Source organism: Drosophila subobscura, chromosome U (assembly GCF_008121235.1).
Source record: "Drosophila subobscura isolate 14011-0131.10 chromosome U, UCBerk_Dsub_1.0, whole genome shotgun sequence".
Taxonomy (NCBI): Eukaryota; Metazoa; Arthropoda; class Insecta; order Diptera; family Drosophilidae; genus Drosophila; species Drosophila subobscura.
Window position 1 is genome coordinate 15,967,243 of NC_048534.1, and position 133,764 is coordinate 16,101,006.

The window sequence follows — 133,764 nt, forward strand, 5'->3', positions numbered from 1 at the left end:
CAAACAAGTTTCATTTTCTAGCGTTTACAAGGCACATTTGGGTGTATCTGTATCTTTTCTGGGGTGAGTTACGGTAGGTGATAAGCTATAAAGCTATGCGCTTCTCCGCTCATAAAACTTATATTACGTGTTGAATTTAACGCTCAATTTGGATTGCTCACGAGGTAATGAGGCCTGACTCTTGGGGTGGGGAGAGACATTTCTGGGAATTTAGAAGAAGTTTGCAAAGAGAAATGTCTCGGCAAAGATGAATTATATCAAAAGATAAACAAGGTTCAACATTGTTGAATGCATGATAATGATGATCATGAAAATATATATTAAAATATATATATAGGAGAGCCTTAGACAAGTTCTGCATCAGTTTAACTTTAGAGTCAATTTCCTTCCTCTATTAGATTATCCCTCGAACTTTATTTCTGTTTATATCTGAAATTCTATTAATATTCTCATGCAACACCTTAAACCCCAACCCCATACCCTTCCCCCAACCCCTTGCCGTGCATCGCTGAGTCAAGCCCCTAAGCCGAAACTAACCCCAACTAATTTGCAACATTTTCAACTTCTCAACAAGTTTTTTGTGGGAGGGGGCAGGAGAGAGAAGACTTTTCCAAAAACTGAATCCCAAGCCAGAGAGCGAGAGGCAATTTAATAATCATGAAGCAATTTACGCTGCACTTCAGTGAAGTCCTCCCCACCACCACCACGCCTTCCCTTCTGATACACCCCCCTCGATGGTCCTGTACAGCCCCTCCTTCTGTTGCTCTTAGCAAGCTAATGAAATCATTGCCAGTGCTCGATAAAGCGTTAAAAAATCATCAAGTTGCTAATTAGGTTGACTAAAATGCTTCAGTGGGCGACGCAAACTTTGTGGTGGGGCAATGATGGGTTAAGGCATTAAACCCAAACCAATTCCACCCCTTTAACCCACCTCCCACTGCCCCCCACTGAGCCATGCAAAAACTTTTCGCAAGCCAGAAAGTTGTCCATGTTTGTTCTTGTTGTTGTTGCAACATTTTTTAATTGCTTGCAGCAAAGTTTTTCGTGCTGAAGGAAAAAGGATTAAAAATGTATCTCTTAAATTCATTTTAGCGACATCAAGAAGGTAAATAAATAAATAAATCACTTTCGAAACTACAATTAAATTAAATTTCATCCGTAAAAGTTGTTATTATTCTTTTTGCACTGCGACAAAATTACAATTTTTAATTGCAGTTGATTCGAGTCGGAAAATTAATGGAAAAACAACGTCAAGCGCTCGAGGTGCGGGGCGGGCAGACAGTAATTAGCATTTCCTGATCGTCCTAATCAATCAGTGGGGTGCAGAGAAGTTGAACTGGGGGCGGGTCTGGAGGTTAAATGCCAATCAACTTCCAGGCAAAACAATAACAGAACAGACATGGCCAAAAAGTAGCAAGAAAATAAGTAAATTTGAAGCCGAAAGCTTTGATGCTCTATGGGATTAATAATTATTATGGAATGTAGATGCACAATAAAGGGATTTCATTTTGTGTATAATTTTGAGGAGTTTATTATAAGCTCCATGTCCATTGGGTGTCAGGCATCTGCCCCACACCATGGTACCCTCTTGCAGGGCATCAAAAGGCCAACAAAGTCAAGAGCGATAAACAATGTGGAGCACAGAATTGGTGGGGGAGGTGGGGAGGTTTGATTGCAAACGGAGACAGGGCAGTGGGTGGGGCAACTTTTGGCTCAAATTGTTTTCCCCGTAGCTCTGGCTGTGGCTGTTGTTGCTGTGATTGTAATGGATGAATTTCTTTTGGCTTAGCTCTTGGCCAATCTGCCAGTACAGAGCAGACATGGAGAACGGAGGCGGTGAAGAGAAGAGCAGCTACCACAGTGGAGAACATGAAGTTGTGTGTGTTTTTTTGTTGCTTGTTGGGGGGCGTTGTGCTTGGGGCGTGTCTCTAACAATTTTCAAGTTGATATCTTCACCAAGCACCGAAGCTCAACGAGTACATGTGCAGGAATGCAGCAGAGGAAACGCTCAGAGACGAGCAGTGGGTGCGGCAGACATGAACAAACAGACTAAGTAACCGATGGCCCAGAGACTAAGAAAGCAACTGAGCAAAGGGGGAGAGCAAAGCCAAAAACAAGCTTGTGTTCAAGTTAACTGGCAAAACGGAATTCGGAAGGAGACACTCACTCACTCTTTACTTAAATAATAGTTATACTCGTACTAGTATCAATTTGCAGGAGGAGAGTTGAGCTACAGAATTCATTAATCAAGAGATACTTTTCTTTAAGACACAAATCATTTTAAGTACAAACAAGTTTATCCAAATGCATTTTATATCGAAACAATTCTGACACCGCAGCGTAGTCCTGCCCCTTCCCCTTCCCCTTTTTATCACCCCCTCCTTTTATCTGCTTTTGCAACAACCTGAAAGTTGTCTATCACTCACTCGCCTCTCTACCTGGCACACTTTGTAGCCACTTTTATGACAAATATAACCCCAAAACGAAACGAAACGAAACGAAACGAAAGCCAGAGTGCACAATGTTGCCAGCGTCATGCGAGCACGTAAACTCAACCGCCACGCCCACTTTACACCCACCCACACAAGACAATCGTTATCCTGATATATACTCCAAGTATGTACATATATATATGTACATATGTATGTGTGTCTATGGTATTCCTATGGCCAGAGACAAATGCCTTTGCCATTGAAGACGGAGACGGGCATCATCGTCGGTGTCTCTTTTCCCTCGTTAAAATCTGTGAAAAAATATGTCTGGCATTTCCTTATACAGGGAGTTATCTGTAGGGTAACAATTTCCTTTCTTTCCTTCTTTTTTTTTACAGCACTCCCCTTGGTTGTTTTTGCTGTTCTGATTGTTGTTGGTGTTGCTGTTGGCTTGTTAACAACACCAGGAGGCAGACACTTCCTTGGGCTTCCGCTGCTCCTTCATTCCGTGGGTCCCACGCTTGAGTTTAACGCGTCTCTTCCTCTCTCTCTCTCTCTATATATGTATGTACATATATAAATATCTCTCTCTGGTATCCTCATCCATTGTCTCAGGCATCCCTCCATCCACTTCATCCTCTGCTTAACCTCTTTCCCTTGGTAGGGTTCTATTACCAGGCTTTTCTTTTTTGCTTTTTTCTTCTTGTTTTCTGGGTTATAGGCCCCCTTTGTTTGGCCAGAAAAGAAGGCGCCGCTTTGTGTCTACTAAAATGTTTTCTTCTTTTCTCTCTTTTTATGTTTTTGCCTTCTGCTTAAGTTGAAATGTTTAACGCTAAAGGGAGGTAGAATAGTGCTCTATTACAATATGCTGCCATTGATGACGGAGATGAAGATGCCGTAGAGGAAGGTACTCTAGTCTGCCTCCTGCTAAACGGAAGTTTCTGGCCACACAGGCAAACAACTTTGCTCTCAGTTTACCCACCAAGGGGCATGGGAAACTGTCAGTCAGTCAAACCGCTTAAATGTTATCAGTGGAGTGCTCAGAATGACTCACAAGTGACTCACAAGAGTGAGCCATAAGTATGACACTCATCAACATCCTGGACACATTTTTATAGCAAAAGGGTTACAGTCCATCAAGCCTTTAAGCTAAGGCTACAGAAACCAGTTTAAATATTCCATGTGAAGGCAAACTTGCAAGTCATCTTGAGAGGATAGTTTTTAGAGTAAATTGAATGTATTTAAAGATGCAAAACTTCAAGAAAATGCTGCTTAAAACGAGCTTCAAATTTCTTCCTTCAGTAAATTTAAACTCAATCATTTCCATTCAATAACACCCACAAGTTTGACCGTATTCAACGGTAGGTGGGTACCATTTGAACCATTAAAAGACGCTTTGAGGACGCATACAAAGGCCTTTAGAACTTCCGCATCTCCAAAAAGCCATCATAAATGGCAACAGAATTCTCGTTTAAATCAGACTTTGTCGCTGGGACCCTAAGGAAACTTTTAAGCCGAAAACTTTTTGGCAGAAAAAAAATAAAAACTGAGCCTTAAAGAAAATGTTGTGAATGTTCCTAAGGCAACTTTGAAGTTGCGCTCGCTCCACTTCGGCGCTCCTGGACACACTTGTTGCCACAGCAACGTAGTCAGAGAGGGTTTTGTGGTGGAGAGGAGGTGGGTGAGGGGAGGTGGTGAGCGTGGGCCGAGTCACGTAGGTGGCAACAAATAACCGCCAGCTATAAACGGCTCGAAAAAAGAATATTATAAAAAGTGAAGGAATCGCTCAAATGGACACAGAGAAGGTATCCGATGAAGTGGAGGAGGCTCTCCTCTCTCTCGTATTCGTTTTCGTGTCTTGAAGGAATATTAAAACAGTCGCAATAACTGTGGAGCCCAAAAAGCTGACTGGCTGCCAGTGGGTCGGGTCGGTTGCCGCGTCTCAGCTGTGCCATAGCTCAAGGTCGTCCGAATATATGTAGGAAAACACTCACGAATGAAGGATGTTGGAAACGTAGCAACATCGGGATGGGGGGAGGGGCAGCCTTGTTTCATTTTCGTTTCCTTTTTGGGGCCCGGCCCCACTTCTGGCCTCTTGTTTGTGCATGCAAATAAATATAAAATTTTTATGAATGAACACGTTTGATGAAAGAGCAACGCGCAGCGCCCATGGTGCGTACAGTGGGTGTGTGCGAGCACTAAAAACGGCGAAACTGATTGGAAGAACATAACGTATTTTTATAGAGTTGGAAAAGAACCTTAAATAAAAAGCAAAGGGTATTGGGTGTTCGTCAAGCCAAAGGCTGGAAGCAAATTCCCATATTTTTAATCAAAATATTTACTTTAGCTTCAATTGATAAATTTATTTATATTTTAAGACATCAATATCTTCAGCCTATCCACAGTGTGAGGCCACACACACAGCTTCGTGCAGCGCAACCTGCCGTCGCTGTGTCCCTTCCTGCCACAAGCCACCCACTTCCTCCCTGGAGGCCGCCTCAGTACTGACATGGTTTCGCTTAACCAGGCCAAAACAGAAAATCTGTTAAAGGTAGTTCCAGCCGACAGACAGACAAAGTGAAGCCAAACGGAACGTAGCCTCCCCAGACCCCAGACAAAAGGCAGAGGGACGGGGACGGGAACAGGGACTCGGCCTGCGCTTCCAGCAAATACTTTTACACAAGTTGGCAAGTTCCCTCTCTGTAGTGCGGGAGCTGTGCTCGCGTTTTGCCAGTAAAATGTTTCTATTTTTATCACCATTACGAGATGGAAAAACACATACCAGCAGTGCAAGTCCGAGTCGGAGCCCGAGCCTGAGTCCCAGATCCAAACGAAAACTCATACTCGACTCCGTCCGCTGCATTTGCATGTGAAACAAGCAGATAAATTCAGACATGCAAACGCCATAAATTTTTGTGAGGCAAGCAGCAGCAGTGGCACTTGCAGTAACACAGTAGCACAGTGGCAGTGGCAGTAACACACACTGAAGGGGCGCACGGAGGAGATGGAGGGGAATGCACCGCAGCAGCGGCGTCATTTAAAATCGAAAATTGCACATATTTTTGCATCAAATTTGCATGCATGCAGCCAGAGGATACAACAGGATACAGGAAGCAGGAAGAACAAGATGGTGGTGGCAAGATGCAGATACAGATACAGATACGGCTGCGAGTATCCGCATGTCCGTGTCCACATTGCGATGCAGCGCTAGAGTTGCATATAGAGGAAGCATTATGTAGATGTGGGGATACCCAAACCCAAACCCAGCTCCATTCTTCATTCCTTAAACATTTTGGCTTCAGTTTTTGGTTGAAACTTTACAACTTTTTCCAGCAAAATTGAAAAAGTTTCTTATGGGAAGTGGCACTAGAAGAAGGTTCAACATGACAGAGGAAGGAAAGGTGCAGGCCCCTGTGCAGGCCATGATGCCAGCGATTAGACATGAGGCACGTTCCGCCTTCGACCAAACAGACAGACAGACAGACCGCCAGCATGGACAAGATTTATGGCCTCCGATTGGGGTTCCAGTTATTAGAAGTCGCATTGAGACCATTCCAATCGAATGCAGTTGCATAAATCAAATTCATTTGCCAACAGTTTTCACTCGGACTGAACTGGACTGGAACCGAGCTTCGAGAGTGCTCAAGAGCCTTGGCAAATGGAGCAGTCAAGTGATTAGCAATCATCGTCCAACAGGTAGGAGACACATCATTGATTGAAATGTCCAACTGTCAGGCTGTCAGTGGAGCGGTTTTCCTTAGCTCTGTCCCCCCTTCATCCACCCAATCCCCATCCAGTTCTATTAGCCACTGGCAATTTACAGTTTCTGGAGATTTTGATGGCTTTTGGGCAGGTTTTGGAATGCAACTCTTGGCATTGGGATGGTCCAAGTCAGGCAGTTGACAAACAGCAGCGGGAGGAACATGTTCTGGTCTAGAAATTGCACAAAATTTCACTTGAAAATGGAGAAAATCGTTTGAAAAGTGAAACACAAAGTAACGATATTTATTGCATGCCTCTTGGCCATTTCATCAAGTAACTTGGCCATACATCATAGTCCAGGCCACAGGCCAGGTCAGTTACCACAATTCCAACCAACGACTCATCAAATAGAAAACCCAAGGCAGAGAACCAAAGGGTTGGAGCAACTCAAAGACGTTGTAGAACTCCATTAGCAACCATTAGAGCAGAGTTTTATGTTACAAGTTGAGAGCTAAAAGCATTTCAACTCAGAATACAAGAGAGAGAGAGCGGGAGACCTGCCTGAACCTGCCTCAATGGCCTCTCAGTCGATTCAAATCAAGGGAAATGCAAATGAAAAGTAAAATGGAAAATCCACAAAAGAGAAGAGAATAGAAAAAAGGAAACTGAAATGGGTGAAAATGCGATTGAGTTGGGAGGCGGTGGCCTATCGAAATCGCAAGGCATTTGAATAATTGAAGTGCTGAGAATATCGCAGAGGCATCCCCCCAACCCACAAACAGATACCAAGATAAATTTCAAGATACTCAACAAGTCCTTTTTTCTTTTCGGCAAATTGCCAATTGTCAATGGCTTTGACATTGGCAGGCCCTTGAAGAGAGAGAGAAAGAGCGTGACAAATTGTTTACAGAAAAGCGAAATGGGACCACAAACGAAAGAAAGACAAAAAGAAGAAAGGAAACTGGGCCAAGAGTCATAAATTCCTGAGCCAAAAAGGAATTTATCTGGTTTAGCGTGGCCAATTGATTCCAGCCCCTCGAAAGCCCGTAAGAAACAAACCCAATTGACCAACAAAAAGTGAGCACACAAATAGCAAGAATTCCAAGTGGAAATCGAATCAAAGTTTTTCTCCCAAACTTGCGCAAGTCGTGGAGCAGTGGCACCGGCATCGGCACAGGCACCGGCAACGTGCCGTAAAAAGTTTCAGCGACGGCACTTGCCACAGCAGATTTTTCAGTGGGGCCCTAACAAGGAAAATAAACAAGCTGCTGCTGCTGCTGCAAAACAAACAACCTACGAGCCCAAGAAGATGCAGCAACGATCCAGCCCATCATCGAATGGCAGCTGCAGAAGGCACAGCCCAAAGATACTTTCGGTTGCGCTTCCTCGTTGCCCGTTGCCCGTTGCCACTTCCACTTGTTGTTTGGTTATCTTGTCCGAAAGGTAACTTTAAATATGTACTGCCAAAAATTAGGTGAGAATTTTGTTTAACCACACACACAAATAGTTCCAAGTCGAAACTTTGTTTTCTATCCGTCAGCTGCATCTTAGAAGTTGTGCGAACTGTCGCACATCATTTTCGGGTGCAGGCACTTGAATTTACCAAGATCTACGAAGTGGAATGATGGAATACCCTATGAGAGTACTTGGAAGATTATTATAGCATTGAAGAGGCTAACTTTACACTAGCTTTTAGTGTCGTTACAATTGCGTCTCACGGGACTAATAGTTGTACCTAAAATTATGAATATTAATAGTCAGAAATCTCCTTCTCTCAGATAAGTAATTCCCCAATTGTTTCAGTAAATCCCCATATCAAAAAGGGTTAACTAAACGCTCAAATCATTCCATGTATCATCTGAAATCCCTCGCAAAAATCCCCCATCAGATCCTTGACCCATCTTCAGACAAACTTCATCATGCATTAACGATACCCCAAGCGCACAAACTCCTACAACTTCGAGTATTCTTATGGCACATAAAAAAAATCCGAAGCTAATAAATCAAGCAAATATTTGGGTCACGCTTCCGTGGCTACCATGTCTAGCTGGCAGTCTCTGTGGAGTGGAGTGGAGTGGCTAAGGGGCTGGGGAGGTGCAAATGGACATCGGCAGTGTCTAGTAAAAAGAAAAATATTTGCTTGAAAATTGCCTGTAAATATTTGAGATTACAGGACCGGGGGTTAAACCGACTCGAAATCGTTTGGGTTCTGTCTTTCTTTTTTGGTTTTTGGTTTTTTGGTTGATTTATGCGCGGTCAGCCACACTTGACCCAAACATGGATGAGGCCCGGAGACACAGTCGTGGCTTCTGGCTGCAGACAACGAGTATATTCCACATGCGTGCGGACAGATGTATTTATCTGAGCCATAATTCAATGAATGTGTCAATAAGGCAAAAAGCTGCCTGAATCAACTCTAACTCAATCAATTCCGGCAGCAAAATAATAAACAATTTCCCACAGCAAAAACAAAAGTTCTCCGCGCTCTCTCCGTCTCTGTGGAGATTACGTGACCAAGCTGATGGTTTTCCTTTGTGGTTGAAGTGTAGTGGTAGTCGGCGTGTTAGCAGACTTTAAGAAGCCGCTTAAAGTCGCTAAATGTCAACTCGTGAGGAAGATGGGAAAATGGGCAAAAGTGCAAGGCGCACACGAACACTTTTCCTGTTGGCCATTTGTCGAAATGAGCTGCCAGGATTGCGGGCAGGGTCATGACACATGGCGGCCAGGCACGGCCAGGACCCGGACAAGAGCAGAGACCCAGCTGACAAACAACTGTGAAATGCATTTGGACAAGTCCAAGCTCAACACAAAATTCAAAGGGAAAACCAGAAACAAAAGTTGCATTTTCGGGTTGCCGAAAGTTGTATGCTCTATGACTGAGGCAACAACTGGAGACTCTCATACGTAGATCCTCCTCGAATGTGCCTCCTTCCTGTCCATTTCAAGGGTATCCACAGAGAGAGCGAAACCAAAGGCGAAAACAGAACTCACACGTTGTGGCAGGAGCAGTGGCAGTGGCAGGAGCTGGAGATTCAGCTGCCCTGCAATGCCATAAAAGTAAATGGAACATGTACAAGTGTCTCTATACGTATGTCCGGTAGTGTACGAGTGCTATATATTGCTGCGAGTGTGTTTGTGCAATTGGCAACAACTGCAGCAAACTGTCAGCTGCTAACTTTAAAAGCTGAAAATGTTTATAGAAAACTCGTTACACAAATCGAATAGAAATTCTCGTCTTGCCCCAGCAACCTCATTTGACACGCGGCCCACAAAAGGGGCAAAGGGGCATTGCATGGATAGGCTAGCGGAGTGCAGAGGGCAGAGTGTGAGGGCAGTGCTATGACCCGCGCAATAGCCAGGGCAAAAACTCACTAATTTCCGATCGTAAAAACTTCAATTGCTGTTCCCTCAATGGAGGTGTAATTTCCGAAAGCCAAAGACTGCATTGGTACATAATGCTAAGGGCATGTATGAGGGGGTGTTGGGGCGGCAAATGCTGTTGATGGAGCTGCAACATTAAGAGGAAGTTGCACTGTACGATTTGCCACCTGTAATTGCTTAACTTTTATTTGGAAATAAGCTATGGAATGTGGACATGGGAAATCTTTGTTCCAAATACGCAATAAAATGCACAAATGGGAGCTGAAATAAAGTGTAAATGGTGCCTCAACTGAATCCCTTTGGACTTTAACTAAACTTCTTTTATATAGCAATTTAGGTAATGTCCTCTCATTCTCTTATTCTCCATGGCTCAACCTCAATCATCTGCAATTTTCTCGTCCTTAGCTTGACCCACTGCCTTCGAGCCGTTGTTCACTCCTTTTTGGTCAAATATTTGCCACAATCTACAAACAAATTAAAATGGAAGGAATTTCCGGGACAAAAAACGTCGACAGACTTACTCGCTCGCCGCCTTTCATCCATTTGTCTAGCAATTAAAAAAGTATAAAACCAGCAAATTAAATGCGCCAACTGTTGGACCAAGTTGCTCCAAGTTTCCCTTATATTTTTTCCGAATTCTGTTTTCACTGGCGAGTGTTTTTTTTCGCAGCTTCCCAGCTTCAGCTGCTGCTCGGTAAACTTTTTCTGCTCTGTTCGGGGCCAAAACAAACCAACAGGCGCCGCGTCGCCGCACTTAATTAAATTAGAAGAGGCGTCTCTACCGCCTCTCCCGCCATCGCACAGTGGCACCAAAACGACGCGAAAAGTCAGGAGTAAAAACAGACGGCGACAGTCGCAGAAAATCAGCAAAACTAATGCCAAAACTTTTTGGGGGGCAGTGCGTGGCAGTTCTCGGACTGATGAGACATCTGCCTTTGGTGGTTGTGTAAGTCGCGTGGGGCGCGGGGCATGGCTACTCCCAAAGCAGAGCTCACTGTGCCGTAAAATGGCCGACAACTTTCGTCTGCCAAACGGAATTTAGTTTGTGATTCTTTCTTGATGTACACTGGCCAAAAAAAAGAGTATTATGATTTTTGGCTGGATCTTTGCTCCACTCCACACTCAAGCGACCTCCAAGGGTATCTGCAGCTTCGGCCTTTCAAACTATTCCTTCAGTCTTTTCGGATATTTTTTTTGGCAGTGCTCGGAGGAGTCAAAGGACAGGAGTCAAAGAGCCTAGCAGGCTCTGTGTGTGGGGCGTGGCACATCCGACAAAGTTTATCAACTTAATTAGAGGCTTGATTACGTTGACTCTCGTCCATCGTCCGTGGGCATTAAAATTAAACGCGATGAAAATGACTAAAGTGGCTGCAGGATGGTGGATGTGGGCTGAAGATGGCAACTCCCCGGATGGCGGCGACTGATGCCGGATACGCTGCCATAGCACTTTGACACTTTAAAGCCGCATCCAGACGGCGGTGGTCTTATCGCTGGCACGTCGACCACCTACACTGATCCTGCCCCGACCAACCTGCCTGCTAGAATCTGCCCTGCTCCGCCCCAGATCCCTCTCCACCCTTCAGACAGTCTGTTATCAGCTTATGGCTCCCATTTGGTTAGCAGCCCTTTAACTGCTTGCCATTTATCGTAGATTTGATTTATGGCGCAATTAAAAACTGCCCCAGATGAAAGAGGATGAGGGTCTTGCTGGCATAAGAAGAGGCGACTGTATGTGGGAACGCAGCCTCACACAACTCTCCCCCATCGATGCGCAGCCCAAATTTATGGCAACAAATTTATTGGCAAAAGTAGCGCAGAAAAATAAGAGCAGAGCAAGAGAGAATTTAAATAGAGTTTCCGCTTGCTTAAAAGTGACAAACGGGAAGAGCTGTGAAGAGACGAGCGAGCGAGTAACGGCGCAGAGCAGAGCGGAGCAAAGCGGAGCGGATACGAAACGGTAAACCCGCTAAGCTGCAGCGCTAAAGTGAGATTGCAGTTTTTTTTCAGTCGAGTGAAACGAGGGTGGATTGTAAAGATTGCAGGATGGTACATGTGTTGTGGTGGGACCGAATACTTTCATTATTTATATTTCGAAAGAAAAAATACATATTCGGACATATTAGCTCAAATTTCCCATCCGCTAACAGGCTCTAAGCTTTGTCGGCTATCAAAATAAACACTTGAATTTTATTCATTAAAATATTTTATTTTACTTTAGACATTCTTCAGTCTTTAGTCTTTAATAGTAATTAAATTTCTGTTGATTCTCCATACTTCCTCCATATAAAACACTCTTCAAAAACATGTCGATCAACCCTCTGCTGGCTGGTCGTGTGTCAACTTGCGTTTGGCTTTGGCTATGAATTCGACTCTCTCTCTCTCTCTCAGCTCTCCGTCTCCTGGTGTTTGCCTGCCTTATCCGCCTTCAGCTGTTTGCCTGCACTTTGAGTTATGTATTGTCGGCCGCTTTGGCCTCTTTGGACTCGTGTCAAATATGTACACACACACATACACACACAAGGATACTAACACATATAAGAATTTATATACCCTGGCCATGTAATAATGTCAATGTTTGTGCGTTTAAGGAGGCAAGGAGCAGTGCAACATGTTGCCAGAAAGCCATGAAATGTAAATAAATTTCTCATGCGGCCTGCCCTGTCGTAAAACATGAGGTTAATGTGGTAAAACCCGGCTAGACACCATGGATAGTATGGGGTGAGCATAGATGTGGGGCAAGCAGTGCCATGGAGTGGGCAACATATTGTTGCCTAAGCAAACTATTAAGGACAGTAAGTGGCATTTAATGGGCTTTACTCTGGCCCGGAGACGGGAAATGCAATCGCATATTTCATTGCCACATTTGGTTGCACACAAGCGAACACACACACACACACTGGCAGCCCCAAAGCTGTGGGCCAAGAGGAAGCGATGTACATGCCAGGACAACTTTCTGGTATAAATGAGTCTTGAGTGGAATACCAAAAGTATTTTGGCCTTAAGCCGCCCTAAAGTATGCAACATTTGTTGGGGATTATTGCGGTCATGTCAGAGATTTGTTCTTGTCTCTCTCTCTCTCTCTGTCTCTTATCGCTCAGGCTTTCACCTCCTAACCCTAAGCTGGCTCACGCAGTTAATTATTATAAACTGACAAAACTGTTTTGTCCCATCCTCTCGAAAAGGTAACAAATGTTGGCCCAACTCTAAGCCGACACCCTGGTTGGGGCCCTGTCTATTTAATTAAGACGAAAAAAATGGAGTTAAAGTTTTTTTCCGAGCGAGAGGGCAAAGGACAGACAGAGGTGGTGGCAAATTAATTTGTCTGCCCTTTTGAGCCCACCCTCTCCCTCTCTCTCCCTCTGACGAACATAAACTTCTAATTGGCAGCACATTCCGCATACGCCGCGATGGTCCATGTAAAAACTTTTCCCACCAGGAATGAGTGCTGATGCGAGGACCCCGCAAGGGCAGCGGGAAATCCGGTGAAAAGTTTCGACGTTTTGTGTGGGCAAAAGTTATAATAGATTTTTAGTTTCACTCATTTAGTTGAAAAATTTTCGGGGTCTGCATAGATCGAGTGGATGCTAGAAAGTGCATAGTGGATGGCATGAACCATACTATCCATTGTTGACCAGGAAAAACTAATCATTTGTAGTTATGGCCAAAGTTGACTTTTTGCAAACAATGTTAGAGATTGAATTGAATTGTTTTTTGGGTTTGGCTAGCTGATGATTTTGTTCACAGAAAGTCAACCCATTTGGGCTTTGAATAGAAGTTTCGTAAATTGTTTTTTCTGGCCTTGGATATTAGTTGGAGCTGACATTAATGAGGAATGTTAAATGCTTAAAAAAATAAACTTTAGTTGCAGAGTTTTGGACAAATATTGTCTGAGAAACAAATGTCCAAGTGGATGTCCATTTAACACTGGTGAAAATTAAAGCTCTTGATGAATTGCAAATTCTCGTGAAACTTTGACCTCATTTACTTAACAAAGTAACTCTCTTAGCCTTCCGTTTTATCATCTCAATCTTTTAGGGCGAAACCCAATTATATTTGTTTATGAATTTCCCCAAAACTAATCCGACTGTTTAATGTGTTAAACTTCCACCAGCAAGCTCATATACCATTGTCACCAGAACTCTGTCATGCCCCCACTCCGTGGGAGTTCCGTGCCGAAGTGAAACTTTGTCCTGGTTCTTGTGGTTTTTGCGCTGCTTCGCCTGTCCCAGAACTTTCCCCTGGGCGTCATGCTGTCTGTGCTTGTGGCCTTCTATCTGCCAGTTTTATGGTCAACATTCTGGGCTGCTCCTCGTCTTGTGCTGGGTTCATATAATATCTTTAATTTTTTATGCTTCTTGTTATGTCAGCACATTCGCCATAGCATACTTTTCCGCGTACCAAACTTGAGCTGCTGTCATTAGCGGGAAAGATTCTTCAGACAGTGGAACGGCAATGGCACGGGAATATGTTGAAGCAGATGATGCCGCCCTGCCTGTTATTTGTGTGTTGACTGTTTTGTGGGCTCATAACTGGGTCAACAATGGAAAGGAAGAGGTCCTCTTTGAGGCTTCCTTTGTGGTTGTTCTGGTTGTTTGGGGCCATTGCCCGTTTAGAAGTCAAGTGACGCGCATAACACCAAAAAATTGTGTAACGAAAACAATTTATTTTGCTGTAGAACTTGACATCTACCCAGCTACTGCTGTCATTGTCAGCTAGCCAGATTTGACAGCGAGTCCGCCTCCCAATGGTTCTTTTTGCTGAACCAAAAGCTTGTCGTCCATTTTGCTAGTTTAATTCACACATTTTAACATTGCTCCTCTGGCTGCGTGTCAGCATTCATCTCCGTTCATTTAGTCCAATTTTATTTCATTTTCGACCTGACAAAATGTTGTTTTTCTCGCTGCCTTAATGTTTTGTCAGGCTGTGTAATCCCTTTGTGGAATGCAAATGCCAATTGATATTAATTTTAATCCAAGCTACTCACCTTTTAGTGAGACGTGTTCATTTCGATTCGCATTATACTCCGATTGGTTGGGATTCAATTTGATTTCATTTGCAACGGAATACGCGCAGAATAAATTGTAAATTACATTTCAATTTTCATAGGAATGTGTTTTGTGTATTTGACACTTCAGCAGCGGCGTTCTCCATCATATTTGCATTTAAAGCGTAAACTGGGAAGCAAATATTTAAAGCTTTTGGGCTTGTAATTGTTCTTGGGGGGCTTTAAATTTCGATATTTTTCAAGTGATCTTAAATAGAGTAAAACCTTAAAGTCTTCCCGAAGTTGCATACCTAATGGCGAATGTATTTTGCAGCACCTGCTAAAAATGTTACCCACTCAGTTTCCAATTCCCCATCCCAACGAACCACTGACCAAAAACGTGACAATTTTCAGCCAAGTGCTGAGCGGGTGCCAAAAGCCGTATACAAACATTGCAGTCAATCGCTGGTGCCAAGAGTGCAAGTGCACTTGGCCATATGTGGCACAGTCGGTTCGATTTGCGGGGTTTACAGCGGCTGATGCAGCAGCTTAGTATTTGCATAAAGACTCGAAGCTAGGGAAAGTGTCGGAGCATTACGCAAATGGCGCAAATCTGCCACAGAATTCGAGTAAAAGGAAAGCAATCAAATAAAGTCAAAGTGCAAGCAGGAGGAGTCCAAAGTCTAAAGTAATCCCCAGCAGATGTCATCATCGAATGCAAACTCTTTGATTTTATAATCCAGCGGGAGACAAATTATGCGCGCAATTAAGAGGCAAACAAACCATTAACAGAAGACTGCGGAAATTGGCCAATGAAACAATGTAAAAAACTTGCTCAAATCAACGCCTGCAGCCTGGGGCGGCATTGAGTTGGCTCTTGGAGCTGGCCACAAAATTGAAAGGGGCCGCGCACAAGCCAAATGAAAAAGATAAACCCAGTGAAGATTGTTAGTTGGCCAATTGCTGCCACTGCAGCGCGCAGGGGATTAGTTTTGGCTTTTTTGTTTGTCTTTAGCAATGGAAAAAATTAGCAGCAATTAAAGGAAATTTGCAATGAAATGCGATAAGTGCGGCCGATAAATGTGTTTGAAGTTTTAGCTTCGCTGAAAGGTGAAGTCAAAGTCGAGCTGCTGGCCACTAAATGTTTTCCTTTATGGTCTGGAAAATTGGCCAATGAAATGTGCACTCCGCTCCCATGGAAAAGTGAGCCATAAGTGGGTCAAAGTGGGATATCTGGAAAGATAAATGCTCAAAAGCACCCATGAGATATGGAGCTGCAAGAACTTTTTATGAGAAGCTACTTCCTTGTTGAACTTTCTCTTCCATTTGGTCTGGTGGTCTGGGGGTCTGTGATTTCTTAATGCATTTCTCCATTTAAATATTTATTTATTGGGTATGGCAGTGGTTCACTTTCCTCTTTTATTAGGGAATTGTTTATTTATTTAAGTTTTCGTAGCAATTATTTTGAACTGCTCAAAGAACCAATTAAGTTAATTAACACATAAAAGAATCTCATATTTCCCTTGTGCAAACAGACAGCCTTAACGCAAAATGTAAACATAATTTAAATGCCAAAAGACATCCTCAATCAAACTCCCATCTGAAGACATAAAGATGTACGTACGTACATCATGTCACAATATTTTGACAGCTGCTGTCACGTCTTGGATGAGTACAAGCCATAATGAGATGCACGAGTGCTCCCCGCATTTTATTTTTGATAAATTGATAAGGTCTCCGATAGGCACAAATTACAGGCCGGCCGAACAACCTCTGGCCAGGCCAATTAAATCCGTATGGGCATAATCAAAATCAGTAAAAACGTAAACTTGTTGTGCATCTTGTGAATGGGCATTGGGAAGGCAGCCGCCACCAGCAGAGAAATATTCAAGGGCAATCTACATGCATACACACATGCATACATATGTACATATGTATATGCATGAGCGCAAAACCGGTTCTGCTCCACAGGCATGCGAGGCATTCGAGGCACAGGAGGGGACCTGAGCGCGGTATGGTAGGTGTCAAAGGCATCTGCATTTCGATGAGTCAGTTTATGGGTCGTCGTCGTTGTTGCTGTTGCTGTCGCGCGTCGCTCTCGATGGTCAAGGTCAATTCGCATCTCACGATCTGACAAATTGAGTTAATTTAAATATTTGGAGTAAGAGGCAATATTCCAAACAAAATTGGAATATATTCATGTATTTCTTATGGTAGTAGTCGCCCACATGTCGATTTTCATGCAAAACTACTTGATATATTGAGGAAGTGGAGCATAAGTGACATATATGGATGACTGACCTTTGGTCGTTGAGCAGCTGAGGGTTTCTAGGGTCACTTTAAGAGCGTTCGAAAAGCAAAAGTAAATCAAATGGAATACCAATAAATTGAATACCAAAGAAACTGTATGCAAAGTTTAAGAACTACTTAAAAATATTCCCTTAAATTGTAGATATATTTTGCCGTGTTTCAGTCTTTCTGCTTATCATTGAAAAGTCCCTGCCTTTCAACAAATAAATCTTTTCAATATAAATCCACCATAAACGAGTTAACCTGCACCTGGCAGCTGGTAAATACCCGAACAAAAACCTTTATAATTTCGATGAAATTGTAATAAAAATACATGTGCAGCCTCAGTAATTGCCATAATATTGTGCACAATCTTCTCATACAATGTTGCGATTGCCATCAATTAAACGAAAAGCCTTAACCATTTGCATGGCCATGCAAATGATGTGCAACAAAAAAACAGAAGCCAGAGGGAAAAACGCAGATAACAAACTCGGGATGAAATGAAAAACTTTAGTTGCCACAAAAATGGACGTAACTTGCATTTAATTTAGCAGGCGAAAGGCCACACGCTACTTTCTAAAAGCGAAATGGCGAAAGTTGTCAGGTTGAGATGAAGGAAATGGACTGGACTCCTTGATATTTAAATATCACAGCACACAAATCAAGCAACAAATAAAGTTCCATTAATCCATCACCAGTGCAGCTGTAACTCGTTCAATCAATTTATTATTTGGTCTTCAGAGACAGTAAACAAATATAAACTCGAATTTCAGATAAGATAAACTTGAACTCGCAATGTTAACAGCCTGAACCCGTGGGAAGATATGACGTTCTACTTCCGAGCGATAACAGCAATCATTAGCTGATAAGGAATTGATAAAGTATTAATCTGGTAGAAGCATATCGCTGGAATTACTGTCAGTTTGGTATTAAGACGAGTCGCGTGCAGAACGTTGCGGGAATTAAGCTAAATAAAAAGTAAAAGTGCAATGTAAAATGTCCAACCTACTTGCTCGTTCTTGGATTACTCTAATTGTTTGGTTGAAACTTTGCCTCATGATTTACCTTATACCAACGAATGAATCGCGTGAGAATGTGCCCACACCAATGGAATACAACTTTCCGAATGATGAGCAACACTTAATTGATTTTGGCGACTTTTCCTATATAATGGATCAGTCCCCATGTGGCGCGGACACCAAGGGACTGATAATAGTCCACTCAGCACCCAGCAATCAAGAGAAACGTTCGGTAATACGCGAAACTTGGGGTGGAGTCAGTGCCATCGATGGGTCGCCTCTTCGTTTGATTTTTGCCTTGGGCAACATTTCGAATAGCTCGCTGGAAACATCGATTGTGGAGGAGCAGGCTCAATATGGTGACCTCTTGCAGGGCAATTTCATGGACACCTACAGCAACATTACCTACAAGCATGTGATGGCCTTGAAATGGTTCAACTATCACTGCAACAATGCTCAGTTTCTGCTCAAAGTGGATGACGATATATTTGTGAATACCCGAGTTCTTTTCGAGAACCTAAACGAACCGAAACGCTCCAATAAAAACCTGGACAATCTCCTACAGCAGCGCAGAGAACTTCTGCTGTGCACGAATGTCGTTGCTGATCGAGTTATTCGTTCCTATCGCTCCAAATGGCGTGTGAGCTTCAGGGAGTACTCTGCCTCTCATTACCCCGACTTTTGCCCGGGTTTCACGGTACTCTACAGTCCGGATGTGGCAAAGAAACTCTATGCAGAAGCCCAAAGGTCGCCGTACTTTCGCTTGGATGATGTTCACATCACGGGCATACTCTCGAAGCGTCTGCACATCCCGATCAGTGATCTCAAGCCTTATGTCTTGTACCCAGTGGAAATGGAAAGTTTATTGAATGAGGCAGAGATGGCCAACGAACAAGTTGAATTTCTGGTTTCCTGGCATAACTTAAGCCCAACACAGATGCGATCGCTCTGGTCATTGTTTGGAAACAACTAACCGGAGGGAGGACAAAGAACCTCTGAGCTTCCGCAAAAACAGAGTCCCAGCGCCAGCTTCAGCTCCAATTCATTGCGAGTCAAGTGCGTTCAATTTCCTTGGAAAACAGCTGGCTGAATGGATGGATGGATGGGTGACTGGTTGACTGACTAGCCGCTCGACTCCTCATCAATATAAATCACAGCAACAAAGGCCCTTGGCTAACTGGCTTTGGACATTGTTTACCTCAACAGAACACAACCCAAGTCGCAGCCGAGGGCCAGGAACTGGAACTGAAACTGATTGCTCCAGAGCCTGGAGTCGCAGCCAAAAGCATGCCCCATGCAATGCTTCCTTCCGATCCCAGTACACATCATTTCTGAGTGATGTTCCCCAGGCAGGCGGCGCCATGCCGCCATCCTTTGTGCCCATTGTTTCTCCAAAAGTTGGTGGCTTTTTGGTGTGTGTGTGATGGATGCGTTGCAGCAGCCGTTCTACGGGCAACAATGGAGCGAATGGAGCGGAATGATTGCCGCTATGGCAATGTGGAATATGGCCATGATTCATTATCTAGATGGTCATTCAAGTTCATGTGCTGCCAGTTTAAGGAACAAAGAACATGCCACAGATCCTTGTAGGTTGATAAATACAACACTTGAAATATTTTTGAAGCTCCTACTTTTGTTTGATTTGTTTTATGTGATAAAAATGCAATCAAGCCCTATTTTTATTTATTTTTTATAGTCTGTTGATTGCAATTTGGCGACATTTGAATTGCTTTTAGATGCAGAAAAACATAAAGACAAAATTCAAAATAAAATCCATTTATAATGTTCGTTTCCAAATGTATTTTATTTATCTTTAATAATAATAAAAAACGTTGGCAAAGTTGTGGTTGCCATGTTCCCTTGGTAAACTCGACAAGAAATAATGAAAATATAATTAAAGCTTCCAGTTCTTTATACTATAGATACGAGAATACATATAAAAATATATTCTATATGTTTTAGGTATATAATTCAATCGCTAATGCACATAATATATAAACCCAATCAATCTGATAGCAAATGCTTGTGCGGCTTATCAACCAAAAAAAAGGAGGTAAGAGCCAACCTTTGCAGATAAGTAACAGCACATATCGACATATGTTTGCTGACTACTCAACGCTTATGAAAGACATACATAAATACACAACAATAAAGCATCATTCATTGGTTTTGGGTTTGTTGCCAAGCACACAGTTAGCTTGGCTAAATTTCTAATATTTTTGCTATCTCTTTGGCCATATCTTGTCCACAGTTTTGCATCGCGATAAGCTGGTGGTGGCGCGTAGAAATATTCATTCAGGTTGGTTAATTTGAATTGCAAAACAAGGCATTTTCCGAATCTTATCTGGAGTTGTCAATCTCTGGCCCCACAGCACATGCGAGTGCAGTCGCACTCCAGCACAGTAGCAGGAAAATGCAAACATTGTCCAAGCCGTATCTACATATCTGTGTGTCGGTATCTGTATCTAATTCTGTATCTATGTCGGTGTCTGGTTCCCATTCTCTAGTGTCTGCAGCAGACAGCGACAGCAAGCAGCTACAGCTGCAGGCCAAGTGCAATATTTAGCACGCCACAAAGTGTTGCATATGCAAATTATTACAGACATTTTGTTAATTGTCTGGAAATCGTTGGACAGATGTGAATTTAAGTTTATTTAAACAACCGGCTACAATGGCAATTCAATGTTTAAGACAATTTGAATCTATAATCTTTGATTTGCTTTTGTTTGTAATTGTTTCCTCGCGCTGGTAAAATCTTATCAATGCTATAAATGAGTATGGTATGGGATTTAAAAATACTTGCGACAGCCGCAACATTTTATAAGCTGATAAGATTCAATTCACTTTCATTGCGAGCCACCACTGCGAAACTCCTTGGTTTTTTCCAGAGATTTTCATTGATGAAATGGTTTGGAAATGTAAACCAAAATCTTTATCGGTATTTAAAGAATAATGAAGCTTTTTTCGCCAATGCCATTTGAATGTCTGCACCGATTCCGTCGAGTGAAAAGTGTATGGTTTTTAATGGAATATTTTTCATACTTCATTCGAAGTATTTCCCATAGACCAAAATGTAAGCTTGAACTTTCGAATGGTTCGAGTTGTGCGAATTTATAGTTTTAATTTATTTATGATGACATCCATGGGAATCAAAGCTTTTCCCTCTTGCGAATTTTAATGAAATTCACAAACTTCAATCTATAAATACCCAAATATTTCCATATCCTGTCACATTCTTCGTTTAGCCTTGTATCAACAAATAAAGACGTACACAAAATGAAAGGACACAATGATGCCGCTGTGGCTTTTTACCGATTTTCGTTCATTTTGTTTGACAGGAACAATGGCATTCCATTCAGCCTGCCTCCCACACATAAGAGTATACGAGCACTCCTACCACATGCTCGTACTCGTGTGCCTTTAGTCCTCATATTATTTTCAATAGTCCCCCCTCCACACCCGGTGTTCACTGGTAGTTAGCCGTTCTCGCGCTCTGTGTGAACACATTTTTGTTCTTCAATTTCATCAGTTTTCCCCTGCTCTGCCCACGCTCGCTCTTCCTTTTTTGTATTTTGAGTTCCATCCTGAACCAACAATGGACGAGCGAGCAATCCAAAAACGAGCATCCATTTTCGATTTTTCATCATCAATGGGGAAGCACTTCTTCTTCTTCTGGCCTGACTTATTTCTTTGGCCATATTTTTTATTCTCCTCCCTTATTTTCTGTTGCCTTTTTGCCGCCGCCCGTTTTGTTTCCTGCAGTTTTATTGGAACGCTTTTGGCGCTTTCAGTGCCTGCGCTTTTTGCCTTTTTTTGTGACGGGTCGCTCCGGCCATTGTTTACTTCCGTTTCCGGTTGGCAAGGGACGCTGAGGGGCGTGGAGTGTGTGGCACCGAAGAGAACAGCGTGTGGGGGGGCTGGCGCATATGCAAATATTTTCAACATGATTGCATTTTTCTCTCTTTTGATTTCTTGCCTTTGTGTCTCTTTGTCGCACACACCAGCAGCGTCGCCCCTCTCCTGTGTCCTGTGTTTGCGCTCTCCACTGACTTTTTATGGTTAATCGAATTGATAAAATTACAAATATGTACGTACGTACAATATAATATATATTTTATTTGCTCTTGTGACGGGAGTTACGAATAGGTGTTCAGGATGGACACGGACGCATCGATCTGGGTTCATTTCTTTACAAGCAATTCCCTCGGGCAACTATTTAAATAAACGTCAAGAGTATCTCAACCTTCGGTCTTTGCCTCCATTCTGCCATTCCTGTGACATATTTACGTACATTGTGCATCCTTTCCAAATGAAATTAAAGTGGTAGGTAAAAGTGGCAAGCGGGAAGTTGCCTTTAAGCTGAAATTCCATTCCATTACCGGTGAACATTTGGTGTCCCTGTCACAGCCAAGTATTTCTTTTATCTCAGTTTCTGTCTCTCTGGAGATGGGGAGAGGTCGGGCAACCCCACTCGCATGTCGCTTAAGCGTAATTAAATGAATTTGTTTATTTTACAAAATGAGCTTCGCACTTTTCTCGCGCTTTTAAGCGCATTTGGAGACCTTCCTGTTTTTTTGTTCTCTTTTTTTTTTGGCGTGGGGTGGCACTAATTAAGTAAAAATATTTACACATGCCACGCATTTGGCGGTGCACCCGAAGCCATTCTCTTGGTCCCATCTTGGGGTTTGCCTTTTTAAACGCTCTCCACGGCTCTCCCTTCCTCCTTCTCCAGGGAGCTTCTCGTTTTATGTCGTGTAAATAAAAATTAAAACACACTCACTTTTTGCCTCCACTTGATGTTCTTTTTTCCACCATTTAGCTTTCGTTTCAGTTTCGTTTTGGTCTGGTTTGGGTACAACTTTTTAAGCGACTTTTTGTTGCGCGTGTTTAATTTTTAAAGACTTTGTGTTTTGGCGGTTTGCATTGGGTGGGCAGTCATTGAAATTATGCTTTTACGCGTATGTTTAGTCACTGGAAAGTTTTACTTTTCTTTGTGCTAAACTGTTTGAGTCTTCTTTTAATTAAACGGATCAACTTTGGGTATATTTCGGGCGGCTGTTTGAGTAGGCAAATCTGTCAAGAATCTATGGGAAAATATAGAGTTAAGCTTTTGTTTGCTTTCATAAATTTGTTTTGGTTTGTTTCGTACATTTTGGGTCAGGGGTTTTATCTTCCCTCAGCAATTTTGAGCAGCAGTCCGAAGAGTGAATCGTTGAGTTTTTATTTATGTCTGGTGGAAATTGGAACACTCATTCACTAAAGACACTCAAAAGAATGGCACCAAGTTTCTTTGCGTAAATTGAGTATTTATTGTACATTTTACCTGCCTTTTTGAACTCTTTAATAAATAAACCAAGAGATTATATAATTTATTCTGTCTCGCACTAAAGCAGGCAATCTTCTTGTGTTGAGGTAAGCAAGTGTGGAATATTTTTATCGACTTATTTCCTCATACAAAAAATAAGAAGAAAGATTGCTTATAATTCCAAAAAGAACCCATAATTCAGTTGCAGCCTTGTAATTATTTTTATTGCTTTCAAAAATATACGAGCGAGATTATTCTTAATGTCGCAAATTTATTGAAGCACAGCCCCATGGCTCTCAAATCACAATACATCGTTCTGCACGCGCCAAGAATGTTGTTTTTATAACTACATCAGACATGAAACACTGTCTTTAGTTGTAAATCACATCCACTAGCCAGAGAGCTGCTCAACTTATTTGACTACGGAATACTGCTGGAAAATCTCCTTCCTCCTGCCGCATAGATAATCAAATGTGGTTCAGCTGTCAAATTACTGCACACAGAGTGGAACTAAGTGACAGCTACAAATCGCTGCGAATTGGACACGAAACAAACTAATCATGTATGCCCAGGCAGATCCTGGCACAAGGAAAGGATACGAGTAGTCGTGGCACACAGAGACGGGGAGGACAAAAGGCGGAAATCCAATCGATAAATGCATGAAATGCAGGAAGCAAAAATGCAAAAAGGAGGTTCAGTGTGCCCACACACCTCCACATGCAGCTGGGACAAAGGAACAGGAATAAGTAAGCAGAGGCAGCGGCAGCGGCAGAGGCTAAGAGGAAGCAAACGAGTGCCAGAGCCAGAGATAGAGTTAAGTTGGAGCTTGCGGGACGTTGAGGTAAGTTGACTTACTCCCCTATTGGCATTGGCATATTGGGTAAGGTAAAGTTTTCCAACGCCAAAGTGGATTGCCTCTTGATTAATTAAAAGCTCTTTGATGCTGCTTCCACATGTGGGTGTGCCTGTGTGTGCGTGTGTCGAACTTCACCTATTCCTAGTCTTCCTGCTGTTTTCCCAGATCCTTGTGCCTCTTCTTAGCCATGGGGCTTTATGGCTGGGTCTCTGTGCCTGTGCTATTGACAAAAGGCATTTGCAGCAGTCAAGGACGCAATCGAGTTTCCAATGCACATTCAAAGGACTCGGCAAAGTGGAGAGCAGCAGCAGTTATCCGGAGAAAGAGGAGCAAAAGCAGAAGCTGGCTAAAACCCAAGCTCCCAAAATAGTCCTCTAAGTCCTAGGCAAAATGTGTGCCAATTTGGGTGTTTGCATTGTGTCTGTCCTTTGCAAATGGTTTTCCAACTGTTTCGGCATCCCAGATCCCCAACCAGTTTCTACTATCTAGTCCACAAAGTCTACCCCCCACTGAAGCGTAAATCAATTGCTGGCCAAAGGAGCAACAGAACGTAACGAAGTCCAGGACAAAGAGGCAGCCAGAACTCGAGCTAATTGCTCAAAGGTGACCCAGCCAATTGGCAGTCCTTGCGATAATTAACATCCCAATTAAGTAGGAAGTACCCGCAACAATCATATCACGAGTCTCAGTCTCATCCACACACAATTTGCGTCATTAAATACGCAAATGAACCAGCAACAACTACTCTAAAAAGTAATGTAATAAAGCAATAAAAAAAAGGAAGGCACTGCCATAAGCTCTAAATATAGCAGGGAGAGAGATGGCGTGACCAGATCTCGCATGAGCATCGATATGAATAACATGAACACACGAACCAGGGACCAGCGACCAGAGACCAGTGGGTTGCGGTGCACATTGCCATTGGACATTGAGTGCAAACATGGAGAGCTAACGGAAGAGACGATGTCTGAGTATTAAGAATGCTTAAAGCGAATAAGGAGACAGACAAGTTGCATTTTTATTGTGTTTGTTTAGTGTAATAGTTGGGAGACACGATCTGGGATTGCACTCAAATGTTTCCTATGGAAAAAGAGGAGAATTTTTGAAGGATTTGTGCATTGACATATATTTAAAAGCAAACTCTTCCAACTTTAAACACATGTTGCCTTTAATTTACACTTTGCATCCTTTAATAGCAAGTTAATAGCTCTGTCATCAGTTTTAATCTTCCAGCAAATCAATTTCCCCCTAGCGCCCATCATCAGTTCCACATAGAAGTTAGCCCATTCCAAGTCGCCAGCCACAACAAACCTCATTTTAGCTTTATCAAGTGCCGTCCCCAATATACCAAACAACCTTAAGAAAAAGTTCTGCCAAGCTCCTCTGAATACCATTAACATGAGTTCTCGTGTCGCTGCTGTGATTAGGAATGGGTGGAAACCGGTTAACCCGTGGACTAAGCCATGCATGAAGGCCAACGTCCAAAGGGACACAGAGCCCCGAGCCCAGAGTCAGGCTTAATGGCGCCAACGCCGATTACCCGAACATAGACATTAAATGCAGAGGAAGAGGAAGTGACATTAATTGCATTGATTTAGCGGGCCCTACAGTCCAGTCCAGTCCAGCCACTGATAAAAGTTAGCCAGGCCTCCATTATTGGATGGGACTCCCTCCCAATGGTCGTTCCATGCGAGAGTCAACAAACCGCAGCAGAGGGGGGGAATGGCTGAACACGAGGGCATGGAGTGGAACTGACTGCGATGTCAATGCTTGTGTATGCATTTCCAGCTACTATATTTGAAATTGTTACTAATGAGAAATTAATTGTGCAAAATGCTAATCAAGTGGCGGCATTTGGCAGGCGTTTGGTTGGTTGGTCGACCATTTGCTCGGATATCCATTCTAATTCCATTTCAAATGGATCGAAACAAGCCGAACCGAGTGATTTAATTAAGACGAGGCTGCACATGGTTATATTTCAACATGGGTCTTGCTTGGACTAATGTCGATTTAATTGTTTTATATTGGCAGCAAAGCAGAAAAAGAAGTTTTAAAATAATTACGGCAGACTTTGGCAACATGTTTCACTGAGCAAAGTGCCCTGGAGTAGCCTGAGCAACATGTTGCCGTGACCAATAGCCATTACACTGTGCCGCAAAGCGTCTATAAATATTTTATATCTGATATCTCCACTTCAGCTTCAACGGTAAAGACTTAATAAAGTTTAATTTTGTATCCCAGTGCCCATAGTGCTGCACAGCGATAAATAAGCATCGCGCCATAAATACATCAGCGGACAGACAATTTGGGGCGTGTGTTACATTAATCAAAACCTGAGGAATATTTCACCTGGTGCTTGCACTCCTCTCCTTCTTCGCTGCACTGAGTAGAATGCAATCAGCATTTCAATTTGTTCAGACGCCCACGCGGTGGTCACTTTTTATATTCTCGTCCGTGCGTGCGTGCATGCGTGTGAGTAATTGAATCTGCTGATTGATTGATTGTGATTGATTAATGATTTTTAAAGTGCGTGCGTGCTGACGTTGCAATTGCAGTTGCAGCTTCTTGGAAATACGGCTTGAGGAGTATCAATTAGGCAAATCAATTACAAAGAGGAAGCACGTGCAATTCGAATTTTACCGCCAATGTGGCAAGCTTTCTGACAAAAGCTGCTTGTTTTGCAACACCACTTGTAGAATCTGATAACAGTCTGTTAAAGTCAGAAGTGAAGAGGGAACAATTTAAGTATTTTTGTGAGCGTCTTTAATTTTTCACCAGAATCTCAGAAATTATAGCCCCTTTGTTCCTGAGGCGATTCTATTTCATTTCTGACATTATCAATGATCCTATCTTGTACAGAATTGGTCCATCAATGGACTAGCCAGCTTGTGCTATTAAAGAGAATGTCAAAATCGGGCAAGGTGATTTGCGATCAACAAATCAGAAAGTTATATTTGTATATGTATATGCATAGAAGGCATATGAAAAGGTTAAAAACATGGCAGTAAATTAGATAAAACTATTGTTTTAGCGCGGAGACTCCTAACTATCTAATAATATCAAGTAGAACATCAAAATCGAGGAAAATGATTTTAGTTTACAGTATATTTACAGTATATTTTGGAAAGGCAAGGGTATATTGCGGTATATTTCAGAGGGTCTGTCGGTATATTTTATCGATAATTCCGCGGTCACACAAATGCGCATATAAGAAACGACAATTTGTTAAAAAGCAAAAAAACAACCATAAAAGGATTACAAAATGTCTGTGCTGCGTTTTCTGGTGACGCGCCAGGCCCTGGCAGCACTGTCCGGGCCAGCGTCCATCAATCTTCTACAGAATCGGGCACAAATCGCACTCGCCTCCACTCTGGCGAGCAGCAGCAGGACAAACAGCTGTCTGAAGGCAGCCACAACAATTGCCGATGGAAATCCGTGCCAAATGCAAATTAGAGGCCACAAACGCTTTGGCCACCAGCAAGAGAAAACTCCACAAGTGACCAAATACTTTCATGGACTGCTCCTGGGTCTGTTCGTCATATCCGTGCTGGATTGGGGCAAGTAAGTAACAAAAACTACTACATACCGAAGTGTGGCTAAAATGGAATCTATTTTTAGAGTGAAACGTTTGCTGATGCCCAAAGTGGATGCAGATTCTGGACAGCGTCCCTCGTCGGCAGCCGGCGTGAATGGAGAGGAGAACACAGACTCTGAGAGCGACGACAGCGATGAGGATGAATCCAGCGGCGGCCTGCATCTCCATGAGGGCAAGAAAATCCGTGAAAAAGTTGGTTTCCGCGAGCGCAAGGTATAATCCAGCTGATGGGGAAACTTTTCCCCTCTCTTTCTCTTATCATTTATATTAAATTTTGTTGCTTTACGAATATCTTTTTGTTTTTCCTTTTATGTTGTCCCCCATCTACATATGTGCATTTTGCTTTACCATAACACACCACACACACACAAACACCCATGAAGATTATTGAGTATGAGAACCGCATACGCCAGTTCTCCACGCCCGATAAGATCTTTCGGTACTTTGCCACAGTGCGCCTGCAGGATGCCACACAGACGATTGTGTGCATGACACCCGAGGACTTTCTGCGCTCCATCTATCCAGGCATCAAGCAGCCAGATGGTAAATGTTTCACATCCTCTACCCTCTTTCCCCTCCTCCACTAACATCAGTTTGTAGTTGCCTTTTTGGTTATTTCTTTGTTGCTTTTACCTGTCTACTACTGCTCGAACGATTCCCTAAGCTAAGTTAATGTCCTTTGCCTTAGATCATTGAGTATGAGAATCGCATACGTCAGTTTTCCACGCCGGACAAAGTATTTCGCTACTTTGCCACCATCCAAGTGCCCGTGGCCGATGATCGTCATGAGGTGTATATGACACCGACCGATTTCTTGACCAGCATGACGCCAGGCATGAAGCAACCCGATGGTATGTGCTTGATAAAAAAACAAAGAATCAAATCACAGATATCAGCAGCAGCATTGGCAGCACAATTTCTACTAATACCTCAGCTGTTTTCCGTATGAATTTCTCTACTAAATCGGTTTTGTTTTTCCATTTTCAGGTCTGGGTCTGGATCAATACCGTCGCTATGATCCCAAGGCAAGTGTTTAAATATTTAACAGACATTTTATAGCTAAAAGTAAACTCTGTCTCCCTTGCAGTCGGTGGGCGAACAGCTGAATCTTCACTTGGAGAAGAACAGCATATTCTATAAGCTTGGCTCCTATGGACTCATCACCTTCTCCGACTACATTTTCCTGCTGACAGTGCTCTCAAGTAATCCAATTTAGGAAATATTTGTACACCTATTAATTTATTTGTTCCTTTGACAGTTTCTCGTCGTCACTTTGAGATTGCCTTTCGCATGTTCGATCTGAACGGTGATGGTGATGTTGATTGCGAGGAATTCGAGATGGTGGCCACTTTGGTGAGGTCACAGACGAGCATGGGCACGCGACATCGTGATCATGCCAATACGGGCAATACCTTTAAGGTAAACAACAATCGCTTGGAGTGATTGGATTAGTATAAAGGAGCTGAAAGAGAGTTCCCAATGTGTTGTACTAAACGGAATCCTTTTTGTATATTTTTTGTATATTCTCTCTGTCTTTTGGCTTTGATCCTATATTGAACGCGTGTCTAACTGTGTACATATCAAATCTTAACTTCCCCTCTGTTTTTGACGTACTTACAGTCCTTGAAGGTACTTTTGTGTGATAATGCTTACTTCACTTCTTTTGCCCTTTCAAAAAGTGTACATACCTTACCCTAACAACGATCCACATTCGCACCAAACTAAATCACCCAACCACACCCACACGCACATTATTTGCCTCTCCGATCGATACTTAACTTACGCACCTGCTCACATGCACCACAAATTAAACTTCTTGATGTTTTTCTCCTCTCTTATATTGAATATACATTACAAAATTCTTTGAAATCCTCTCCACAGGGCGTGAATTCCGCTTTGATCACGTACTTCTTTGGCCCCAATATGGATGAGAAGTTGACGATTGAAAAGTTCTTGGATTTCCAAGAGCAGCTGCAGCGTGAGATCCTCTCACTGGAGTTCGAGCGAAAGGAACCCAATGACGATGGCAACATCACGGAAGCGGATTTCGCTGAGCTCCTCTTGGCCTATGCGGGTTATCCCTTGAAGAAGAAACAAAAGAAGTTGAAGCGTGTAAAGCGTCGCTTCCGTGATCATGGCACGGGCATATCCAAGCAGGATTATCTGGATTTCTTTCACTTCCTGAACAACATTAATGATGTGGACACGGCTTTGACTTTCTATTTCATTGCGGGCGCCTCCATTGATCAGCAAACGCTGCAGCATGTGGCCAAGACAGTGGCTCTGGTCAATCTGTCCGATCATGTGGTGGATGTGGTCTTTACCATCTTCGATGAGAACAGTAAGCATAATCTACGACTATTTTATGGAATGCCATTTATCTCTCTTTTAAACCCACTTTAGATGACAACCAGCTGAGCAACAAGGAATTTATTTCGGTGATGAAGAATCGCGTGCAACGCGGCCTGGAGAAACCCAAGGATACGGGCTTCCTTAAAATGATGCGTTCGGTGTTCAAGTGTGCCAAGGAGACCAAACCCGTGCTCTTGGACATATAGTAAAGGGCTTGCAAGAGTCCTCTGTGGATTCTTCTACTACTTGTGCCCCAATCTTAGTCATTTTCCCTACGCTTATTGTGCTCTGCCTTATTTATTCTATTTGTTTCTTTAGGTAATCTCTACTTAAATCGATTTTAGCTTTATCCTTGTCCTTGGGGGTTCTTTCACAGTGACGATTATCTCTTGTAAATTTCACCAACTCTTGTGCGCTTAATACGTTTACTTTTTAATAATAAAAAAATACATATATCATATAAAAATAATTAAAATAAAAATTTAGGGGCCCTATTTATGGGGTTTATCGCTCAGTTCATAGTTATTTCTTATCATAATATGGAATAAACAAGTATGGAAGTACTAGATGAGAATTAATGCATATAAATCTTGGACGATTCTTAAAATATGAATATTATTTCTATAGTACCTTTCGGTAACATAAATCCAGCAAAAACAAAAGATTATAATTTAACATAAAATATGAATGTTTCATTCGTTGCAAAAGTTTATATGGGAAATACTGCCTTACAGGATAGGAATGTCTTGATTTGAAGCAGGATTTGTAATCCTGCCCGTTCTCCTCACAGTGAAAGTTAGTAAAAATAAATCAATAGATATAAAATAAATAAATGATTCAATCATCGTATAAAAAATTCGTTCTGGCATCACAGTGTGGCCACGTTCCCCTGCTCCTCAATGTCCACATCATCCACACTCATGCCGTAGAGCTCCATGTCGTGCTGCTTGAGATGTGCCGTGTACGCATCCAGCTCGGTGAATCTCTGCTGGCACTCGCAGCACTCCAGCCAATCCTCCACAGAACTGTCGCCATCATCGCTCTCATAGGTGGACTTTTGCTCGCCGCTGCTTTCCTCCTCCTGGTGCGAGGCCTTGTGGGATGTGTAGTCCAAATAGTCCTGGAACTTCAAGGGACACCGCAGACACTTGTACCAGCGATCCCGTACATGGGTTACCATGTGCTTCTTCAGCGTGGAGCACTCGCGGAAGGGCTTGCGGCACTTGGTGCAGCTGAACGGCTTCTCGCCCGTGTGGATCATGTAGTGGCGCTTGAGGTTGTGGCGCGTTCCAAATGGTCGGTGGCACAGCGGGCAGGGATAGGAGCGGCGACTCCTAGTGGGTCTCGCCGGGTGTGCTGTGGCTGTGCCGTCATTGCTGAGGGACGAGGATGAGTTGGCGCTGCTGCAGCTGAGTGGCAGAGGTGGTCGTGCAGCTGGCTGTATTGGCGGTGGTGCAACGGCCTCTGGGGCAGGAGGAGTTGGCTGTGTGATGATTGGCACTAGGGTTACAGTCAAAGAGGGTGGCAGCGAGGGCTGTGCCGGTGGTGGTGGTGTGGCGTCCTGCTCTGTGTCTTCCTGATCCTGCTCTTGTTGCTCCTCCTCCTCCTCCTCCTCTTCATCTTCTTCCATCTCCACCACAGGGTCATCCTCAGCTTGCTCTGGTCCATCAGTTTCCGGCTTCACCATGAGATTCTTGCTCTCGCAGTCCGCACAACGCGTCGAGTCCTGATCTGAGGGCGGCCCCAAATGGCAGATCATGCAGATGAACTGCGGATCATGGGCGTGCCTCCTGCGATGCTTCTTCAGATCACTAAACTCTCGGAAGCGACGCTCGCACAGATCACACGGAAAGGGACGTTCGCCTGAAAGGGGAATAGGGGAAAATATAAGTAAATGGCAGCCTGTTTGGTGTACCTCCTCTCTCCCCTCTCACCAGTGTGTATCATCATGTGGCGCCGCAGATTATAATTGGACTGCACCTTCTTCCCGCAGGCGTCGCACTCAAAAACATGCCGTCCACGGCGATTCACGTAGGGACGACGTTTGCTCATTCTTCTGTGTTTCCTCTGCTTAATTGGCCGCTGCTCCTTCTCTTCCTCATCCTCTGATTGCAGGACAATCACTTGTGGCGGCTCCTGTTCCTCCAATTCACAGCTGACGGCAGCCAATGGGAGTGTTTCCTCATCACTTGGGTTCTCTGGGTTCTCTTCCCGCTCCTCCTCGCTGTCGCTTAGCTCGATTTCCGCCACAATGCGCTGCTCCACTCTGGGTATCAATTGGATGTCGGGTGATGTGCGTTTCAGTGGCCAAATTCCTGCCAGACTTCTGGCTGCACTGATGATCAAGCCTGAAGGTGGCTGCTCCTTCTGCTTCACACCATCTTCATCCAGCACAATGATTTCCAGTCGATCCTTCTCTCTTTCCAGACGGCGCTGCCTTTCCAGCTCCGCCTTCTGCTGCTGTCGCTCCTGCTCTTGCTGCTGCTGCTGCTGGCCAATTCTCAGGAGCAGCGCCTTGATCTTCACATCATCGATGGACACAAAGTTCTCCTCCGGCTCGTGGTACTCGTATCGAATGGCGTCCTGTGGCAGCATCTCGCAACTGGCATCGCAACACGAGGAGGCACTGCAGCAGGAGAGGGGGCATTCAGTGCAGCATTCCATGCAGGACGCAGCAGCTGCTGCTCCAGAAGAGCACGTAGATTTACTCAAAGCCAGCTCCATCGCCTGCGAAACAAGTAAAAGAGGGATAGAAATAGTGACACACCAATTAACAGTTAATTAATACACATGTGTGTATATATATGCATCCCCCTCACTCTTGCTTATCCTTACCCGCAGAGGATCAGCATGAACAAAAGCAGAGCGCAGAAACAATTTCCAACTTTCTGTTTTTTGTTTTTGTTATGGTTGTGCTGCTGATTTTGCGAAAAATAGTATTGGCGCTCGCTCCCGAGTTGCCCGTCTGTGCTGCTGGTGCCGTCTGCCTCTGACGCCGTGCGAGTGAAGAAGAAACTGGATTCGCGGCTTCGGTGCTCGGGCTCAGCAACCTCTCGACAAAACGCCACAAAAGTCGAGTTTCAGCAGTCGACGCTGGCAGCGACGCGACGCGACGCCAACGTGCCCTGCCCCCCTCTGTTGTCATCCGGTACGTCTGCCTGGTCTGTGCTGTCTGTGAATCAGCGAAGCGCGAGAGCACGAGAGAAGGCAACTGCGCTGCAGGCTTTTTTCCAATACACGAGCGCAGCGTTCGCGTTGGCGTTGGCGTTGGACCTCCTCACCCTCTCTACTCCGCCTGCTCCTCCTCTCCTATCGCCGCCCTATCCACTCTGTTTGCGTGCGTTGGTTGCTAACTTGATTTTTCTTTAGGGGGCACTGCATGCCATGGCTGCCTGCCTGCTGCCTGGCCTGCCACACACACACAAAACGAAAAACAAAGAAAATGCGCACAGGGCGGACCAAAAGCGTGCCCCAAAGCTGCAACAACACTGAAAGTGCAACTGCAACAGCCGTGGCAGAGCAGCCGCAGCAAACAAACTCACGATTTTCAAGATTGCTCTGAGAGTGGAGCCGAAGCCAGAGTGGCAGAGGGGGGGTAGTGGTCGAGGGACAGGAGAGTCAAAGCCATCGACGGCAATCTCATTGACGTCCGAGCACCGTGCGCAATAATTTTGTTCTCTTCTCTTTATTTGTTTGTTGTTTTTTCTTCTCCATCTCCTTCTTTGTGCTTCCCTGTGCCTGCTGCTGTTCGTTCTCCCTCCCACTATCCTCCTTCCGATCGGACCATGAGTGTTGAATAACATCGCCGAGAACGAACCCTTTTTCGATGGAAGCTTCCACGTGGTTTTGGAATGGCGTGAGGGGCAGCAAAGGGAGCAGAGCTTGAATGGCGTGTGAAATACTCATTTGTATGCCTCTAGCGTGGCGGCCCATTACCCATTACACACAGAGTTCTGGCCCGGATCTAGAGATCTCCTCCTCAATGCTTGGCTAGGCTTTCGATCCGGGAACGGGGGCAATGGAAATGGGAACGAGAATTGGATTGGCGATCGTGACCACAAGTACGAGCAACACCGCGCACACTTATGTATTTCTTTTTGCTTTTTCAGCTCTTGCTATAAAACTTGTTTATATCGTATCCCCACCGTCGAACACACACCATCCACATCCACACACGCTGCAAACGCCCACTCGGTCCGGGCTGGGCCTGGGGGATTGGCACCGACAGTCATGAACATCCGTGTCGGCATTGCATTGCGTGTGTGTGTTTGTGAGTGTGTTCGTGTGGGGCGGCTGCATGTGTATATGTATGTTTTGGAGAGCAATGCTCGGCACGATAGTGCCCCCAGGTGTTCGAACTTTTTCGCAATGTGTATCTGTATCTGTATGTGGGAATGGATATATGAGCTGCTCGTACACAGCGCTTGGCAGTCATCACGATATCACGATAATTGCTGCCAATCTGTTTTCGAAATTCCTTTACCTTCAATGTTCATTGACATGGCATAGTCATTTTAATTCATATTCATTTATTACATACGTTTGCTTATTGAACTGACAAGGTAGCCTTACCTCAGAATCCTTTGAGGTTGGCGACATGTGTAGGTGTTTCTGTTTGTACGAAATTTTGCACATTGTGTAAATGAAATGGTTCTGGATATAGAGGGAGCTAATATTCCCAGGATGAGTGATTTCATAGTAAATATATACATACAGATGTATGAAATATGTACATATGTACCTACATATGTATTTATGTTATGTTAGCATTGCTGTTTAGAAGAAAATTCTGCGAATTCTGCCTGGCACGATACACCCGCACAGGTGTTGTATTATATGTATTTCCCTTTCCTATTGATAAGCGCCTCACCAATTTGTCTCCATAATTTCTTAATCGTAGACACCTGAATACTTTTCCGATCTGCAAAATCATCGTATGTTTTGCAAAGTAGTACAAGCATTCTTTAAATATTCTAAAAATACAAACAGCATACTAGTGATTACACTGAAATTATGTTTATTTCGATTATTGTTTGTACATGATTCCTATTATTTGTTTAAAAAAAAAACAGCTTTTGGTTTTTTTGAATAGAGTACGATTACCAGCATTTCAGCATTTCATATATCAACCCAATATGAACGGAATCATTTCCATGGAAAGCCACTGATTGCACTTATACAACAGGATAACCATGAAATATAATCCATACCTTAACTATTTGATCAGAGTTTGAGTTTAAGGAATTTAAATCTGAGCTAAAACAAACCAAAACAAGCAAATAATTTTTTCCTCTATTCTGAATGCTTGATTAAATGATTCGTGGGACCCTACTTACTGTGCTGCCATTGATGTGGCTGGCAAAAAATGCTACACTTAGTTAGAAAACATGCAACCTAAGCCTGTATTCGGCATATCCAGGAAATTCATATTTTCATTTATTTTGTGGATAAATTTACGTATGTGCCTCACACGATATATTCCATGGGATGCAAAATTTCACATTTCAATAAGTTCCATCTCCCATCTCTGTTTCATCATTTCACTGGATTAGATCATCGTAAATCAACCGAAAGATACATTTAAAAGATTCATTTCCAAAACTGACGTCACTTTTCGTGTGTGTGGATAATATCTAGCAATCCCAAAAATATCTCTGCAATTTTCTCAACCAAAACGATCAATAAATATTGTATGTACATCAAATACTATTGAAAAATGTTTAATAGGCATTTCTTTGCATCTGTGTATCCTTTCTAGATATAACATTTCCTGAAGCTACGTAAATTCGCTTACGATAATTACAAACCGAAACGTAAAACTATAATTGTAATTGCGTATCCATCAGTTTACAGCGGGAGCCCCGCACTTAATTGGATCACATATATATGGATATATACTATAATGTTCGATTACATAGCGGAAACATATTTGGCAAAATTGGGTTCTTGTTAGCTAACATCTAAGGGGGCGACTACTAACTAACACAACTAAATCGTCCATAATTTTATGGAATATATTATTAATGTACAAAAAAAAAGAAAAAAGAAAACATTTGGACATTGATAGGGGAAAAACATATCATAACATATAGAAGGGAGGTTTAAGTTAATAACTCCTTTGCTCTATTGCCTAAACCTTAGGCTAAACATATTAAAACAAATGTTTGCTCTAAAGGAGAATGTGGTGGGGTATTTGATTGCTTGATGATATGCTTCTAATCGAAGGCGAAACAACTTAACTATGTACAACGAAACTATTAACTAATGTGGGACCAATGCAGGCTCGAGGACATCTTGGGAAGTGCTTTATATTAGATATTAATTAATTATCTTAATGTACAATTTGGGTACAATCCTAAAAACGATTGCTTAAAGCTTTTGCTGCACATCTTTGCCGGCGGCTGCTCCACCACCGCCGCCACCCTCATGATGGTTAACAATGTACTTCTTGGCGCCCAAGAGACCCTGCTTGTTGATGTAGAAGCTCTTTTGGGCCAGCGGCGAGTTGCCATCATCCACCACCAGACGATTGAGAAAGGTGGCCGCCGTCTTGGCACCGCTGTCGCATGAGGAGGACTCTATGCTGATGGTGGAACAGCCGCCGATCGATGACGTTTCGCTTTTGGCATCGTCCATCAGGGTGGCATCGTCGGCCAGATCGTTGACCAGCACTTGGGTGCTCGACGACGCCGTGGAGAGTATGGAGGAGGTGCGACTGCGGCAAGAGTTGAGCTCACTCTCCGGTATGGAGATGCCCTCATCGATGCTCTGGCTCTGACTGCTGCCAGACAGGGCCAGACACATGGGCTCCAAAGAGGAGCTAGCATCCATGCCAGTTCCACTGCTGCCACCAGCTCCGGGTGAGGCGGAACTGGGCGAGGGACAGCCGGAGCTGCTGCTGTTGTTGTTCTGGCCACCAGCTCCGACGGCATTGTTTGTGCACAGCTTGGAGATAAATAGCTTGGGGGTGATGCGTCCATCATAGGTGCCCGAGTCGGGGCTAGGACACACAGAGGAGGGGGATTGGCACACGGGCGACGAACCGCGACTACTGTAGGGACAGAGGGAGATATCATCAATGAAAGATCTGCAACTGAAAGGCGGCACTTGGCTTACCTCTCTGTGAACATCTTCTTCATAGGCGACGGCGAGTAGACACTCCAGTTGCTGCCACCGGGGTTGTCGTCCAGTTCGAACTTGCGCTTCACCGGCCCCAGCTGGGAGGGACGCATGGCAATGGGCGACATGGAGCGCCTGGTGGCAAAGGTACGCCGCGTGGGTGACGGCGAGTAGGGCAGACGCATGCCCGCCCGATTGCTGGTGGGACTGGGGCTGGAGCAGCTGGTGCTGCCCGTCGGTGGCAGTGTGACCTGCAGCGGATTGGAGAGCTCTTCGGACTTGCACGACCAGTTCTCGGCCACCAGTGTGAGGTCTTCCCAGCTCTGGGAGATCTGTATTTCGCGGTGCACTTCCCGCTCGTGGTTCACCTCGCGGCTATTCAGGTCGGCGCACTCCTCCTGCCGCAGCTGGGAGACGCGCGGCGTCAGGCACAGTGCGGCCCCATTCGCCGCCCCGTTGGCGGTGGACATCGGACTGTAGCTGGCCGAGTAGCGGCGGGCACGTGGTGCAAAGATGTTGAACACCGGCGCTGGCGACACTTCGCGGGAATTCGGCTGCGATCGGATGTGCATGCTCTTGCCAAAGTAATCGATGGTTGAGTTGCATTTGGAGGCGTAGTGCTCCTGCTGCTGGTGCTGCGGTGGGTTCTTCTTTGGCGTCTGCTCGTGCTCCTTGGCCGCGGCGGCAGCAGCTGCGGCTGCGCGTGTGGTCATCGGTGCGTGCGGCGAGGGTCGCCCGGAGGGTGTGCGGATTATTGGCACACTGAGGCAGCGTTTAAGGGTCTTCGAGCTGCTGGGCGGCGGCGGATCAAGGGTGTCCATGGCCACGGGCATTGCCGTTTTGGCCTGCTCCTCGCTGCTGGCTTTCGTCTCCGTTTCCATTCCGTTGCACTCTTCGAAATCCAAGTCTAAAAATATAATAGAGCGGCAAAAATGTTTTATTTTCGGCTTGTGGGTATTTCTGGTGCCAGCGGCCTGGGGCGAGGGTTTCGTTTGGGTTTCGTTGACGATCGCTCGACTATTTGCCTCTTCGTCTCTTCTTGTTCGTTTCTTTTTTGGTTTTTTTTTTGTATTTTTCTCTATATTTTTGCACACACTTTGTTCTCGCTGGCTCCACTTTGGTCACAGCTGATGCGAGAGGCCCCCCTCGTTCTGCGGGCAATTTCCATTAATATTCACCAATTAAATTTATATTTCAGTTTCGGTCTGGCAGGATTTTTGAGTGGCCGCTGCCTGCAGCCCTCTGCCGGCGTCGCTGCCGTCGTTGTCGACTTCAGCTGCCTGCAAATTTTTTCTACCACAAAATGCGTGCCCAGCGAGGCACTTTTTTGCTTCGTTTTTTTGCGCCTTATTCGTTGCGTGCACTGGCAAATGTGGCCAAAATTAGTTTGTCCAGAGTGTGGGGCACACTTTGGTCTAAACTCTTGTGGTCCCACACTTTGTCTAAATGCTTTATTTTACTTACAAAATTGTGTCCTGTGATTATAATTTTTAGCTACCCGTTTAGTTTTTTTCTAGTGTTGTATAGCGCCAGTGCTGTCTTGAGTGGGCACACGTTCAAGCTGAATGGCATTTGAGGCTTGGTAACAAATATCTGTCAAAAATTGTTGTTTTATTACGAGAATCTATTTGACAGCAATTGGTTATGCTGTCAAATATGATTTTCTACTTTATGGAAACAATTTATAATATGTAAGCCATCGCTTTTGACTTTTTCACGCTGCGGCAGCGAGCTCGGTATTTCTTTGCTTAATACATTTGTGTTCATGCAGCTCTGGGTTTTGCTGCTGCCCAGCACTGAGCGCGCGCGCATTTGAAATACACTCGCTGCTGCCGCCCGACCCAAAAAGAAAACTCTTGTAATAGACACATCTTTTATTAATTTATTATGCGGAAACTTAAATAGAAAATGTCGTAAAGGAAAACAATCGTGTTTAAAAGCTTCACTTTTAGTTTTGGTTTTTTGCTTTTGTTTTGTTTTGTTTATGTTTGTTTTACTATGGACTATGGGATTGGCATTTGTTTTAGTTAACAAAAATCACATGAAATTATAACAGTCGATCTCCATTATTCAGACTAATTGAATGTGTAAATCATAGTACATTAAATTCAAGAAATGTAACATAATATTTAACACTAAAATGGTACCGAAAAATCGTATTCTTTTTTGTTGGAAATTTGTTCTACAAGCTAAAATTACATTTTTAAGCTAATGTTTTGTTTGCTTTATGCGTTTGTCTAGATCTCATTTATCTTCTTTATGGATGGTTTACAATTGAGTTCGTTTAATTACTTGACAGATTTTGAATGTTCTTCAATGGCGAAAGTTTTCAATGAGATTTTTGTTTGTGTGTTTGTTGAATGTAATTTGTAAATGTTGAGTTGGCAAACGCAAGGGCATCTGAGCGGATGTTCCGATGTGGTCCTTAACCATCGGACAAGCTGGGCGTGACCCAGCCGTACTTCTCGTGTGTCTTCACCAGCGAGCGGAACGACTCCTCTGCCTGACGGCTACACGAGAGATAGAGAGAGAAATCAATCGATTTTAGTTGCTTTTAATGAATAATTCCCTCGTGCCGACTCACCGACTAAACTCCTTTGTACATTTTGGTCTACGCATAATACGACCCTGACCCTTGACCACGCTGGCAGAGAACTGCATGATGACGGCCTCCACGGTGTAGGCACTGGCCCAGCCACGTGGCGTGAGTAGCTCCATGCATATGGCACCGCCCTCCATCACATAACCCTTCTCGATGCGCGGCTCCACCACACGCATAAAGGGCGGCGCGAATGGGAAGTTGTCGGGAAAGCTCAAGTGCAGCAGGATGTTGGAAACATTCAGCTCCATCATGTCACGGGCCAGCGGCGAGTCCGGATCAATCACATGCAGTCGCACATGCCACTCAAAGAGGCTATCATTGACTAGTTCCACCTGCACAAAAACGAGACAAAAAGTCAGCTAAAATCTATTTAAAGCAGCAAACACTTACCGTGAACACAGCATCGGGCTTCAGTTGCAGCCGCTCCATTTCATGGTATTCCTTCATGAGGCGCCGCGATCGAATGCTCTGATCGGCGGCCACCAGCTGACGCCCGGCCGTCGGCGTCACTCTGGAATCGCAAGAACAGTTGGGTTTTATTTTAGACATAATTCGAAATTAATTTGATCAATAATTTGTTTAAATATTCGACTGACTTATGATCCTGTCGTCGACGTTTGCCTGGCGATTCGCACAAAGCCTGCTCGCCTGCCATTCGAACTACTGCATTTTTGTTGGAGTTTGTTGTTCCAGCTGCAGCTGCTCCGCCTGCTCCTCCGGCTGGTCCAATTCCTGAGCCTCCCGCAGCTGTTGAGGTGGCTGCCTCATTGTTGTTATTATTATTGTTGTTAATATTGCTGCCGGTGGCGGCTCCATCAACTTTATCATTGTTGTTCATGTTATTGTTGTTATTATTATTATTATTGTTGTTGTTGTTGTTGTTGCTGGATTTATGGAAGATTTTGCGAAATGCAGTGACAACTCTCTCCTTGGAACGCGATGACATTTTAGCAAATGTTTTTTTGTTTTTTGTTTTTTGGTCTCCCTGTGCGTGGTTTTTGTTTGGTTCTTGTTGAGCGGTGGCCTGGCTTTTGTTTCCCAGTTAACAATTATCGTTTTTTCAGTCTTGTTCAAACATTTGTCTTTGTGGGCTGTGCAATGATTGTTATTTTTAATGGTGGTTTGGCGTTGAGTTAATGCTGAAAAGTAGAGAACAAATATGTAGACTTTAGAGCGGTGGATACCATGTGGATTTATATGTAATTGTTGTAACAGAGGGCAGGTGTATGAGGTTGGTAGCTTGTGGAACGTGAGTGGATTTCATATGCATTTTTGGTTCTATTCCATGCTACAAAAAGGTTTGAAACTTGAAATTCTTAGCAAAATTAATTAATTAAGTTAATTTTTTGTGCCCTCTCCCTGCCTTGGATTTTAGCTCCTTATTCTATCATAAAAACCAAAAAATCAAGATCCCTCAGATTCTCAGACTCCCTCCCTTAGATGACATCGTTGCCAAAAATGTTTGCTGCAAAATTCCACATTATTCCAAGAAGAACTTATCGGTTTTCATCTTTTGTTTAAAAAGTCTATGGGTGCACAAAAATTAGCATATCTTACGAGTATATTGTCAAGGGTGCCATTACTTGGAATTTGATGCCCTAGAAGCAAATTTTCATATTTTAGTGGTCTGCTATCTGCGTCGCCTAGAACCGCATTTTGTGACCTTGAAATAGACGCATTTTCCCAACCACAAAATATAGCCCAGCCAGCAGATACTTTTGGATGTCTAGAGCAGCACAAAACACATCCTTGGAAAGCATTTTCAAGCAACAAAATATGTTAAATACCAAGCTCCAAGCGCCAACAAAACAACTCGTAAAGAAATTCTGTGGCAAAGGGACGACGACGACGACATAAAAAAACTTATTACGTCGCAGCCAGGCAGCCAACCCCGAGGAGCGGCAACTGGAAGAAGAGTAGGCGGATCTTCGGATGAGAATGAGGATGAGGAGGAACTGTGCTCTGCAAGAGCCAAAACCCTTGAGGCGCGGCACACACACACACCCAACCGTTTTATGGGCAAAGTTTACACAGCCTCTGGAGTGGCTGCTGCTGCCTGCTGTGTGCCAAAGATACCGAAATGGAGACACCCACGCCCACACCCACGTCCCAGACCCTTTTAGAGGTGTTTTCGAGGTGTTTGACCATGGTCTCTCCGCCAAATTGTTTGTCTTGCGCATAATTAGCTCTACTCTCATGACCCCCCACTGCATAAGGATTGCTTGGGTTGGACTTTGGCCAAGCGCATTGCTGCGGCTGTGACTGAGGTACCGTGCATTATTATTCTTATTGTTATAAATAATAGCAGATAATTGTGAGCCAAATTTAGAGGCAAAAGCAACTTCTACAATGAGTCCAGAGGAAAGGAGATAGTTGCCAAAGATGGATACGTTTTAGATATAGTTTGCCCAGAGCTTGCCTTTGTTCTCTGCTCATTTTGTATTCCCAATCACAGGAATTGAGAAACATTCCCCATTAAGCTACAGATTTGAGCGCCTTTGGCTCGGTTCTTGCCTCATCTTTTATTCATATCACATCGCAATAGTAGACACATAGTTCGCTCCCTCTGTGGCAGCTTGTTAAGCACCACAAATTATGAATGATTGATTGATTAATGGACCCTGGAAGATGTGTTCATTTGACCCCAACCCCAACCTCATTAAGAGTTCATTAAAGTTCCAACTGCTACCCCATTCGTTTCGTTTCTTTCTTTCTCTTAGTTATGGTACACTTCCGTGCAACTAAAAGTATTTTAAGACAAACTTTTTTGCACTTTTGCTTTCAGCTCTGGGGGAAAACTGGACTGCTGCGATCCGAAACAAAGGCGCCGCCAGGCAGCCAGGCCAGAGTCAGACCAAAACAAGTTACAGCACAAAATCAGACAAAGTGAGAAGAGAGAGAGAGAGAGAGAGAGAGAGAGAGAGAGAGAGAGAAAAGTTGTCTGCTCTGCTCTTCAATTGAACGAAATAAATGTCAAGAATGGTTGACATATTTCTCCATCCACCCACCGGGTAGGAGGAGCTGTTGACAGGCCCTTGAAATACGAGTATTTATATAGATTGGGCGACAAATTGACTGCGAGGGTTGCAAATTACAGTACAAACATACCAAATACGAGATATATCCATACATACATATCTTATCTGGCGCCAGTAAAATCGATAGAGTCCCCACAATTCCATTCCCGCACTGACCTACCCCGGACACAGCACAGATACTCAGATACGTATTTAATAATAGCATTTGGCTTGGGTTCGCCAGTGTTGAATCAATGTTATTTGCAGATCCAAATATAGATATACATATTTACATATGTACGTATGTACATACATATGTACATATGTATGTATGTATTTAGCTGCTGGCTCCCTCTCTCTCACTGCCCAGTGTCCTGAAGTCAGGTGGCGGGCAGCGGCAATTTTTATTGCCTGTGGGAGCGTGGGTTAAATGAGTTTTTAATTGAATTTCCCATTGCACCATCCATACTCGGAATGGTCTTCCATTTCAAGTCGATGCTTTATCTTGCCACGCGTTAAGTGTGAAATATTTACAGTCTATTGGTGGTGCCCTACCACCATTTGGTGGCACGTTTTTATCGTTAAACAGCTCTCTGGTTGATGCCTCGCGGAAGTCTTTAAAAAAAAGCAATCAAATTGACAATTAAAGAAGAAAACTGTCTTAATTTAGAGTTATGTATGTTCGATACAGTTACGACGTTGGGTGGTGATTTTCGTTTTGTTACTTTCATTCGCAGAAACTAACTATTTTAGCTTCAACTATGTACATACGTTTGGTCGTAGTACAACACTGTCAATTTTGAAGGCAACTACAATACAAATAAACGTTATTTTCAGGTAAAAGATGTAACAGTTGTTCTTATTTGTCTTGTCCTTATTCTTAATTTAATATTTTAATTGAATTTCCACTATTTTTACCCATTTTTATTTGCTTTACAGCATTGCCTTATTGGCAGTGAGAAGCGTGGGAAATATCACAGTGGTAAACAATTAATACAACAACATAAAAGAGCTGAATTTTTTTCGGTTAATGCATAAAATTATACACACAATCCATAATTGCGAGTATACAGCCATATCCGAGAGACCATATAACGCAAGACCGACACACCCGCTCTGTTTGTGTTCATGTCCGTTCATGTTTAAACGATTCGAGACGTGTTTATTGTTGTTTCTCCATGGCATGCAAATTTTCCCCCCTCGTTGGCTGCATGCAAATTTCCCCATATAAACACGAAAGTAAAAACGGAAAAAGGCATATACGGGTATACGGCATATCATTTGGAAAAAGGCAAGAAAAGAAAACAAAACTGAATGTAAAACTGTGCCAGTTTTTGCGCTACTAAAGTCTTAACAACTCTCGGTTCTTATGCGTTTTATTGATTTTCGACACTGCTGAGTGACTTTTTAATTGCATTCTCCTCGAATGCGTGAAATATTCAACAGTGAGGAACTTTGCTCATTAATCAACACTTGTGCTGCTCCTGGTTCTGGGGTGCTGCTGCAGAAATGCGGAAATATTTGTCAAGCGGGTCCGTGGGATGCTGACTAATGGCCCTCTCCTCCCCACAGCAACAGTTCTTTGTTCAGCTGGCTATTGCGTTGTGCCTCTGCTCCCACACACACTCTGCTGTCATGCCAGTCGGCTGCTGCCACGCGCTGGTCATCCCCACACCAACCAACTTCTCACACGCACACTGACGCACCTTCATCTCTTGAATACCCTTTGCTGAGGTTATTATTTGCTTGCATCTTCGCACATGTAACTTCCATAAGAACATTTTCTTTTAAAGTGTATCAATACTTGCGACTACCCTTCCCTTCCATTTAATTTCTCCCTCCTTATGCACTTGTTGAGAGGAGGGGCAGCAGCTGCCCCTGCCTGGCATTGTTCTACTTGCGCTCCTCTTCGTTTTCGTCGTGTTGTCCGAGTGAGTGAGGGTCAGTCATTGCTTGTTACAGCTCTCTGTTAATTTATTTATAAACAATTGCGCCTGCCAGGCCGCCGTCACTCGGACTCTCGGGTGCATGCAAATTGAATCAAGCATGGATTGCATTCTGGTTGCCCCTCTTTGGAGAGCTTTTAAATATGCATTCAGTGGTAATCAAGGCCAGGCAGGTTTCCTTTATTTCCTGGCTGGGGCCCGCCGCTAACCAAATCGGATTGCTTTGTCACTCCCTCTCTCCCGCCAGTGAGTGTGTGTGTTCGGATGTGATGCGATGCTGTGTCGTGTCTGAATGAGTCTGCGGTGCGGTTTCCCTGGTTCATTGACTTTTCGTTGGAATTCCTGATAAACTAAACTAACTAACGGACTGTGACTGATTGATGCCTTAACCCCATAACAGCCACCAGGGTAAAGAAACTAACAATAGATGGGTCCTCCCCCCTTTCTTTCCCTTCTCCTTTGACCTTGATATGTCTCTGTTTTCTCAGAGCTTAACTTTTTGAAGTGAGTGGCGCCAGAACGGTGGAATAACGGAGGAAGACAGTAAACGAAAAAAAAACAACAGTAAATCCACACACACATGCATGCTCGTACTCCTTTTGCATTCGCGCTCGTTTGCCCATTTTCTTATGTATTTATTAAGACTCTCTCAGGCATTGGCAGGCACGTAGAACGCGTCTAGGAAATGGGAATATATGTACATATATGTATGTATGTGCTGGCGAAGGAGAGTGTTAAAAGGATGGAGCGAAAAGGGAGACAAAGCTTGCAGATACCCTCTACACGCGCACTTCTTCATTAGCTTTCAAAACAAAATTATTTTGCTTTTGCTGGGAACAAACTCGAACTTCTGACAGTTCATACAGCATACCCGTACCCACCCCCTAAAACAACAAAGGGTATTAGGATGCAAAGCCTTCGTCCCAGTGCTTCAGAATCCTCCTCACCTTACCCTCTTTCAGTGCTGGCGCGTGTCTTATTCAAACGGAAGCCATTTACAAAATTGCTTTCAACAAGCAACAAAAAACAACAACAAAATTCCAACGAGCAAGAAGTGGACTTTGACATGGAGCGTCATTTTAGCGCTTCAGTTGATGACGTTAGTGGTTCGATTGTGGCTGCGTAACCGACTTCCCGCAACGGGTCTTTTCCTCTCTCTCTCTCTGGCGTGTGTTTGTGTGTATTTGAAACTGTCAATTTCGCTCTGGTCGGGTGTCAACGTTAAGTACTTTGGATATGGTGTACATACTATATTACTGACACACGATAAGCATTTTGCTGGCGGTTCCAAGCATGTGATTAAATTTCGCTCGACACTCATTAACCACTTGAAAGTATGCTATGGCATTTAATGCATATATTAAATGGTGTAGAAAAAGTTCCATTTAATTAGAGTGTCGAATTAAGTCTCCCTTCCCATCAGTTGTCTACAAGGATTATTATCATTCCTTTCCTCCAAGGATTGGCTTAACCTTTGCTCGATAATTTTCACACCTCTTCTAAGAGATTAACAATGCTGACGTCAATGGTCTGAGCCAGACAGGAGACTACTGGCAGGGCACAGACAGACAGCCAGAAGCACTCGTACTCGTATCGCCACCTGCCATATTGTTTATGCTGACTGAAATTGTTTATCGCCTGCCACACACAAAAACACCCACTCCCCGGCTCATGTAAAATGCATAAATTCCAGCGATACCATGACCTGAACTCACTCTCTCGCTCTCTATAATTGTTGGTGACCCTTTGCTCGGCTATTTATAGAGAGAGTAGCACAACACACAAGGGAATTCATGAGCCCGGAGCTGACTTTCATGGCTATGCATAATCAATTTATGTATCGTACATGGGTTAAATCTATAAATTAATTCAGCCGTAAAAATAAAATGCCTACTATGCCATAAAAGCACAAACACATACACACACACACACATGAGTACTGCATATAGACAAGGATATATGTAGTAAGCTCCACTGATCAAGCGCGATTTAAATGCACAACATGTCCAAGGCATAGATGAAGGAATAGAGAAAGAACGGAAGGAAGGAAGGAAGGAAAGAAAGAGGATGCAAAGTGCTGTGTCCCATTGTGTTTAGTCAGCGGGAAAGGAAGAACGATAGACTAGGCAGAGGCAGAGGACGTATTATCTAGCTGCGAGGTTTACTGCCTGCCTTTCTCTTGGGTGCTCCTCTCATACGTGCTTCTGGCCTTCATTCATGAATGGCAAACAATGAGGCAAGCCCTTCGCGCTCTTTCGACTTCTCAGCCGAGTCTGAGTGTATGAGCTTTGTGTGTGTTTGTGTGGGGGCGTGAAAATGTCAGCAGTAAATAAAATTTGAGCATTCACCGTTTGCTGGAGCTTCATTCATTCATTGGCTTGGGATTTATTCCGCTTTTGCTGGAATTCCTTCGCTTCCCACTATTTACTGCTATTTTCTGTTAGTGCTGCTTTTGCTGCCTTCCATTCCTGACTGTCACAGGCATGTTGCAGACAATAAAATCCAAATATGCATGGACAACGAACACAAAAGCAATTGAACCGCGACTTGGCAGCGAGTTAGCATGAAGTCAATATAAAATTGGAATTTTTCAGCGAAGCTAATCTTTGGAGTTCCTTTTTACTAAGAACTTTGCCAGTCAGTCTAGCTTCTTCCAGTTTTAATTCTCTATATTCCCAACATCATTTATTTGTTTACTATTTTTTTAGTCAATAAATCACAGTAATTCTAGCCGTTCGTTATCATTTGGAATTCGTTGTTGTTTCGTTGAATTGTTTTTGCAAAAGTAAAAACCGATATGACTGAAAAATTCGCGCCGTATTATTTAACGCTTGCAATTAATATAAATGTGCAACACTTTGAAGGGAATATAATGTATGTAAAAACAGGTTATGGTCATATCTCTTACATTCATAACTAGTAAATTGTGTAAGCCTCTGCACTACTTACAAAATAGTTGAATTTAATCTTAAAAATAACCTTCCAGCGATAAGAACGCTTTATATGAGTCTAAGGCTTCACATTGCATTGTTCTTATCTTTCAGCATTTGTTTATTTGCCTTAGGCTGATGAGTCCTAACAGACATAGCAGGAAAACAGTTTCCTTGGAACTGTCAGCGTGACCATGACTGTGTCCCTGGGTCGGGCACAAGCCACAAAACCGAAAAAAAAGTCAAGTTCAATGAAAAGCTGACATTGAAACGATGGAGACAGCATCCACGGGCCACTTTCCATCCCTTTCGCTCTTCATCCATTTTGCATTCAGCTTTTCCAAATCTTGTCAATGTCAGAAAGCGAAGAGTGCAATGGATAGGACAAGCACAAATACATTGACAGCAGCACCCACAGCACACACACTCAGACACTGAGTATCGAATTGGCACTAGCAAGGCATGGACATACATATGTTCGTATTAAGTTGGATGGTAAGGCCCCAAAATCTGTTTGCCGGAATTAACTCAAATTTATGAAAATCAAACTATGTTTACACAAAGAGCAATACGGCCCAAACCTTCTGTTTGGTATACCTTGGGTCTAGATTGGCAGCGAGAGAGGGCGACAGCGAGAAGGCATATCAAATAACAGCAAATTTCTGTTTGTCAGGGAGGGGGCGACAGTGGTGGGAGTGGAGGAGGTCAAACGCTTTTAATTGGCAAATTGTTGTCAAATGCTGCAGCCGTTACATCGAGGGGAAGGGTGAAACGCGGGCGAAAAACAAAGCGATCGAGAGTATAGAAAATGAAAGGCAAAATAGCAGAGATTACAGAAAATAGAACTCCCGTTACTTACCAAAAGCTTAATGCACTTCTCTCCTTCGTTCCAGCGTCTTATCAATGTTGCACTCTCACACATACACACACTTGTGTACAGTCGTGGACAAACAAAAAACCAAAAATTGTATTCTTCTTTTGCGTATGTGCAAAAATCAATCAAATGCAATTCTGTTTTCCCTGCCCGTTTCCCGTTGCAGTAGTTTGCGTTTGTTTACTGCGTTCTATATTAATTACGAGAATATTATTGCGCCACGCCACTACCGGAGTGTACAGAGAAGTTTGCTGCAAGCGCCGCCCGCCGTCCGATTGTGTATTTGGTTGTTCCTGGTGTTCCTTTTGTGAGCCGCACTTTTTGTCTTCTTTTTGTTTTTGCAAGTTTCTTTTCTCGACATGCGCGGTTTTTTTTTTGTGGAACGGCGGTGTAAGCAGTGTGACCGCGGATTTATCGATAAAATGTACCGCACGACCATCAAAAATATACCAAAGTATACCTTCTCATGCTAAAAATATACCATATATATACTGAGGAAATGAACCCCAACATAATTTGAACAATACTCTTTGTAAATTTGTATGCTCTATTTCATTTAATTATCTCAATCCCCGACCTTGTAGGGCATCGAGTTTTCGACTATGCGAGAATTATTCCAAAATATAATTTTGTTGTTCTACTTTTCTGTTGCGGTCAACAGTTTAATCAATTCACCAACAACTTTAACATTAATGCTGTTGCCGAGCAGCCGGTACATTTGTCGATTTGTCGTTTCAGGGGCATTGCCAAAGTCTTCGGGAAAACTCATCAGGCGTGCCACTTCCCGAGGCGTGAAGTAGCGCAGGTATAATTGTCGTAGGAGTTCCAAACGCTGCCTCCGCTCATCCTCAGTTCTGCTGGTATCCGGATTGTTATTGTCAATTTCTTTCACTAATTCAAATATACGATGGGACTGCTCCTCAGGGAGCGGTGTGAAGACCGAGCCCGTGCCTTCGGTGTAGTGCGTATATCCTTTGGTGAAGCACATGGATCTATTTTGTGTGGGATGTATTATGTCCATGACCAGCACACGCTTGGCTAGAACATCGTCAGGTACACTGAAGTCACAGGGCACATTGTCCTGAATGAGGTCGGAGATTTTGACTGTAACAGACTGATCGACGGCTGCTTTTCTGTCGGGCATTTCCTCCCAGATCTTGCCTCCAGCAAAGGCAAAGTCTGCGGTCTTGCGAGCAATGCAGTAGTAGCGATGGCGAGTATTTGGCACATTGAATTGTGTGGGCGTCAGTATAAACTCCCGCCAAAAGAATCCAGCCTTCTCCAACGCTTCAACGAAGTGATTTCTGGCCTGAGATCATTCGAATCCCTTGACATTTTCCATGAGCACATACTGTAGGGTTTCGCATTGCGGAATGAGGGTGCACAAATGGGTGAGTGCATCCGAACGCTTGTCCTCCGTGTCTCTTTGCAGGCCCTGGCGGGTGTGCGGCTGACAGGGCGGTGACATGAGCAGCATGTTGGCCCCCAACTTTCTGACCTCCTTCTCGCTGAGGCTTTGAATATTCCTTGTCCTCACATCTGTGCCTGGGAAGTTGGACGAATACACCGCATTGGCCACTGTATTGACATCCATGGCGGCCACAATTGATCCCTCCAACCCAGCATCTGCAATGCGCGTGTCAATATTATTTTGATTCTTGCCTCGTCTCTACTCACAGTTAAAGGCATAATGCATGCCCCCAATGCCGCTGAACAGTTCCAACACACGGAATCCCATTATATTTAAATAATTTGATTTTGTTTATATTCGACACCTTGTGGTCGGAGCGCTTTACAACACTGGTCGCAACAGCAGTTTGTGAATGGTTTTTTTAAGAAGAAGAATAACATCAACACGTGCCGCTTGAATTTTATTTTAGTTGTACGTTTTAAAATGATTAAAATAAAGAGAAAAATGCCAGCGCCACCTCCAGTAGACGAGGACTCGGACAGTGATTCGAGCTTCGGTGAAGAGGAGACCTTGGACGCAGAAATAAACGAAGAGGTGGACAGCTCAGACGAAGAACCGAGCACCAGCAAGCGCAAACAACAGCCAAAGGAGGAAGATGAAGATGCTGCCGACGACGAGGACGTTGCCATCAAAGATGAAGATGAGGATGATGACGACGACGAGGATGATGAGGAAGACGACGATGAAGATGATAAGAAAGCGCGGATTCCTGTCTTCAACCCACTCAGCTTGATGCGAAACAAGGAACAGCGCTTGGCCCTCTATCGCAAAATGAAGAAGGAGAAACACAAGAAGAAGATGCAGGAGAGACGCGCCCGTCGCAAGGCTGGTGTGCCGGCCAATCCGGGTCACACAATCGAGAGTCTGCGTGAGAAGGATCAGACAGAGGTCGCTAATCTGAACGACTCGGACAACGAGGAGCTGCAAAAAGAGCTGGAAATCGATGACTTCAGCACGTACTTTGAACGCGTCTACGAACCGAAAGTTCTCATCACGTTCGCCGACAATCCAGTGACCAAGACGCGCAAGTTTGGCCTGGAACTGTCGCGCATATTCCCCAATGCTCTGGTCAAGATCAGGAACAAGGCTTCAGTGAAGAAGATCTGCAAAAGCGCCGAACGAGAGGAATTCACAGATGTGGTCATCATCAATGAGGACAGAAGGAAGCCCAATGGTTTGCTGGTCATCCACTTGCCCAACGGCCCCACGGCGCACTTTAAGCTGTCGAACGTCAAGCTGACATCGGACATTAAGAGGAATCACAAGGAGATAACCAAGCACAGGCCCGAGGTGATTCTGACCAACTTCACAACACGCCTGGGCCTAACAGTCGGCCGCATGCTTGGCGCGCTCTTCCACCACGATCCCGAGTTCAAGGGCCGGCGGGCGGCAACGTTTCACAATCAACGCGATTACATATTCTTCCGCCACCATCGCTACGAGTTCTCCAAGGAGGGAAAGCGCGTGAAGCTTCGCGAATTGGGACCCAGATTCACGCTGAAGCTGCGCTCACTGCAGGAGGGAACATTCGACAGCAAAACCGGGGACTATGCCTGGATAATCAGCAACAAGCGGCACGCCATGGAGTCGCGTCGTCGCTTCTTCCTCTAAGTGTATTTCGATTCTTTGTATTTAGCGTAGAGAACATAAAATAAACACGAAAATTTCTCAGCTCAAGGGCGAGATAGCCACCACATTGACAAATTGTTGTTGTTGTTGTCCAGACGAAATACAGAAAATAATACAAATACAAAGTTCTTAGCCTACAAATGTGCAACACTCAACAGTTAACCGAATTGGCACACTAAGGGGGAAAGTGTTCCAAAAAGAAAGACCACCTCCCGGCACCACCTACATGGTGGGACACTGGGGATTGGCGCCACCGCCCATAGCAGCTGTGGGATCGGTGAACGGCAGATCACCGCCCGTCTCGGCGAGTATCTCAGCTGGTGGCTGTCCATAGTCTTGAAGTTTACGCATATCGTCCAGCACCACGCGGAACTTTTCGCGCTTGACAGCGGCCGAATCCTCGGGCTTTTCCGATTGCAAATGGCCCTCGATGACCTTGTAGAGATCCATTTGTTTTTGGTATCTATGGAATAGAAATCGAATTAGATTTATTTGCTACAAATAAATTAATGCCTAGCAAACCTCTCTTTGTCCTCAGCCGACAGCTTGTCATCGTTCTCTTCGAGGTACTTGGGATACTTCTCGAGCAGCTCCTTAATGCTGGGCAGCAGAATCTCAGCCGAAAGCAGGCTCTGCATCATGCCTTCCATGAAGGGCAGGAACATGTTGCCATCAGGTGCGCCACTCTATGGATGCCAATTATAATTGATTACACGTGATTCAGTAGCGATCCAAAGGGAGCTTACACCATCCAGGTTCAGGGAACCAAACATGCTGGCAATATCATTCTCTGATGCAGGTGCTGCCAGACTATCCCCGCCCTCCTGCAGACCCTTCAGGGCTTGCGAAATGCTGTCTGAATACTTGGAGACATCTTCATCGGTGGCCGAGTTCTCGCCACTCAGTGTCAATGCGGCCGCCTCGGCCATTTTCTTGAAGCCAGACATTATCTGGTCTGGGTCCTGTGGCATCGGTGGTATATCCCCACTGGGCGTATCCGGACCACCGAACAACGTGTTCATGCGGTCGGCCAACACCTTCGCCTGCTCGCTGCAATTCAAGAATACAAAGTTCAATATCGGCTGATGACATCGCGCACACAAATTGTTGCTGCAGACTCCCGTGACTCACATGAAAAATGCATCAGGGTCTTCGGAACCCTCGGCAACCTCGGAGCCTGCCGCATCGGTAGCCTTGGGCTTCTCCTTCTTGTTGCCACTTTTGTCGAAATCCTGCAGAGCACCTGCCGATAGAAAATTTCGAAATTTAATTTTGGTATTGCGCGTTATATAATTTGGTCAAAATTCATTGCGGCTGCAAAGGGGCCATCCACTCACTGTCCAGCAGGTCGTTTAATTCATCTCCGTTTTGCTTTTCCTCAGACATTGTGTAATTTTTTCTTTTATTTCTAATTAATTCTGAGGGGGAGTGGGAGGGATAAAATAATTGACTGTCAGAAGTGTGAGCGATTTGTCAAAAATACATACAACCTGACCCTCAGAAAAATACCAGAATGTACCATTGCGTCTTCAAAATATACCGTAAATATACCGTAGTATTAAATCAGATTCCTTGATTTTGATGTTCTATTCAATATTACCAGCTAGTTAGGAGTCTCAACGCTAAAACTATAGTTTTATCAAAGTCATCAATCAATTTTTTCACAAGATTGGCTAGTTTTCATGACTTCATTTGATTGGATTTCTTACAAAATGGAAGGTTACGTCACTAACCATATATGTATGTAGTATGAATGGTATTGCATGGGCTTTAGTGTACCCTATGTCCATTAATTAATATAACAATTTCGATATTATAGCGGATCTCAAACATTAAAAATGTCTTTATCTTTTTCATATGTTTTCCGATCAATAAACTTTCTCGGTATATATAATCTAGTAATCTAGAAGCAATCACAAATAAACAAGCGAGTGAAAACTCCAGCAAATTGGGAGCAGCCAAGTGCAAGATCCACTTCCAAGCAGAGTATCTGCTGCAATTTTTAAGGCTTTTTAAGGCCAAAGAGAAAAGTTATATTATACCTACAAACTAAAACAAATGTACATAAATGTGTCTGTATAGCTTTAATATATATTTTATTATTACTATCCAACAGACTATCCCAAAGTTTGATAATGTCTTAACCTTTCCCTAGAACATCCCCTAGAGCTTTTCTACTTGCAACGCAAAATCTTTGCAGTTTAAGAGTGTCTGTACGTATTTTGTGCAAAACTCTGCAAGAAAATGAAACAATCCAAGGACATTAGTCGAAGATTATCTAAAATAATCACCCAAAATATTTACGGTTGTTCTGCGAAACACAAACATGCCTGGGCCCTGCGTGCACCTTGCTGTGCGCCCATGAAGATCGGCGACCAAAACTGCGACCAGAAACCCAAACCGCACATCCTCGTACAGCGTACAGCGTGCAGCGTAGCGAAGCACAGCGGCGAGGGGCAATCACCAAGTCAACAAATTCATCAAGGTTACGCCGAGGCGCGACCAATTCCAAAACCAGAACGCTACACCCACAGCCAGGACACATGGTAGGGAGTCCTCTTCTGCGCGAAGGTCATCTCTCCTGGCTAGTTTTTCGATTCAGCTCATATGGTCAATTGGTTTGGTTGGCTGTTTTTCTACCTTAACCGCACAGTTTACCCAAAAGAGCAAAACGAATTCACAATTCGGTACGCCCACGCAGCGAAGTATTGTGGTAAAATTTTGGTACTGCTCTCTGCCATTTGGGGCGGAGTTTTCGACTGAGCTGGAGGGGTAGGGGTTCCATGAACGTGCACAGCATGGGCGGAGCTTCACTTGAAATAATGCATAATTTATTATGTTTTATTTGTGGGTTCAAATAGGGGAGAAAAACATGAAAACTGCAAAGGGGAATTTACATTTTTATGGAACAAAAATTAACACACATTTTTCTAACCATTTTCAAACAGAAATTTAGACCAACTGCAAATTTTTCCCGGAACTTAAACGGTTCAAAAAGTCAAGACAACCGTCAAGAAGTCAAAAACAAAAGTCGAAAACGTAAAAACCCTTTCGAAGTAGAACAAAACAGAATTGGGCCGCATCCCGATGGGTTTTCGCTCTTTTTTCACATAATTTTTAATGAACAAGAGAGGTTTGTCATAAAATTATTTATTTGTGTATAATCGGTTGCTTGGATTGGAGTTCTGGCAGAGTTTACCTGAGTCCCAGCACACGCTATGCTTCGCGGGAAGGAAGAGTATTGAAACGGAACCCAGGACCAGAACCGTCATAAAATGCACATTTCACTTCCTACTTGCACATCCAGACACATATCTTTTTTGGTAACTTTCTGCATAACCTTTCCATAGATTGGGATTGCGATTTCACGCTCACTGATCGCAGCATTTCCATTTGAATTTTCTTTTTTCGTATCGCATCCTTCCAGCGAAAGAAGGTGGAAGAGGCGCAATTTTATGAGCCATTGATCATGGCATAATGGACTCTCGCGATTGTTCAGTAATGGCAATGATTGCGGTTTTATATGCACCACCATTCAGGTCGCGCGGTTGTGGCGTGCGTCTGCCCGGACCCAGACCAGGATCAACGCTATCTTTTGATATTTGTGCCGTACAAATTGCGATTACAGCGCTCTGGCAGTGTTTCCTGGAAAACTCCCCGTTTTCCTTTGAAATTAAAGTCTACTCCAACCCCCCAAAACAAGAACTTCTTCAATGAGCCAGTCACTGAGAGTTCTTCATGCTCTGACACCAATCGCTCTCCATCAAAGCGCTGAATGCGCGCTCCCCCCCAACATGCAAATGAGCAGCCCCTGCGTCTGTCGAGACTCCCGCCGGTCCAGATTGGGTCGTCTGCTCCAGATGATGTGGGCTGCTGGCATGGCCCCTGGTTTTCTGTTCTGTTCTGTTCTGTTTGATTAAGCGGAAATTAAGTGTGCGTTTCGGTTGCAGCCCCACGCGATTCGCCATGGCTGCCTTTTTTATTCCGGCCTGCACATATTTTTTTATGCGAGTTTGCTGCTTGATCAATTTGGCATGTCCAATTTTTGGACAGTTGTTTGGTTTCTACAAAGTTGAATTGTGTTTGTGGGCGAGGGAGTAGACCACATTTATTATCGTTATGTTTGGGGTTTGGATTTCCCTTCAATTTACTTTGAGTGCCGAGGAGATCCTCGTTCTTACAATTCTGAAGAAGGTTTTGTGCTCCATTCTACTTCCGGCAGCGTAGAAATGGTTCGCGTTCTTACAAACGAAAATTAATCAATTTTAAAAGTGTAAAGGAAGTTTTTTTTTTGGTTTTAAATTAAACTAGTGGAAACTTTAAGAATTTTGAAGATTTACCTTTCTTTTCTACCTAATTTTAATGTAATTTTTAGATCACGAAATTAACTTTATTTATAGTTTTGTAGACTACAATAAATCCCCACCTACGGCCGTACTGTCAGGACACATTCTATACCTCGATCAGCACTAATCTTTGGCACAGAAATATTCCACAAATTGTTTAAATTACATGCAAAACTTCAACAAATCCATAAGCAAACTTCGAGCTCTAGAAAAATACATAAAAACACAGAAACATGACCATCTTAATTGTCTTTTTTTAATGTTTTGCTTTGAATTTTAAAATTTAATCCCGCAGCTTAAATAATCTCAGCTTAAAAAACAATTTTTGAGCGCTGCGTTACCTAAAACTCTTCTTTCTTAACAACTTTTTCCTTCTCCTCTAAAACTAATCATTTATTGTTCAAATAATGTTCCATTTCCACTGCAAGCCTCCAAGGCCTTTGATTAATGAAACAATTGAATAATATTATTTAAATTCGCATACATCCGATGCGAAGCGTGGCGAATGGACAAACGCCGCCGCAGATCCAACAAACTAAATAATCGAAAACCACAAAGATGTGAGAAAAGTGCCACCTACTTTTCTGTGTGTTGTGTGTGCTCCGTGGAAGTGATCTTCGATGGCTAGCTAATGATGTATCCAAGCACGATCGATGATGCTCCGAAACAGAGCAATTACAAATCCGAGAGAGAGAGAGAGAGAGAACTCCCGAAAGCGGAGAAGAGCGAACCGAGCGACCGAGCGTGAGCTCGGGACAACAGGTTGCTGGCTGATCGATGGCTGGTGGAAGCCCCTTGACGGCCGACAGGAAAACAAATTAATCTTGTTGACGTCTTGGCTTGATCGCCGCGCCTCATCACTTTCTTCAGACCCCAGAGCAGAGACCCCAGAGCACAAAGCACAACATTTCAGTGTTCAGTGCCTCCAGATGTTTGATCTCGACCTGATGCTGATCTTCTGTTGGACAACGATGTGTTGCGCCTACCTTTTGCGCCTTCTGTTTAATGAACAATTTGTTGGCCTCCGCCAACTGATTACAGGTCTCAGATGTGTGCCGACAACGTTTAGCACTCGATTGGATTGGATTGGATTTGTTTGTGGCCCCCGGCTAATGAGTTTCTCAAGAGTGCAAAAAGTGGGTGTATGTGACAGTGGCTCCCCTTTAAGCCTTCGGGAATCACCCTCAACAGTCTGCAAATATTTCCCGTGGCCAGACAATGCGTCGTCTGAGCCATGACGAATCTGCGGCAAACCGAACATTGGTTTGTGGGCAGTCCTACGAGGAGTTCCTTTCAATCGAAAGATGCCAAAAGCGACATATGAAATATGCTAATTTGCAGACAATGCCATTCCCGGGAAGCCCGAAAAGCAGCTACAAAACTCGTGACCCACAAACAACTAATGCCTGCAATTAGCTCGGCTAAACTGTCATGGAGATGGACGTGGACGTGGACATGGAAGAGTCCATGCCGTACTGCCACCAAGTGCAAAGGGTTAATCGCATTCGCCTTGCTGCTGATCGGGGAAAGGCCGGCCAATCTCTCGCAGTAGCCCATGGCCCAACCTATCGATGGGCGTTGGCTGCGTTAAGCCGCAGCATTTTTTTTGGGCTGTCTGGCTGCTTGGGACTACCTGGTGTGGCGATGCCCCGGTTTAACTCGTCCCATCCATGGCAAATCGTTTACAAATGTTGATCAATAAAACGTTGGACTGTAATGCGATTATCCGCTATAATCATGCCCAGCTACAGATCAACACTTGAGAACTTTTCCAAAATATTTGAAAAAGTCAACTGGCGATCTGCAGGATCTGCCAGGATCTGCCAGGATCTGCTCTCTCCTCCACGACACCTAAGCTGCTGCGACTTTCCCTCTAATCTCGCACTTTGCTGCTATTTGTTTGCATGCTTTAGCAAGGATTTCCTTTTACAATCGCTCCCTGGAACCAAAAGGATGTCCAATCTGCTGGGCTGGGCAAGGGATGTGTCCAAGGAGCAGCCTCTTTGCATATTTACTAAAACTTACCAAGGATTACCCGAAAAGTCAATGCCAATCGCCGCCTGCCGTAGTTTGAGCTGCTCGAAGCCAACGGAAATATTTGAGGATCAGCAGACAGCTTGAGGATCAGCGGGAAGGCTTAATATTTAAGTCAAGGTTGGCATACAAATATGAGCAGATTTTGCTTGCTTTCTTTTTGCAAATATTTAGCAGTAAAGAGTTGCAATATTTATGTGTGTGATAGCTAAAGTTTAGGCTTGATTGTATTACAGGAAGGTTACTTAAAAAACTGCACCCAAAATCTATGAGAAAAATTAAATAAAAATGTAAATTGTTTGAAGCTGAGCAGAAAAGTGAACGATCAATTTGATGGATGCAAATCGTGGTAGATTGGGAAATCATTTAAAGGAAAATGTGAGACTGAAGTTCATTGAAATTCACTTAAGGACTCAGGGAACAGATTCGGGAAGGTATCCGAATTTTAGGACAGGAAAAATACAGAGTAAATATAAGCTGCCATCAAAATAATTGACAAATCTTGTGGATTATTTTATAAGCACAATAAAAGAGGACTTGAGGATCAGCATGAGCAAGAGCCAGGGTTAAAAAACTTTCACAGCATTTCCATGAGTTATTCGATGATCTGAAATGCAACAAACCAAAGGCTATGGTAAGGGCATGGTAAATTAAGTTGTTCTGGTAAAATGTTCCTAGTTTCTAGAAATCATCAGCTCTAAATAGTTCATTATCTAAGCATCCCAGACACCCGTTGAGTGGCGTTGAGTTTTGCCTTTGCCTTCTGTGGGCTGCATGGAAATTCGTTGCACAGCAACAGGCAGCAGGCAGGGGCATCCACGACAGCAAAACAACAGCAAGAGAGCTCCTGATAAAGACATTAGGAGCAGGGAAACGTGGAAACAATCAAGGCCGTTCCAATGTGTGACAACAGACCACATTACGTTTGCCCAAAGCGAATCGATTGGCCAAACAGAAACAGCACCAGAAATTGAGAGAGTAAAAGAAGAAAATAAAGTTGGGTGGAATGAAGAGCGTTCAAGCCTTCGTGGGGTACTTGGTAGCGAGAGAACAAGGAAATCTTAAGTGCACTTCGATAATTAATTGATAAAAGCATTTTAAATGGGAACTTTTATTGCAGATATTTTATTGAAGAAAGTCCCTAAAGAACCTCTGAGTAATCTACCCATTAAAACATATCTAAAAGCTGTAAAAGTTTGACAAGAAATGGAATTTGTTTATGCCAACTTTAGTTGCTAGCGAAGCCAAACAATTATTAACAGTTTTTGCAGGTGGTAATAATAAAGTTGATAACAAAAAGGGAGGAGTTGGAAACCCCCCTCGATAATAGGATCGTTAGCTTGATCACACGATTCCTCTCAAGGATCATGGCATAAGGATCCTCTGGCAGGTACGGCTATGGGCTGCCAGAGTACTCGTAGTATTGTGACAACGATCACGAGGATGATTTTCATTCATAGCACCCTGGGTGGCATCATAAAAAGTCTCTTAGCATCTTTATTCATCCCATTTTGGATGTGTCTTCATTTGCCCGCTTGTCGTCCGTTTCGGGGAAATGCGATCGCCGAGTTTATGGCAGTCGCTGCCTCCTACTGTTTTCTGCATGCTCGTACCTCGCTCTCTCCCTGGTCCTTTGCTCTGCTCAGACCCGATCCTTGCTCTGATGCTGGACATTTTGCGCGTTGATAGCGCAAAATTAGCGTTATATGAGTGGCCTTTTCAGTGCTCATTGTTTGGCCAAATCGAGAAATCAACGAGGATCGTTGCAATCCGATCGATTGGCAGTTGCGGCGCCGCGCTGACCCTTTTGATGCCTCGCTTGATATTCGTAGAGGCTTCCCCCAAAAGTAGATACTTCGCGATCCTGCTTTTGGTCAAGGTCAGTCCGTGCTGAAGGTCATTCTGGGTCTCCTGCCAGGCGTAAATGTTTTGCACATTCGATCTTCGTACTGGGTTCCTCCTCCCGTTGGGTTTGCTTAACCAAAAACCCAACGGGCAGCCGCACCGAGCAGTAGAAACCCAACCTTTGTTAGCTTGCGGCCTCCGTTGTCCTTGATCCTGGCCGGCTCTCCTCTCACTCTCCTGTCTCCTGAGGAGGATGCAATGCGCAGGATTCGTCACGTCTCTGTGGGCCAATTTCCTCGCTGGCGTTTCAGCTGGAGCCCATCATTAATTCTCTCCAACTCTTGGCGCTCCTCCATTGTTCGATGGTTTCCGAGTGGTTTCTGTGTTCGCTTTCTTTTCTACGGCTTTTACTTAACCTTTTCGGAGGGCTCTCTGTTGCGTGAAATTTCATAATTAATCAAACCCACACGAAGCACCCACAAAGAATGGCCAACAGAATCGATGCCAGCAGCCATGAGGGCGCACTGGTGCATAATAGTGCGGAGGGGAAGAGCGTGACAAGGATATGGTTATGGTTAGGATATGTCCAAGGGTTTGGGCTTACGACATGGGAATAGTTTGCTCTTGAAAGAATAACCTGTCTGAGGATCAATTTGAGGAGTTTGATGATCTTTCTAACATGAAATGGAATGCTTTTTTTTAAGAACTTTTCTTTCTAGAGCAGAAACCTAAGAAAATGTATAGATCAGTACTAAAAGACCCGAACTTTTCCGTATTTTTTATGGAGATTATTTCCACCTCCTCATGCTCATATTTTCTCATAGAATATCTGAGCATTATTTTATCAGATCGGAACTATAATTATTGCACAATCCTCCTCTTCAATCTCTATTAAATCTTACCTTATTTATCCAAAATTTACCTTCAAAGTGTCCCTGTAATTCCATCCTCAAAGTCTCTTTGCAAGCTTCCTTGAGTGTTTCGACTTCTGCCCACCTCCGGTTGGTTCTTTTGTAACGTTCTTGAAGTCACGGCGAAACTGTTGGGCAGGTAGAGGCAATCGTTGGCATATAAATTGAGGGCGCTAATGAGGTATCAATAAAGGATATATTACGCTTGTAAACTGTTTAATGCATACTCGATTGCATTATGCGTTCCATTGAATATCTAATTTGATTTCCGGACGTAAAAGTGGAACCCCCCTCATGAAGGACTGACAGGAACCGCGAACGGAAAGGACCAGCTGGAACATGCCAACGTGGAACATTACATTCCCCCTCCAAAGGTTCCTCTACTCATGCCCGTCTTTACCGTTGCTTTCGCTGAGACGCCCCCAAAGAGAGAGCGAGATGGATGGCTGGCCTGCTGGCTATGAATGAGATCTGAGCGCGAGTGCGAGAGAGAAACCAGTGCTAGCCGTGCGACGATTGGTCCGCGTATTGCTTTACCTGCCAGATGGCTGACATCTTGGCTGTCGTTGCCCGCTGCCGTCGCCGTCGCCCGACGACTTCTTCACAGAAAGGCAACGATCTTGGCCGCCGTTCGTCTGGTGAAGTCAGTTAGGCACAGACTGCGCAACGAGTCACACCGCATTCTCTCTTCGTCTTCGTTTTCGTCTTTTCGTGTTTTAGTTTCTGCATTTCGTTTCGCCTATCGGAGTACTAAAACAAATCGGTTAATTAACACTTAAAGCTCTCTGATCGCTTGTCAATCGAATCCACAAAGTGCCAACAACAATCGGTGCAGTGCACGCCGGGCACGAACAATTTGTGGGCTTGGTTGGAGCCACGTGAAACTATGACTGTAACCGCCTTTGCCGCCGCAATGCACAGACCCTTCTTCAATGGATATTCCACTATGCAAGGTAAGTGTCTGCAGATCAACACGAAGATGTGGGGGAGAGCGCGGAGGGTTAAGAGATTTAAGCTTAATCGAAGATCGAACTGTTTTTGCGAAGCTTTGGAGGGAGAGCTTTGAGGGAGCGTAAAGCTTATTGATTAAAGCCGTGGAGATAGAGAGCATAAACAGTTACTTACTTCTTTGAAAAATAAGAGTTTACAAATTCCCTTCATGCTCACGGACTTCCCTTCAACTTCCTGGGTATTGAGAGCTCAACAGCTCGCACAGTTCGCATGAGATCTTTCCTCCCAAGGACTCTCTCTAATGGCCATTAGCTGCTCTCGACGGGAGAGGAGTCGCGCGTCGTTTGCAACGGAATGACCTTCGCTACGACTCCGACTCTGCCTCTGCCTCTGCCTTTTCCCCTTCCCGGGAAGTCAATTGTGCGCGAGAGCTGTCGTAAATCAAGTGGCACAGGGACTGCTGCTCCTGACACGCGCTTCTGCCTCCTACCTGGCAAATTGGAAACTATTTGAAACTATGGAAAATTGTCTAACTTTCCCTTCCCTTCCCTCTCTCTGTGCCTCTTTTGCAGACATGAACAGCGGCCAAGGACGAGTCAATCAATTGGGCGGAGTATTCATCAACGGACGTCCACTGCCAAATAATATACGCCTGAAGATCGTCGAGATGGCCGCCGATGGCATCCGTCCGTGCGTGATCTCACGCCAGCTGCGCGTCTCCCATGGCTGCGTGTCCAAGATACTGAATCGCTACCAGGAGACGGGCTCCATTCGTCCGGGTGTGATTGGTGGCTCCAAGCCGCGAATTGCCACGCCCGAGATCGAGAATCGCATTGAGGACTACAAGCGCTCGAATCCGGGCATGTTCTCCTGGGAGATACGCGAGAAGCTCATCCGTGAGGGCATCTGTGACCGCAGCACGGCTCCATCCGTGTCCGCCATATCGCGCCTGGTGCGCGGCCGGGATGCGCCGCTCGACAGCGAACTGTCGCCGTCCTCCGCTGACCACCACAAGGCACCGTCCAGCTCGTGCGGCTCCGACCTGTCCTCGGGCCACCACAACAACAACAACAACAAGCACTCCGACGATGATCTCTCGGACTGCGAGAGCGAACCGGGAATCGCCCTGAAGCGCAAGCAACGCCGCTGCCGCACCACCTTCTCCGCCGCCCAGCTGGACGAGCTGGAGCGCGCCTTCGAGCGCACCCAATACCCGGACATCTACACCCGCGAGGAGCTGGCACAGCGCACAAATCTCACCGAGGCACGCATCCAGGTGTGGTTCAGCAATCGCCGGGCAAGACTCCGCAAGCAGCACAACTCGGTGTCGGGTGGGCCTGGCTCCGGCGTGGGCTCCGCCATGCCCTCCGTCTCGATGGCCTCCAGCGTGGTGTCCAGCGTGCCCAGCATGGCGCCCCTGGCCATGATGCCCAGCATGGAGGCGGCCGCCGCCTACCAGCAGCAGTACGACTTCTACAGCAGCGCCGCACCCACGGCCACGGCGGTGGGCAGCAATCTGTCGCCCGGCTCCAGCCTGACGCTCTCCACCACGCCGCCGCATCACCATCAGTTCCACTACAATCCGAGTGCCGTCAGCACAGCCAGCTACATCATGCCCTCCAGCGCCACCTCCGGCACCGGTTCGGGTTCCGGCACTGGCAACATTATCGTCTCCGGCGTGACGCCCAGCTATGAGACGCAATTGGGTCTGGGAGTTTACAGCACTGAATCTGAGCCGCTTCAGACAATGCCACGTAACGAGAGTCCCAATGAGTCCGTCTCCTCTGGCTTTGGCCAGCTGCCGCCCACACCCAACAGCCTCTCGGCCGTGGTGGGTGGAGCCGGTGGCCCCTCCGGCGAGTCCTCCCAGTCGCTGGCCAATGCCAGCGGCGGCAGTGAGGAGCTGTCGGCAGCGCTCAAAGTGGAGGCTGCCGAGCTGGTGGCCGCCGCCGCGGCAGCTGCAGCTCAGCCTCAGCTCTACAGCAGCTGGAGCTCGATGCAGAGTCTGCGCCCGAATGCACCACTCTCGCCGGAGGACTCCCTGAATTCGACCAGCTCCACCAGCCAGGCCCTGGAGGTGTCGGCTGCCGCCCATCAGATGTTCCATCCGTACCAGCATACGCCGCAGTATGCGCCATATCCCACGGCCACAGGACACTCGCATGGGCATGCCCATCATGCCCACGGCCATCCCCATCCCCACGGGCACGGGCACGCTCCACATCCGCATCCGCATCCGCATGCGCATCATCCGCAGTACGCTGGCGCGGGACATCCCCACTATCCGCCCAGCTCCTCGACACATTTCATGCCGCAAAACTTCAATGCCGCCGCCTTTTCCTCACCCTCGAAGGTCAACTACCCGACGATGCCACCACAGCCGTTCTACCATCACTCGTGGTACTAGGGGTGCAGGGAGTTTTGGATCGGTTGCAGGTGTCAGCTGATCCGTTGCTTGATGTCGCCAAAGATGTACAGGGAACGTGGGGAAGTAGAGACATTTTCCGCATGGAAAACATCTTCAGAACTTCCCCGAGTAGCAGCAAATCTTAACCATAGCCAACCAAGTCTTAATCATAGTTTATTCTACCAATAAGTCCCTACGATTACGAGTCTATATTTTTTGTATGCTAAGATCTCTAAGCTAAGTAGCAAGTGCCTTGAAAATAAATACATTTATTCTAATTTATCCCAAAGAGATTTTACACTCGAAATTGTTTGAGTTTTCCCATTCAGTAGTAGCCTTGACACGCTTCTGTTCGCAGCTGGAAATCGCAAATGGAAATCCTGCTGGTCCATTGCTGTGCCACATTAGAGCCTTTAAGTAGCGCTGTAGATTCCACGGACCTGGCTGGAGATTTCAACAAACTCCACGGGGCACAGCGACATCTCTCGGAACTCCCAGTTTCGGGCCGTCAAGCTGTGCCAATGCCAAATGTTGAAACTCCACAATTGGCAATGGAAAATATTGCAGTTTTTCGTTCGCCTTATCAGAATTGAGGCAAACTCCAACCAAGGTGTTAATTGCTGTTTCGATTCCTCGTAATTGCCCTATTTCAGACTTACCTCAAATTCACACCTCCTCCGGCAACTCTCTCCCTCTGTCCATCCTACGTGTCTGAGTGATGGCAATTAATGAAGTCATTACCCCAAAGGAAAAACGATGCCAAACGATCCTTGAACGATAAAGCAATCCGCAGCAGCAGCAGCTCAGACATCCTTGGGTCGTGGCTCTATTATTTTAATCTAGAAAAATCGGATAATCGTTGTTTGTTTTCCCCTAACCGGACAGCCAGCCAAGCAAAAGTAAATATTGACTTTGCAATCGACTTAAGGGTGCTGCTCAGGGGTTTTTCCAGGTAACCAAAAGTGCCAAAGATTAGCAAAGAAAATTGCACAAAATCCATTTAGATCCATTTGATTTCTATCTGGGTTCTAGGCTGAATATTTCCTCAGTATGATAAAATCTTAAATAGGAACAAGGTTGGGCTCATATCTTGTTATGATTAGAGAGAAAGCAAACGAAAACGGAGAAGTCAGAAGTGAAGAGAGTAAACTAATTCTGAAATCAAAGAACTGGCACGGTGAGGAACTACTTCATTTGTTTGCAAACTTCAATTACTTGCTGTATTTCATATTTGCAATTACGAAGATGAACTGTTGAACAATTTGACAGAAAGGAATTAAAGGAAGAAACCAATTAAATAAAGCTTCCCTCACTAGAATTTTATTAGCAATCACAGAACTATTTTGAATAATAATATATGTAGCTCGGAGAAAAAATAATGAGATTTTAGGCCAGCTTTGAACTAGACTCTGTTGTAGTTATATTTAATAGTTATTAAAATAAAAGGACAATAAAAGCACAAACATCTTCTTCAATCACATTTAAGTCGAAACAAATTCTAAATGTGTTTACCATTTGTTTTCTTTTTTGCTGAAGTTCTATTTGGTTCGTTCTATTTGGAGTCTCTTCTCTTTGTGTGAGAATCTTCTGCCGCCCATTTCCTAACCAATTTCTAATGCCAATTTAATAGCACCCCGCACCACACATACATACCTACCATATTTTCAGGTTAATAAACCAATTACATTTTTAATTCGTTACCCACTGAGCGGGACTCGGTGGAAAACTCTGCGCCATGAGAGCGCTACCGTAGAAAGCTTCGAGCTGCGATTGAGAATGAATTTAATCTAAAATCTAAAATATAACGCATTAATTTTCGGTAGCGATACAAAAATTACCAAGCAAAAGAAAAGCTCCGCTGGGGCTGCTGGGGAGATAATGGAACTCAGCTCTGTGCTGTCCAGAGATCAGGGACAGGCTACAGAGCAGGTTGTAGCCTCGCTCCCACTCCGGTCCGCTCCGCTCCGACTACCAACTGCCTTCTCTCTGGGTGATTAATGAGCCGACAATGTGTTGAACATCAAAGGCAGGGAAAACAGTAATTTACAACGAATCTCAAGATGAAATTTAATTTAATTTTTGTTATATTAATTGTTGTTGAGATGAACGGCGGATGGGATCGGATCCATCTACCTGTGGCTGCCACATGAGGAACCAATAAATGGAATCCTGGCCAGCGTTCGTCAGGCGGTGCCTGGGACATAAGCAGCGCAAAACCTCAAAATATTTACTCGACAGCAAGGCGGACTAACCCCGAGTTGGATTTGCGAATCAAAAATCCAATTCCTGGGAGGGCAAGCCGAGGCTCTAAGGTTGCGAAAGGATTTGTAGCGCTCTCACTCGCTCTCTGCTGCTCTTTGAGGGATTAGGATATTTCGGAAATAATCCTTTGCTGCCAGGAAGAATGCAGTAAACGGCGCACAGCCCTTAGCCCATAACCCACTGTGGACCAGGTCAACTCGTTTTTCGGGCACTTTTACGACAGACATCATAAACTTTTATTTGCTGTCATTCTTCGTTCTCGCGCGCAGCACTCAGCCGGGACACAAACCCCTTCACAGGTCCTGGTCCAGGTCCTGGCAAGAGTTAAGCCAAGAAAAGGCTTAGCTTTCAGTCAGACAGGAGAAGGTGAAGGCGAAGTCAAAGTCAGGTAGGATGAGAGGATCGATAGAGCGGTTTAGGTAGTGCTCAAACTGCAGCGATAATCCTTGCTAATGAGGTGCTCTGTGCGCAGAGAAAGAGAGAGCTGAGGGATCTGTGCCAAGTCCGTAAGTCAAGGATAATAGGGAATAAGTAGGATTAGGGGCAGCAAAATGAGAGCCAAATGAATGAAGTTGGAACCATCATGGAAGCAGCTCTACCCGACTAGGATCCATTTATGCGACACCCCGCGACACAGTTGCCATTCTGTGTATTGGCAAACATTTCGGTTTGGTCTGTCAGCGCAACTACTCGTACTGTGATCGGGTCCCTGTCTCTGTCTCTGCTCGATGGTGTGTCCTCGTCCAAGTCAGTGGGACACAGGACGCGTCCTGGGCCGTCGAGCGCATGCTGTTAGCGCACAAATTGATTTGTCAAATTGAGGCGCACAAGGACATTGCCATCATTAACGATGATTGCTCGTTGCTCGTACCCGTACCCGTACCCGTATCCGAACTGTTCCCGAAGGTCGTTGCGCAGTCGGTGCCAACGACTCGTCTTGCTCTCAGTTCCCTGTGCATTGTCAACACTTTGCGTACCACCAACTGTTTCTGTTTCGCGACGATGTCTGCCCATCTCTTCCCTGTCTCTCTCTCTCTCCATCTCTGTTTCCTCTTTGGATAGTTGGAGTTTTATTAATAAACACCTTGTAAGAGAGAGAGAGAGAGCAATAGATATACAGCCTGCTCTCTGTTTGATCTGCTCAAAGACGGAGTCGTAATCGATTTGGAATGCTTGGCGGGACTTTTTTGCTGTTCAGCTGCTTCTCCTCTGCTCCTGCTGCTGCTCCTTTTATGGACTGTGGCCGATGTTAGCAACTTGTCAGCTTCCTTTTGGCCTCTCGGCCCAGCAAGTGTCTTCTGTCTGACACTCCAGAGTGCCAAAAACTTCAGTTGGCCGGAACCGACACGCTGCCAATTAAATGAAGCCAAAAGTCACAGATCGCTGCCTAATGAAATTTGTATGGCGATGCATAAATGGGGCAAACGGAAATATTGAAGAGATAAAGCAGTTGTGGGAAAGGAATTGTTTAAGTAGATTTAAATTAATATTCGGAAATTTACACAATTTTGTAGCTGCTTTTGATTTTTTTCACACTTAAATGAAGGCATTTATAGATATTATTTTAATAGTTCTGGGCATAAATATTAACTTTCCCTATTCCCATCCCCTCCCCACTATTTACCGCAGATACACCCATTTCCCAAGTGGAAATCCTTTTTTGTTGCCTCAAACAGGTGTCGTCTTATACTTTTTTTACTCACTCCCCCCGCAAAAGTACTCAACAAAAACAAAAAACATAGAAAAAACAATGCCTCAATCCCCTAAGTCGTCTGGGCCATTGCCATCTAATTCAACATTTGGCCAAAATGGTAATGTGCTCGCCTCCATGCCGACATTATTATTAATGATAAGCACCAGGTGCAGGAGGGAGGGGCAATCAAAGGGAACAAAAACACAATGGAGAGCGCGCAATATTATACACAAAGTTCGTAGTTCGATTTTCGATAGAGGAAAAGCGTTTGGGTGCTTATCGCATAGTTCTAGGAGGTGCAGGGGCAGAGAACTTGCATATTAATGGTTCATTATGGTGACCCGCTGTAGTACAGGGCTCGGATCTATATGGGGTCTGAGCTCTGGTCATGTGTGCTGCAACTTCAGTTTCAGTGGCAGCTCCTTTGGGCTTTGTGCTACGGTTTTTGGGTGCTTTGTTTTCAGCCGCTCTACCTATGGCTCTGACTCTGGCTCTGCCTCTGCCTCTGACGCCTGGCGTGACGGTTTTAATTTTATTTTATTATTATGTATATTGTGGCGCACGGTGCACGCCCTGCTCTCTCCACGTCGCCCCTTTCGTCATACTTTCAGACAGTAGTTGTGGCTGTAGTTTTATCATGAACTTGTTGGTTTTTGGTTTGGTTTTTTATGGTCCTACGTCGGGGTCTCTTGCAATTAGTTGTAGAACTACGATGGCAGCGCCATCCAGCGGCCGTACCGGGGAGTAACGAACGACATTGCCCGACTTTCTGCTGGCCCGAAGCTAATGAAGCAGCCACCCCTCACCCCTCAGGCCACAGGCCAACGCTCCACATGGTCTACCGCCGCTGGTGCAGGCGGCTCTGACTTCACGGACGCGTGCAAATTCCATTGAAAAAATGAAGGAGTCAAAGTTTTCCTTTTTTTTGCTTCACTTTATCTGCATTGGATTGGGCCCCAGCAATTTACGTAGTTTACATTTTGTTGCCTTCTTGCTGGCATTACTTGTTCCTTCCTTTTGGAGCTACATACATATTGTGTGGCTCTCTCCACATTGTGGCTAAAGTTTGTGGTGCAGGCAGGCCAGGCCAGCCGCTAATTTTGTATGCGGAAATTGAAGTTCGACATGTGCTCTTGAAGGGTTTGGTCGGCGCTTTCTTTGGAGTCTATAATTATTTTTAAAGTTGAGTCAATCTACAAAGAGTCTTCTACAATATTTTCTACGATCTAAATTGTTACTTGAAGACTTTTTAAGCTTCTTCAACTTTTGCAGAGGATTTACGTATTTATTGTACACTTTTTAAAACTCTTTGTACCTCTCGAGATTTAAAAAAATCAGTGTAAATTTCTACTAATTTGTTTTTAAATCTCAAAAATATTTACACAAAGCTTGATCATCTCTTCGACTGCGTAAATTCGAATGATTTCTTGGGGAACCGAAACACTCAAAGTTACTCTATTTAACAAGGAATTTTTCTTTATGCAAAATACAATAAAACTCTCTCAACTCCCCGAACTCGTCGGCCATAATTTGCATGCGGAAATGCCTTTGCAATTTCCATAAAAATATGAATGTACCCCTCAAACTCTGAGTATTTGCATATGCACTAGAGATTGACATGCCACGCTCTGGATTTAATTGGCTGCCTCTCGCAAAACAGTTTCAACTTTACATTAATCAATAAAAGTTTAATATTTTTCTTCAAAATTAAGAACTGAAAAAATTGAAGCTCTTTAAGAGGTAAGTTACTGGACCCTTAATGAAATAATCTCTTAAAAATACATTCCCATATATACACAATTTCCATCTGTAGATTCGCTTAGAAAACAGCCGAGCGACAGCGCCGCAGACTAGACTTTTGCTCCCTGTCGCCTCTATCCACGCCGTAGCCCTGCCAGATGGTGTCCGGCGGTTTGCTCCAGCGCACAAAGTACGTTTTATGCACGGCGGCCAGCTGGGACTTGGACTTGGCTCTGGCGTGGAGCCGTCGGCGAAAGGGCCAGAGAAACCAGTGGAGTGGACCGCGGTTGAGGAGAGGCTGCTGTGTGGATGCTGCGGGATGTACCGCTTCCAGCTGCAGAGGAGCAGGCAAAGGAGGGGACTGCCGCTGCGGATGCGGCTGCTCGACTATCACAGATTCGGGAGTAGCCTTAGCAGAACTCTTACATGGAAAGTTTGTTATTTTGGTGCTTGATTCGAAGATCTCAACATCATCATGGACATCCATGTGGCTTACAGTTGTGGTGGAGTTAAAAACCTCCACTTCATCCATGTCCCTGCTGGCCCAGGGTTTTAGGCAGCTCCTCCGAGGCGGAGGCTTCTCCTCCACATCCTCCAGAATGGGCGAGACGCGACTGCTGCGATTGCACTTGAAGCAACGCGGCAGCTTCGATTTCGTTTGTGGTGTCATTGGTTTTGGTGGCTGGAACTGCACCTGGGGCATCTTCACCAGTATAAAGTGATCGTTGAGCAGGCAGACATCCGAGACCCTGTCATACTTTGGCTCCTCCCCGAAGAACGAGTCCAGGTCGATGTTCTGCTGATAGATGCGATAATCCTCTCCAAACTGTTGACTCCGCTGCATGGCCACCAAGTTGGGTGTGAAGGCTTGGGCTTGGGTGTGACGCTGGCATAGTGCCGGCGACTGGAACTGCTCAAAGGCTGTGCGGGCATAGGATGTCCTTTGGAGCTGGCTCATCTGGCGCAGTTGCCTGAAGAAGTATCTACCAATGATGGTCAGCTGGTGGCGTTGGCATGTCTGGTTAGGCGCCGGCAGAAACATGCTGGGCAGCGTGCCTGACGGGGTAAAAGGTTGAATTAATGGGATCAGTTCCAGCATTTATTTTGAATTGAAACGAAAAGTCAACTAAGTGGAACCAAACTGTTGCATACTTTAAGGCGCACGTGGAATTTATTTCAAATTTCTTTAAAGCTGCTCCAAAAGTGAAAGGAAACGTGTCTGGCAAGTGTCGGGAGGCCATTTTCTTGTCAGTTTTGGCTCTGGGCCATTATCCTTCGCTCGACTTTTGACACTGCACTTGGCACAGCACAGGACATGCCAGACAGGCGCCCGAAAGGCCTTCGCCCTGGCTTTGCTTCGCGGCTGCTTGGCTCCAATTCCAATGCCACCAACCGTATTTTATGCCCCACGAAAACAAAAGTTATATTTATTATTTTGACAGGTAAACAAATCACGAGCCCACACACACAATAAACACAGACACTGACACACACAGACAGGAAGTGGAACATAAAACAATATGCAGGTCCTTGCCATGCCGCCGCCGAAGAATCTCCTTAGACACTCACATTTTGGCTTTTGCCCCTTTTCCGGCTCGATCTCCTTCTGCCTCTGACTACCGCTTTATTTTGCTTGACGTTGTGCGCCGCCTGACTTCCGAGCGGCAACTGAAGCCGCCTTTCAGGCTGCCACATTGCATTGCTGCCACATGCGTGGACAATTAAATACCCTAACACAAGGGAAGCCCCAACGAATTTGACAGAAAGTTTGCGAAATTAATGTTGAATGTACAGCAAAAACATATTTGTTTCTGTGAATTTGTTAAGAGATATATTCGTGACACTTTTCATATTTAGATTGGAGTTAGGAGTGCTCATTAATCATTAAGAAATGTACAACTGGATTGGCAAGAAAGTTCTGTTTGTTTTGATTCTGCTGCACATAGCTGGTGTATTGAATAAAAGCTGTGTCAACTGGTTTTTGGTAGACTCAATACACGCGAATGTTTAAATTTATGGAAGAGCTAAAAATGTTACTGCGATAGAGCAAGGTCAGCGCTATGCAGTGGATGTGACATCACTTAGACATCACTTTCTAAGTCTAAGTGTGAGTTGTTTATCATGGGCTCTCACATAAAAATCTATCATAAAGATCGAGAGGCAGTTAAGGTATGCTGTCTTCGAACTGCATTTTATACTTGTAAGTTTTTGATTCCAAGAATTACACAAACATGAAATAGATGGAGAGGGTATTTCATGTACGGCGCTTTGCTGTTTTCCCAGTTTGTGTTGCATGTTAATGGCTGGACGAGTAGTTGGATTGATAGTTGACAATTAGCAGAACATACCAAGTGTAATGTTTTTATAAATATTCGAATTAAAGATGAGGTAAGCTAATGGAACATCTACTAGTACATACAATATTTGTACGTAGAGTACTACGTACTCGCATATGCATTAAAATGATGGCAATATTCAATGCCAAGGCTGCTAGCTATGCAAATCCGTTCGGAATTTCTTAATTGTTTTTCACTGCCAACGGAAATATATTTAGGCATAAGAAGTGAAGTTTGTTTTGGAAATCAAAGTAAACATTATAAGTATAGCCCGACGGTAGCTCCCTAATTAAGTCAGAAATAGAAACATAACCAGTGTGTGCATTGCACATTAGTAACCCGTTTCGGAACTTATCAAATCAGATCTAATATCTGATATGAATTAACTACCATGTGCTCCAAGCCGCTGTTGTCATTCCCCTCTGTCTCCATGTGCCTGACATGTCATATTGATTGCTAATGCACGCCATATCGATAAGGAGAAAATACCAGTACCAGAACATAGCGAAGCTAAAGGGGAAAACGCAACCATAAAGCCCAAACAATAAGCAACAAGCTAGACCACAAAACACGACCATTAACCAAACGGGAAAGAGGAAAGGGAGAGACATAATAAGCAGAAACATTGTTTGTTTTCATTTGTGTGGAAGTTGATGATTATTCAAATGGCAGTCAAGAAACCGAAGCTTCGATATTTGATTAGGGTTGAAAGCTATGTGTATGCTTATGCTTGCTCCACTGAGCTTTAAATGCGATGCACAGTACGGCAAGTGCAAGTACAGTAAAAGCTCTATAGGGCAAACCAAGAGAGAACATCAATAACGTAAGTTTATTTATAGGCAGTTCGGCAGTTCATTGTGCACTTGTCCATTAAGATATATCTTTACTGTACGATGCGCTACATGTGCTGCTACTGTTCCACACCAAATTGACACCAATTATGTGAACGGGTCGTCGATCGCACAGAACTGAACGCAAAATGCGGGCAGCCCTTCATTGACCTTCCCCACAGCAACGAGGAATATCTACAGACAGCATCGAAAGATAATAAATATAAACAGCAAGGCAAAGAGACGTAACTGCTGAAGCCGTGACTGTTGATACCCTGGAACAGCTTTTTATTTGCATTTTGCCGAGCTTAAGACTCAGCTGTGACAACTAAGGCAACTGCAATAACAAAAATGCAATACTTGTCTGACGTTTCCGGAGATTATTATAGAACATTTTTTCACAAAGAAGGTATCGCAGCTATGTACATACATAAATATGTGTGTATGTAATCCAGCCCATTGAATGTACATTATGTATTCACAAATACTACCTTCTTTGCATTGCAACGGTATTACAGGGTATACAAAAACACCAAAAATAAAAGCCAATTAAAGTAAAGCAGAGCAAAGTTAAGTAAAAGTAACTTTCTGAACAAAATACTGGTTATGGACTCAAGGACAAGAGCTGCAAAAGAGTTTTAATACAGAAACGGCATTCATATTTCGCTCTCACACTCTCTTTCCTCTTTAATCTCTTTCTTTCCCCCCTCTCTCACTTACTGTTATGATTGCTGAACTTGAACTTGGCTCCGACTGCAGATCGAACTTTTGCTTACTCATACAACAACAGAAACGAAAAGTTAACATGCAGCAAAGAAACGGTAAATAATGCTAAGCTTCGCTTGCTCGTGTGTGTATGTTTGTATGTACAGAGCTGCTGCTGCTTCCCGGTCTTTTGTTTCAGTCTGGACACTCCCTACCCTGAATGAAGGTCATCTCTACGCACCTGGAGACGTGTAAACAAAGACACCAGCCAGACAACATACAGATTGCAGATCATTTATCAGTTTTCAGACTAGATCTCAAGGATCATCTGTGGCCGGTCTTCCACTACACTCTCTGAGGCCCCAATCGCTCTCACTCTCTTGGAGCCCGCACTCAGCTCCGCCTTTCCAACAGGCGCTTCGTTTGCTTCCAGCAGCAGCTGCTGAAATCATTTTGCTGCGAGCAACGAGACTTAACGGTCCCCGTTCAAGCTTTGACTTGGAAACCGATCTTGCATTTCGGATCTCTTTGGGATATTGTGTAAATATTGCGTAAATTTGTTTTTCATACCAGTTTGGGGAATATGTGTTAAGGAATCTTAGGATTTCCAGTCTTGTCATTAAAGTGTTGCAATGTTTTCGTGAACAATTAATGGAAATGTTGAAAAAAGTGCTCAGCGGTGAATATCATAACATTAATTTTAAAGTGCATAATTTTCTTCTAAAGATTTTTATTTTATTGCAAAGAAAAATAACAAAAAAACGATCGTTCTTTTGTCTAACGGTTAACTTATACCAAAGCATTTGATGCTTTCGCGAAAAAAATTAGAAGAGAAAAACTCCAAAATTACTGAAGGCAAAGTCCAGAAGTGTTCTAAGCCAAAAAAAGAAAATATTTCTTAAAACAAAATCCCACAACAGCAAATAGCTGAAACTAATCAAGCAAACCTCTTTGCATTTTATGGTTACGGCTTTTGGTTGTTGCAACAAACACTTGGCTTCCCCATTGCAACAAGCCATGTAGCCATGTAGCTGGCTGCCACTCGCTGCCAAGAGACCCCGAGAGACCACAACCAAATAGCCGCAGCGCAGTCGAATCGAAGAGAATTACACCAAGAGCAGCGCCAAGTGGCTCGCCTGGTTGCACTTTTTGGCATGGGCAAAGGCGTAATCGTGTCGTCCTCTCTCTCGCTCTGTCTGTGCCACATTGGAGTGCACGTAATTTTGTTGCCCAGACGCTAGGCAAGGCGCAACGAAACGAAAACGAAAGTGGAAATGTTGCATTTGCTTTCGTCGCTCGCCTACGCTGCAGCCAGCTGCTCTTTCCCAGCCGGTTGTACATAAATAAATCGGAAAAAATACAATAATTTGATCAAAAGCTCACCAAAAGTTGCGAAAAAGGAAACCAGCAAATAAGGAAGAGATAAACAAAACAAGACAAAACCAAAAACCAAAAACCAAGCTACCCATGACTGATAAACATTATTTTGTTTCATTATAGAAATTATCCACATCACTGGACGCTCAAAGGGCTGTCAGGGCAAAGAGATTAAAAGGAAAACGCAACCAAGCAACAAACTTATCAACTGTCGCCATGATTGAGCGTGAAATTATCCAGTAAGTGTTATCGCATTATGTGTGGCCTGATTCAAAGTTCAACTCTGAGAAGCGCTCCAAAATAAGGGGCCAAGAACCCGAGTCAACACTTGCATCAAGTCTGAACATTTTCCATTATCTTATGCTTGGGGCACTATGGATACAATGGCAAAGTCCGGCGACTACAATCTATTCGAACGTTTGAACATTGCACATGCAGCAAACCGCATACAAATAGACAAATTAAATCATTTCGGGGCTTGCCAAGCCTCGACTTTTGGCAAATATTTGCTTCTACTTGAGCTAGTAGTTGACCCAACTAATTGTTGTGCTATTGCTATTGACCATGGCATACACAATTAGATGAGTGTTTAATGTTTATTCTACCATTTTGTAGCACCACAACTGCATCGAAGAGACTCTTTGATGTTCTGCAGGACGTTCTACAATTTCTGTTGCTTTTCTTGCGCATCTTTCTGGAAATGTTTATCATGCTCATACAGAAAGTGTTGCCCAAAAGGCTTAAGGATATCAGCGGTGAAGTTGTGCTGGTAAGTAGCGGACAATCATAAAATATAGGCATTCAAATGTTTCGTTACAGATTACCGGCACTGGCCACGGAATTGGCCGGGAGCTGGCGCTGCACTACGCATCCTTGGGCAGCACAGTGATATGTGTGGACATTAATGAGAAGAACAATCTACAGACAGTACAAAAGGCCAAGCGACTTAATCTGGGCAACGTTCACAGTTTCATGTGGGTATTTCAAGTACGAAACAACCTCAAACATTCAAATATTTGTATCCCCTTTTCAGTTGCGATGTCTCCAAGCGTGCGGAGGTTATGGCACTGGCGGATCGCGTCAAGGCAGAGGTGGGACCCATATCCGTGCTGGTCAACAATGTGGGCATCATGCCCACGCATCCCATTTTACAGCAATCCGCTGAGGAGATCCAACGCGTCTTCGATGTGAATGTCTTCTCGCAGTTCTGGACAATCCAGGCCTTCCTGTCCCACATGGAGGAGAAGAATCGCGGCCACATTATCGCTTTGTCCTCCATCGCGGGTGTGGTGGGACTCTCGAATCTGGTGCCGTATTGTGCCACCAAATTCGCTGTGCGCGGCCTCATGGAGGCGCTGCATGAGGAACTACGCGAAGGACCCTACAGAAATATGGTAAGAGATATTAATCGAGCTTCCAAGCAGAATTAATCTCCTTTTTGCGGACAGATAAAAACCACCACAATCTTCCCGTACATGACCAACACGGGCCTGTGCAAGCATCCGAAGGTGAAGTTCCCATCGATCTTGGGTTTGCTGGATCCCAAGGAGGTGGCAATGCGTATTGTCGAGGCACATCGCTCCGACGCTCTGGAAGCCACTATTCCCAGCTGTCTGCTGCACATCAACAACTGGACGAGACTCCTGCCAGATCATTGTGGTCTGATGCTTAAGGACTACATTGACAGTGGCGTGGAGTCGGACTTAATTTAGATTTGCTTTGATTATGTTGCGAATAACGAAATAAATATTTTAAACATTTCAACGTTGAATGGCAAAAACTCTGCCATCGATACCTGTTGCTCCAATATCGATACATTACACCGATTACTCTGGTCACACCAACAGCTGTGCGATGACAACAAAAGAAAATGGCTTGCGAAGTGAAAACATTTGGGGAAATACGCGATTTTAGAAAAGTTCAGGAATACTTTGGCCTCGGGCATGGTGAGACACTGAAAGTTAAGCTTAGCACTACCGTAGTTAATCAAAAATCTTTCCATGGAGCAGACGATAACTGGCTAAATGCCATCAACTCTGCCATTTCCCCAACGGGTGAGCTGATCGCGCTGGCCCAGGGGGAGAAGTTAGCCTTTCTGTCGACCTGCTGGAGCAGCAATGGACATGCCAACACCTACGCCCTGGGGTGGACTGGCGAGCTGGAGGATCCCAATCAGATAGTGACCAGTCTGACGTGTCTGCCAATGACGCATCAGAGTCGGAACAACGATGGAGCCACAGAATGGACGTGCGTGGCAGTGGGCTTGGTCTCTGGTCTGGTTGTCTTTTACACAGACTCTGGCCAAAAGCTCTTCTCACAATGGTTAGTCATTCAATTCTTTCTACAGTCAGCTATTTATGTGTGTATTTTGCAGTTGCCAGGAGGATCCTGTAATTGGCGTCAAATTGCAATCCCCGCCACGCCACTCCGAGGGCGATGCCTTGCTCTACATTGTGTACACACGCTGCTTGTGCTTCATGAAGGGACAGGACATATTGCCCACACTCATTAACTGTCGCCACAATGTGCAGCGTGGCGCACTCGAGCGGAATTCCTATCCCATTGCGGATGTGGTGCCATTCCAGAAGTACAAATTCAAACAGGAGCGCGAGGGCATCATTAACGACGCTGCCATATCGAGCACACAACGTCCGCCGACCTATGACTACATTGTGCAGCAGAGCATTGGCCACGGGTACTATGCCAAGGTGCATGCCACACCGCCCCGCAGCTCCCAAGTGCTGGCAGCCGGAGCGGAACCTTATTTGGGATTCTTTCATGCCGAGGAGGGCTACAAGACCGTCTCACTGGGTGAGGTGGCCAAGGGTGTCATAGGCTTAGCCTACAATAATCTACTTGGAGGCTTGTTCAAGCGTGCCCCAGAGCCACCGCCAAGCCCCGAAGATGCCCCGCTGCCGCAGCCCACCAAGGAGGCGCCCATGCGCATTCGCTGCCGCCTGTACGATGGCAAAAGGGATGGCCTCACGCTGGCCATAGCACCAGGCGGCCGCTTGGCTGTCGTCACGGATAATCTGGATCGTGTGATGCTGGTGGACACGCAACAGGCCATCATTCTGCGCGTGTGGAAGGGCTATCGCGATGCCCAATGCGCCTTTGTTCCCGTCAAGGAGCGCTCCGTGCGTGGCATCAAGACACACAAGAGGAAAGCCTTGTTTTTGGTCATCTATGCGCCGCGTATGGGCTGCCTGGACATCTGGGCGCTGCAGAATGGACCCAAAGTGGCGGCCTTTACTGTGTGCAAGAGCGGCCAATTGATTTACAATAATCACAGTGCTCTGGGCACAGCCACAGCAGCGGGTGGGGGAGGTGGGCAATCCAGGAAGTCGCCTGTCATCAACCATTGCCTGTTCCTGGATCCCAGCGACAGCAGCTTGAAGGAGATCCACATACCGTTTCATTATGCGCTGAGTGAGACCAACTCGCAGACGTCTCGTGATATCCACATGCTGCGGCGTCTCAGGAACCAAATGCGCGCCCTCACCCACGATGCGGACAATGGCCAGAAGCTGGAGGAGATTGCCGAGCTGGCCAGCGAACTGCAGACGCTGGAGGTGCGCCAGCAGTGCCTGGAAATGCTGCTCAAGAGCAAGAAACTGCAACCTTTCGTATTCCAATGCATTGTGAATGCATTCATCGAGAAGCCGCTGCCCGAGGCCACAGCTGGCGAGGATTATCACGAGTTTGTGCATCAAATTGAGAACTACAAACGCCTCACGGACCTCTACCTGGCGCTCAGTCAAGCCAGTCAGCGCAGTGACAACGAACCACCCGTGGAGCACTTGGAGCTGTCGGATGCCGATCTGGTGACGATCAATAAGTTGGTGCTGCTGCTGGACGATGGCAGCGTGAGGGACAAACCAACTGGCACTCGCGAGGTTAGCTTTCAGCTGAGGGATGTCCACAAGTCGGAGGAGTTTGTGGATTACCTGAGCATCTTCAACATTGAGGCTGCGGATGGCGTCAGTTTGCTGCCCGAGAAGTCAGACAAGTTTGGGGCCGTCAGCATTGATCTCTTCAGTCAGTTCTTTGGCCAGAGCCTGTGCTTCGGCCAGTTTAAGCAGTGGATCGGTCAGGCCTGCCTGCCCAGCAAGGATCTGCTGACGCTTATCATTTGGTTTTGGCTGGAAAAGCCTTTCAAGTACAACAACTGGTAAGAGCAAAGGAAAACCTTTTGCAGACACATTTTAAGCTTTTTGTTTCTTCCCTTTTTGAAGTGATGAAGTCGTGGAGGACATGTCGCGCATTGCGGCAATGGTGCAAACCATTTGCGAGCTGGCCGGCGAGCACATCCATGGCTATGCATACAATGCCATTTCGCCCTGGTGGCAGGAGGTGCGCGAGCAGCTGCTGGAGAGCAAACAGTTCTCTGGTCTGCTCGTGGCAATTGTCTGCAAAACGGTGGCCACAAGTCTCTGGCGCAATCGCAAGGAGGTAAGAACTGTCTCAACTTTAAAGCATTGATTACAGCTCCATTTTACAGGGCTCGTGTGACGAATCATCGCAGAACGAGGAGGAGGAACGCTGGGAACGCATCTCCCATGACGAGGCACAGTGGGGCCTGCTCACGGGCAAACTGGAGGATGTGTCTGTGCTGGGTGCCATTTTGGGCAAGCCGCTAACCTGCCGCGAGCCAGTGGGTCCTGAAATGCCGTACGAGACGCCAGACTGCAGCCTCAAGAGCATCGTCAGCGGTGGCAAAGGCATCGTCACGGAGCTGACTGCCAAATGGTTGGTCAGCGCGCAGCTGCATCCCAGCAAGATTGTGGAGATAACAGCGGCAGAAAATGAGCTGAATGAAGAGAGTCGCGAGTTGACCAGAGCCAAAGTAAAGGAAGAGGAGAAGGCAGAGGAGGAGCAGGAGCAAGAAACAGAGCTGGAGCTGGCCAAGGAAGTGCAGGTGCAGCCCGCCAATGAGCCCGTGCTGGAGCGACTGGCACTGCTGCGCGCTCACTTTCCCTTCAGCCTGGAGTCGGGCGTGCTGCTGAGCCTCATGTCCTGGCAGTATATGGTGCAGTGGAGCAAGCAGCTCTCATCTCTCGACCACATGCGTTCAGCGCTGCTCTGCCTGTCCGAATTCCGCACGCCCGATTGGGCCCTGAAGCACGGCATCTGCTGCATGCTGTGGAATGCCACGCTGAAGTTTCCGCTGCAAGCGGCAGCAAAATTGATACAAAAAGTGGGACGCCTGCCGGTGGACAAGATGTGCCAGCAGGATCTGGATATGTCAGCGGGCAAAGTGCCCGAGTTTCTCGAGCTAAGCTTGGAGTTTCTGCAGCATTTCACCAGCTCGCTGGAGCACGACAAGCGAGAGCTTCACTTCGAGCAGTCCCTCAGCGAGGGAGCACTCCCGCTGCAGTTCTTGGCGCTGCAGCAGCATCACGCCATGCCCAAGCTGCTGCAGCTGCAGACCGAACTCTGCAGCGTGCTGCATTTCATTGCCTTCTTCCAGCTGCGTGTGGCCAAGCCGCTGACGCTGCTCTTCGATGCCATGGGCAACAAGGCGCTGCTGGCGGACATCAACAAGGAGCTGCCGTACGTGCTGCCAGGCCCTGACTTGGTGCTGCAGCAGCAGCGCACAGATTTCCTCTGCCGCGTGGTGGCTGTCACCATGGATCTGATCAGGGAGGATCTCCAACAGCTCTACATACTGGATCATGTCTATTACATGGCCAAGATTTGTGCGCTAGCCGACAGCTGGGAGCTGGACAAGTTGCCCATATTGAGGCGTCAGGTGAGGCGTTCATCAGCTTTGTCTTCAGCCATTTCCGACACGTTCTTCCGCAGATTGTGGAACTTTATGCCTTTGGCTATGATGCGGAGGCACAGACACTGCTGCAGGATATCAGCGAGGACGAGGAACTGGGACGTTTGCTGCTGGAGATCGCAGGCAGGCGGTTGAACCTCTATGCCGAGAGCTCTCAATCCACCTTCCTCAAGATAGCCTCCGTGGGGCATCAGCTGTTGGGCTACTTGGATAACCTGGTAAGTGCTGCCAGCGTTTATCATCCACAGAACTGATCGGACAATGTTCTCCACGCCACACAGAAGGAACCGCTGACCGAGCAGAGCATACCAATAGCTGCCACGAAGCCGGATGAGATTGATGTGGCAGCATTGGACAAGCTGCTGGGGCACACGTACAAGTGCCTGTGCCGCGCGGGTCGCGAGTCCAAGCAGCTGCCCATCATCGCACAGATGTACAATGCCGTGCGCATATTGCAGAATTAACACTTTAATTTAAACACCAAAACATTCAGCAGCAATAACCCCAAAAATATATATAAATTATACCCGATGCAGAGGCCTACTGACTCTGCTGACTGGGACTCGGCCCGGGACCCATGTCGCCGCGTGTCTTCTCCATGCGCATATTCCGTGGATCTTTGGGTCGCAGAGATGCAGGGCGACGCGGCGGCTGCTTGATATTCAGCGCCGATCCACTCAAGTTCACTTTGCCCTCGACGGGCACATAATGCTCCAAGTAGTTCTCCGCCGCCACGCGACTAATCACAGCTGGCGTGGGCAAGCGTTCGAGCATCTCCGTGTTGTGCACCTTCAGATGCGTGTAGACCGCAATGTAGCTCTGTGTGGTGTCCACATCGATGCGCTGATCCATGACACTCTTGCCGGGGAGCGTGAAGTGCTTGCCCAGAATGGGTTCCTTCAGTGGCTTATCGAAGATTTTCTTTAGATCGTAGCCATCTTCCGTCTGTGCGGTCTGCTCTTCACGATCCTCGGGCGCCTTGGCCTCGGAACGCTTGACGGGCCGATCCATCTGCAGGCCAGAGATCACCTTAAGTGTCGTAGAGCTGGCCACCTTTTTGATGTCCGGTGGCAGGCGATAGACTTGATTCACGTCCCCAGCACGCTCAAAGGGTGTCAGCTTGGTCCAGGGCAGAACAGTGCCAAGGGTGCCCAAGTAGCGGCCGCCCTGTGTCCACAAACGACAAGAGTAATCGTGGCTGCCACTGCAAATGGATGGAGATTGAGACAGGAGTCTGGATTGAGGCTGGTTCAGCTTTCATTTACTTACGAAAACACAATCTTGGGCAGATTTATGAACGATATGGAATTGATGGCCTTCAGATGCGCCTTGTAGGAGCTGACCAGCAGCGGTTCCCGCTGATGTCGCACCACACGCTTGGCCCGTGTCACCCAGAACTCCTTACGCAGGAAGATAAACTCGAGTCGGAGTTTGGGCAAGCAGACGTGCACCTTCTCCGCTTCGGGCACGCTGGAACGACGGATGTCAAGGGTTGTACTAGGACTAATCATGGCAACAAGTGAGGCAGAGTCGCGACTGCTGTGCCAGTTATGACTTATTTATTATTTGTACCAGAAGAAAACAAATTGGGCAAACTTTGTTGGAACACGCAAGGACAGGCCCAAGTCAACTTTGTTGTGGGTGGAATTTGTTTCTGATAAACATGCAGAATAATGAGGAATGTCGTTAGAGACCGTTTCATGTGGTTGCTTAATGGCCTGAGAATGGCTTTTATGGAAGGTACAGTAGGTGCTCCGATAGAGAGAACACAAAAAAGAATAATCGGGGTAGGATTTACTCTTAATTTCAAATTAGATTTGGACATTTTGGAGCAATCAAACACGCCCAATGATCCTCATCAGAGTAACTCCAGTAGGTTAACAATTAACCTAGTAATGCACACGACATGTATGTTGTTTTCTTAACTATTCTTAGGCATTCTTTTGCAGCTTTCCCTTGGTTTAACTTCAACAAAAACTCACCAGTAGTTGACTATGTGCCAAACCTTGATATACCCAAAAGCAGTGCCCGTGTACAAATAACGATTCTTGCGATCTGTGCACATGGTTAAGACACAATCGCCCGTCTTATGGACAGACATGAACTGATTCATGTAGCCACCACGCTGATGATGCGAATACATCTGTATGTAGCCAGTGTCCAAAGAGATAAAGACGCTGCCTGGAAAAGAAATCAAATTAATACAAAATTTTTGACTATGTTTGTTGAGTGAAGTTCACCATGATGCAGGGTCTGTGGTCGCTTTTGCAGGAACAGCACAGCCTGCACGGATATAGGTACATTCTGGCCATAATCTCGAGTGTCCTCGGGTTTGGGCAGAGCTGGGGTGGTGAAGGTGGTCACCCGACTGGTGCGACCGGAGCCGTGACCCGTGCGAGACATCAGACGCTTGCTTTGACGCATTAACTTCTCCTCCTCGGCGGTCAGCTTGAGCTCAATGAAGCGTGTGGGATCCATGACGCTGTAACGGCGATAGGGCTGGCCCGTTTCCAGCTTCCAGAATATAACCTCACCCGAGTAGGTGGCGGTGACCACGCCCTCGCGCAGTTTAACATCCGCACAGGTGATGTCATCCGTGTGGAACTTGGACCACTTCTTGGGATCCCCGTACTCGCGACCCTCCACATCATTGAATTCGGTTACCTGACGATCCCAACCCATGGCCAGAATGCTGCCAAAGGGACTCAGAGTGATTGAGAGTAAAGCTGAGTGTGTAAGACCTACCGATCCACCACCCAAATGACTGAAGTCACCTCCTGATCCGGCATTATGCTCATGTTACGCACCACCACAGCATTATTGTAGTTCCAAATCTTCAGGGAACCATCACGGGCGCCCGTTAGCAGAAACTGCTCGAGTGGATCGAAGGTGGCGGCTGTGATCTCAATGTCAATGATCTCGCCGTAAATCATCTTCGTGTGGCAGTTCTTCATGATGATCTTGCGCCGTCCACTCCATGGATCCCACACAATGATGTAGCTGTCGAGGCCGCAGGTGACGATATTCCGAAATAAATGATTGTACAGCACCACGGAGACGGGTGCCGCATGGGTGTTGCCATCGGTGAGATCCACGCGCACGCGTGGACAGCACTTGATGGAGATTAATTTGCGACCGGCCACAATGAGTTCGCGCAGATGCGAGTGGTAGAAGTAGGTCAAATCCGTCTCGCTGGGATGGATGAGACGCACCAACTCGCCATAGGTCTGGAGCAGTGTGTGCTCCTGCAGATCCCACACTTTGATGATCTTCTGGTAGTCCACGCTGTACACTTTGTTCTCCTCCGGCTGCACAAAGACCGTGACAATGCCCCCATTGTGACCGGTGAGTATGGCCGAAGGTTCCGTGGGGATATAGACATCCCAGATCCTAACGAACGTGTCGGGTCCACCCGTGACGACAATGTTGTGGCTCTCCGCGACAAAGAAAGTGGAAACACCCAAGGGCACGCGGAAGTTGCTACGCTCATCGTATGTGACCATAATCATGCCCGGGCAGCGGCCGCGGTACTTCTTGGTGTTCCTGTACTCCGCTGTGGCGAACAGGGCGTTCATGTGCAGCGAATAGTGGACACAGGTGATCATCTCGTTGTGCAGATTGATGTACTCCTTGGGTATCATCTGCGGTATCTTGCCCTTCAGCACATCCGTCCACACCACCTCGATGAGCGCAGCGCCCGGCTTGGCCTGGAACGGACCGCGCAGATGCGGCGAGTATGAGATAATTCTCACATTGCCCGCATAGTCCCCCAGCACCAGCTTCGAGTGCACCTTGCCGTTGTTGTAGAAGGCATAGCTCATGCAGTAGACAGCGTGGGGCATGCTGCGGATCACCATACGCAGCGTAAACGTCGAGGCGATGGTCTCGTGGAAGCGCAGCTCACGCTCTGTGGAGGAAGTGCAAACGATGCTGACATCCGAGAGAGCCTGCACGGCCAGTATCCAGGTGGGCATCTTCAGGTGGACTAACGGCAAGAGTGTGGTTAACCCTGGGAGCGAGACCTTCATCGACTCTTAGACTTACTGCTCTCCGAGGTTGCTGTTCGAATGGGCTCCATGTGGGAGGTCCAAAAGCGCAGCATGCCCTCGTGACTGGCTGTCACCCACATGCCGGAGGCTTCGGGCGAATCTTCGCCGCCAAAGGAGAAGTTAACCGTTTCGGTGACCTCCTCGATGGGCACCTGATCCGACTTGGCCTTGAGCAGAGCCACACAGCACACAGTGGATCGGTGTTCGGTCTTTCGCACCGAAGGCGGAACAGAAATGGGCAGAATGAGCGACTCCTTTTGGCTGCTGGGATCCTCCTCCTGGAAGCCAAAGATCAGATACGAGACAAACTCATTCCAATCGACACGAAAGTCCCTATTCTGGTTGATCTTCAGGAAGAGGCGTTTGTACACGGCATCGTTGAAGGTGATGTCATGCTCCAGCAGCAGACTGCGCAGATCATCGAAGCCGACCTGTGAGTCGGGACGCTCGCTGAAGGCCTGATGCAGCTTATCGAGCTGATCCTTGGATATTAGATTGTGCAGACGCTCCGTCTGATCCTCTGGCAGGAAGCTCTCAGTCGAGGAGATCGTCTGATATTCAATCTCCGTCTTGCTATCCCGACTGGCATTGAAGATCGCAGACATTTTGCTCAATTGATTGACAAATTTGTGTGTATTATTTGGACTTAGGCATAGAAAATGTAACTTAAAAGTCTACTAGATTGTGGCATCTAGAGGCAGCGTGCAACCAGATCGTTGATGGCATTGCCACGATAGCCATACTCTCCGCCGCGCTTGTATGACACCGAGACCTTTTTCTGCCATCCATTGCGGGGACTTGACATCTGCAAAAGGGAATCATTGAATTACAAAACAAATATAAATCATTTAGCCATCGAAACCTACAGTAAAAGCACACAGGAATTGAGTGACTGCTGCAAAATTGGGTCCAACTGTGCAGATTTCATGGATTATATCCTCCAGGCAAATGACACCCTTGTCGCCGAGATGCTCCTCCACCATAGTGTTGGACTGAATAGCCGTCTTCTTGCCTTCGATGCGTGCAAAGCCCTTTTTGAACAGCAACTCGCGTATGGTGCTCAACGATGGATTGCCGTACACCACAAAGGGTTCGATGACGCGCAGCAACAGTTGGTTCTCCTTGGTGTTCTCCAGGAAGACGGCATTGTGACGTTGGCCCATGCGCAGCGTTTTGAATATTTCCGAGGTGGTCTTGTCGAAGATTTTCTTGCCTGCATGGCGCATCACAAAGAGCAGCTTGGGGTTTGAATCGTCGGACGCCGCAGCACTCTGTTCGGTTATGTTCGTCTTCAGAATGGTTTGCCTGATTCGGTTTGATGTTCTTTCGGCCTTCAGGTAGCCCATAACAAAGGATTCGGCCCGTCGGAATTTGTGGTGCGTCTTGGTTTTCTCTCTGCGCTTAATGCGATCATTTTTCTTCTGTTCAATGACCGACTGGTCTTGCAGAATACGTCGCTTCCGATGCTTTAACACGGAGACGGTTTTTCCGGGTAATTTGTTGGGCACGGCGTATCTATTTTGTGTAATTATATGATGTTATGTTACATAAGCTAATAAATATAGTTTTCATTGCTCTTACTTGTCCGACATCTCTGTAATTTGTATTTTAATATGCAATTCCTAAAAAACACGTGCAGCGGCAATCAAAACAATAACTAAAAGGCCGTGTGACCCTATTCTCAGAAATATACCGAAAAATACCTTGTATTGGAATATTTTATCGATAATATCGCTAATGTCTGTTGCGCTTAACAGCACTTTGCGTCTTAAAAGGGATTTTCATTTGTTTACTATATTTACTTCTTAGAAAAACTACAACAATTAGCTGTCTGTGGGTTTGATTAACTTGTCGCACATGTTATCACATTCATTAAGATTCATTTACTTGCAGAACAATGGAGGAAATATGCAGAGTTTGCTTGGGAACTTCTGGAGCATTCACAAACATTTTTGATGAGACTCCAATAAGGAAAACTGGCATTGCTGAAATGATTACGGAGTGCACAGGATACGTGGTTTGGCGAGGGGATGCACTCCCAGAAAACATATGTCCACCCTGCCTAGAGGATGCAGTGGGCGCATTCTACCTCAAGAGAACCTGCGAGCAGAGCCATAAACTATATTTCACGCGGCTGGAGGAGGAAAGAGAAGAAGAAGAAATCTGTGATAATGCAAAAGACGATAGTTGCGAGACGTCGGGTATTGGAAGTGAGCAATTAAACCAGTTAGAAACCGATGCAAAGGATCAAAGTGAGAAGGATACACTTAGTAGGCACTTAATTGATCATCCATACTCAAAGTCATTTAATCGGAAAGTGAGCCTTAAACCACCACATAAATGCCCTCGCTGCTTAAAGGCATTTTCTGAAAAAGAAGAACTAGACGTACACCGCCGTTCTCACGTTGGGGAGCGACCGTTCAAGTGTACTCACTGCCCGAAAGCATATATAAGTGAGAAAGTTCTTACAAATCACATACAAAGTCACACAGGATATCGACCATACAAATGTTCTTACTGCCCGAGATCATTTCAAGAGAAAGCGTTTCTCGAGAGACACCTACCCATTCACACGAAGGAGCGTCCACATAAGTGTCCTGAATGTCCAAAGTCCTATTTTATACCCAATAATCTAAAGATTCACATTCGTACGCACACGGGAGAACGACCATTCAAATGTTCCCTCTGTCCAAAAACCTATACATCAAGAGGTGTTCTCAAACTTCACAGCCGTACTCACACTGGGGAGAGGCCGTTTAAGTGTTCTGAATGCCCCAAGTCATTCGTTGAAAGCGCAGGTCACCGAACTCACATGATAATGCATTCCGATGAGCGACCCTTTCAATGCTCCCGCTGCTCAAAGTCATTTAAAATCAGACGCACCCTTGCATCACACACCCGAACTCACACGGGTGTACGAAAATTTCAATGCTCTCAATGCTCAAAGGCATTTGTAGAAAAACATGCACTAACGAAGCACCTCCTTACTCACACTGGGGAGCGACCATACAAGTGTGATCACTGCCCGAGATCATTTAAGCAAAATATATCTCTAAAAAAGCACTTAAAAAAACATCCAGATTATCGACCACATATATGTTCTTACTGCTCGGAGCCATTTCAAGAGAAAGCGGATCTCGACAGACACCTCACCACTCAGGCTGACTGCTCAAAGAAATTTGAACATGAAATAACTGTTAAAAATCACACCTCCAGTCAGTCGCAAAAGACTAAAGATCCTATCCTTAAGCAATCTTACCATTGTGATCACTGCACGAGATCATTTAAGCAAAAGACATCTCTAACAAAGCACTTAAAAAAACATCCAGATTGTCGACCACATATAAGTTCTCACTGCTCGGAGTCATTTCAAGAGAAAGCGGATCTCGATGAGCACCTCACTGACTGCTCGAAGTCATTTGAACTTGAAATATCTGTTGAACCGCAAGAGCATCAAATCTTTAATCACACTGGGGAGCGACCGTACAAGTGTGATCACTGCCCGAGATCATTTAAGCACAAGACATCTCTTACAAACCACATAAAAAAACATCCAGATTGTCGACCACATATAAGTTCTCACTGCTCGGAGTCATTTCAAGAGAAAGCGGATCTCGATGAGCACCTCACTGACTGCTCGAAGTCATTTGAACTTGAAATATCTGTTGAACCGCAAGAGCATCAAATCCTTAATCACACTGGGGAGCGACCGTACAAGTGTGATCACTGCCCGAGATCATTTAAGCACAAGACATCTCTTACAAACCACACACAAAAACATCCAGATTGTCGACCATATGTTAGTTCTCACTGCTCGGAGTCATTTCAAGAGAAAGCGGATCTCGATGAGCACCTCACTGACTGCTCGAAGTCATTTGAACTTGAAATATCTGATGAACCGCAAGAGCATCAAATCCTTAATCACACTGGGGAGCGACCGTTCAAGTGTGATCACTGCCCGAAATCATTTAAGCACAAGCCATCTCTTACAAAACACATACAAAATCATCCAGATTATAAGTGTGAGCTCTGCTTTAAGTGCTTTTTTAAAAAGTCCCACCTTCGGGAACACACTTATACGCACATAGATGATGAACCATTTCAATGTCCTCAGTGCGCGAAAACATTTAAAGAGCAAGAGGCCCTCGAGACGCACATTCAAACACATGCGGAGGAGCGAATATATACGATTTCTGACTGCTATCCCAAGGTCAGTGTGTTTAGGTGTCCTCACTGCTCGAAGACATTTCCTGAATACGCAAATCTCCGCTATCACCTTTATTCGCACGCGAATGCACGACCCTACCACTGCTTCTTATGCAGAGCGACGTATACGCAATTACGCAGCCTCAAAGAACACTTATTAAGTGCTCACAATATCGAAGACAAGCGATCATATAGGCGGCCATCTGGTTATACAACTAAATTTAGAGAACATTATCATTTATAACTTATGTGCGGTTTAAACAAATTTCGATTAAATGAAAGAATTAGCTAAACTCAATATTGTTTCATTTTTTATTATTATTGAAGATGGTGATGGGAGGGAATCCACTAGGAATGTGTTAATACTTCAATTTATTTATATTGGTACACTCCATAAAAGCTCTAAATAGCATTCGAGAATTTTGATACATTTTTATGCAAATAGGGTATACAAACGCCCTTACTATACCCCCACTATACTTACTACATATATTCCTTTCCCACTCGCGTGGGATGCTCATGCTATTTTTGTTGGTTGACCTTATTAGTTTTAAACTTAATTGGAAACATTCCAAGAAATGGACGTCGTGAAAACAAGTCAATCTTGTGGAGAATCGATTGATAAATCGGATAAAGGTCTAGTTTTAGAGCGGAGAGTCCTAAGTAGCTAGTAATATTAAATAGAACATCAAAATCGAGGAAAATTACTTCAGATTTACGGTATATTTACAGTATATTTAGAAAATGCAAGACTAGGTCGGGTATCGGTTAGATTTTATCGATAGCTCCGCGGTCACACTGTTCGCAATTTTCTATTTTGTTTTTAGTTAATAAAAAATAGCAAATGAAACCTATTAGCTTATGATTTTGGCATATATATTGCATTTCTGATTGTATTGAAATATCTGACTGATACCAGCTGACTGAAAAAAGTGTAAACATTTAGCGTATTCCGGTTTTGAGCGCTCTCTGCTCTGGTTTCGGCTCCCAATAATTGCTGTTCTCTCAAAAGACGCGCCGCGCACACTCGTTCTCTGGATTCGCTACATACTATAATTTACGCTGGGTGGAAATGCGTCAACATTAATATGAAAATGCCGGTCTCGATGCCAACCAACGCACAGTCTCAACCCGCATTTGGAGCCAAATTGTTGTGCGACCCAACCGCAGCCGCTCAGTGTTTACTTTTCTTGAGGTATAAAATGGAATTTTATGGCAGAGTCCCGCGAGAGATAAAACCAAATAATCAACTAAACTGCATTCCAAACGTTGACGCACAAAAATATAAGAAAAAAGTGCACAAGTGCATAGAAATATTGCAATAATATTTCACTTCCACGCGACTGTGTTTTGTTTGTATTGCATTGCCGTGGAAGCGGAATGACGAAATCGTGAAAATTAGCACGAGGTGCGAGGTGACGGTGGCGGCGCCACCTAGAAAAGAACTCCACTTCACGCACCAAGAGTGTCGACATACGCCTTTCAACTTTAAATTATAGTTGTGTCTGTTAAGAGATAATGGATGTGCCCTGACAACTAAGAGATTAGTTTGGGGGTGCCAACACAGCAGAGATCGGCGGAGGTTCTACATATGTGGCTGTGATTGACGGTGGGGGAGCAACGACCAACAGGTTGTAGTGTCTGTGCAATACTCGTAGATTGTTTACAATTGGCTAGGTTTCGCTTTCGCACAACACGTGCTTCCTCCCCTGATAAAAATAGATGCCAGCTAAATAGATTTGCATCTTTTATATTGTATGTACTTCCGCTTTTTCCATTCCTTTCCAGTGGCAATGCCAACTATCGCGCATTAAAGCCAATCCTCATCCGTAATAATCCGTAATAATGACTGAACGGTATGCAAATGGAGTGACCACCAGCCTGGTGGACAAGGAAACCCCCGAATCGGATGGAAAAATCGTATTAAAACGCAAACTAACTCTGCTCAATGGAGTGGCAATTATTGTGGGCACCATCATAGGATCTGGCATATTCATCGCACCCACTGGCGTCTTTCTCTACACAGAGTGAGTATCTGGCAGGGAAATAATCTGCATATTTGAATATGTTGTATCTCTTTATGCATATAGTATCATCCTTAATTCAATTTATTCACAAAAAGGTCAATTAACGGATAAATTGTCACAATTATTCCTTTTGGCACCAATTAAATGGAATTTATTAGTACCCGATTTTCCCTTGAGTTAATTGTTAAAGTCCGCCCTGACTGCCTTCGTTTGAGTAGAAATTTTGTCAAAATATTGCGTCAGCTTTAAAGTAAATTTCTCTCCAATTACAAGAATGCCAAACAAGAACAGTCGCTCCCATGCCCACAATTATTGAGACACAAGTTGCCTGACAAAACCATAAATAAATTCGTTGTAATCAAAGTGTACTAATAATATTATCTTTGTGTTTCTGCTTACTGACTAGATAATAGTTTTATCAGCATTTTTTACACCTGCTAAATGTGTCCAATTAGTTTATTTCTGCTTTAGAGAGTGTTTTTATTAGGCATTATTCAAGATAATCATTTTTAATCCAGCCATTAGAGTTTACAAACTAAATCAGTTCTTTTCTTGTCTGTGTCTTTCTGGGAAATATCTAATATTTATGTACTTTTGACTGGTTTATAAGAGACAAAAATAGGCTTTTAGCTGCTTTGGTAATTTTATAGCAGCCAACTTCGAAAGGTTTAAAGCAGCCAGCTTAAAGTTTTATGTCTACCAGTTTTAATAGTTTCATATCAGCCACCATTAGCGACTCCAATAAATTATTTAAATATGTAAATATTGGCTTCTTTTTTTGGCCAAACCATAAAGTTCATACGTTCACGATTCCATTGCAGTTGATGTGGCAAAAAATGTAATTATGTAGATACATAAATTCACACATATGTATGTACATACATACACGTATGTAAACATATCTAAGCTGAGGGTTTCTTGCACCTACATATATTTTATTACTTGCTGGCTCAAATTTATCTATAATATGCTGACATAAACATAAACTCTGTTGGAATTACATGGGGTTGTGTGCGTGGGAGACCTTGTACTGAATAAGCTCTGTTACTTATTTCTGTATAGTCTTGGGGTAATTCTTGTTACTAAAGTTGTTATTTGTGTGCATTGTTGTCCATTTCAAAATGTGGATTACGCATTTGTTCGTTGTGTTGGGGCAGATTCAGGTAGTCCTCGAAATCGATGGTATGTATGCGGCCAGTCAGAATGTCGTCCATTAAGTAGCTGGGCGACGTGTGGAATGGCTGACCCACACGGCTTGCAATCTGGCGATCCATATGCATGGTCATGGCCATGCCCGTGCCATGGGTATTCAAAGCATCACACAACTCGGACTTGTACTGATCCTGGCGAAAGTTCTCCTCACTGTGACGCAAATCATCCACTTCGGGCACCGCAGGAAAGAAGCTGCCAATCAATTCTTCTTGGTTGCGGCGACCAGCGAGGTCTTGCTCCTTGGACATGATCAAGATCAATCGATTTTTGTTTAGAATTTGTGGAACAATTTTCTATTTTAAAAGAACTTTTAGTTTAAGAGCAATTCTCCCAGGTTTGATAGGGATTGTTGAAAGAAAAAGAAAATTCAATGATAGATCGTACTAAAAGAAATTACTTTAGTCTGTTGCTTGTTGCTTTAATCTTAATCCTTTTATTTCTTCTCTTCTCAGATCTGTTGGAAGTTCCCTATTGATTTGGTCCGCCTGTGGCATATTATCAACCATTGGCGCACTCTGTTACGCAGAGCTGGGCACAAGTATTACAAGATCTGGTGGCGATTATGCCTATTTGCTGGTATCCTTTGGTCCTTTGGTCGGGTTCCTACGCCTGTGGATAGCTTTGCTGATCATCCGGCCAACGACGCAGGTCAGTGAGTGTCTCACGGAAGGGGGAGCCAATCCAATCAATTGAATTATGAAATGTTCATTATTTATCTTGATTGATGGATTGGCATTTGAATTGGTTGTTGATGCACAACAAATATATATAAATTTATTAAGTGCCGGCAACCCTCGACCACAATTGAATTCAATTACTTGAACAACTTTCTCCAACGAAACGAAAGTGGGAAGCGGGATTAAAGATGTCTTCTTATATTAATCCCATTTTATTTTTGCAGACCATTGTAGCCCTTACCTTTGCCCATTATGCCGCCAAACCCTTCTTCGAGGACTGTGATCCGCCACAAAATTCAGTCAAGTTGTTGGCAGCTGTGTGCCTGAGTGAGTAAAGAATCTTTCGCACCATCAAAAGCACAAAATTAAAGATATTCTCCCCCTTTATAGCTTTGCTCACTGCCATCAACTGTCTGTCTGTGAAGGTCTCAATGAAAGTCCAGGATGTCTTTACAGTGGGCAAGCTGCTGGCTCTCATCATGATTATACTCGCTGGACTCTACTACATGGCCATGGGCAAGCTGGAGAACTTTGACAATCCTTGGGAGGGCACTTACAGTGCTCGGAATATTGGCTACGCTTTCTATTCCGGTTTATTTGCCTTTGGCGGTTGGAATTACTTGAACTTTGTAACAGAGGAGCTGCAGGATCCGTACAAGTGAGTGGGGTAGGCAGCCTGTCAGCCAAGACAAATGGTTGCTCGTTGGGTGGGAGAGGGAGGGACTGCCTTTTGCGTCATGCGCAAGCCAGCAACAAGTTGAAACTTGTTGAGTGTCCTTGATGTCATGAATGGGGAGGGATGCTGCTGGTTTCTCCCTAATGAATTCAATTTACGCTTCAAAACACTCGCAATCAATTTAAGTGCTGCGCGTAGCTTGCTTTTGCCTGCTCTAAAAGGCACGTTCCTCATGTTTCAGAAATCTTCCACGGGCCATTTGGATAGCCATGCCCCTGGTGACGGCCATCTATGTTCTGGTGAATTTGGCCTATTTCGTTGTGGTTAACAAACCGGAAATGCTCAGCTCCTTGGCCGTGGCTGTGACCTTTGGCAACAAGGTCTTTGGACCACTGGCCTTTATGGTGCCCATCTTTGTGGCCCTCAGCACCTTTGGCGGTGTCAATGGTGTGCTCTTCACGTCGGCACGACTATTTGCCACTGGCGCACAGGAGGGACATTTACCAAAGTTCTTTCAACTATTTCATGTGAAGAAACAGACACCAATTCCATCGTTAATCTTCACAGTAAGTTGGGATTCAATCCATTTAATATATTTACTAATTTAAACATTCTTTATCCGTTTGCTTAGTGCCTGATGTCGCTGCTTATGCTGCTGACAGATAATGTCTATCAGTTGATCAACTATTTCAGCTCTGTGCTCTGGCTATCTGTTGTCGCCAGCATAGCGGGCATGTTGTGGCTGCGGCACAAGAAGTTTGTATTCCCTACAACTCACTTTAGGCCTTCTTTTGATTCATTTCTTCGTTTTTTTCAGACCGGATTTACCGCGACCCATTAAAGTACATCTGGCGTTGCCCATCACCTTTATGGTCTGCTGTGTAACACTGGTGCTGCTGCCCAATTTTGCGGAGCCTCTGAATCTACTCATTGGCATTGCCATCACTCTAGCCGGCATTCCGTTTTATTATGTATTTATTGCCTGCAAGAAGAAGCCCAAGTGCTATGGCCGCTTGTCCAGTGCTCTGGTGGAGCTATGTCGCGGCATGTTCAACACAACCATTATAGAGTCAAATGAGGCCATAAACTAGGACCAATTTACCCACAAAAACAAAGAAAAAGAACTCACGTATCGGTTAGCATTTAGTTTAAAAAAGAAAAACTCTTCAATGATATTCAGAGTAGCTAAACAAATTCTGCAATGCCGTACGGCCATGCATTCAATATGCGATTAGCGAAGACCTCAACCCCGCCACCATGGTGAAATTACTAAGGTGATATCTCCACCACAGGGTGACCACTACTCTATCTCTATCCCTTTCTAGCGCTTGTCCTCGCACAGCGAAGAACGTCACCGTGTTAGTAATTTCAACATGCCCGCCACCATGTGTATGATATTTGTGCTTAGAAATTGGCATTCCATTCCTCACAACGAAATCGATATCGTTTATACACTTAGTTTTTTACACACAAACATAAATTTAGTTGTCCCATAGTGCGTATATTTATTTGAGCAATTTCGTTTGACCCCCAAGGCCTTTCCCCAGTAGAATGCATTTTATAATTTCTCATTTCCTGATGCCACATTCCTTTTTTCGAATATTCATCAGGAAGTGCTGCCTGCTTTTGATATGGGAACAAACTAGATATTGTGACACGTTTAGGGAACAAACAAAACATAAATTTGTAAACGTTTTTTTTCTGATAAATGTTGCTGTTGCTGTTTTTAAATGCTAAAAGTCTCCTTAATTAATAGGCAACCTTGCGACGATTCCATTCGATGGCAGTCTCTACTATGGTGGTGCCGCGTATGAAATCTGCTGCCACAATATTGGAGTGTTCGCCCAGCTCATCTCGATACAGCTGCGAGATGCGCCAATTGATTGTGTCGGCCATTTTGCGGAGTCCGCCGTGCTTATCGAGTATGACATCCCAGGTTTCCGGCGTCAGCTCGGCCATATCAGCCACCGGGCGACTCGAGAAGCGTCTGCACACGAGAGAAGAGCAATCCATAAATAAACTACTCGCATAATTATCAATTTGTTGGTACACTTACGACACATCAAAGTCGTTGATGTTGCGCAAAAATGTCTCGAGTCGCGGCCAGGTCTGCACATTGCCCCAACGCTGTTCCACGGCGCCGAACAGCAGCTGGGGATTCTCCTCCACAATGGCATGCTTGTCGTAGGCCAGAATCACATTCTGTTGCCTCGACCAAATGTCGCGCAGTGAGGCTCGCCATCCCAGTGAGGGATGTGCAATCAGATCCTGGAACTGTTCCCGCAGATAGCTGACCAGCAGACGATGGACGCCCAAGTTCTTGCCAAAGCCTGAAAGCAGAACAAAAGCAACATGAGGAAATGTATGCAGTAGGGCGAAGAATCTGTTGCCACATTACCCACTGGAAATTCCTTGAGTCCAAATATGACAATCTCATTGGTTTCATGGACAAAATCCTTCACCTGATTGATGACTTCCTGCAGCGGTCGCTGCTTCGTGATGCCATGGTAGATGAAAAACTTCTCCTGTGATGCTCGATAGTAGCCCACGCGTATGTCCAGATATCGCACGCCATGCATCAGTTGTCCCATTATGTCGTCATCCTGGGTGAGGGCATATTTGGTCACCAGACTCTCGCGTAGCAGTGGATCAAAGTTGGGGCGATACGAGCCGGAGTCATGGGTGCCCGGTATGAAGAGATCGCGCAGCCGCAGCTCTCCCACCACCGAACGCAACTCGTTCATCCAGCGGGGATAGGCCCGCACACAGTTCTTGGCCAGAATGCGTCCCTCCGCATTGATGTAGCTGGCCCAGTAGCCGTAGCAGGAGGTCTGGGTGCTCACATTCCGCGACAGCGCATAGTCGAAGGGCACGCCCGTGGTGAACCACTGGGTGGTGAGGCTGGGCTGTATGGCAGCCACCACTTCGGCGCTTCCCCCGTTGGCTACCCAATACTGGCGCAACGCAGGCGACTCCTTCGTGATCAGCTCAATGCGCGGCTTCCGTGTGAATCCCTGCACGGGCACGTAGTCGGCCGCACCATCGCCAGAGCCACTGCCTTCATCACAAGCGAAGGAAGCCAAAGGCGTGCCCGTTGGCAGTGTACGCCGCTCGAAGCTGTGCGGATCCTGGAGTGTCAGCAGAACATTGTCACCCATTTGGGCTGGGGCATTCTTCCAGGAAATCTCCAGAAAACGCTTACGCGCATTGATTGTCAGCCAAAGCTTCAGTCTGTGGCCATCTTCATCGGGACGTGACGCTCCAATTGTCTGCACCTGTGGCACGGCGGCGGCAGGGCCAAACTGTGTCAGGGCCAGGGCCAGGATGAACACAACCGCTTTCAGGAACATCTTCTGTGCACAGCTGAGACGATCCATGTCAGTCTTAATCTTTGATTGAATTAATGCTGATTTGTTCTGATTGCGTCCAGCGTTAATCAGCGGGCGACGGCAGTGGGAAATCTGACGCGATGGGAGATCAACCGCTCGCCACACGAGCCTCAGTCGTTATGATCGGAATCAGCAAGCCCCATCATCATCAGTAGCCCCACTTCCTACTCTCTCTCTCTCTGGTTGGGTGCCGGTGCCCCTATAAGTACATGTGTAAACAAACAATTGGAATCCAACACGAAAGCTTAGTGAGAAGCGTAAATAGACTTCCTCAACGAGTTTGTTTATGTTGGGATTTCCACTAATTAAACCTTATATATTTTCCATACAGTAAGAACACAGTGTAATCCAATGATCAATATAGAATCTGCATACAATTTGCGTTCAACTTGCAATGAGATTACTATCTTTATTGTTTGCGTAAATGGAACAACAATTGACTGCAATCAGATAAGACTCCCGACAATGCCTACGCGAAATTCCCAAGAATGTTTCAACTTATTTATTCGTCTTCACTTTTAATTAGCAGTGTAGAATTTGTTTGTTAGCCTGGCAACCAAGACAATGGAAACGATGCACTATTTGTAAGATAAACACCGCACATAAATAAACACGATCCGCGGAGAGGTCTTAATTTATATTTATTTATTTCTATTTTTTTTTAATTTAATCGCTACAACGAAATTGGTTGGTCACAGACGATTAGTCCTCATTGAGCAGGTACTTCAGTTTATGTTGAATATTATAAAAAAGTTACTGAAAATGTTGAACTCAAAAAAGAGTTGTTTGCGGAAAGAACACTAGAAATGATGTATTTATTTTTTTTTTTTTTGCAACTACTTTCGAGATTATTGAGTTCGTTTTTATACCTGGTACTCTAAGAGTAAATAGGGTATATTGTATTTGTGCGAATAACGGTTGTATGTAATGCACAAAAGGAAACGTTTCCGACCCCATAAAGTGTATATATTCTATATCAGCATCAATAGCCGAGTCGATTGAGCCATGTCTGTCTGTCCGTCCGTCTTGTTGAGCGCCTGGATCTCAGAGACTTTATGAGCTAGAGCCACCCAATTTTGCATCCATACTTCTGTATGTTAACACTGTTACAAGTGTATTTAAAAAATGAGCGAACTAAGGTGTCGACAACAGGTAAATAGCCAGGAAATCCACCGTGATGGAAATTCTCCAAGGAAATCCTCTCCTGTGTCTAAACGATCAGGGAAATCCTCTCCTGCCAGAAGCTCTCGCATGCACTATTAGGGATCCTCTCCTCTCAACAGGTGCGAAAAAGGTGGGTGCTTTGAAAAGTTCGTCCTTTTTTACCTACATGCCATACCTTGATTTCACATGCCAAACAGAGGATTAGGTCAGCAGAGAGAGCAAGATATTTTCTTCTCTTTCCTTAATTTTTGCGGCTCAATATGAGCACAGAAATATACCAAACAAAAATATACGTTCACACTTACGAAAATAAGCTTTGGTCACACTTTACTGCACAGCTGTTGCGATACAAACAAAACAAACAATTTTACAAACTATTTAATTATTGCTGAAAACAGCCTAGTTGAATGAGAAAATGCTACTGGCACCAGCTGCCCAATCTCAGCCCACTCTCCACCAGCCGCTCCACTCGAAAGTATCCAATTACCTAAACAATCAGCGTCGCACGGGAGAGTTCTGTGATTTGCTGCTGGAATTGGATTCGGCGGACGACGCGTTGAGCCTGAGCGTGCACTTCTGTGTCCTGGCCGCTCAGAGTCAGCTCATTGGCACCAACCAGAAGCAGCAACAGTTCTCCATACACAATCCTCTGAAGATAACCATCCGCAATTTCGCCTGCACACAATGCCTGCACACAATTGTGGACTTTTTCTACGAAGACATTGTGTCCGTTTCGAAGGATCATGAGCAGCATTTCCGGGAGCTGGCTAAAATATTGGCTGTGACGGAGCTCTTGAACTTGTACCAGATGCAGCCAGCGGACGAGGCTAGAGACACATGCGAGGCTGCGACACCCGGACAGACTGAGGTGAACCTGGAGCCAACAAAGAAACCCGAAGATCTATTTGAGAATCAGCAAAGCATCTTCAAGGTATGCCACAAAGCTTGTTTGTGGCTCTTTTATTCATTCAACTTCTCTGCTTTTGTAGCTGAAGAATCCCCGTGCCGTAAAATCCAGCAGCAAAGTCAACTATTGTATTGGCTGCGACTTCAAATGCTACCAAGTGCAGAAGATGATTGAGCACATGAGCAGCTGTGAGCCCTCGCATCTGACGTGTTCCCTGTGCGAGGTTGGCTTTCTGGACTGGCGGGAGTATGACAGGCATCTGCGCCGCCACTCTGGAAATCCGCGCAAGCCCTTCTTTTGCCTGCAATGCGGCATTCACTTCACCACCAGAGCTGCTCTGCTGGTGCACCAGCCGAAGCACTCTACGGAAACGCCTCACATCTGTCCGCACTGTGGCAAGGGCTTCAAGTGGAAGCAGGGTCTCAGCAATCACATTCTCGTCCACAATCCAGAGAAGCAAATGCTCTGCGATGTGTGCGGCTATAGCACCACCCACATGAAGGCTCTCAAGTCTCACAAATTGCTCCACACGGGCGAATTCTTCGCCTGCACCGTTTCGGGGTGTAACCATGTAAGCAACCGCAAGGAGAACATGAAGCTGCACATAGAGACGCACAAGCAGGGACGGGACTTTATATGCGAAATATGTGGCTGCAACTTTAGCCAGAGCAAGAACCTCAAGCGGCACGCTCTCAAGCACACGGAGAACGGGCCGAATCGCTACAAATGCCAGCTATGTGGCTTTAGTAGTCATCGTTCCGACAAGATGAAGGAGCATGTGCAGCGTGTCCACACCGAGAAGGCTGTACAACTGGAACTCTCCGAATCGGTGGATAGTTCATTCGAGAACAAAATGCCAGATGATTTCGACCTGCCCATGATCCAAGACACTCTGCCGCCGGTTAGAAAGAAGCAAAGAGAACCCAAGGGTTCGCGCAAGCAGACAGTTAAAGGAACTCCATCAAGCGAGAAGCGCCTTAAAACGCTGCTGCCCAAAGAAAGTGTTAAAAAGGATAGCCCCTCAGTTTGAAAAGTCGTTAAACCGATTGATAATTTATTGTGGAAGGCTGTAGAGTCAATTACAATGTAAGGGGAATGCTTTCTTATCGAGGAATGTGATAACGATTCCGTTGTATTGCGTCGTTTCTCTCGAAGCAGGTGGAACTTTCCGGCAAGTGACTAATGAACCATAACCAGAGCAATAGTTGACAATGTGTACAATCTTATCAGACCGAAGGAGGGAGGTCTGTACGTAACAAGTGTTGTTTTTACAAAAACAATTAGACCAAAACGAATTAAAAGCTTTATTTAAAAAATAAACAAAAATGGATTGAAGAGAACTGGGTCAGCGTATCGGTTCGTTCTGACAAGCCCACCTCTACGTGCACACACATATTTAGATATCTGCGTACGATCACGTTTCCCTATCAAAAACCAAAAATAGTATTTCAAATGTAACGGAAAATTTTCGATGATGCAATTTGAAATGCACCCTCGGGGTCATACGAGGGCCCGCCAAGGTGGGTGGCAAGCGTAAAGTTTACATAACAACCGCCTGCCCCACCAGTTGTTTGAAAACGTGTGTATTATGAGAATATTCTGAAAACATTTAAATAAATGGACAAGGCAAAGAAAATATGTTTGGCGCTGTGTTTTTTTGTTTACCGCGCACTTTGTAAATACATACTTATAACAACAAAAATTAAATTGCGCAGCAAAAATCTTTGGGAGAGAGAGCAAAAGAGAGAATTATACCGGGCATGGTGCTGCCACACAGTTGGTAAATATTAAGAAGACTTGGTAAAGCTAAAATATTCCTTGTATCACCAAAAACAACAAGTATCTTAAGTGATATTAAATTTATACTACTTTCTAAAACAAAACTATTCCATTTAAAAAATTATAAGCCTTTATTGAGCCCACAAAACACATTTGACGCAGCCAGTCTGGCAGCCCCACGTGAGAGCTTTTAGTGTTCCTCTCTCTGCGCTCCCTGACAGCACAAGCTTGGCGTATATAAAGGTCCGACATAGCAGTGAAAATTTTAATAAGTTTTCTATAGCGAGGAGGGGAAAGTATTACTGTGAAAAATTCGTCCAAACTTGCAGCCAAAAGGCCACAGCAGAGAAAGAAAAAAACCAAGGAAACGCATTATATTGCAGTTCGTTTTATTCAAATTTAAAGAAAACTCACGCAACCATGTCCGAGTCGCATTTTGATGAGTACGAGCACTACAACTTCGACTATGACAAGCATATCTTCTCTGGCCACGGCGGCAAGCAACGCTCCAAGAAGGAGGCCTCTGTGCACACCAACCATTTTGACCCCTCCGGTCACTCAAGGAAAATCCTAACCAAGCTCATGAACACCAACACCAACAACATTAAGAAGGCTTGCAAAAACTGATGCAGGGCTGCCGCTAACGCGGAATCAAAGAAAGGAAAGGAGTTGAAGAGAGTCGAAAACGAAGAAATAATCGAATTTAAGTTACTAAAAGGCAAACGTGAAGAAAAGGCAACAAGAAGAAATTGAAAATCAAAGCAGCGCAGCGGGCTGTCGCAGTTGCGTTTGTGGGAAGAGAGAGAGTGAGGAGGAGAGGACCGCAACAGCCACTGGAAGTACACGCATTGCATTTCCATGAAGCAGGCGGAGAAACGGAAAAAACATTTTTGTGAACACTATAATATTTTTATTTGCTTATAGTTTCACAAACAAAAAAATATTACTCTTAGCTTAACTATTTCCTAAACTTAATTCCGACTTACAATTTCTAGATAATAAGCCATAGCGAGTTTCACATTATGAAGTTTGATTTAGATATTAAATACACAATAAAGAGAAACACAATACTGAATTTATTGTATATTTGATTGAGAACTTTCCAGAAACCCACACAACATAGCCTCTCTCAGGTGTTGCATTTGCTTTATTTTGTCGAGAACTTTCCAGTATTTCGAATGAACGCTCTCTCAGGTGGTATTTGTGTTCATATTAATACACACATGTTTGAACGTACATATGTATACATACATATGCAGAAGGTGTGTTCACAAAAGGTGAGACATCAACTTGTGTTTGGTTTCCCACTCTCTTACAGACAGACACACACAAACGAAATGAACTAAACAGTTAGAGGCAAACAACTACAAGCTCTCACCTTAAATGAATTCACCTTGTCGTCGAATGTTGCGTTCCGCCCTTCCACCCCCTCACAAGTGCCTACGAACGATTTGAGTGCATATTTATAGCCTTTTAGTTGAACTCATTTGCACTCAGCTGGCCGATCTTCAAGTATCAGCGGCGACCGCCAATGCAATTGTTACACCGAGTGTTTTCTTTGTTTTCAGTTATCAACGAAGCCACTTGCAATATCACACGAAAACAGACATACGTTCATACATATGTACATACATACATACATACATATGTATTTAGAAATTGCTTTCAAAACGGAAATATCTCCGCGACCTTCCATTAAAGTTCAAAGCTTACACGCGTATGCATACATACATACATACGTAGATATGTATGAATGTATTTCTTCCGCTTACATGAGGTAATAAGAAAGCTAAAAAAGAATAATGTATGAATATGTTTAGTGGCAAGGTGGGATCGCTTCAATTTTCGATTCTCGAAAAATCCATGTAAAACTATTAACATATTTTTTTCTGTATTAAACTTGTGTTGCAAAATCTTTTCGTGGCAGGTCCACTCTAATGGAATTCTCTCGCTCTCTTTGCACAATTTGCCGGCTTTTGCGTTGTTTCTGTTTATATTCGGTATTTGGTAAACAATAAAACAGGCGGCATATCAGGTGGTTCTTCTACATATGTATGTATGTATGTGTGTCTTAAATATTAATCATCATGAGATACTAGCAACCAGTATATTTCAACCACTTGAATTTCATGATGCATCGCTTTGTTTCAAATAAGGTTTTATTATTCACGCATTACATATGTATGTACATATGTACATACATATGTACATACATTCTCTTTTCTTCCTCGTATTTATAGTTCAGTCATAGAAATCAAGAGCAGAACACGCAGTGTACATATGTATGTACATAGGTTTCAAACAAAACAACAACAGAAGAGCCGGTGTGATATCTGGAGAATCAAATAAACAATTTTGGGGTGGCAATGAAACTACAATGTAGTTTGTCGCGGTGCGTTTTCTGCGGTAAACAAATGACGCATTAAAGTTTCAGTGAAATCTAGAAAAATCATCAGAACTGATTTGGCAAGAAAAACGCCTTGTAGATCAGATCCCCTTAGATCCTCTAAGCAGTAATGAAATGTTCAATGTACATTTACATACATACATATGTATGTATGTACATAAACTACGTACATATGTACGTACGTACGTAAACATCTATAAGTCGATCTCAACTGAAGTCGCTGATCTTTATGAACTTCTATAGTAATATTAGATAAACTAGTAAAAAGTACCTCCCGCAATGCCTCAGTCCAGCTACCTTTATGCTCCCTAACAACCTTTTGAATGTTGAAATATGTACATACATATGTACATAGATCTCTTTCTTTGACTTTAATGAAAGACACACGCTCCTCTTGAAATGTACATATAAAATATATACATACATACTTACATGTACCTGTATTCTATTGGTAAATAAGTAAACTTTGTAAGTCGTGAGTGTTCGCGTGCCACACGTCAGACGGTGCACCACGACGCGACGTTGGGCGACATACCAAGGTCTACTACGACCAATTACGACTTACTAAATTCCTCCGCTTTGGGCTCGATTCTTCAATTTTCTATGTTCCAATGAATCCTATCGAGTATTGCACACTTTCACCGCGAAAAAAAACGAATTTCTAGTCAACAACAACGAAGTCGGGGATTATGCATCAGAATGAATGGGAATGGACCAAAGACATCCAGTATGTTTTGGGGACATGTTAATTGGTGTGGCACTCGATGGCGAATGAACCGTTAAATCGAAACTGGAGCAGCGGCCCAATAACGATGATGCACGCGGCACACGGATTAACACCTTTCAACGAGCTGAAGACTTGGTGCGGTTCCAGCGAAGATGTTCTAGATATTCGTAGTAAATGTGGATACATTTCCCGTGTATTAGCACCATCGCTCCGGCCATCGATGGTACAAGGTTTTTCTGGATCATCATTGAAGATTCTTCGTTTAGTTGACGACTGAACTGCAAGCCGACTGGCCGTGCCCGCGCCTAGTAATCCGAAATCAAGGATTCGGGAATAAAAAAACTCAGTTCATAATAAAAAGATTGCAGTACGGATAATGTCAGCCTACGAAGAGATGCCAGAGAAGCAGTCGCAGCGGCGTCTGTCGTCCATGTGGCTGATCATCGTGTTGCTCTTCGTGTCGACACTTACGGTTGTGGCTTTGATTGAGGCTGAACGTGCACAGTCTGATGGTGCTGACGTGTTAATTCTGAATCGCATATGGAGCCATTTCCAAGCGGCAGCTCAAACCGAAACGAAAGAAGAAACAGCCACAGTGGAGCGCATAGCTAGAGAAGCCAGTAATTCTAGTGATCCCACTCAGCAGCAACCTCCAGCCAGGCAGAGTAAGGACTTCTATGAGGAGCAGCGGGCGGTTGTGGTGAATGCAGAAAGCATGGATCCCATTGTGGCACAGCGCCAAGATTCATTTGGTCCACCCCAGAGCAGAGAAGACTCCAACGAACAGGATCCCTATTATGATGCAGCCGAGGATTATGGGCCAGGACATTATCCATATCAGCAGGAGGAGCAACAGCAGTCGGAAGAGAGTTTCTATGGAGAAGGAGATGGCTCATCTGAGGGCAGAGCTGCTCAGGCTCGCCCCTATGATGGCTTTTACGCGCCCTGGAAGGCATCGCCCGTGGCAACGCATCCTGCGGCTGCGGATGGAAACAACAGGAAGCTCCAGACCCCGCCAAATCGGTACAAATGTACTTACTTTTTTTAATTTCTCAGTCAATCCTAACTTTTATCATTTACAGCGCCCCTTACCCTGCCTACGATGAGGTGTATGACTACCCCATGGGTTTCCAGCGTCGTCCACTGGCGGAGACACCGCTGCCCAAGCAGGCCCAGCCCCAGCCCCAACACACACCAAATACTGCGGTTGTTCCCGTTCAGGAGGAATCCACTTTGGTAACCGTTCTCAAGAGTCTAAAGCAACTCTGGGATCTCTACCAGGCACTAATGAGCGCCTGGAATTCCATGGCTGAGCGTCATCAAAAGAGTACTGAACAATTCCGCAAGGAACAGGCGGAAAAACAGGCCGAAAAGAATCGACTGCGTCAGCAGCAGCAACAAAAAATGAGAATTAATTCAAAAAAGCCACCGCGAATCGAAGGAGATAAGAAGAATCAAAACAAAAAGAGCACCACAACGAAAAAGCCAACATCCACTTCGAGTACAACTTCTGCCGCGGATAGCTCTGAGGAGGAGGAGGAGGACGAGAAAGAGAAAGAGGCGACATCATCATCAACAGTTAAGCCAGAGCCTCAGAAGGTTGAAAAGGGGGAGAAGGGAGAAAAGGCAGATGTGAGCTCCGTGCGCGGGCTCCGCCAGAGACGTGAGGCGGCTGCAGAGGACAAGGCAGACACGGATGTTGGTGAGGGGCGCTATATTAAGGGTGATCCACTCAAGGGCTACTACGATTTCGTCATTACGGAGGGCTCCTACAAGTTTTGGGCTGCCTTTCAGGTTAGTTAATGTCACTTGAGCTGAGTTATTTATTTAAGCTAATTGAATCCTCCAACCAATAGGTGGGCACAGCGCTTTTGATTATCTATTCGACATTTGCTGCCATTTACTACTCCAAGGTAAATCCGCTGACCAGCGACTACGATTATACGGATTATTTGGGTGGTGTTCGCTCATTGTCTGGCGGCGATGCTGATTTCGTTGATGATGCCGATTCGCCGCCACCGGTCTCAACCACTTCCCGCATTATGGAGTGGCTGCCGCGCACAGCTCATTCCGTTAAATTCATTTTGGACGCCATTGAAAAGATGCCACTGGATCATGGGCAGACGAAAGAGCCAGGCTGGGGGAGCACGGAAACAACGACGGCAGAGGAGACGAGTTAGGGAACCCACCATATTTATTAATGAAAATAAAAAAATATGTTGAACATAACCTCCAAAGTCTCCATTTTAATTGCAACGGTCAATAGGATGGATTTCTCTATTTCTTAAAACCAACATTCACAGTGCAACGGTTACAAGACTTCTTCTCTCTGTTCAAACACTCACAGCAGGGCGCGGGCTTGGGCAAACAGCTGTTCATTATTTTTGGAAGAAACAACACGTAGCAATTTTTATTTATTTATATTTGGCATGAAAATACTCAAGTAGCCATATTTTAAAAGTGAACATGAAGGGCGTTCAAGTAAATACAATAAGAGCAGCGCTGCTGCTTGGCCTGTTGTGCGTTGTGGCGTCCCACGAAGCGAAGGATTTCGATGATTCCATTTTGTACAGAATTGATTGGGCCGTGCCAGATTTGATAAGTGGCGAACCTGTAAGTCTAGGAATGAATGATATAGAGCCAAAGTATAAAGCTAGAATTTTTTGTTGTCTATAAGGATTTGGGCAACGCACTGACATCGTTCATTACTACCGACAAAGAGAAATATGAATGTCTTATACCCGCGCTGGAGAAACCAAAGGAGGAGGAGAAGTCCGACATGCCAGAGTTGTGTAAGTGGTAAAATTAACCTTTATTAAATGTAATTCCTTTAAATGTACGCTTCTTGCAGCTCCCATCAGCTTACTAAAGCCGACTTTCTCTGGCCAAACTTGTTCGTACCGCATCGAAGCCTATTGGTCCTACGAGATTTGCCATGGACATCATGTGCGTCAGTATCACGAGGAGCGCGAGGGCAAGAACGTCAAGTTCCACGAGTACTACCTGGGCAAATGGAGCGAGGAGAAGACGGAGCTGCTGTCAAAAGCCTGGGAGGCGGAACAAAAGGACGGGGGAAAGCACAAGTACAAGACCATAAAGATTGACAATACGCGCTATCCGTATTTCGAAATGGAATACACCGACGGCACCATGTGTTATATTATCGATGCCAAACGCACCACAACGGTTCGCTATGTGTGCTATCCCCATGGAAAGGACGATATTTACTCTTTCAAAGAGACGTCCTCCTGCAACTATGAGGCGATTATACTGACCTCTGCATTGTGCGTCATTCCTGGCTTCCATGCGGAGGAGACCCAGGAGACCACCATCAAGTGCTTCAATTCGGAAACAGAGCCGCATAAGCCATTGAGCATGCTGCGCTCAGAGCTAAGCGAATGGGCCGAAAGCGAGTCCGATCTGATACTCTCAAACGATGCCGAAAATAAGCCTGTTACGAAGGCGTGGCCAAAGGAGGGCGAAGTAGTAACTCTCAAACACAGCGGTGATGTCGACAAAATCATAATGGAGTTGATAAACAAAAATGGAGTGGAATCCGAGAAGGAATATCAACAACTTTTGCTCGCCAAAACGGGATCTACTCTTGGAACACAGCCCAGCCCCATCGATGAACTCACGCCCATCAGGCAGTTTATATCGGGAGCCAACTGCCTAATTGGGGTAAGAAATTGCCACTGATATCAATATATTTACTCCTCTATTATCTTTTCTACAGGGCAACGGCTGGTGGCGCTATGAATTCTGCTATGGCAAGCATGTGCGACAGTTCCACAAGGATAAGAATAGTGAAGTTGAACTGTTCCTTGGCTACTTCTCGGAGGAGTCCCACCGCCAGTGGGCCGTAGCAAATCCCGATAAGGGAGCACGCCGAACCGGCTTCTCCTCGTCCATTTGGCACCATTATGTGAAGGGAACACATTGTGATCGCACCAGCCAGCCGCGTGAGGTGGATGTCAAGCTGACGTGCACGCCCGTGACCACCAGTGGAACGGCCGTGTCCATGTACTTGCTAGAGCCAAAGACGTGCCAGTATATCCTGGTCGTGGAATCGCCCATCATTTGTGATCTCCTGCGCTATGCAGACTCCCACGGACTGGTGAAGCCCGAAAACCTATACAAAGTCTTCACTAGTGACGAAGGCCAGCCCGAGAGCCCGGCACCTGCCCCGGAACGGACCACTGATGACTCTGGAGAGAAAATACGCTCATAGAGCCACCAGCGTATTCCATTTCTAGTGAATTAATTTTAAATACATGTACATGTAAATTAAATTGCATTTTTTCTTACACTGACTGCACGCGCTTCTGTGTGACTGGCCAACAAACAGCTGTCGGCCTGCGCGCACATGTCAGCACTGGCAGCACCTTTTCGTATTTTCCAATTCGGTCGTCTCTTTCCTTTTCTCGACAATCAGCAGGCCTGATAAACAATTTCATTGTAAATCCTACAGTTCTAAATAGAAACTCTTACAAACGACAACTCATAGTTGCTAAATTGACCTCAGTATAAAGTTTCTTAAAGAGTAAGTACTGTGCCGTGTCGCTGAGTGGCGCAAATGAGTGTGTGAAAAAATCAATGGGGTTGAGGGTTAGGAGACGTGTTCGGGGCGGCCCCCGGCATTTAGCGGGAGCCCAGCCCGGCCCGTGCTCGTTGATAAGCAAACGGACTATTACACAATTTGTTTTATTATTTATTTGCAGCCCAACAGAAGACACACTCCATCAGAATGGCCCTCAACTTTCGCTCAGTAAAGTTGAGCAAATGGCAGATTGCGTTATTTATTGGCACGCCCCTGGCCATCGGCCTGGGCACTTATATGTACAGGAAGATGAACGCCACGCCCGGTGGCGAGGAGAAAAAACGGACCAAGGGAAAGATCGAGAAACAAGCGACATCCATTGACGGAACAGCGCCGGACAAGGAGCAAGAGCGAAAGCAAAAATCGGCCGAGCTGGGAGAGAAACTGTCTCCCGTTAAGGAGGCCAACAGCTACAAGAACGAGGGCAACAACTGTTATCGCAATGGCAAGTACGACGAAGCCATCATCTTCTACGACAAGGCCATTGACAAGTGCCCCCCGGAGAACGGCACTGACATGGCAATCTTCTACCAGAATCGCGCCGCCTCCTACGAGAAGCTGCAAAAGTGGAGCAAGGTGAAGGAAGACTGCTCCAGCTCCTTGACCTATAATCGTCGCTATGCAAAGGCCTACTTCCGTCGTGCACGTGCCCACGAGGCCACAAAAGACATGCTAGAGTGCTTGAAAGATGTCACTGCCACCTGCATATTGGAGATGTTCCAGAACAATCAGAGCATTATGTATGCGGATCGTGTGCTCAAGGAGACGGGACGAGTGGATGCCGAGAAGCATATGCGCGACCGGGTTCCCGTAGTGCCGTCCACCTCTTTTATCCGAACATATTTGCAATCTTTTGTCGCCGATCCACTGCAGACCATGAACGTGCCGCCATCGACTGTGGCGGACACACCGGCGCGAGGTTTCCTGCGTGCTCACAGCGCCTTCCGCGAGGAGAAGTTTGATGAAATTATACCTGCCTGCACAGAGGAAATCGAATCCTCTGAATCCGAATCCCAATACAAGGTGGAGGCCCTGCTATTACGCGGCACAATCCATCTTCTCTGTGGCACCTACACGGAGAGCGAACAAGACTTTGATGCCATTATCGGCAACGGTAAGAACAGTTATTCACCTAAATGTGAGCCCTTACCAACACTGGATTCTCTTTCCAGCCGATGCGGATGACACAATCCGCGCCTATGCCTACCTGAAGCGTGCCTCACTCTTTATGCAAGTGAATAAGCGCGAGGAGGCTCTGGCCGACTTCGAAGCAGCAGAGAAGCTGAAGCCCGACAATGCTGATGTTTACCATCAGCGTGCACAGATTCTGCTGCTGCTGGACAGCATTGAGCCAGCCCTGGAGCAGTTCGAAAAGGCAATTCGCTTGGCCCCCAATCATGCAATCGCTTGCGTTCAGAAATGCTACACCGAGTACCGTTTGGCGCTAATTTCCAACAATCAGCTGCGTCTGGAAGGTGTAGTCCGCAAGCTAGAGCAGGCAATCGAACAGTTCCCCACATGTGTGGAGTGCTACAGCATGTTGGCTCAGGTGATGGCCGACCAGCAGAATTTCGAGCAGGCACAGCAGTACTATGACAAGGCCATGAAGTTGGCGCCGACAAATGCTACGCTGCTTGTCCACCAGGCTGTCATGACACTGCAGTGGCGTGGCGATGTTGAGTCGGCTATCAATACGCTCAACAAGGCCATTGAGCTGGACCCGAAATGCGAGCAAGCCTACGAGACCCTCGGCACCGTCGAAGTGCAGCGCGCCAACCTGAAGCATGCTGTTGAACTCTTCGAGCAGGCCATTCGCTATTCCAAAAGCTTTGAGGAGGTCGTTCATTCCTACTCGCTGCGCAATGCGGCCATTGCTCAAATTAATGTCACCAAGGATCTGGGCATCGACATGAACGCCATCTCGGCCATGAATCAATTAAGCGGCACGGGCATGTAGAGAGTATTTAGCGGCAGAGATGTGCATTTAGCATTTGGCATGCCGAACACCATCACCACCGGGAAGCAGACCCAATTATTTGTAGCTAAGTTAATCCTGTTATTTATATATATAAACAAAACACAAACAAACGCTTGTTTGTGCCCCCCGCCCCAACCTTAGTTCTAGCATAAAATTGTACGACGGTGACGTTGCAGCGTCTAGATTTGATTTCATGTAAAGTCTTTGTTTGCCTAAGGAATATGAACACATGGCCTACGCTTAAACGTAAGATTAAAATAAGTACAAGCTGTAAAGTCGTGACTTAGCCCTGAGGTTGATTGTAGGACTGCACTTCGGCGGATATGTAAGCGGAACAGATGAGCCACAGAGCGGAACGCACGCTGCCCACTATGGCATAGTCAGCCTCGAACTCCTGGAGGTACGGCAGCAGTAGGCCAGGCAGCGCACCCATGCCATTTGAGATGCCCATCAGGGTGCCAGCGTAATTGGGACTCATGTCCAGAGGCAGCAGCTTGATGCCCGCGTAGTAAGCGCCCACGGCCAGGACACGCCAGATGCGAGCACCATCCGATTTCAGGTGTACCATGTACATGGAGCCGCACACAAACACCAGCCAGGACATGAGGCGACGCGTCTCTGTGCGACTGAGCAGCTGCTCCGCTATGAGATAGTCGCTGAGGGTGCCCGTGCTGAGGGATGCCAGCCAATTGCCGATATACGGAGCCGTCACCACTATGCTGGCCTCCAGTTCATCCCACAGAGTGCTGCCCCTGGCTCTGAGTTCCTCCAGCACTTGCTGCAACTCCTGGCCGAACTGCTGCCGACTCCAATCGTGCTGCATGGAGGCGGAAACCAGTGCCCACAGCGGCGTACTCATCAGGATGCTCCTCCAGGGCGCATTCGGTGGTTGTTGCCCTTCCGCATTGTCGGCTGCTACCAGCAGTGTGGCACTCACATGGCTCTTGATGTAGTCCCGCTCCTCGCTCTGTATGTACGGACAGTTGTCGGGTTTGCTATGGCAGATGAGGATCTACGGAAAGACAGGAGACAGCTAAGACAGTCCACGGCTCAAGCCACACAACTCACAAATCCCAGGAACCAGGCAACGGCCCCACCACCGACCACATAGAAGGCCACCGGCCAATCCTCCTCGGCCATCACCAAGCCACTGAGCAGCTGCACCAAAGTGATGCCAATCTCTCCTCCACTCAGCACGCCACTGGCCAGGAGACCGCGCTCTTCCTCAGGGATCCACTGAGCCAACATGGCAGACACAGCCGGAAAGGTGGGACCCTCGCAGAGTCCGATGCCGAGTCGCACAGCCATCAGGGCATACGGACCACCATGGCGCACAGCCAGCGGCGTTAGCAGCGTGAGAATGGCCGAGAAGATTATGGCAGCTCCCAGGATCCACTTGCCGCCACAACGCTCCGACAAGCGTCCGCCTGGGATGTGGGTGAGCATGTAGCCGGCATAGAAGGCCACCGTGACCAGGGTTTGTGTCTGTCGCGACCACAGCTCAGAGCAGCTTATTCGCTCGCGAGAAGATACTTTCAAGGACTCTCTGGAAGGCAGCTTAACGGGCTGCTTGATTGCTGCCAGAGGCATCTTCGTGGGATGGTAAACATGCTCCCTTCCAGCCCGAAGTCTTTCTCTTAACATGTTCTCCGTCTCATTCAATCGGGCAGCCAGTTCTGTGAGCCAATGGTGGATCTTGGCAGCTGCATGCTGCGGAGGAGGGGGAGTAGGTGGACGAGCACAACCTTCCAGGACAATGCGCTTCAGGGAGAGGTCCAAGCATAATCGCATCGTGTACGCATTGATGATGGCCAGCAGGCTGAAGCAGCAGAGCACCAGCCGCTGCTGCACACTGAAATCTTGCTTGAAGGATGGAAATACTTCATAAAAGCAAAGCCAAGTTGGATTATACTCACAGCTGAACAGAACGCGTAGCATTTGCTGAAGGGAAAACATTTTGGATGCAAAAGGAAATCTACACAAAATTAAAGAGAAAACTGTGCTCTTGAAATTAACTCAAATATCTGACAGCAAAGTCGAGAATGAAATATATTTAAGGATCATTTATAAACTTGAAGTTCTAAGAGCAGTGAGAATCATTGCTAAGGCAGCTGGATATATGTAAGATCCATCGATTTGCATTTTGGAACAACACCAACTAAGAACAATACAATACAAATGTATTGTCATGCACACGACATGTATTTTGCACTGCTTGGCAGTTTTCTCTTGCCTCGAAGACGCCGAAGAAAAAATATTTGATAGATTGGAACAAATGGAGCAGTGTATTGGAGCCCGTAAGTTGCTCTCCGTTTTCCCAGTTCCCCCCTTTCAATTGATTGCTCTTTTTCTCTTTTTTTGGTTTATTTTCTTTATGCACTTTATTTGGCTAACATCATAAAAACAATTATGTCTTAACGGAGTTTGTTAAAAACACGTTTTGGCGTTACACATTGATCAACAATTTTAAAACTGAAACAATATTTCAGCAGCCCATCCAAGGGGTGGGTGCTCTACGGGCAAATACGAACTCGGTATACACTTCTTGCTCTATCTAAACTTAGACGTTGGAATCGGTTTCAGCGTTTCAGCTGCTGCTTCGATTAAACACTAAATAATAATTAAGAGAGTACGTTGCATGTACGGGGACATGTGCTGGGGGAACGACAGGACGACAGTATTAATTAGGGATTAGGGATTAAGGATTATTATGCTATCTATAACAGGAATATTGTACACACAGGAGGCGTGCTGCTCCCTTGGTACATAAGTAAATTCTTTGCTTAAGAGTTAATTAGTTTGGTGGCCCTGGTGGCCAGATCGGAAATACTATAAAACTAGCTAGCTATCTGGAAGAGCAGTAAAGTTAGGGGCGTATGCGTATTATATCTACAAATGGACACACGGGGGTACAGCATTTTGAACTAGAGCACTAGGGTATGGCACATTCTGTAGCGGATGCCGCCTTAGGAGCTGCGCTCCCCACGCTGATGCACTGTTGTGCTGTTGTTGCCGTTGTACTCGAGACTCTTCAGGTCTGTGGTCTTGCGCTCCTCGGCCTCAAAGTCCACGGAGCGTGGCTGTATGGGTGCATTGTTGAACGGCTGCACCTCGCCCGAGGCCCACAGGCAGTAGACGACAGCCGTGACGCACAGCACGCCAAATGCCACCCAGAACACAGTGCGCCATTCGAGCAGCGAGGCCTGAAATTTAAAGGAAAATTCCATTTAGAATGCTTGAAACTACAAAAGAGTTTTCTTTAACTCACATTTGGTGTCATCACTCCCACCAGATATGGCGTTATGACGCCCGTAATGGCTCCAATGCCGTTTGTAATGGCCATCAGGGTGCCAGCATAGTTGGGGCTCATGTCCAAGGGACTGAGCTTCATGCCCGCATAGTAGGCGCCCATCAGACCCATGCAAATGGTGAAGAGTATGACAACCAGGACACGATCACAGCCAGCGTATGAGGCGCCCACCATGAAGATGGCCGGACCAAAGGCAGCCAAACCCGTCATCACCTTGCGGGTATTCGTTGTGCTCATGATGCCCTTGCGGATCATCCAATCGGCAATGAAGCCACTGCCCACGGACACAATCCACATCATCACATAGGGCAGGGAGGAGTACAGGCCGTTGGCCTTGATGGAGAACTGCAGCACATCGGCCATGTACTTGGGCAGATCCGTCACCATAATGTAGAAGCCCCAATCGTGGCCGATCTGAGCAGAGACCAGGGCGAACATGGGCAGATTCGTTAGGATGGCCTTCCAGGGCGTTGGGGGCAGGCTCTCGTTGCGGCCAATTGTGCCAATCTCCTTGGCAAGATACTCCCGTTCGCTGGGCTTGATGAAGGGATGGCTCGAGGGATCGCTGTAGCACAGGAAAACCTTTCAGGGCAAGCAAAGAGTAAAGTTAGAGTCAGTCAAAGACGTGGTTAAAGCATTTGATACTCACAAAGATGACAAACCAAATGACACCCAGGCCGCCGAAGAAGTAGAACACAAATGGCCAGTCGTAAGAGTCCAGAAAGACGCCCGAGAGAAGATTTCCCATGATGGTGCCCACCTGGCCGCCGCCCAGGACCAAGGCACCCAACTTGCCACGTTCGTTGGCGGGCACCCAGGCAGCGAGGAGCACACTGAGGGCAGGGAAGGTGGTGCCCTCGCCCAGACCCATCAGCACACGGGACACAATCAGCCAGTCGGAGCCACCCTTCTCAATGGCCAGAGGTGTGAGCATGGTGAACGCAGCTGTGGAGAGGATGCCCAGGCCCAGGGTCCATTTGCCGCCAAACTTCTCGGCCAGCAGTCCGCCGGGAATGTGCGTGACAATGTAACCAATGTAGAAGGAGGACAGGATCAGACCCTGCAGCTCCTCCGACCAATCATAGATGCCGCCAGACTGTGGGGATATTTCGACCTTAAATTGGAGTTTCTTTTATGGCATTTTTTAGCTGAAACTTACGCTGGTGCCATCATCCAGCTCATCCGGTTCGCAGATGGCCACGTCACTATCCTCATCCGTGACATTCTTCTTGATGACCAGCACCGTGATGGCCTGCGAGAGGCACACACGCATTGTGTAGGCATTGAGGATCGCCAGGAACCCCATTATGGCCAATATCACACGTTGCGGTATTACAAAATCTGCAAAAAACAAAGGGAACACAAATGAGAGAGTGATCGAGAGAGTGATTGTTGTTTTTGTTGTTTATTAATTGTTTGCGTCAAACATTTTGATGGCAGGGCAGGGCACATGGGCACCGCATATTGTTTTAAGCAATTTTAGACAATTTAATTTGGTTAGCGTGCGAATAAATAGTTTGACGAGTTTGAAGAGCACTTCATCGCTGGAGCTGGTGCTGGGGCTGGTCAATTGGGTACAAATCAATTTGCGCTGATAAACTTCAAATTGCAGTTGATTGCCCTACGAGTTTAGCGAGTATCTATCAATTAGATAGTTGAGTTATAACATGAGCCTATCATCTAGCATTTATCTCACACGATCTGACTTTCACCTAAAGAAAATTCCTGATTGATAACTAAAAGTGTGCCCCAGAGTTGGATAATATTTAATAAATATTTTATTAATCATTTACAAAACATTATCCATTAAACAAGGATATCTGTCCACCATTAACTAACTGATTAGCTATTGGCCCTTTTATCGATGGAAAATATATTTTCTTATGAACTGTAGATCAAAGTGAACCTGTTGGCTGTAATTTTATAATTACTGTGGATACATGCATGGGTCCAATATCTATTAAGCGCATAAGTACTCCCCTCTAAGCCTACAGAATTAGTTCCATATCGTAGATTGGCATATAATAGATAAATCTCCCAACGGAAACTTTCTTCTACGCAAACTTGTCGCTTGCCTTAAGCAAATCCCAGGGGAATAGCATTTCCCAAGCACGTTCATTCCTCATATAATTATCTACAAACACACAGAAAAACGGTTCCCTTGACCACATTTATTATATTATAACCATATATTCATTTAAATCGTTTCAAATAAATCATTTAAATAATATATGATTATATTTTGTGCCGTCTTTAAAGGCGAGTGTTAAAATTTATTTGCCTTCATTTCGAAATTATTTTATTGCATTTTTTACTGGAATGGAATTTAAGGAATTTTTGTTGTGTGAAAATTATGGCTCTATACGTGTGCTTCCTGTGCTGTGTATTGTTTATGGCGGGTACCATGGAACACCTTTGGCACGCGATTACGCGGCATAAGAACGGCGCTATGCACTTGTTCTTTGGGCCACTATCAATCACCAAGCACGCCGATCGATGGAACGCGCGGGTTATACGACACCCCCCAATATCATAATCAAATTGTTAAGCGGAATTGTGCGTTGATAAGGTGCCAAGTGTGATAGATCTGCGATAAAACCACTTGGAGTGCTTGGCATAATCTCAAGTATATCAAACGGAGAACCATTAATGACCATAAAGCAACGGGTCTGAAGGCACTGCCAATTAAATGGTCTTCAGTATAAATATTTAGGGCTCCCACTTTTGGGGCAGCGGAACCAACTCAATTGGTGGCTCAAGTTCATCAATTTTGAAGGTTAAATTGATCAATTAATTGAGGGAGTTTGTTAAGAATAAGGGTTAACATTGACCTACAATATATGAGTATTCGAAAGCGTTCCCTATTCTATTCCAACTAGCAGAACAAATAAACAACATTGGGGTCTGCATTGGAAATGAGCAAACAACTCGAGCCGCGTTCTTAGGTAAATATAATCACAATCCAATTCATGATCATATTATTAGATCATCTATTGACATTTCCCCCCCAGCTACGTAAGATCCATTAAGCGGCACTGTTTGACTTTATAATGAAGAACGAGACACCAATCTTTCACTCGTTTCAGTTTAATAAACCCCCCAAAAGACGTCACCGGCTGGCAACCTATTTTATTTATAAATTAACAGTATTATTAAATATTTTGCATGATTGAAAAGGCGAAACTCCAAAACTGGCAAATATTTAACATATCGCTTAACGAAGCCGACAAGAAAGATTTATAAGCGCCCCAAAGTCGCACGAGTGTCAAATAAAAAATGAAATAAAAAACAACCTCTTTTCCGTTCAATTCCCCCAAGTGATAAGTTGATTAGGCCACCGTCTTTACGTATGTATGTAAATACAGGCGCTAATCATGTTTCCAGAATTATGGCCATATTTCCCTTGGCCAATCACGCTTATTGGCGTTAATATATGATCACACTCTAGCTAAGTCCCATCACAGCACACGATAAGCTGGTTAAGATTTAATCAGAATTGAGTAACACACACACAGGCACAGTCTTATCGCATCTAGGTATTACTTTCGAGTATTTTATTATCTTTATAATCTCTATGGAGTTTTATAGGATACATCATTGAAGTGTGGCGTAAATATTGTACTGAATAAATTCTTATGAATTTCTGGTGTAAACCCGTTCTAGCGTAAAACTTTCCAGTAGATAAGTACTAGAAAAACTCCTAGTACGAACAATTATGTGTGCAGCCAATAGATCTCTCACTGCCTATAAGTATTTATACATTATATGTGTCCATGCACTCATTGCCATAATGAGAAAGTGAAAAAAAAGAATAAAACAATCTCCTGTGTCTGTCTCTTGACATTTCTGGGTCTCTGACTCTTTGTCTTCATTATAACATACATAAGTACATACATATGTATATACATATAATGTATGTACATACATATGTACATATGTATGACAATCTCTGCTGTCCAGTTCCAGACCATAGCATTGATAGCACGGCCACGGCACAAGTACAAATATTACATTTTCACATTTTTACATCATTTTCTTCGAGGCGCTTGCATTTCCGCGGTCTTGCGAAAATTATGTCAATGGGCTTGGGGGGGCGAGTGTAATGTGCGATTGCTGCCTACGAGATATGCCACCGCCTCACCGCCCTTTCCCCCACATGCTCGATAAGCGTGCAGCGCATCAAACAATTGGGGCAGACGAGTGCAGGGGAAAGTGATGAAACAAAGCGATTAGCTTGCTGCGGCTGGGTTGGGGTACTTTTCGGTGTTTTAGGCACTCGGGCGGGGTATGTATTATTCATTGGAGTGCCAATCAATGCCCTGCATCCAATGATTTATGGCCAAGTCATAGACTTAACAACTCATTAGGCTAACAAAATACTTAGGAACTCACGTCTAACCATGTGAGTACGTTCCGAGATGTTAAACTCAACCCATTCCCAGGCTTATTCGATTCTCAGTGTGTTTTTGTTTGCTAAGCAAACAGCTACAGCCACAGGCTATTGATTGTATGGCAAGTAAAAGCAAATAAAGCTAGAACAAAACTGTAATTAATGGACATTCCTCATTGAAATGGGGAATAAGGCTGATAGATCCCACCATCGCCTAATCTTTTGTGAAAGAACTTCCTACATAACATTGACCTTGTCCAAGAGAGAACTAAACAAAAGGTTGGTGTGGAAGCTGGCAGCCCATTCCTGTTCACAATACAATAATAAATAACTGTTTTTCGAGCCATTGCAAAGTGATTCCGAGTATTGACATTCTCGCTTGATGAGCACCCTACAGACACCTGACGCAGCGACTTCCCCGTTCCACGATTCTCTTCACATGCAAATCGTATGCAAAATATTTTGTATGAATTATGTTAACGCGTGCCGGGAATGCCAACAGCTTGGACATGTGCTGGAAAAGAAGCATTCCAGTCCAGACCAGTGCACGATGAATGGCAGGCAACAAACAAAAAAGCCGAAATAAAAAAGGCGTAAAATTCGAGACACGAAACACTAAATAAAACCACTAACTGAATCGGAAGTGTCTGGCAGAAACGTTTCTGTCATTGTTTTGTCATTTATGCATTATACATCGCATCGCATCGGTATACAATGTACAAAAATGTATACATATATTATATTTAGGAATTTATTTTGTTGTCGGTCAATGTCGGTTAAACCACTCAAATATACTTTGCTTAAACATTTCATTTCAAGAATACTCCGAGCGGAGTTCAACGTATCCATCCCCCCATTCGATTCGAATTTAATATTCCATAAAGCACACTCCCAAAGTTGGGTTCGGGGTTTACGGATATGGCAGATAACACGGAAAGTTTTTGCAAAGAACTGTTTGGATAGAGGGGGGGACATGGGATATGGGACACTTACACCGTGATAGGTTTATGCCCCATTGCGGCTGTTGTGTCATCTCGGGATTATTGTTTTGCAACGTTAGCAAGTTGCTCAGTTCCTTCGCCACGGTTACACAGGATCGGTTCGAATATATGGGTTAAAGATATCGCACGGACACGAACGCACAGACACACACACACACAAAACACAGTTTGTTCGTTGTCTCTCTATCTTCTACTTCCTTAACACTTGGCTTGCTCTTGGCGCATGCGTAACAATTAGAAAACGCAATTAAAACGCAAAACCACACGCAACGAGAACGAAAACGACAAGTGGGGCTGGTCTGCTGACTGCTGGCTGCCTCCTCCACGCACTTCTTGTGTCTCTTTCGCTTTGGCCCCTCTTCCGTTATTTCAGTAGTGCACCGCTCTCGGCGCTCGATCTCTCTCTCTCTCTCTCGCTCGCTCGCTCTGTGTGGGGAGTGTGTCTGTGTGTGGGGTGGGGTGTGTGTGTTTGAGTCGAGTTTTGTTTTAGCAATGTTTTCAGCACACACGCAAACGTAAACGGCAACAACTGTAAAACTGTTAACGATCTTCGATCCCCGCTTTTGGCGCTTTGTTCTCTGCTCGATCCGCGCACGCCGCCTGTTAAATTACAAATGAGAAATTATTCCCCCGACTTTAGTTTATATGTGAGCAGATAAGCGACGATCGACGCTGGTGTCGCTGCTGGCTGCTGGCTGCCAGTCTGCTGCTGCTGCTGCTGCTGGAGTTTTGTTTTTTTTTTATTAGCGCGGCATCGGGGGTTCGACGGTTCGTCAACCAACCGATCGTGGATCAAGGAGTTGATTTGTCATACATATAAACTATATGGATATGTGTGTGTGCACATAGCATGTCTGATCATAAACAACTGTTGCTATCTTAATCGATCGACATAGTAGACGTTGATCGTCGTCGTCTACATGCGTAAAGCGTTAAGCGCAAACCCGAAAACTCAAACTATGCCGCACGCCCAAGGAACTTTATTTTATTTGCTCATTTGAAACTCGATTTCGATTTCAGTTTATAGGAACAATCGATTATGCGCTGAATACCTTACGGTTGTCGTTGAACTTGCACGCGCCAGTTTTATATCCCGTTCTATAAACAGCCATAAAAACTAAACAAAAAAAAACTACATAGATTTCAATGCACTCTGCTCTCCATGGGAATCAACGTATACGGATGGCCATTCACATTTTTAAGGGATGAATAGACAACATTTAAAAGATTTATTTTAAATATGTACATATGTATGTATGTATGTATGTACATACATATATATATTCAAAGCGGATTTGAGATCAAATGGAATGTATGTATACCTCCTGCTCGCATTATCATGACAATACAAAACATTCTTTTTTCAATTTTGTTTAAATATAATATCAAGAAATTTTACTTATTTTGATTACTTGAGAAAAACAAAAGTTTTTTTTCGCCCTACCATACATATACATTTTTATATGTAAAATATTCTGTAGATTATTTTAAAGAACTCAAAAAAACAACACGAAATACATATGTACATATGCTTGGACTTTGAATGACTTTTGATGAGTATATACTATATATAAATATCATCCAAATTGTTGACAGCGCAAGAATGCTCATGTGACCGAATATTACAGCGTTCATACATCCCACACTGTGTAGAGTGTAGGGTATATGTATAGTACATGTACATATCTACATTCAATATATGCGACAACTTGTTGTATCTCCAATAGAATTAGTATTGTTGCTGCTGCTTTTTTTGTTGCTGCCCAGAGACATAGATAGTTAGTTAGTAACGTTTACCGGTTAGAGGCTGGTTTCGGTTTCGGTTTGGGTCTTTATGCAATGCAATTTAGTGCAAAACCAACGGAGACGTGAACGTAGACGGAGGGAGAGAGACGGAGAAAGGGAGTGTGCTTATCGTTTTAGTCGGTTGAACCACCTCGTACCACCGCCGACGCCGACGCCGACGCTCTTCTATTGTGCATCTCTCTCTCGTTCCATGCCGATCCAGTCAAATGCTGTTTCAATTTTAGCTTCAGTTGGTATTTGTTTTTGCTGTTATAATTATCTGCATAAATTGGTGCACACAACACACAAACTTTTTGTTTGATTTAACCAGTTACAGATGCGGTTCAATGCAGTCGAGTTATGGTATATAAAGCAAATACACATCTAAATATCTGTATAACTGTGGGGGGTATATTGTATATATATTTTAAGAGATCTCTGTTTTAATGAGTGATCTCAATGACTGTGCATTGTCAGATCATTGTCGAAATTGGTGCACTGGAAAGCACAGCTCGATGGAACTGTAAAAAGTTCCCCTCCACAGGTATTAGCACTCTCTGGTTCTATTGAGAGAGAGAGAGAGAGTGAGAGTGAGAGACGTATTAATCAGCTGATGTATCGAGCATTCCATTCCTGGTTTATCTTACTACCTTATCGATGGCACACTTTGTCCAGACTTGAAAGATCAACTTGATTACAAGATAATTGCGCAGTACTACCTCAATAAAGTTACTCATGAATTTCCCTCTAAATGGATGTTTCAGTGCACTGTCTGGTTATTTTTGCACTGGGAAATTTCCATCTTTTGCTTAATGAAAAGTTAAAAACTTCAAAAACAATTAACGATTCCAACAATACGATAGGATACCCCCACTAAGCTATGCAATGCTCTAACGATTCTGAGATGATCTTCCAAATTGTTTATGGTTTTTTAGCTTTGTCATTGCCAATTGAGTCAGCGAACACCCACAGGGGAAATGGAACTCTGCAATTGAAATGTTTTCTCATATAAATATCTAAAAATTCGGAATATCATAATACCCAACCCAAAAATATAAATATATAGCTGCACGGTAGGCTCCCTCGGGTCCCGTAGCGTACGCTGCCCCCCCTCCTGGCCGCACGCTACCATATGTCCAAAAACTAGCTCAAACTGGCTTCCATCGTCCATGACCGAAAATGTTACCAGCCTGAACTGGTAATCAGACAGACAGAAGCATAGCACTCAATATTTAACTCGCATACAAAATATTTTGCGTTATATACTCGAACAGCAAATTAATTGAAGCGGCCAGAAAGTCTTTTATATTTGATGTCCATTAATGGGGGATGCGTTGCGTTGGGGCGCCAAAATAAAATGATATAAATAATAATACAGCAATTCCCTAGCAAGGGGTACAACATTTTTGGGTATGTTTTAGGCAAAGAAGAGAGGAATGGATAGGAATAAAAATAGAGAGAATAAAATTACTTCATAAGGTCATGCTTTTATCGAATCTATAGCTTCAAAAACGGATTTCAATTAAACATAAATATGTTAAAATAAATCCCAAAATATAAAAGAGTATTAACAACATCGACCTGTTGAATGTAGACTGAAATTTGTCAAGCAAACAGCCAAGACCTTTGAATCAATGTGCGAGCAGCTCATATCAAAAAGAATCCAACAATTTAAAGACAATTTTCATCTCGTGCACAAAAAGACTCTCAATAGAAGGACACAAGTTAAGGAACTGAGAATCTAGGGGAATATTTCTATCAATCATCTACTATGCCCAATGAATATTCATCATTTAAAAATAAAATCTTTTGTGTTGACACTTGGCATGACTTTAAGCAGAAGTTTTATCAAAACTTATCTTTATCATGGGGATCTTGGTGTTGAAAACTAAAAATATCTCGATTGTGTCCAGATAAGATATGGTATATCTCCGAGCCATGATCCTAACTTGGATACACTCCATAGCACATGGCACAACCTATACTATGAACTTGCTTTTCTCAAGGTAACTTTCACGTAATTTTCATGGTTTTAGTGCCCAATTTTCCGCAGCAAAAAAACGAACGAAACGTTTTGGCAGTCGCTAACAAGTTTCAACGGCTCTGGACAATAAATCAATCAAACGAAATCATACGGATTGATCGACGCCGGTTAAGGCGAGAACAATTTTAGTAAAAAATACGTAAGTAAATACTTAAATAATTAAAGTAGTTGCCACAAATAAAACGTAAACGAAAACGAATTGCGGAGGCAAGGAAACTGCCATACCAATTGACATTTCGAGGGTCATCGATGCCGAGAGATACAATATACCCGTTGAGCAGAAGAAAAACAAAATAAATACAAAAACTGAGACCACAAATTGGAGTGTGGAGTGGAGTGGTTTGGATTGGCTTGGCTTGGTGTGAAGTGGGAGCTGGACGGGGGGTTCTTGAGCGTTTGAGTGTTCTCGCTTGAGACGGAGGCCGACCACGGCCACCGCCAATGGGTCATGGGGTTACGTTGGTTCTGGGTTTTTTTCTGGCCATATCAGAGTCCGCCATAAACTAAACAAAAAACACTAAATAAACTGGGCGAGGAAACGAGCAAAGTTGGCTATCTAAAATATGTCTTTTACAATGGTACTAACCATAATATCGGCTCTAATCTTTATAGCCGTCAGAGACTTTACAATGCTGAAAAAAATACTCTGACTTTTGTACCAAAGCCTTCGGCTTGAGATTAGATTGGCAAAGCGGCCAGCAGGGGAATCTCCACACCAACTGGGTACAAACAATTCCGTTCTGCCAAATCGGAGGCATAAAGCTCAGCATGTGACTTTCGACTTAAAATAAGTCGAGTCCCATTGACTGGATTTATGGGCGGGAGTCAGTCCCGTCCCGTCCGGTCCCGTCCCACTCCGGAGCGGAGTGGATCGTATCGTATGTGTCATCGACAAGGTGTTTTTAATAACTTAATTGGCAAATTGGCAAGCAATGAACACCACCAGTCGTGTGCGCCGCGCTTTATGATTGGCCTTTAATTGTGGGCGAAAGTGCCGAGGAGTATTTTGAAAAGTTTCATAATTCCCGTAAGTCCGGGGCCTGGCATTCTATACCCATATACATATATAATATGTACTCGCATTTAGTATAATTGCAATTGAAATGCAAGTATTTTAATTGTTGTCAAAAGTCATTTAAAGTGTGAAAAGTTGTAAGAACTTTTAGCATGCAAACACGTCCCAGCTGCCGGATTGCGAGTGATCTGGTGGGGGGTTTTGAGTCTGGAATCTCGTATCTGAACCTGGAACTGGTGGCAAGCCTTTAACACGTGATTCTGTTATTTATAAACAATATTTAACCTGCTAATTTGTGCACAGCGGAAGTGAATTTCTGGAATTTCAATTGCGAAATGCTCGCCAAATCTGTTTAGGGCCTGGCCGCGCCTGCCTCAAACCAGTTGCTACTGTATGTACCACAACATATGTATAAGAAAGCGAAAACTATTACGAATATATATAACTGTACATGGGTACTCACAAATGTGAGAAAAATACCTTTAACAATGGCCCACCTTGACCTTTCGACCGAGGCAGCAGCAGCAGCAAGTGTCTGTCGCTATGTGGATGCTGCTGTGGAGTTCTTTGAAATGCCGACAACAAACAGTAAAATAATGAAAAGAGAGAGAGAGAGAGAGAGAGAGAGAGAGAGGTAGTGGAGAGAAATCCCGAAGGCGGCACAGTATAGATCTGGATAGCGTATTGATAAGATTAGATTTAGGAGGAAGCCAAAGAGATTTCGGGCGTGGGAATTGCTGCACGAAAAGTAAACAACAACAAAAGTAAATCGAACCTGCAACAGAATCCAATTAAATATTTTTAATTACAATTCAGCTGTAACGTTATTAATTATATTTAAGTTTTTGTGTTGTCAGATTTTGTTTTTGGGACAGTTTGTTGTCAGGATATTCGTGGAGTTTTATCTTTTGCGTAAGCGTCGACTCCAGTTTGCTTGCATTTGACAATATTTGTCCAGTCACGTGTGGCTATTGTCTGGAAAAGCTGCAAGCGGCTGATCCACCAAATCTAGAGCAAATTCCAATTACTTGCAATCATTCTGTACTTTGCTGTGTTCATTTTACCCAGAACTTTTAAAGTTTGTTTTTTGATTGCTTGAATTCAGATAACGATGGCGATTATTATCGGCCTTCTCATTTACGCCCTCTATTCTACACGATTTTGTCATATATCCGAGACATGAACCCCCACTAACCACTCCAAACCAGATTCATATCATGGTATATATTTCAAGGTATATTTCGGTATCTTTTTGAGAGTAGTGCGGTATATTTTATTGCTGAATCCGCGGTCACACTGGCAGGCAATGTTGTTGCAAAAAGATAAGAAAATCCAAACAAATTGGTGGATTATATAGATTATATAGCCATGCCACCCACAAATCGAAGACTGCACAGTCACAAAATGTGAACTCAGTGCTTTGGCAGGCAGCAGTTGACCGCATTTAGAGCGTGGTGTAATAAAAGTGCTTGGAATACAATAAAATGCAAAATATGATGGGCGATAGCGAGGAGCAGATATGGCAAGAAATCGGCATTGATCCGCAGCATGTATGTGAGTCAGGCGATGGCAGCGGCGAGGGACGATATCAGCTCATATGCGACAAGTCGTGGCTGCAAGCGCTGGAGAAGCAGCGAAGGTTGACGCACTTCTCCAGCTGGCCGCGATTGGATAGACGAGCGCATCCCACGGGACAGCTGGAGCACCCCTGGACCCGCATTCTGGTGCAGACATACCGCAAGCAGCCCCAACGCAGGGTGTACCCCCTGCCGAGAGCCTGTGCTGGCGCTGGTGGCGGGGAAGGACATGCTGCAGATGCGCTGCCAATGTCCTACTCCCAGGCGGTGGCTTTTGTGGCCAATAGCAACTTTAAGCAGCTCTGGGAGGAGGCCTACAAGAAGTACAATGGCGCACATGTCAAACTGTGCAGATCTGCAGCCAGCATGTCATCATCCAAGCCCATCTCTGGCCAGGGACAACTGCAGCCGCACGATATGGTGCTCAAGGAGCTCATTCAACGTGTCTACCACTGCCCCGTGCTGCACTGTCAGGTGGATCGTGGAGAGGCAGACGCACCGACTGCCGCTGGAACGGATATTGCCAGCAATTGTCACGCCAACATTCTGCCCGCCCTGGTGGCCATCGAGTCCTCCACGCACTTCAGTGTGTTCTTCTACCCGCCGGCACTGGAGTGCAGCCTCTACGATTGCATCACCTACAGCCCGGCGCTGCTGGGCAAGGGGTACAACAAAACGCTGTTCATCATCTACCAGATCTTCCAGCTGTCCAAGCAGCTCCAAAGCCAGGGCTTCTTCCTCGGCGACCTTCGACTGCAGCACATTGTCCTGCGGGAGAATCTTTGGCTACAGGTTCTGCCACGGCTTCAGTGCAATCTCCTGGAGGAGGACACAGTCGTTCCTGCGGTGGACATGTCGCCGCTCACGCCGCTGGCCTCGCCAGAGCTGGGCGATCTGGCCGATGCGCCCCTGCAGCTGCCCTCGAGCAGCACCGTGTTCGACCTGAAGCTGGCCTACGATCCGGCGCACTTCAATCTGCGGGAATACGCGGAGATGTGGTGCAGCGGGCAGCTGTCGAACTTTGACTACCTCACCATCCTGAACAATGCCTGCGGGCGCAGCCTCACGAATGCCGCCCATCACCACATAATGCCCTGGGTGACAGACTTTGCCGGACGCAGTGGAGCCAACTGGCGGGATCTATCCCGCAGCAAGTATCGGCTGAACAAGGGCGATGTTCACCTTGATCTCATGTATGCCCATGCCAGCCAGCATGTCGATGGCTTGGCTGGGGAGCAAGTGCCCCACCATGTCTCGGATTTCCTCTCCGAGATCACGTACTTTGTGTACATGGCCAGACGAACCCCACAATCCATTCTCTGCGCCCATGTGCGACCCATTTGGGTGCCCGCCGAGTATCCGGTGTCCATTCAGCGACTGCAGGAGTGGACCCCAGACGAGTGTATACCGGAGTTCTACTCGGATCCGATGATCTTCAAGAGCATACACGAGGATCTGCCGGACTTGGAGCTGCCTGCTTGGGCCACCTGCCCGGAGGACTTTATATGCAAGCATCGCGAGGCCCTGGAGTCGCAGTATGTCAGCGAGCGACTCCATCACTGGATCGACCTCAACTTTGGGTGAGTTTTGTGCACCTTTTGAAGAGATTTTCTGCAACTTTTCCCCCTCTGTTCCTTAAGCTACAAGCTGAGTGGAAAAGCGGCCGTCAAGTCAAAGAATGTCTGCCTCACCCTGGTGGATCAGCATCGGAATCTCAGTCAGCGCGGCATTGTGCAGCTCTTCACGCAGGCGCATCCGCCGCGACGCTATGCCACGCCGTGGTTCAACAAGACGGCACCGCGAATGAGTCAACTCTATGGCAGCCCGTCCAAGCGTCTGGCCAAGAGCACCGAGAACCTGAACGCGGACAACAGTTCCTCCACAATCACTTCGCTGCGTCCCAGCCACGATGCGTCGAGCGGCGCGTCCGTCCACAGCAGTTCGGCGTCGGCATCCGCCTCCAACTTTTATGCCATCACCAACTTTATAGACCTGCCCGACAACTATAATCCCACGCTGCTGCTGCAGAACCTGGAGACGCTGGAGGCCTTCTATGCCCGCACATTCCCACAGCAGCGGGCGTCGGCGAATCCCGAGGAGAAAATGATCAGCAGCGATCTCATGTTCGAGCAGAACTCGGCGGATCATTCCTTCACCAATCAACTCTTTGCCGGCGCCGAGATTCACACGAAATCAAAGAATCTCCTAAGGGAAAAGCGGAGCTCGCTGCAGCATCTGCTGCATGTGCGACGGGAACGCGAGCTGCAGGTGCTGGGCTGCCTCATCGTGGAGCTGTTTGCGATGCAGCGACTGCGGCCGCTGCTCATGGGCAGCGGACTGACGGCCGCCTTCGAGGCTCGACTGGCTGCCTGCCGCACTGTGGCCCAGCTGCATCGACAGGATCTGCCGAAACCCGTGCGCCATGTGGTGCGGCTGCTGTTGCAGCTGGAAAAGGAGGCAGATCAAGGACTGCCGCAGCCGCCCAGCCCAGCGCAGTTGGTGGAACCAATGTTCGCCAATCTGCTGCTGCCCTTCCCCAGTCACTACATTGCCGTCTATGCGCTGGTGAGATCGCTGCATGCCTTCGAGCTGAATGCCGTTCTGCTGGAGCTGCACACACACTTCAGCTGCCAGGGCGGCAGGGAATGTGCGCGCTACACGGAGATGGATCGCCAGCGAGTGCTGTTCGACCGGAAGATTGCCGAATGCAAGGTCATGTCGTGCTGTGCCCATGTCCGCAGGCTGCTCGAGCCGGTGGCCTTTGCCTACGAGCAGTTCACGCCCGTGGAGCTGCTGCTGCCTCACATTATTGATCTGCTGCGAGACGAGCGCACCTCGATACTGACCGCCTGGAATCTCTTTGACTCGATTGCCCAGGCGCTGGGTGTGGCGCAGACCCAGCAGCATCTGCTGCAACCGCTGCTCAAGCTGTACGATGTCGAGGGCACGAGTGTCAGCGATGATGGCAGCTCCATTGGGGCGGCAGCCACAGGCGGACATCTGCGCTTTTCCTCCAGCAGCTCCTTCAAGTCGCGCAAGTCCGTGAAGCTGTACCACCACAGTTTCCTGCTCCGCTTGATTGTACGTTTCGGACTACGCTGCTTCCTGCAGCACTTTATTGCTCCCCTCATCGAAGCGGTGGGCGGCTACAAGGAACCGGAGCAGGGCAACGGCTATCACTACCACAGCGGCGGCAGTCGACGGACCAGCAAGAATCTCAACTTTGCCGCCGATGAGGAGGAGCGCCAGCCACCGCCAGCAGCGGATGTAGATGCCACCAAGCCGGACATCGAAGAGCTCTTCACGTTCGAGGAGGATCAGGATAGAATCTCCAGTCAGGAGAGCAAATCCATTGACTCCTTTGACATGCGCCCGGCCACCGCCACCAGTGCAGAGGAGGCACGCGAGTCGGATGGCGGCGGATCACCCGACAAGCTGGTCATCAATGAGCTCATCTACGGTGCCAAACTCTCGCCGGATAAACTCTCCCTTCGCGAGGGTCAAACACCGCCAATAATGGCGCCCCCACCCGTCCTCGGACCACGTTCCCCCACCATTGAGATACCCAATCCAACGATCGGCATTCGACGCAGCTTCCAGCTGAGCGCCATTGACTGCGACATTGGCTCCCGGAAGAGCGTGGACAGCTTCGAGATGATCACTCAGGCGGTGCAGCAGGAGGCGGCACAGCCAGCAGCAGCGGCAAGCGAAAGGGACGCAGAGGGTTCCGACTCTCTACAGGCTTCGGTTATATCCAGAATGTCGGAGGCCAAGGCGCTGCAGAACAATCGCATTAGCGAGATGAGTGCCGAGAGTCTGGTGTGGCTGTCGCATCGACTGGGACCGGTGCTGACATCGCGGCACATAACCAGAAACCTGTTAAAGCTGCTCTCCCTGTGCTATGTGGGGCAGGAGAACCTCCTGCCAGAGATGGATGATGGTGGCTTTAGCTCCTCCCCCGAAGCGGCCAATCTGAACTTTTTTAGCATTGCCAATGCACGCGTTGTGGGCGATAGGAGTGCGGCACGTGTACTCGAATGCCTGATGTCCATAGCAGGTGAGGGGAGAATCTCTGACAAAGTCATGAAACCTTCATCCTAATCCGCTCTTGCCTTTCAGCTCTCTATGGGGAGAACTTTCTCCTGCTGCAGTATTTCCCGCACATCAGTGAACTGATTGGCTTGTGCTCGAAGCGCATCACTGGCAGCCTGGAGGGCGCCATCATTAGTTCGCTGCAGTTGCTCAAGTACATGGTGCCCTGTCTGACGGACTCCAGCATAATGGAGCATCTGCAGCACATCCTGCTGGACGCCATCCTGCTGCCCATTTTGCGTTTGCTTAGCTCCACCAATCAGCTGATGCCCAGCGGCTATCTGGGCCGTTCGCTGCTGGCGCGCAAGTTCCTCGATGCCATCTATGCGTTGAGTGTGCGCCTGGGATCGGACATGACGCGCGAACATCTCTGCCAGTCGCTGCTCTGTCCCTTCTTTCTCATATTCAACAAGGCCTTTGGCCTGCCCAACGAGTTCGGCTGCGACCTGGCCAATCTGTCGCTGGTGGGCGGTGCCATGCAGCGGGAGCGTGCCCTGGAGGAGCTGAGGGATGTCTTTGGTCCGGAACTGGCGCACGCCGCCTACCTGGCATTCCTGCGCTTCCTGGGCGAGGCCATCATGCAACGGACGCTCACCAATCTGGAGTTTGTGCTGACCCTGTGCCACGAACACGAGCAACCGAGTGGCGGCGCTCAAAGCAAATCGAATCTGGCGGCCAGTGTGATACCCGGACAGGACGAGGACACCGTGGACACATCCTGCGAGCTGGCTGCCAACAGCTTTGGCACCCAGATCGTTGGTAATCGCCTGCAGGTGGCCAGAAGCAGCATGGAACTGCTCGATATGGTGGCCTACAAGCTGGATCAGCTGCCCAGCAGTCGCCACCTAAAGGGCAACTGGCTGGCCTACTGGCGGCACGAGACCACGCGCAGCGAGAAGGACAATCAGGCGCTGAATCTTAAGCAGATCCGCCTGCAATCGTTCGTTGGACACACGAACTCCGTGCGGGCCATCTACGCCTTGGACAACGAGAACAGTTTCGTGTCTGCGTCCAAGGACAAGACGGTGAAGCTTTGGTCGCTGCGCAGCGAGGGCGACGGCAGGAAGACCACCGCCTGCCAGTTTACGTACACAGCCCACAAGAAGTCCATTCACTCGCTGAGCTTTCTGGAGTCGCTGCGCTACGTGGTGTCCTGCGACTCGGGCGTGCATCTGTGGGATCCGTTTATGGGCAGACCTCTGGGAATATTGGATGCCCCGCGACACAGTGCCGTGACCGTGGTCAAGTGTTTGCCCTCGCACTCGCCTCTGGTGATTGCTGGGACAGCCGAGTCCACGGTGAAGGTGATCGATGCCAGATCCATGGAGTACGTCAACGAGTGGCGCGTCTGTCATCCGGCCCTGCCCAATGCCACCGTTCGCTGCCTGGCCATTGCCCCCTCTGGCAATTGGCTGGCCGCTGGTCTCTCCTCTGGCGGCATTGTGATGCTGGACACGCGAACCGGGATGGTTCTCAACTCCTGGCGACCCATGGAATGCGATCTGCTTCAGTTGACGGCGCCAAGTGATCAGTTTTTGGTTAGCTCCGCTCTGGACCATAGTCTGGCCGTGTGGCACGCCCTCGATGGCATCATGCACTATCAACTCAAGTGAGTTTCATAAATGGTTGTATAGAGAATTTATTTATTACTCATAGAACACTCTTCCACAGACCGCCACCGGAACCCGCGCACTTTCTGCAGAGTGTGGGTCCTGCCCTGGTCTATGCCACCACTGGGAATCGTGTGGGAGTCTATGCAGATGTGGCCGACTCGCATGCCTTCAATACGATCACAAAACTACGTTCGGAGACATTCCGTGGCGTCCTCACCTCCCTGGCTGTCTTGCCACTGAATCGAGCCTTTCTCGCTGGCAACGAGAGCGGAAACATTGCCCTGCTCTGCTAGCAATGCCTGTACTATATTATGACACTAAATATTATAATAGTTTACTATCTCTACATACTCAATGGCACCAAATATTATTTTAATGCAAAACAAACTTCAATTTCCACTGACCGTCTCTACGGATATTTGCTGTAAACTGAAAGAATTTACTACAATACGTTAATGCTTAGAAGCTCTCGCACAATGAAAGGCAGTCAGTCAGTGGAGGCTTTGTCCCTATAACTTAAGCAATTATTTCAGATTATCCAAATGATGACACTACACGAATATAAACTGTAAGCATTCCAGATGGTATACCCTTAAATATGTTGAAAATGTGCAAAAAAACACTTTCAAACTTTAGATTTGTATTTAAAAGTATTCATTTAAGCTGGAAAGAGGTAAAACATATTTATATAGAAATATACGAACATTCTACTCGATACAATTTGCACCTTTTAGCGGCAAGCTTTCGATCTGGAGGGGAGCGCTGCCCTCAAACCAGTTTACGGGACGCGATCAGAATGATTTGCTCGCTCGTTGCCTTGGTTTTTTTTTTGTTGTATTTCTTGATTTCCTTTTGCACTCTGCCTTGGATTGGGCCAATGAACTAACTGAGCAGCAGCTGCAGCACACAGCGGACGTTGCATCCGAGATCTCTGAGGCGAGGCTGCAAGGGGAAACAGAGAGGAGAGTGTCTGAGAGAGATGGAGAGAGACCCATCTGGTAGTATGCGTGGAGGACGGATACTATATGGAAGATCGTCCATTCGAACGCGTTGCATTTATTTTTGGGCGATGCCCCCGACGTCGATGTGGAGATGGGGGAATGTTGTCGTCTTTTTATGGCAAACTTTTTTGCATTGGAATTTTTCGCTGTTGTTTTTGTTGTTGCTGTTGTTGTTGTCGGGTGCACTTTCCGAGTTTCTGGAGTCGGGTCGTCGACGTATGCGTAAGACAATGATTCTGGGCGCTTGTTACAATGAGGATTTACAGAGGACAATAGTGCGTCTAACTCCAGCCAAAGGCCCCCACTTCCACCCAGCTCGGGATTGGAGTGTGCTCCGCCAGCACTGGGATCCGCGATGCGATGCTTAGGCTGTATCACCTTGAGTTTAAGGAGTCGCGTTGACTTCGCGTAATCTTCATATCGTATTGTGGTCGTAGTGCGTACGCTGTAAATTGAATGCGTGGATGGTTGATGGAGGCGGAGCGCTAGCCCTTACTTTCCACTGAGTGAAACTAGTTGGACCTGTTGATACTGTGATACTGTGTTCTCGGGCGACAAGTTAAAGTTGAAATTACTCAGACAATAAAAGAAAGTCAGCAGAGCAATTAAAGTACATTTTTAAATATTTTCTTTAAATTTGCATTGAATGTTTTTTCCTTTTGAACTGCTGAACTAAATCTTATTCCTTACACATTTGAAAATACCCTGCTCTAAATAAATGTGCGAGTATAAATCGAATTTTGTTGGATTTCCCCATTTCGTTAATAAATTCGTTCAATACCCTCTCTAATGTTGATTACATCCTTTCAGTTCCATCCATACAAGAAATATCAACAGGTTGCTTTGCAATTTCCTTACCCTCCAATGGTTTACTGTTCAAACGTTGTTCTACTTTATGAATTCCTTTCCCCTTTTGAAATTCCCACACTCTGACCTTCCCCACCTTTCAAGCTCGTTATTACAGCTGATAATATGACCAAACATTCCAATCAACCCAACTGTTCCAGCCCGGCAGCCATACACTCATCAAGAGTCAACCCCCCCAGTGACGCTAACATCATGATCACGATGCGCGGTGAACGAATAACAAAAATGCCAGACACGACATGAAAATATGTGGGGAATTCGAAATTTCCGAGAATTGTATTGCATGAAATTTCACTTAGTTGCCCGAACAGGCAAGCAGCGTAAAAAGCAGACGGCATTGTTATGCTTGGAATGCTTGTCAGTTGCTCCGCCGAGTGTCGAGCGCACTGCTCCAGGGTTGTCAGAGTGCGGTTTTGGTGGCGGCCGCCGGACGCCCGACGATTACAACAGGTGGTCTGACAACCCTGTTTGCCCAGTGCCCCCACCCCACGCTCCTCCCACACACACACATGCAAGAATGCTGTCATTCCAAATATTTCAAAA

At 45.4% G+C, this 133,764-nt stretch overlaps 26 protein-coding genes across 36 annotated transcripts; 14 read left to right on the forward strand and 12 right to left on the reverse strand.

The window, feature by feature from the left end:
* The first annotated feature begins 17,701 nt into the window (after positions 1–17,701).
* On the forward strand, positions 17,702–19,496 carry LOC117900405 (beta-1,3-galactosyltransferase 5-like). Its single transcript, XM_034810761.1, has one exon. It carries the CDS (start codon positions 17,788–17,790, stop codon positions 18,781–18,783), a length of 996 nt encoding a protein of 331 aa, XP_034666652.1. The 5' UTR covers positions 17,702–17,787; the 3' UTR covers positions 18,784–19,496.
* A 7,666-nt stretch (positions 19,497–27,162) lies between these two features.
* LOC117900964 (calcium uptake protein 1 homolog, mitochondrial) lies at positions 27,163–30,378 on the forward strand. Of its 4 annotated transcripts, none has more exons than XM_034811539.1 (9): positions 27,163–27,532; positions 27,590–27,779; positions 28,255–28,417; positions 28,554–28,591; positions 28,654–28,768; positions 28,825–28,985; positions 29,187–29,195; positions 29,448–29,907; positions 29,970–30,378. In XM_034811539.1, exons 1-9 carry the CDS (start codon positions 27,234–27,236, stop codon positions 30,122–30,124), a joined length of 1,590 nt encoding a protein of 529 aa, XP_034667430.1. In that variant the 5' UTR covers positions 27,163–27,233; the 3' UTR covers positions 30,125–30,378. The 4 variants fall into 4 exon arrangements, with proteins under 4 accessions (XP_034667430.1, XP_034667431.1, XP_034667434.1 ...); XM_034811540.1 differs by lacking the exon at positions 28,255–28,417 and adding an exon at positions 27,950–28,109 and having other exon boundaries at positions 27,164–27,532; XM_034811543.1 differs by lacking the exons at positions 28,255–28,417; positions 29,187–29,195 and adding an exon at positions 27,950–28,109 and having other exon boundaries at positions 27,165–27,532.
* A 167-nt stretch (positions 30,379–30,545) lies between these two features.
* On the reverse strand, positions 30,546–33,629 carry LOC117900963 (zinc finger protein 271). The gene is made up of 3 exons (XM_034811538.1): positions 32,754–33,629; positions 31,853–32,645; positions 30,546–31,781 (listed from the first exon to the last, which is right to left on the reverse strand). Exons 2-3 carry the CDS (start codon positions 32,640–32,642, stop codon positions 30,787–30,789), a joined length of 1,785 nt encoding a protein of 594 aa, XP_034667429.1. The 5' UTR covers positions 32,643–32,645; positions 32,754–33,629; the 3' UTR covers positions 30,546–30,786.
* A 1,993-nt stretch (positions 33,630–35,622) lies between these two features.
* Positions 35,623–38,632, reverse strand: LOC117900476 (flocculation protein FLO11). Of its 3 annotated transcripts, none has more exons than XM_034810860.1 (3): positions 38,502–38,632; positions 37,035–37,944; positions 35,623–36,966 (listed from the first exon to the last, which is right to left on the reverse strand). In XM_034810860.1, exons 2-3 carry the CDS (start codon positions 37,916–37,918, stop codon positions 36,288–36,290), a joined length of 1,563 nt encoding a protein of 520 aa, XP_034666751.1. In that variant the 5' UTR covers positions 37,919–37,944; positions 38,502–38,632; the 3' UTR covers positions 35,623–36,287. The 3 variants fall into 3 exon arrangements, with proteins under 3 accessions (XP_034666751.1, XP_034666749.1, XP_034666750.1); XM_034810858.1 differs by having other exon boundaries at positions 35,623–36,969; XM_034810859.1 differs by lacking the exon at positions 38,502–38,632 and adding an exon at positions 38,134–38,430 and having other exon boundaries at positions 35,623–36,969.
* A 266-nt stretch (positions 38,633–38,898) lies between these two features.
* LOC117900477 (ubiquitin-conjugating enzyme E2Q-like protein CG4502) lies at positions 38,899–48,772 on the reverse strand. The gene is made up of 5 exons (XM_034810861.1): positions 48,392–48,772; positions 40,236–40,778; positions 40,030–40,150; positions 39,622–39,971; positions 38,899–39,547 (listed from the first exon to the last, which is right to left on the reverse strand). Exons 2-5 carry the CDS (start codon positions 40,583–40,585, stop codon positions 39,463–39,465), a joined length of 906 nt encoding a protein of 301 aa, XP_034666752.1. The 5' UTR covers positions 40,586–40,778; positions 48,392–48,772; the 3' UTR covers positions 38,899–39,462.
* A 243-nt stretch (positions 48,773–49,015) lies between these two features.
* Positions 49,016–50,231, reverse strand: LOC117900865 (tRNA (cytosine-5-)-methyltransferase-like). Its single transcript, XM_034811387.1, has 2 exons — positions 50,084–50,231; positions 49,016–50,032 (listed from the first exon to the last, which is right to left on the reverse strand). The coding sequence occupies exon 2, from the start codon at positions 49,548–49,550 to the stop codon at positions 49,044–49,046; it is 507 nt and encodes a 168-aa protein (XP_034667278.1). The 5' UTR covers positions 49,551–50,032; positions 50,084–50,231; the 3' UTR covers positions 49,016–49,043.
* Positions 49,698–50,017, reverse strand: LOC117900866 (tRNA (cytosine-5-)-methyltransferase-like). Its single transcript, XM_034811388.1, has one exon. The coding sequence runs from the start codon at positions 49,998–50,000 to the stop codon at positions 49,722–49,724; it is 279 nt and encodes a 92-aa protein (XP_034667279.1). The 5' UTR covers positions 50,001–50,017; the 3' UTR covers positions 49,698–49,721.
* Positions 50,232–50,233: 2 nt separating the features above from the next.
* LOC117900863 (probable ribosome production factor 1) lies at positions 50,234–51,533 on the forward strand. The gene has a single exon (XM_034811385.1). It carries the CDS (start codon positions 50,301–50,303, stop codon positions 51,486–51,488), a length of 1,188 nt encoding a protein of 395 aa, XP_034667276.1. The 5' UTR covers positions 50,234–50,300; the 3' UTR covers positions 51,489–51,533.
* Positions 51,534–51,616: 83 nt separating this feature from the next.
* On the reverse strand, positions 51,617–52,991 carry LOC117900864 (peroxisomal biogenesis factor 19). Its single transcript, XM_034811386.1, has 5 exons — positions 52,844–52,991; positions 52,638–52,749; positions 52,253–52,556; positions 52,029–52,192; positions 51,617–51,969 (listed from the first exon to the last, which is right to left on the reverse strand). Exons 1-5 carry the CDS (start codon positions 52,890–52,892, stop codon positions 51,729–51,731), a joined length of 870 nt encoding a protein of 289 aa, XP_034667277.1. The 5' UTR covers positions 52,893–52,991; the 3' UTR covers positions 51,617–51,728.
* An 8,291-nt stretch (positions 52,992–61,282) lies between these two features.
* LOC117901855 (segmentation protein paired) lies at positions 61,283–64,282 on the forward strand. The gene is made up of 2 exons (XM_034812807.1): positions 61,283–61,595; positions 62,166–64,282. The coding sequence occupies exons 1-2, from the start codon at positions 61,529–61,531 to the stop codon at positions 63,998–64,000; spliced, it is 1,902 nt and encodes a 633-aa protein (XP_034668698.1). The 5' UTR covers positions 61,283–61,528; the 3' UTR covers positions 64,001–64,282.
* Positions 64,283–69,744: 5,462 nt separating this feature from the next.
* On the reverse strand, positions 69,745–70,773 carry LOC117900650. The gene is made up of 2 exons (XM_034811082.1): positions 70,192–70,773; positions 69,745–70,116 (listed from the first exon to the last, which is right to left on the reverse strand). The coding sequence occupies exons 1-2, from the start codon at positions 70,735–70,737 to the stop codon at positions 69,775–69,777; spliced, it is 888 nt and encodes a 295-aa protein (XP_034666973.1). The 5' UTR covers positions 70,738–70,773; the 3' UTR covers positions 69,745–69,774.
* Positions 70,774–73,964: 3,191 nt separating this feature from the next.
* On the forward strand, positions 73,965–76,707 carry LOC117902733 (short-chain dehydrogenase/reductase family 16C member 6). Of its 2 annotated transcripts, none has more exons than XM_034814308.1 (6): positions 73,965–74,106; positions 75,067–75,182; positions 75,559–75,712; positions 75,763–75,917; positions 75,977–76,337; positions 76,392–76,707. In XM_034814308.1, the coding sequence occupies exons 2-6, from the start codon at positions 75,160–75,162 to the stop codon at positions 76,653–76,655; spliced, it is 957 nt and encodes a 318-aa protein (XP_034670199.1). In that variant the 5' UTR covers positions 73,965–74,106; positions 75,067–75,159; the 3' UTR covers positions 76,656–76,707. The 2 variants fall into 2 exon arrangements, with proteins under 2 accessions (XP_034670199.1, XP_034670198.1); XM_034814307.1 differs by lacking the exon at positions 73,965–74,106 and adding an exon at positions 74,227–74,245 and having other exon boundaries at positions 76,392–76,655.
* Positions 76,708–76,747: 40 nt separating this feature from the next.
* On the forward strand, positions 76,748–81,259 carry LOC117902730 (rab3 GTPase-activating protein regulatory subunit). Its single transcript, XM_034814303.1, has 7 exons — positions 76,748–76,889; positions 76,953–77,265; positions 77,318–79,114; positions 79,179–79,395; positions 79,445–80,695; positions 80,749–80,946; positions 81,010–81,259. Exons 1-7 carry the CDS (start codon positions 76,814–76,816, stop codon positions 81,190–81,192), a joined length of 4,035 nt encoding a protein of 1,344 aa, XP_034670194.1. The 5' UTR covers positions 76,748–76,813; the 3' UTR covers positions 81,193–81,259.
* LOC117902731 (WD repeat-containing protein on Y chromosome) lies at positions 81,246–85,411 on the reverse strand. The gene is made up of 6 exons (XM_034814305.1): positions 84,773–85,411; positions 83,474–84,713; positions 82,969–83,420; positions 82,711–82,909; positions 81,998–82,198; positions 81,246–81,932 (listed from the first exon to the last, which is right to left on the reverse strand). The coding sequence occupies exons 1-6, from the start codon at positions 85,380–85,382 to the stop codon at positions 81,269–81,271; spliced, it is 3,366 nt and encodes a 1,121-aa protein (XP_034670196.1). The 5' UTR covers positions 85,383–85,411; the 3' UTR covers positions 81,246–81,268.
* Positions 85,388–86,471, reverse strand: LOC117902734 (60S ribosomal protein L7-2). The gene is made up of 3 exons (XM_034814309.1): positions 86,359–86,471; positions 85,644–86,292; positions 85,388–85,582 (listed from the first exon to the last, which is right to left on the reverse strand). The coding sequence occupies exons 1-3, from the start codon at positions 86,367–86,369 to the stop codon at positions 85,469–85,471; spliced, it is 774 nt and encodes a 257-aa protein (XP_034670200.1). The 5' UTR covers positions 86,370–86,471; the 3' UTR covers positions 85,388–85,468.
* A 58-nt stretch (positions 86,472–86,529) lies between these two features.
* Positions 86,530–89,259, forward strand: LOC117902732 (zinc finger protein 271-like). The gene is made up of 2 exons (XM_034814306.1): positions 86,530–86,610; positions 86,671–89,259. The coding sequence occupies exon 2, from the start codon at positions 86,675–86,677 to the stop codon at positions 89,225–89,227; it is 2,553 nt and encodes an 850-aa protein (XP_034670197.1). The 5' UTR covers positions 86,530–86,610; positions 86,671–86,674; the 3' UTR covers positions 89,228–89,259.
* Positions 89,260–89,815: 556 nt separating this feature from the next.
* LOC117900754 (large neutral amino acids transporter small subunit 1) lies at positions 89,816–94,699 on the forward strand. The gene is made up of 8 exons (XM_034811235.1): positions 89,816–90,178; positions 90,772–91,010; positions 92,675–92,870; positions 93,124–93,226; positions 93,290–93,557; positions 93,817–94,141; positions 94,207–94,331; positions 94,393–94,699. The coding sequence occupies exons 2-8, from the start codon at positions 90,829–90,831 to the stop codon at positions 94,664–94,666; spliced, it is 1,473 nt and encodes a 490-aa protein (XP_034667126.1). The 5' UTR covers positions 89,816–90,178; positions 90,772–90,828; the 3' UTR covers positions 94,667–94,699.
* A 440-nt stretch (positions 94,700–95,139) lies between these two features.
* LOC117900752 (PI-PLC X domain-containing protein 1) lies at positions 95,140–97,550 on the reverse strand. Its single transcript, XM_034811234.1, has 3 exons — positions 95,974–97,550; positions 95,632–95,905; positions 95,140–95,562 (listed from the first exon to the last, which is right to left on the reverse strand). Exons 1-3 carry the CDS (start codon positions 96,950–96,952, stop codon positions 95,325–95,327), a joined length of 1,491 nt encoding a protein of 496 aa, XP_034667125.1. The 5' UTR covers positions 96,953–97,550; the 3' UTR covers positions 95,140–95,324.
* Positions 97,551–98,271: 721 nt separating this feature from the next.
* Positions 98,272–110,726, forward strand: LOC117901318 (mitochondrial import receptor subunit TOM70; the record flags this gene model as incomplete). Its single annotated transcript, XM_034812028.1, has 3 exons — positions 98,272–98,278; positions 108,670–109,662; positions 109,721–110,726. Coding segments are annotated over 3 exons (1,785 nt in total), but the record flags the coding sequence as incomplete, so codon positions are not given.
* LOC117902389 (gastrula zinc finger protein XlCGF58.1) lies at positions 98,453–100,671 on the forward strand. 3 transcript variants are annotated; one of them, XR_004649392.1, is made up of 3 exons: positions 98,453–99,059; positions 99,118–100,121; positions 100,191–100,671. XR_004649392.1 is itself a non-coding variant. In XM_034813713.1 (2 exons), the coding sequence occupies exons 1-2, from the start codon at positions 98,544–98,546 to the stop codon at positions 100,063–100,065; spliced, it is 1,464 nt and encodes a 487-aa protein (XP_034669604.1). In that variant the 5' UTR covers positions 98,453–98,543; the 3' UTR covers positions 100,066–100,670. The 3 variants fall into 3 exon arrangements, 1 of the variants encoding a protein (XP_034669604.1); XR_004649393.1 differs by having other exon boundaries at positions 100,194–100,671; XM_034813713.1 differs by having other exon boundaries at positions 99,118–100,670.
* On the forward strand, positions 101,086–101,692 carry LOC117902391 (nuclear protein 1). The gene has a single exon (XM_034813715.1). The coding sequence runs from the start codon at positions 101,235–101,237 to the stop codon at positions 101,439–101,441; it is 207 nt and encodes a 68-aa protein (XP_034669606.1). The 5' UTR covers positions 101,086–101,234; the 3' UTR covers positions 101,442–101,692.
* On the forward strand, positions 103,690–106,172 carry LOC117902386 (J domain-containing protein DDB_G0295729). The gene is made up of 3 exons (XM_034813707.1): positions 103,690–104,971; positions 105,031–105,742; positions 105,805–106,172. The coding sequence occupies exons 1-3, from the start codon at positions 104,325–104,327 to the stop codon at positions 106,126–106,128; spliced, it is 1,683 nt and encodes a 560-aa protein (XP_034669598.1). The 5' UTR covers positions 103,690–104,324; the 3' UTR covers positions 106,129–106,172.
* Positions 106,327–108,240, forward strand: LOC117902388 (endoplasmic reticulum lectin 1). The gene is made up of 4 exons (XM_034813712.1): positions 106,327–106,561; positions 106,626–106,740; positions 106,800–107,629; positions 107,685–108,240. Exons 1-4 carry the CDS (start codon positions 106,415–106,417, stop codon positions 108,177–108,179), a joined length of 1,587 nt encoding a protein of 528 aa, XP_034669603.1. The 5' UTR covers positions 106,327–106,414; the 3' UTR covers positions 108,180–108,240.
* LOC117902387 (putative inorganic phosphate cotransporter) lies at positions 110,717–112,798 on the reverse strand. 3 transcript variants are annotated; one of them, XM_034813709.1, is made up of 3 exons: positions 112,443–112,798; positions 111,595–112,385; positions 110,717–111,538 (listed from the first exon to the last, which is right to left on the reverse strand). In XM_034813709.1, the coding sequence occupies exons 1-3, from the start codon at positions 112,480–112,482 to the stop codon at positions 110,810–110,812; spliced, it is 1,560 nt and encodes a 519-aa protein (XP_034669600.1). In that variant the 5' UTR covers positions 112,483–112,798; the 3' UTR covers positions 110,717–110,809. The 3 variants fall into 3 exon arrangements, with proteins under 3 accessions (XP_034669600.1, XP_034669599.1, XP_034669602.1); XM_034813708.1 differs by having other exon boundaries at positions 111,595–112,798; XM_034813711.1 differs by having other exon boundaries at positions 111,387–111,538; positions 111,588–112,798.
* Positions 112,799–112,891: 93 nt separating this feature from the next.
* LOC117902390 (putative inorganic phosphate cotransporter) lies at positions 112,892–119,340 on the reverse strand. Its single transcript, XM_034813714.1, has 5 exons — positions 119,220–119,340; positions 114,996–115,177; positions 114,486–114,932; positions 113,795–114,418; positions 112,892–113,729 (listed from the first exon to the last, which is right to left on the reverse strand). Exons 1-5 carry the CDS (start codon positions 119,257–119,259, stop codon positions 113,493–113,495), a joined length of 1,530 nt encoding a protein of 509 aa, XP_034669605.1. The 5' UTR covers positions 119,260–119,340; the 3' UTR covers positions 112,892–113,492.
* A 6,177-nt stretch (positions 119,341–125,517) lies between these two features.
* Positions 125,518–132,068, forward strand: LOC117900378 (WD repeat-containing protein 81). The gene is made up of 4 exons (XM_034810730.1): positions 125,518–127,228; positions 127,289–129,705; positions 129,768–131,349; positions 131,412–132,068. The coding sequence occupies exons 1-4, from the start codon at positions 125,556–125,558 to the stop codon at positions 131,644–131,646; spliced, it is 5,907 nt and encodes a 1,968-aa protein (XP_034666621.1). The 5' UTR covers positions 125,518–125,555; the 3' UTR covers positions 131,647–132,068.
* Positions 132,069–133,764: the final 1,696 nt, after the last annotated feature.

Bases quoted from the DNA above. Each gene is read 5' to 3' on its own strand.
- LOC117900476 (XM_034810858.1), bottom strand. From the start codon at position 37,918: ATGGAAACGGAGACGAAAGCCAGCAGCGAGGAGCAGGCCAAAACGGCA. The intron at 36,970-37,034 runs GTAAGCCAAGTG...CTGTCCCTACAG, and splicing joins AAGAAGATGTTCACAGAGAG to TAGTCGCGGTTCGTCGCCCG.
- LOC117900405 (XM_034810761.1), top strand. From the start codon at position 17,788: ATGTCCAACCTACTTGCTCGTTCTTGGATTACTCTAATTGTTTGGTTG.
- LOC117902734 (XM_034814309.1), bottom strand. The intron at 85,583-85,643 runs GTAGGTTTCGAT...TCCCTTTTGCAG, and splicing joins AATTCCTGTGTGCTTTTACT to ATGTCAAGTCCCCGCAATGG.
- LOC117900865 (XM_034811387.1), bottom strand. From the start codon at position 49,550: ATGCCCGACAGAAAAGCAGCCGTCGATCAGTCTGTTACAGTCAAAATC.
- LOC117900477 (XM_034810861.1), bottom strand. From the start codon at position 40,585: ATGTCATCGCGTTCCAAGGAGAGAGTTGTCACTGCATTTCGCAAAATC. The intron at 39,972-40,029 runs GTAAGTGTTTGC...GTTTTTGTGCAG, and splicing joins AGCCCGATGCTGTGTTCACG to GTGGAACTAGTCAATGATAG. The intron at 39,548-39,621 runs GTGAGTCGGCAC...TCTCTCGTGTAG, and splicing joins TGTACAAAGGAGTTTAGTCG to CCGTCAGGCAGAGGAGTCGT.
- LOC117901855 (XM_034812807.1), top strand. From the start codon at position 61,529: ATGACTGTAACCGCCTTTGCCGCCGCAATGCACAGACCCTTCTTCAAT. The intron at 61,596-62,165 runs GTAAGTGTCTGC...CCTCTTTTGCAG, and splicing joins TGGATATTCCACTATGCAAG to ACATGAACAGCGGCCAAGGA.
- LOC117900752 (XM_034811234.1), bottom strand. From the start codon at position 96,952: ATGGATCGTCTCAGCTGTGCACAGAAGATGTTCCTGAAAGCGGTTGTG. The intron at 95,906-95,973 runs GTAATGTGGCAA...TTCTGCTTTCAG, and splicing joins ACTCAAGGAATTTCCAGTGG to GCTTTGGCAAGAACTTGGGC. The intron at 95,563-95,631 runs GTAAGTGTACCA...TCTCGTGTGCAG, and splicing joins ATCAACGACTTTGATGTGTC to ACGCTTCTCGAGTCGCCCGG.
- LOC117900964 (XM_034811539.1), top strand. From the start codon at position 27,234: ATGTCTGTGCTGCGTTTTCTGGTGACGCGCCAGGCCCTGGCAGCACTG. The intron at 28,418-28,553 runs GTATGTGCTTGA...TTCCATTTTCAG, and splicing joins AGGCATGAAGCAACCCGATG to GTCTGGGTCTGGATCAATAC. The intron at 28,769-28,824 runs GTAATCCAATTT...TTCCTTTGACAG, and splicing joins CCTGCTGACAGTGCTCTCAA to TTTCTCGTCGTCACTTTGAG.
- LOC117902731 (XM_034814305.1), bottom strand. From the start codon at position 85,382: ATGTCTGCGATCTTCAATGCCAGTCGGGATAGCAAGACGGAGATTGAA. The intron at 84,714-84,772 runs GTAAGTCTAAGA...TCTTGCCGTTAG, and splicing joins AACAGCAACCTCGGAGAGCA to TCCACCTGAAGATGCCCACC. The intron at 82,910-82,968 runs GTGAACTTCACT...TTTCTTTTCCAG, and splicing joins ACCACAGACCCTGCATCATG to GCAGCGTCTTTATCTCTTTG.
- LOC117902732 (XM_034814306.1), top strand. From the start codon at position 86,675: ATGGAGGAAATATGCAGAGTTTGCTTGGGAACTTCTGGAGCATTCACA.
- LOC117900963 (XM_034811538.1), bottom strand. From the start codon at position 32,642: ATGGAGCTGGCTTTGAGTAAATCTACGTGCTCTTCTGGAGCAGCAGCT. The intron at 31,782-31,852 runs GTGAGAGGGGAG...TTCCCCTTTCAG, and splicing joins CCACATGATGATACACACTG to GCGAACGTCCCTTTCCGTGT.
- LOC117900650 (XM_034811082.1), bottom strand. From the start codon at position 70,737: ATGTTTCTGCCGGCGCCTAACCAGACATGCCAACGCCACCAGCTGACC. The intron at 70,117-70,191 runs GTAAGCCACATG...TTTCCATGTAAG, and splicing joins TTTTTAACTCCACCACAACT to AGTTCTGCTAAGGCTACTCC.
- LOC117902390 (XM_034813714.1), bottom strand. From the start codon at position 119,259: ATGACACAACAGCCGCAATGGGGCATAAACCTATCACGGT. The intron at 115,178-119,219 runs GTAAGTGTCCCA...TGTTTTTTGCAG, and splicing joins GGGCATAAACCTATCACGGT to ATTTTGTAATACCGCAACGT. The intron at 114,419-114,485 runs GTGAGTATCAAA...TTGCCCTGAAAG, and splicing joins TCATTTGGTTTGTCATCTTT to GTTTTCCTGTGCTACAGCGA.
- LOC117902386 (XM_034813707.1), top strand. From the start codon at position 104,325: ATGTCAGCCTACGAAGAGATGCCAGAGAAGCAGTCGCAGCGGCGTCTG. The intron at 104,972-105,030 runs GTACAAATGTAC...TATCATTTACAG, and splicing joins CTCCAGACCCCGCCAAATCG to CGCCCCTTACCCTGCCTACG. The intron at 105,743-105,804 runs GTTAGTTAATGT...TCCAACCAATAG, and splicing joins AGTTTTGGGCTGCCTTTCAG to GTGGGCACAGCGCTTTTGAT.
- LOC117902389 (XM_034813713.1), top strand. From the start codon at position 98,544: ATGCTACTGGCACCAGCTGCCCAATCTCAGCCCACTCTCCACCAGCCG. The intron at 99,060-99,117 runs GTATGCCACAAA...CTGCTTTTGTAG, and splicing joins ATCAGCAAAGCATCTTCAAG to CTGAAGAATCCCCGTGCCGT.
- LOC117902730 (XM_034814303.1), top strand. From the start codon at position 76,814: ATGGCTTGCGAAGTGAAAACATTTGGGGAAATACGCGATTTTAGAAAA. The intron at 80,696-80,748 runs GTGAGGCGTTCA...GTTCTTCCGCAG, and splicing joins TGCCCATATTGAGGCGTCAG to ATTGTGGAACTTTATGCCTT. The intron at 80,947-81,009 runs GTAAGTGCTGCC...CACGCCACACAG, and splicing joins TGGGCTACTTGGATAACCTG to AAGGAACCGCTGACCGAGCA.
- LOC117900754 (XM_034811235.1), top strand. From the start codon at position 90,829: ATGACTGAACGGTATGCAAATGGAGTGACCACCAGCCTGGTGGACAAG. The intron at 91,011-92,674 runs GTGAGTATCTGG...TTCTCTTCTCAG, and splicing joins GGCGTCTTTCTCTACACAGA to ATCTGTTGGAAGTTCCCTAT. The intron at 94,332-94,392 runs GTTTGTATTCCC...CGTTTTTTTCAG, and splicing joins TTGTGGCTGCGGCACAAGAA to ACCGGATTTACCGCGACCCA.
- LOC117902388 (XM_034813712.1), top strand. From the start codon at position 106,415: ATGAAGGGCGTTCAAGTAAATACAATAAGAGCAGCGCTGCTGCTTGGC. The intron at 106,562-106,625 runs GTAAGTCTAGGA...GTTGTCTATAAG, and splicing joins ATTTGATAAGTGGCGAACCT to GATTTGGGCAACGCACTGAC. The intron at 107,630-107,684 runs GTAAGAAATTGC...TCTTTTCTACAG, and splicing joins GAGCCAACTGCCTAATTGGG to GGCAACGGCTGGTGGCGCTA.
- LOC117900863 (XM_034811385.1), top strand. From the start codon at position 50,301: ATGATTAAAATAAAGAGAAAAATGCCAGCGCCACCTCCAGTAGACGAG.
- LOC117900864 (XM_034811386.1), bottom strand. From the start codon at position 52,892: ATGTCTGAGGAAAAGCAAAACGGAGATGAATTAAACGACCTGCTGGAC. The intron at 52,193-52,252 runs GTAAGCTCCCTT...TGGCATCCATAG, and splicing joins GTTCCCTGAACCTGGATGGT to AGTGGCGCACCTGATGGCAA. The intron at 51,970-52,028 runs GTTTGCTAGGCA...TCTATTCCATAG, and splicing joins TCGGCTGAGGACAAAGAGAG to ATACCAAAAACAAATGGATC.
- LOC117900866 (XM_034811388.1), bottom strand. From the start codon at position 50,000: ATGGATGTCAATACAGTGGCCAATGCGGTGTATTCGTCCAACTTCCCA.
- LOC117902733 (XM_034814308.1), top strand. From the start codon at position 75,160: ATGATTGAGCGTGAAATTATCCA. The intron at 75,918-75,976 runs GTGGGTATTTCA...TCCCCTTTTCAG, and splicing joins GGCAACGTTCACAGTTTCAT to TTGCGATGTCTCCAAGCGTG. The intron at 76,338-76,391 runs GTAAGAGATATT...TTTTGCGGACAG, and splicing joins AAGGACCCTACAGAAATATG to ATAAAAACCACCACAATCTT.
- LOC117902391 (XM_034813715.1), top strand. From the start codon at position 101,235: ATGTCCGAGTCGCATTTTGATGAGTACGAGCACTACAACTTCGACTAT.
- LOC117902387 (XM_034813708.1), bottom strand. From the start codon at position 112,482: ATGTTTTCCCTTCAGCAAATGCTACGCGTTCTGTTCAGCTGTGAGTAT. The intron at 111,539-111,594 runs GTGAGTTGTGTG...GTCTTTCCGTAG, and splicing joins TTGCCTGGTTCCTGGGATTT to ATCCTCATCTGCCATAGCAA.
- LOC117900378 (XM_034810730.1), top strand. From the start codon at position 125,556: ATGCAAAATATGATGGGCGATAGCGAGGAGCAGATATGGCAAGAAATC. The intron at 129,706-129,767 runs GTGAGGGGAGAA...CTTGCCTTTCAG, and splicing joins ATGCCTGATGTCCATAGCAG to CTCTCTATGGGGAGAACTTT. The intron at 131,350-131,411 runs GTGAGTTTCATA...ACTCTTCCACAG, and splicing joins ATCATGCACTATCAACTCAA to ACCGCCACCGGAACCCGCGC.